The sequence below is a fragment of the Budorcas taxicolor genome, chromosome 25, assembly GCF_023091745.1.
Source record: "Budorcas taxicolor isolate Tak-1 chromosome 25, Takin1.1, whole genome shotgun sequence".
In the NCBI taxonomy this organism is placed as follows: domain Eukaryota; kingdom Metazoa; phylum Chordata; class Mammalia; order Artiodactyla; family Bovidae; genus Budorcas; species Budorcas taxicolor.
In genome coordinates, this window is record NC_068934.1 from 42248732 (window position 1) to 42375969 (window position 127238).

Here is a 127238-nt window from a genome sequence, read left to right on the forward strand (position 1 = left end):
AATACTGGAGTGGGTTGCCATGCCTTCCTCCAGGGGATCTTCCCGACCCAGGGATAGAACTCTCGAGTCCCTTTAGTTTCCTGCATTAGTAGGTAGATTCTTTACTGCTAGCATCACCTGGGAAGCCAGGTGGGTATTGGATAGGAGCTGATTCCAAATTTTTGGAAAACAACTTAAGTCCCCATTACTATGGTGATTCATACATCAGAAGCATGTGGTTAGAAGTCTGATGATAAATTACATATGGTTCATGAAGCTGGGAGGGTTTGTAGTTAGAGACAAGGGGAAAAAATAACTAAAGTAGGCTTAACTAGTAAAGGCAGGTTACAAGTAGAGGGTTTTCTAAGAAACTGTTCCCCTTTCTGCTACTCTGTAAGACATGTTCAAAGAGTTCTGTTAAGTGCCAGCTTCCATTAATCCTATGGAGCATGGTTTCACAATTTCTCCCTCTTCATTTTCTTTCTCTGTCTTGTTACCAACTGTATGTGTTTCTCTGCTTCCTGGTCACTTCTCTTATCCTATTTTTTTATTTTTGCCTTTAAAATTTCTTTTTTTAATAAGGAAAAGTATTTGTTTGTGCCTTACACAATTTTTGAAAGCCATTATTGCTATTTAATTTTTGTTATTTACTACAATACTGCGTGCAAAGTTAACAAAAGAAACGCTTACTGAATAAATGAATTTCAGGATGAATGAACTGATAGTAATTTCTTGAGAGCTCAAATTTCATTACAGTGACCCTTCTAGGTAGCCCCATAGGGGTTCAGTGCAAGTCACAAATATGCTTGATCTGCTGCAAAGTACATTCATTTTTAAGAATGTAATGCTTACATGAGGCAAAACTTGGAGGTTACTACCCAAAAACTAGCATATGCCAGCCTGCACTAAGGTAAATATCAGAAACTAACTGCTCAGTGTTAAATTAACCAAGGGTTCATATAGGTGCCTCAAAAGAAAAAAAAGTGTGAGGAGTATTTGAAACAATCATTTTTAGATGAATGAAATGACAGAAATCACAATCAGTACAAACTAATAACTAAACAATAGTGGAATCAGTTCAGTTCAGTCTCTCAGTCATGTCCGACTCTTTGCGACCCCATGGACTGCAGCACACCAGGCCTCCCTGTCCATCACCAACTCCCGGAGTTTACTCAAACTCATGTCCATTGAGGTTGGTGATGCCATCTAACCATCTCATCCTCTGTCGTCCCCTTCTCCTCCTGCCTTCAATCTTTCCTAGCATCAGGGTCTTTTCCAATGAGTCAGTTCTTTGTATCAGGTGACCAGAGTATTGGAGTTTCAGCTTCAGCATCAGTCCTTCCAATAAATACTCAGGACTGATTGGAAGGAATATTCATCGGAAGGAAGAAAAAGATATCTTTCATGAAACGAACAAATTCCTAGAAAGACAAAATTTACCAAAACTGACATGAAGAAGGAATAGAAAATCTAAATAAGATTATAAAGGTTAAAGATCTTGAATTAGTAATTTTAAAACTCAAGCTCAAGCTCATTTAGCTTCACTGGTGAACTCTACAAAACATTTCAAAGGAATTAACATGAATCCTTCACAAACTCTTTTAGAAAATAGATGAGAAATGAGCAATGGAAGGGGACTTCACCCTAACAAAGAGAATGTATACCTTTTCATTTTGTTGATTATTTCATTTGCTTTTTAGAAGTTTTCGAGCTTGATGTAGTCCCACTTTTCCATTTTTGGTCTTGTTGCCTGCGATGTTCATGCCAAATCCTAGAAATCATTGCCAACACTAATGTCAAAGAAAATTTTCCCTATCTTTTTCTTCTGAAGATTTTTAGAGTCCCAAGTCTGTGTTTAAGTCTTGCTTAAGATGGAGTATTATTTGTGCATAACAAAGAAGTAAATCCTGCCATTGGGACAACATGTATAAGCATATAGACATTATGATACCTGAAATAATCTGATTACTGAAGGACAAATACAGCATAATTCCACTTATACAAGGTTTTGAAGTAGTCAAATTCATAAAAGAAGAGAGTACAATGAAAGGTAGTTGTCAGGAGCTGAAGGGATAAGACAAGTTGAAAATTATTTTCCAATGAGTATAAAGTTTTTTATTCAAGATGAATAAGGCTATATGTAGTTAGTTATTGAGTTAGTTAGCAACATTGTATTGTGCATTTTATAATATGTTAAAGGGATGGATCTTATGTTCATTTAAAAAGATTACAAAAGAGCAGAAGGGAATTTCTGGAGTCAGTATATAGTTCCTTAGTGTAGTGATGGTATTGTAAGTGTATGCATATGTACAATCTCCACAAGATGTACAATTATGGAGAGTATCAACTATATCCCCTAGTAAAGAGCAAATATAAAGAACCTACAGAAATTTTTATCCTAAATGCTGAAAGACTGATTTCTTCACCATAAATTCAGGAAAAATATAATGATGTCAACTATCACCATGTATATGCAACAAAGTATTCAAAGTTTTAGTGAGGGTAACTAAGAGAAGGAAAATAAATAAAAGATATATATATATATATATATATAGGAAAATAAAAAATACAGCTGTCTTTATCTGTAGATGACATAAGTTTGTATGTAGAAATTCCCAAGGATCCACTAAATATCCATCAGAAATAACAAATGAGTTTACCAACTTTGCAGAATACTAAATAAATTGTAAAACTCAGTTGTATTTCTCTACACTAGCAATGTGTGTGCTGTGCTTAGTTGCTCAGTCGTGTCCAACTCTTTGTGACTCCATAGACTGTAGCCTGCCAGGCTCCTCTGTCCATGAGGATTCTCCAGGCAAGAATGCTGGAGTGGGTTGCCATGCCCTCCTCCAAGGGATCTTCCCCATCCAGGGATCAAACCCACGCCTCCCACATTGCAGACAGATTATTCACCATCTGAGCCACACTAGCAATAGACACTCCAAAAATAAATCTTATAAAAATCTATTTAAAAGAGGGTGGTAACGATAACCCTGTATTCGAGACAGCAAAAGAGACACAGATGTATAGAACAGTCTTTCGGACTCTGTGGGAGAGGGAGAGGGTGGGATGATTTGGGAGAATGGCATTGAAACATGTATAATATCATATGTGAAATGAATTGCCTGTCCAGGTTCGATGCATGAAACTGGATGCTTGGGGCTGGTGCACTGAGACGACCCAGAGGGATGGTACGGGGAGGGAGAAGGGAGGGGGGTTCAGGATGGGGAACACGTGTATACCTGTGGCAGATTCATGTTGATGTATGGCAAAACCAATACAATATTGTAAAGTAATTAACCTCCAATTAAAATAAATACATTTATATTAAAAAAAAGTATCACAGAGAATAAAATACACAGAAAAAATAGAGGAAGTCTGAAGATGGTACCACGAGGCGAGATTTTGGAGGTAAATGATTGTCCTCACCCTCCTGGAAATCCTGTCCTTTCTGAATGGATGGTATTATGCCACCTATTTCCTGCTAGAACTCTGTAGTGCTGTATAAAGATCTCCTGCTCCATACCCAACAGCCAATCTAGTACTGGATGTGATGATGCTCTTCCTGTGTCTTGGAACTGGAGAAATTTGACTACTTTTTGGTGCAAAGGGAAGTTTCTGCCAGTGGAAGATGCCACATGCTATTAATCTTGACCTTCCTGTCCACCATGGTGGCCTCCTATTACCTGCTGCTGCAGACCTCTGTGATCCGCCTGGAAGCCATCATGAACGGCATCCTGCTCTTCTTCTGTAGCTCAGAGCTGCTGCTTGAGGTGCTAACCCTGGCCACTTCTTCCAGTATGGAAAGGACGTAAAGTACAAAAATTTCAGTCAGCAGCCTTCACAGGCTAAGACCACACATACATCTGTTACTTCAGCCTCACCAGTAAGAAGAGGCAGACCATATTGGAAAAAGTTGCAGCTTTTCCTTGGCACAGACACCTGGGGAACAAATCCAGCATAAGGCCAGCATGGGCACCATCTTCTCAACCAGGACCATCAGCCCAGGAGACTCTTCTACACTCCAGAATAGGGAGGGGCAAGGCTATAGCCTTCCTGGCCCCTCTAGGAACCAATTCCCTTCTGACCTCAGGTTTTTCTCTTTGATTATAGTGGCCAGAGCATCTTGGGTGGGCCGTGCAGGCTCCCTGGGCTTCCAGCAGGACCTGAGCCACACGCTGCCCATGTGTGCTGTGCCCCACATGTCCTGCAGGAGCATAGGGTACCTCAGGAGGGTGTGCTTCCAAAGTGATACAAAAGCTGCTCATCCCATTTCTCAGACTGAGCTCCAGAACTTTTTAAGTGACTCATAGTGTTAGTTTTCTACTCTCATCATGAAACAAACATTGTTTTATAATATGTATTTCCTGTTAACAAATTAATAGGAGTGTAAGAATTGTCAACTATAAACCAAAAAAACAGTGTTCTGAGAAAATAAAGATCTCTAATATATAAATGGAAGGATAGCTCTAGAAGGCTTAGTGTTCCCAATCCTGAACCCCCCTCCCACCTCCCTCCCCATACGACCCGTGGTGGATTCATGTTGATGTATGGCAAAATCAATACAATATTGGAAAGTAATTAGCCTTTAATTGAAATAAATAAATTTAAATTAAAAAATAAAATAAAAAGAGTGTTGTCAATAAGACAATGCTTCTCAAGTTGATCTATAACTTCAACACAATTTCTATACAAATCTCAGCTGACTTTTTGGGGCAGAAATTGACTTTAATTGTCAATTCTATCATTGTCAATTTGTAATATCTTTGTTATTAATATTAATATGGATTCAAAGACACAGATTAGCCAAAACAATATTGGAAAAGAAAAACTTAGAGGACTTTCACTTTTCACTTTCAAAGATTATTGCAAAGCTATAGTACAGTGTGATTCAGGCATTAGAACAGAATTTGACATAAAGGAATAAAATTGAGAGAACAGAAATAAACCCTAAAGCTTCGGCCAACTGATTTTTAACGAAGGGGACCAGAAAAATCAGTGGGAGAATGGCAGTCTTCATAGATAATGCTTGGAGAAAAAGATATACATACACACAAAGTTTTAGGACCTCTATTGTATACCATGGGGCTTTCTGGGTGGCTCAAATGGTAAAGAATCTGCCTGCAGTGCAGGAGACTGGGATTCGATTCCTGGGTCAGGAAGATCTCCTGGAGAAGGGAATAGCTACCCACTCCAGTATTCTTGCCTGGAAAATCCCATGGACAGAGGAGCTTGGTGGGCTATAGTACATGGAGTCACAAAGAGTCAGACATGACCATAAACAAACAAGTTTCAAAATGAATCCTGGACTTGAATATAAGAACTAAAACTGTGAATTTTCAGAAGAAAATATAAGATAACATATTCATGGTTTTGGTTAGTCAATGGTTTCTTAAACATGGCATGAAAGTCCAAATGATAAAAGAGATCAGCATCAGCAAGATGGCAGAAGAGGATGTCCCAGCCTTCCTGTTCCATGGAAACACCAATTTAACAACTGCCCGTGGATGAAAGTTCCTTTTTGAGGCACCCGGAATCCAGGCAAGAGGTTTCATCAGCCTGGTGCAGCACAGAAATGAGAAAAGACTCATTTCAAAGGGTAAATAGAAAAGCTTCACTTTCTTCCTGTCATTCTGCTCTCAACAAAACACAAGCAGCGCTAAGGAAAATCCCTTTAGCCTAAAAGTTCTTTCATGGCAAAAAGAAAGAGAAAGCCTGTCTGTGGATTCTGACATCAGGCTCTGCCCGTGGACCTCACCAGGCAGCCCACCCAGGGTCCCCAACAACTGGCCTGTCCAGAGTTTCTGGCCAATGTGACTGGTGTAGACTTTCCCTGCCAAAGCCAGTCTGTAATGCCTGGAAGGGGTGACTGCTTCTTCAAAAATGCAAGGTTACAAGGATCATGAAGACTTGGAGAAATATGATACAACCAAAGAAACAAAATACAGCTGCAGGAACTGACCCTAAAGAAATGGATATCTATGAACTGCCTGACAAAGAATTCGAAATAATCGTTTCAGAGAAGTTCGGGTAGCTCTTTAAGTTGCAAAGAAATAATGCTAAGCAGCAACACAAAAACACAAGAAAGGACAAGTCTCACTGGTAAAGGTAAATGTAAAGACAAATAATAATATAACACTGAGGTGGTGGTATGTAAATTACCTTTTAGCCTCGTCATAAAAGTTAAACACAAAAGCATTAAAAATTCATGACCATAAATTTTTTTATAAATATAGAATAAGAAAATGTAAATTCTGACACCAATATCACATGCCCTGTGTGTTTGTGGCAAGTAAATTCATAGAGCTTTTGCATGCAATTGAAGTTAGTTGTTATCAGGTTAAAATAAACTGTCCAAACTAGAAAACGTTTTATGCAAGAATTATGGTAACAAGAAAGGAAAACCTGACAGTTGATACAAAAAGATAAAGAGGAAAGTATCAAAGTACATTACCACACAAGCAAAAAGACCTTTTCATTGATGTGCTACAGCTCACTTCATTGATTTGATCTCATTGAAAGCCTTCAACAGCATAAAGGGGCAAAACCAGAGTTCATATCCATGTTTGCTTAGTGGAGACAGACTGCACCTAGGCCATGTGAGAAATTTCTACTAGGCAAGACTGTTCTGAAAATTGGGGCCTTCTCAAAAGTCTTCCCAAGAAAGATGCCCCAGAAAGATGCTACCTTCATCCTAAAGACATTTTCTACTAAATCAGTGGAATCAGATCTGCCCCAACCTTCAGTGAGACAAGGAAATACAGGACATAGAAGAATTCTGTAGCATGAGATAAGCTTTATTTAATAATTATCAGGCTCCTGATGTACAAACAAGGAGTAAGTTATTCCAACTTAAACAGAAAACAGAATAAACTTCTGATGAACCCACTTTCTTCTTCAGGTACTGCCTTATTCTCTGATTTCTTTCACAGAAAAAAGTTCTTTCTCATTTTCTTCTCATCTATTTATATTTTTAACCATTCCTATAATACATTCAATTATTCAGTCTCAGGAGGACTTCCCTATAGCTCAGATGGAAAAGAATCTTCCTGCAATGCAGGAGATCTGGGTTCGATCCCTGGGTCAGGAAGTTCCCCTGGAGCAGGAAATGGCAACCCACTCCAGTATTCTTGCCTGGGAATCCCATGGACAGAAGAGCCTGGTGGGGTACAGTCCATGGGGTCCCAAAGAGCTGGACATGACTAAGCAACTAACACGCACACACAATGCATTCCATAGAGCAGTTCTCCTGGGTTCCCTTATCATACCACTCTCCCCCCAGTGCCCCTTATGAATAAAACCTCTTGCTTGGTCAGTTTGTGTGTCTCCTTAGACAATTCACTTCCAAGTGTTATATAAGAGCCTATTTTTGGGCCCTGGAAAAGGAGTTCCCCTTCCTACAACAAATGGTGACTCAGATGGGGACTCTTCTTTGCTGCAACTGACATCCTAACCACTTGGGATACTCAACAATGGGCTTGCCTGCTGATAGACCAGGCCCAGTGGACGCAACTGGAATCCTCTTGTCCTTGGTCTCCTTCTAATGCAGATGACTCCCCAGAGTGCCCCGATTGGGTAAGGAACAAGAGGCTTTATTGATCTTTCTCCCCTTCCTTCTCTCTTTCATGTTCTTAATCCTTCCTATCCTACCATTTTTTCTAGTGCCCCGGTCCTGGACCCAGAAGTCTGGTCAAAGGGCCTCAGCCTGAGATGAAGGTCAGAGCCTGATCACCTTCAGTTGGCAGAGAACTCAAATTCTGATTCTGTTCTGGTCTGGTCTGGCTTCTGGTTGAGCCAAGTTCCAGCCCTCCTTTCCCTGGAAGCCCAGTGTAAAGTCTCATAATGCCTGGGTGTCAGCAGGTGGCAGGAGACATCTGTAAGGCCACCCTTTTTGACTCCCTCCCCTGGAAGATCCCCTGAAGAAGGAAATGGAAACCATTCCAGTATTCTTGTCTGGAGAATTCCATGGACAGAGGAGCCTGGCATGCTACAGTCCACGGGTTTGCAAAGAGTAGGACACGACTGAGCTACTGTGCACACACACATACACATAATACGTTTGGCCCCACCAAATTTCTTAAAATCCTAATGTTTTCTGTATTTTCACATCCAAATATTTGTGTGTTCGTTGCTCAGTCATGTCTGATTCTTTTGTGACCCCGTGGACCGTAGCCCACAAGCTACTCTGTCCATGGGATTCTCCAGGCAAAAAAACTAGAGTGAGTTGCCATTCCCTTCTCCAGCATATCTTCCCAACCTAGGAATCAAGCCTGGGTCTCCCACCTTCCAGGCAGATTCTTTACTGTCTGAGCCACCTTCTTCAAGTGGCATTCAAAATCTGACTGCCCTTAATGACCTGCACTATTACTTACCAAGTCTAATTCACTCTCATTTCTCATCTGGACTATTCTCCCTTCTCCAATTCACACGGAGAAGGCAATGGCACCCCACTCCACTACTCTTGCCTGGAAAATCCATGGACGGAGGAGCCTGTAGGCTGCAGTCCATGGTGTTGCTAAGAGTCGGACACAACTGAGCGACTTCACTTTCAATTTTCTCTCTCATGCATTGGAGAAGGAAATGGCAGCCCACTCCAGTGTTCTTGCCTGGAGAATCCCAGGGACGGCAGAGCCTGGTGGGCTGCCATCTATGGGGTCACACAGAGTCGGACACGACTGAAGCGACTTAGCAGTAGCAGTAGCAATTCACACATAATTTTTCAGTGAAGTCTTTTAAATTCTTCATGTGCTGCCAGATCTCAGCTCAAATATCTCTTGTGGCTTCCATCTCATGCAGAATGAAATTCAACACTCTTACCTTCAATATTAGATCTAGCCTCCTCTGTCTCTTTACCTCTCTAACCTTATCTAACTTTTTATGGCCTTTTTGCAACCCCATGGCCTGCAGCATGTCAGGCTTCCCTGTCCTTCGCTATCTTCAAAGAAAAGTATATAAAACATGTGTGTGTGTGTATATATATATATATTTAAATTATTATTAAAAACAGCTTTTAACTACTATCAAAGTTACAAACTGCAACACAATAGTAACTAAGAAGACACATATTTGTCCCTCCAGAATAATATTTTATTAGAAACCACCCTCTAGATGTTTGTAGTAATTACTTTCATATACATCACTTTGTTATTGTTCATGGTTCCTTTATTAGATAAAATTCACACACGGTCACATATATGAATTCTAAGTTCAAAATTCAATGTATTTGATGAGATAGGGCATGCTCAGGACTGTATGGAGTAGACAAAAAATTCAGTGTATTTGGATAAATTCATATATCAGTATCAGCCACAATTCTATAAACAGGTAGATTAATTCCATCAGCCTAGAAAGACCTTTTGTGTTCATTTGTTAGTCAGAATTGTCCCCTAGACCTCATCTCTCCTCCACTATATATTTCAGTAGGTATTACTTTTGCTTACTCTAGAACATCACATAAATATAATTACAGACTTCTTTTTTTTTTTTTTGCATTTGGCTTTTGCTCAGTGTAGTGTATATGAAAGTCATGCCTGCTTTTCTTTGTATCACTACTGTATTCCTGTTTACTGCTAAGTAATGTTACATAGTACAGATGGGAAAATATTTGCAAACCATAGTGCAATGTGCTTCTGCATTATACATTAACCAGACCTCCAGAAAAGTGATAAAGCCTGTTTGATCATAAACATCAGTGTTATTTTTTCTTTTTCTTCCAATGTCAGCAACCCTTTAGAAGATTAACTTCTGTTTTCCTAATTCTATAAGGGATCACAGAGACCTGCTGCTCACTTCAAATGTGCAGATCTGAACTAGATACCTTTTGTGAACTTCATAAATGTCTGTATTATTTTCATGTATGATCCTTTGTCTCAAAAGTGTATAGGACTGTGCCTTTGACTTTTAACAAGTGAAACACTTCTCAGCTTTCTAAAGACTGTCTCCGAGATTATAATCCTCTATTTGGCTCAAATAAAATTCTTTATTTCTCCTTTGATTTGATGTTTAGTTGATAGCTATCATCAGGAAGACATGAGATAGTTAAGTGCTGGTGAGGATGTGGACAAGGGCGAACTTTTGTACACTATCAGTGGCAATGTAAATAAGTACAGTCACTATGGAAAACAGCAAGGAGTTTCCTCTGAAAATTAAAAATAGAATTGCCATACGATCCAGTAATCTTGCTCTTGGCATATATCCAAAGGAAATGAGAAAAGGAAATTAAAAAGATAACTGCACTCCCATGTTTATTGAAGCACTATTTACAATCTCTAGGATATGGAAACCATCTAAATGTCAACCACTTGGTGATGGATAACCATGTATATATACACACACACATGTCCGTTGCATATATCTAATATATATGATGAAATATTGTTTACCCACGAGGAAAGGGAATCGTGACAACATGGGTGGACCTTGAAAACACTGTGCTAAATGAGATGTCAGAGAATGACACATTCTGTGTATAACAGATGTCAGATCTAAACCCGTCAAATCCGTGGAAACAGAGTAGGATGGTAGTTATTGGGGCTGGAAGTTGGGGGAATTCATGAAAATTTTAATGGTATAAACTTACAATTAGTAGATAAATAAGTTCTGCAGGTGTAATGCACATTTAGTGATTTTCATAGTCCACAATTCGTGTTTGTGCTCATGCTCAGTGGTGTCCAACTCTTTGTGACCCCGTGGACTATAGCCTGCCAGGCTCCTCGGTACGTGGGATTTCCCAGGCAAGAGTACTGGAGTGGGTTGCTATTTCCTTCTCCAGGGGATCCTCCCAATCCAGGGATCAAATTACATCTCTTGGGTCTCCTGCATTGGCAGGTGGGTTCTTTACCACTGAGCCACCAGTCCATAATACTACATTATACATTTCAAACTTAGTAACAGCCTAGATCTTAATTGTTCTCACCACAGAAAGGAAATGATAATTTTGTGACATGAATAAAGTGTTAGCTAACACAATGTTGGTGATCATATTGTAATATACAATGTATCAAATTAACACATAGTATATCTTAATCTTATAAATTTTATTTGTCTATTATATCTCAATTGTGAACAAACAAATACAAAACCTGAGAACTATCTAGATGGCTTTCATCAGGTGATGGGTTAAACTAACATTTGTATCTACATTTCGTGTATTCAGCAGCAGAAAGAAATAAGCTATTGACAGCAACTTCAATGAATATCTGTATGATTTTGATTGGTATGAAAGCAAACTTCAAAATATTACACACAATATTATTATTTGGTTAAAATTACAATTTCCAGCTTCAAGAGATAATGTAAGAGATATGTCTTACATTAACATTGTGTATGTTTAAGATGTACAGCATAATAGTTAAATATATGTATGTATTGTGAAATAATTAATAAAATAACCCTAGTTACCACATACAACACCTCACATAGTTACAATTTTCTGTGATGAGAACTTTATATGTAAAGCACATATTCTTTATCCATCCATTGATAGACTGCTAGGCTGTTTCCATGTCTTGAGTATGGTAAAGTGAAAGTGAAGTCGCTCAGTCGTGTCCGACTCTTTGCGACCCATGGACTGTAACCTATCAGGCTCCTCTGTCCATGGGATTTTCCAGGCAATAGCACGGGAGTGGGTTGCCATTTCCTTCTCCAGCGGATCTTCCCTACCCAGGGATCGAACCCAGGTCTCCCTCATTGTAGACAGACGCTTTACCGTCTGAGCCACCAAATAGTGCTGTAATGTACATTGGAAATGAGATGCAGATATCTCTTTAAGACGGTGACTTCATTTCTTTCGATTTTGTATCCAGAAGTAGGAATGCTAGATGTTATGATAGTTATATTATTAGTATTTAGAGGACTTTCCATATTGTTTTCTATAGTGGTTGTTCCAGCTTACTTTGCCACCAGCAGTCTACATGGCTTTCGTTTTTGTCCTCATGCTTACCGGCACTCCTTATCGCTTATTCTTTAATGATTGTATGATCATTGTTTTAACAGATGTGAGGTAGTATCTCATTGTAGTTTGGTTCACTTTTCCCTGTTAATTAGTGATATTGAAATGCTTTCATTTATCTGTTTGCTTTTTGAATATCTCCCTTGGAGAAATGTCTATTCACGTGGTTTGTTTATATTGGTAGGATTTTTTTTTTTTGCTGTTAAATTATGTGTGTTTCTTAAGTATTTTGGATGTTAATTTCTTATCAGATGTGTAAATTGAAAATATTTTCTGTCATACCATAGTTTCTATTTAATTTATGGATCACTTCTTTAATGTGTAGTAGCTTTCTAATTTGATATAGTCCCACTTGTTTAGTTTTGCTTGTATAGCTTGTAGTCCAGTGTCATCAGTAAACTCACTGCCAAGACCAATGTCAAAATGCTTTCCTCCTATGTCTTCTAGGAGTTACACATTTTCAGGCTGTATGTTTAAGTTCTTAACCCATTTTGAGTATTATTTTTTATAAGTGCTATAACAGAGGGGTCCAGTTTCTTTCACGCATTACTATCTAGTTTTCCAGCACCATTTACTGAAGAGACTATGTTTTCTCCAAGAAGTATTCTCAGCTCCTTTGTCAAATATTGCTTGCATGCTAAGTTGCTTCAGTTGTGTCTGACTCTTTGCGACTCTACGGGCTATAGCCCACCAGGTTTCTCTGTCCATGGGATTCCCCAGGCAAGAGTAGTGGAATGGGTTGCCATGCCCTCCTCCAAGGGATCTTACTGACCCAGGGATCAAACCCTCATCTCTTACATCTCCTGCTTGCAATGCAGAGTTCAATCCCAGGGTTGGGAAGACCCCCTGGAGGAGGAAATGGCAACCCACTCCAGTATTCTTGCCTGGGGAATTCCATGGACAGAGCAGCCTGATTGGCTATAGTCCATGGGGTCACAAAGAGTCAGATATGACTCAGCATCTAACTCTTGTCAAATGTAAGTTGATTCTATATGTAAATAATTTATTTCTGGGCTTTATATTGTATTGCCAGGAATGTCACAGCCTGAGACGAGCTCCCCTGAGGAGATACATGGCCCACCTGGCACTGTGCCCTCATGGAGCATCTGGAAATGTGAGCAGCTTGGATCTGGGAAGTACACAAGGCATATGGCCCACCTGGATGTAAAAATAAATTATCATATAATAAAGCAAAATGAGAAAGAATATATACAGTCAAATCACTCTGCTGTATAATAGAAATTAACACAACATTGTAAATCAACTACACTTCAATAAATTTTTTAAAATCTACATTCTATCATGACAAAGCACAGTCTGCATACAGAAAAGAATCGGTTGAGTGTCCATCAGCCTCGTTGAATCCTGTCAGCTACCTGGCTCCAGGCAGCCTTTCAGTGACAGCTTTGTTTGCCACTAAAGAGGAATCAACAGGAGGCCAAGGAATTTATATTTCATTGTCTAAAAAGTGATCCATTGAAGACAAGTCACCAAGCAAGAGTTTGTCAACCTCGGGAAATGACATTTTTTAGTGCGGGGTGGGGGAGACAAAAATCATTGCTGGCTAAATTGACAGGCTTGCTTCTCTAAGGTGGGGACTCACATTTGAAAATCCAATCAATCCTGCCTTAAATAATAAAGAGATCCAAAAAAAGCAGAGAGAAAAAAATTTTTAATCTGATCATAATGTTATGGGAACTCTCTTTTAAGTTAAAGCCACTTTTCTGCTGCAGCTTTCAAAATTTTTTCTTTGTGTTTGACTTCTGACAATTTAATAATATGTGTCTCAGTGTAAATACCTTTCAGGTTTAATTTATTTGGGGTCTGGGTGCCATGAATCTGATGTTCATTTATTTTCCCATGCTTGGGAATGTTTTTAAAAATTTTTATTTTTACTTTATTTTACTTTACAATACTGTATTGGTTTTGCCATACATTGACATGAATCCACCACGGGTGTACATGAGTTCCCAAACATGAACCCCCCTCTCACCTCCCACCCCATATCATCTCTCTGGATCACCCCCGTGCACCAGCCCCAAGCATCCTGTATCCTGCATCAAACATAGACTGGCGATTCGTTTCTTACATGATAGTATACATGTTTCAATGCCATTCTCCCAAATCATCCCACCCACTCCCTCTCCCTCAGAGTCCAAAAGTCCGCTCTACACATCTGTGTCTCTTTTGCTGTCTCGCATACAGGGTCATCATTACCATCTTTCTAAATTCCATATATATGCCTTAGTATACTGTATTGGTGTTTTTCTTTAAGACATTTTTTTCTTGAAATTAATTTTCTGTCCCTTTCTCTTTCCCTTCTTGGATTTTCATAGCATGTATTTTTTTTTTGTGCTGTCCCATAAGTCCCACGGCTTCTCTTCACTCTTTTTCATTTTTGTTCTCTTTTTTTCTCCTCTGACAAGATAATTTCAAATGATCCATCTTCTGGTTCACTGATTTCTTCTGCAATGTTTGGTCTTATATATAAGTACTCTATTAAATTCTTTAGTTCAGTTGTATTCTTTTTTTAAATATAGATTTGTTTATTTTAATTGGAGGTTAATTACTTTACAATATTGTATTGGTTTTGCCATACATCAACATGAATCCACCACAGGTATACACGTGTTCCCCATCCTGAATCCCCCTCCCTCCTCCCTCCCTGTACCATCCCTCTGGGTTGTCCCAGTGCACCAGCCCCAAGCATCCAGTATCATGCATCGAACCTGGACTGGCGATTCATTTCTTTTAGGTCAGTTCCTGGAGCTTTAATTCCTTTGGTGGTTTAATGTCCGCTTGATTTTCTGTGACCCTTGGTTCCTTGTATTGGCATCTATGCTATGAGCAAACAGTCTCCTCTACTAGACTTTAAAGGTCTGCTTCATCAGGGAAGGTCACTGTACAACCTTCCTTGTTGTGTGGGGCTTCAGGCTATGTTCTACACTTGGGTGAGGTTTTTGGAAGAGAGATGAATAAGGCTGCAGACTATGTTCAGTGATCAGGCAGGGTCACAGGCTGGGTTGTGATATGAGGTGAGGCTGTTTTCTAGGCTTTGCAGCTAGGTAGTACCATAGTTGGGCTCTGAAGATGACTGTTCAAGGAGCTTGGTTATATGGGTTCAGAGATTATTCTTAAAAGTAGAGCAGAACTTCTGGCTTGACTTCCTGTCCACAGATGGGTACTGTGGCTGCCTGGGTTCTCTGGGCAGGGTTCCTGATTGGGTGGAAATGGAAGCTATACTCAGAAGTTAGGCAGACTTGTGAATTTGCTTCCCTGCTCAGGCAGGGCCATAAGCCAGCACCATGCCTAGCACGGCTTGTAGGCTGGAAATCCAAATAAGGTAGAATTTCCAACTGAGCTCTTTGGCTACCAGCTCAGTTCTGCCGATGAACAAAACCACTGGCTGGGCTCTCTACTTGGATTCCGTGGCAAGCAGAAATGCAGCCCACCAAAACTTGAGTGCTGGTTACTGTGAGCTCTGCCCACTTCTTCATCTCAATTTGATTCCCAGTGATTGAACCTGGGAATTCCCTTCGCGATTCCCACAAGGCCAGACCTGAGAGGGCCTCCTGGGAAGCCTGTCATAATTCTATGGCAGATGAATGTCCACTTGGATCATTTTTTTTCTTGCTGGAGAAACTGTAAGCTCAAAGGGGCCCTACTGGTGTGGTGCTGTGTTGGGCTGGGGGAGAAATAATGTGGTCAGAGTGTAGTCACTCCTCTTGGCCTTCTTAAGTGTTTTTCTCTATCTTTGTCTTTCAGAGATTGCTTCATCCTTGTCCTCAAGTTCTGGAATTTTCACAGTGATGACTTGTCTGAGGATAGTTGCTAGCTAATCTATAGAGAAGGACTCAGATAGGAATGACCTCCTAATGGCTTCACTTCCCCATATTTTTCTTTGTATATAACAAGATTTTAATGACAGATTTTTAAAGTGGAAAACAGAGTAGTAGTTGCCAAATATAGCAAAGGGAAAGACAGGACCAGGTGCAAGGTGAGTATATTTATATACTCAAGAGGGATACATACATATAAATGCAAGAGGCATATCAGTGGAGATAGATCTCTAGTATCTTGACTGTGGTGGTGGATGCACAAAGCCAAACAGGTGATACACTGCTGCTACTGCTGCTAAGTCACTTCAGTCGTGTCCAACTCTGTGCGACCCCATAGATGGCAGCCCACCAGGCTCCCCCGTCCCTGGGATTCTCCAGGCAAGAATGCTGGAGTGGGTTGCCATTTCCTTCTCCAATGCATGAAAGCAAAAGCTCAGTCATGTCTGACTCTTCGTGACCCCATTGACTGCAGCCAACCAGGCTCCTCCGTCCATGGGAGTTTCCAGGCAAGAGTACTGGAGTGGGTTGCCATATGGTACCAAGTACCTCCCCCCACACATACACAAATGTACAGGTAAAAATGACTGGGGAAGTCTGAATAAGGTTAGTGCATTGTATCAGTATCAATAAATTAGTACTAATATACTATACTTTTGAAAATATTTCTATTGGGGGAAAATGGGTACTGTGCAGACAATTTCGCATTACATTATTTCTTGCTGCTGTATGTGACTCTACATTTATCTCATTAAACATTTTAATAAAGTATATAAAGAATTGGTAAGTTATAGCTTGAGAAAGCTAAATATAAGAAACTTAGATGACTATATGAAAATGAGAAAATATATACTTGAAATCAAAGAGTATTACCAGAGATAACTAGGCCAGTTTCATAGTGATAAGAGGATTGGTTCATCAGTATTCTGAAGAATTGCACATAAATTATACTTAATACATTATGTAAAGTATTAGTTGCTCAGTTGTGTCCGACTCTGTGACCCCATGGACTGTATGTAGCCTGCCAGGTTCCTCCGTCCATAGCATTCTCCAGGCAAGAATATTGGAGTCGGTTGCCATTCCCTTCTCCAGGGGATCTTCCCAACCCAGGTATTGAACCAGGTCTCCTGGATTGCAAGCAGATTCTTTCTGTCTGAGCCATCAGGAAGTCCATATATTATGTAAACCAATAATATATTATGTAAACCAATAAGTAAATCCAAGAAAATAAATTCACATGAGTTTACCACTGCCTTTCCCCTGTACCTATATTTCAAGGAACTTAAAATTATTGTGAGTTTTTTTGTGTAATTTAAACTGGAGCATGATATCAGCTACTGAAAACTAGTAGGGCTGTGTTTTGTTAATTATTTTAATCAAATTCAGTATTAAACAAGAAAACATTTGTTTCCTATTCTATCCACAGAAAAATCATAAAGCAATTTACTTCAGTGTCTCTCGAACTCCATTTTCTAGAAATACCGAAGACTGTGTAGCAGGCTTATCTTAGATTATTTAGAGACCATGTTCATGTCAAAGTCCAATGCTGATTTTACATAACCACTGAGGACAAACACATTCAGAGAGTAAACCTTTAAACAGATTTCACTGTCAACAATCGAAAGTATTTTGGTAAATAATTATCTCTATAACTTTACTTTAAAAAAAGAACAGTATTATATCCTGATTACAAAAGGACTGGGAAAACTACTCTGTTGCAAGTAAGGTGACAAGACTCATTAATGAGAAACTGGTGCGAGGTCACATAGATAGTTTGAATTAATGTAAAGAAACTTTTTGTGCCTCTGAACTTGTCTCTGTAATATCACCTTTTCACAGTGCCCTTTGAGAACCTGCAGGATGAAATTGTTGGCCTGGGGAAATACCAGATCCTTCAGATGCTTTTAGGCTTGCCTTCTCTCATGATGATAGCGTGCCATATACTGCTGGAGAACTTCACTGCAGCTGTTCCAGGGCATCGCTGCTGGGTCCACATCCTCAATAATGACACTGTCTCTGATAATGATACTGGGACCCTCAGCCTTGATGTCCTCCTGAGAATTTCCATCCCCTTGGATTCTAACTTTAAGCCAGTGAAATGTCATCGCTTCCTCCACACACAGTGGCAGCTCCTTCACCTAAATGGGATCCTTCCCCACATGAGTGACGTGGACACAGAGCCCTGTGTATGGCTGGGTGTATGATCGCTGCTTGTTCTCCTCCACCATCATGACTGAGGTAAAGCCTCATTTACTATTGTGAGTACATGGTCTGGGTGTTTAGAATAACATAGCATAAATACTGTTCAAGTGCTTAGTATTAGTGTAACCACCTGTCTTTCATTCTTTCAGCAATAATGATTGCTTACCTTTTTAAAAGCCAAGCACTTAAAATTGAGGACAGTGAAATCAACAAACTGGATATGAATTCTAACATCACAAAGCTTTACATTTAGTGTAAAGACTGGTGATTAGACAAGTAATTACTTGTGAAAAATTATTCTTTCTCACTTGTTCTCAATCTAGTTGCAAATTGGAAATATTATTTCTAATTAGAACATACTTCAATACCCTGGTTTCTTGTCAGAGAAACAGACTGGAGTATATTTCACTCTAGATGTGAAATCTAGACTTCAATTTTTTTTTTAAACTCAATGTATATATGAAACAAATCGCCAGTCCAGGTTTGATGCATGATACTGGATGCTTGGGGCTGGTGCACTGAGACGACCCAGAGGGATGGTACGGGGAGGGAGGAGGGCAGGGGATTCAGGATGGGGAACACGTGTATACCTGTGGCAGATTCATGTTGATGTATGGCAAAACCAATACAATATTGTAAAGTAATTAACCTCCAATTAAAATAAATACATTTATATTAAAAAAAACTCAATGTTTCCAATGTGTGGCAAACATTGAGGACCGCTGGGGTATGCAGTGCTAAGTGAATATAAAGACTGATCCTGTTATAACCTAGAAGACTTGGTTGAGAAATTCTAGAAAAGCCATGCTTAAACTGAGACTTGAATGATATAGATGAATAAACATAGTAAAAACAAAACAAAACAGAATGTGTTCATGAAGGGCACACTGAAGGATTATGAGATGCTGTGAAGCTCCTTTGTGCTGGGTTTCTTCTCTTCCAGTGGGACTTTGAATGTGATCATCAGTCACAGAAATCAGTGGTTCAATCCCTAGTCATGGCTGGAATGGTGGGGGGGCCCTCATATGTGGCCATCTCTCAGACAGGTGAGTGTCTCCACATCACTGCTGCCCTTCCTCTGGGGTGAGTTGCCTTTTTCCAGGGAGCTATGGATGGAAATGCAGAATTTAACTCATTGTGATGAATGACATTTTGTTGCCACGGAGCTCTGTGTACTGGACACAGAAATATCATCTCCACAAGATCTGGGGGATATTCCAGAACAGTATTTAGAGGGTAAGTATCATAATACTTCATCCAGAAATATGAGGAAGAGTTATCTATGGGAACAGAAAGGAAGGTGCTTCAAGACAGGAGGTCCAGCTTCTTTAAAAACACAGATATAGAAAACAGCACTGCTGGCCTTTGCCATGATTTCTGTGTTAAGTGCCTACTAGACTCAATGAGCTAAATGCCTATGGGTTTCCACACTGGTCATCATGTCTTGGGTGCCCCACCATAACTGGTAGGCATTTCTATAAAACCTGGTGCATAGTGAGGTAATACTGGAATTGTAAAATAATTGTGGTTGTAACCTGGATGTTTATCTTGCTTTTAAAAGCCTTGTATTAAGTATTCTTGCAACCATATATTATCTTAGTATAAGGTAATTAATCTATAGACCTCAGGAGTCACAATTTGTTGTGTGAGAAGTTTGGGTTATCCTGTGCCAGCAGTGTCTATCCTGAAGTAAGAGACAGTGATGGCAGACAGACACTCAAGTCTTTCACAGGAGAAATGAGAGACTTAAAGTATCCCTTACCATCCATAAGCCTAATGTCATTTTATCTTTCACCTGAAAATTGTGAACTACGTATGTAATTTCCCAAATATAATTCACAAAAGAGTTGACCAATATTCTGACCAAAGCCTTTATGATAATTCACAATAAAGTGTTTTTTGATGCTACTGTGTGTGGAATTGTTCTCTTTAATACTTTTTTCACATACTTCATTGTTAGTGTATAGAAATGCAATTGATTTCTGTATGTTGATTTTGTATCCTGTAACTTTACTGAATTTGTGGACTAGTTCTAACAAATTTTTGGTTGAGTCTTTTGAATTTTCTGTGTATAGGATGACAGCATCTGCAAACAGAGAGAACTTACTTCTTCCTTTCCAACTTCTTTGGCTTTTTTCTTGCCTGCTTTCTCTGATTACAACTTACAGTATTATGTTAAATGTGACCTGTGTGAGTGGGCACCCTTGTTTTTTCCTAAGCCTAGAGGAAAATTTTTCAACCTGTCAGCACTGAGTATGATATTAGCTGAGGATTTGTCATATATGGCCTTTATTATGTTGAGGTACATTTCTTCTATACCCAATTAATTATTTTTATCACTAAAGGATGTTGGATTTTGTCTACATCTCTTGAGATGATCATGCTAATTTACCTTTCACTCCATTATGTGGTTTTTCACATTTATTAATTCACATATCTTGAGTAATCCTTACATCCTAGGGGTGAATTCCTCTTGATCATGTTTTATGATCCTTTTAGTGTGCTATTGTATTTGGTTTACTAATATTTTGTTGAGAATGTTTTGCATCTGTATTCAGCAGAGATGTTGGTCTGCAGTTTTCTTGGAGTGTCCTTATCTGACTCTGGAATCAGAAAAGTGGTGGATTTCTAAAATCAGTTTGACAGTGTTTCCTCCTCTTCAAATTTTTTGGGAGTGTTTGAGAAGAACTGGTTTAATTCATTTTTAAATGTTTGGTAGAATTCACTTGTGAAACCTCTTGTCCAGGTTTTGCATTGTTTTTCTTTCTTTCTTTCTTTGTGAGAAGGGGTGGTTTATATTACTGATTTAATCTCCTTAGTCATTATTGGTCTGTTCAGATTTTTCTATTTCTTTATGATTCGGTCTTGGTAGATTGTATGTGTCTAGGAACTTATTCATTTCTTATAGGTTAACCTTTTTTTATTAAAGGTTTCATTTTATTTTATTAAAGGTTTTATTTATTTTATTAAAACACAGAAATACTTGAGTAGTACCTTATAACCCTGTGTCTCCTCTTTCATTTTCAATTTTTTATTTGAGTCTTCTCTCTAACTTTCTTAATCTGGCTAAACATTGTTGAAAACAAAGTAATGAGGTCCACCAATATTATTGTATTGCTGTCTATTTCTCCTTTCACGTATGTTAGTATTTGCTTAATATACTGAGGTGCTCTGGTGTTAGGTGCATAATTATTTATTACTGATATATCATCTTGATAAATGGTTCCTTTATCATTATGTAATGCATCACTTCATGGGAAATAGATGGGGAAACAGTGGAAACAGTGTCAGACTTTATTTTGGGGAGCTCCAAAATCACTGCAGATGGTGACTGCAGCCATGAAATTAAAAGATGCTTACTCCTTGGAAGAAAAGTTATGACCAACCTAGATAGCATATTCAAAAGCAGAGACAGTACTTTGCCGACTAAGGTCCATCTAGTCAAGGCTATGGTTTTTCCAATGGTCATGTATGGATGTGAGAGCTGGACTGTGAAGAAAGCTGAGCACCGAAGAATTGATGCTTTTGAACTGTGGTGGTTGGAGAAGACTCTTGAGAGTCCCTTGGACTGCAAGGAGATCCAACTAGTCCATTCTAAAGGAGATCAGCCCTGGGATTTCTTTGGAATGAGTGATGCTAAAGCTGAAACTCCAATACTTTGGCCACCTCATGCAAAGAGTTGACTCATTGGCAAAGACTTTGATGCTGGGAGGGATTGGGGTCAGGAGGAGAAGGGGACGACAGAGGATGAGATGGCTGGATGGCATCACTGACTCGATGGACGTGAGTCTGAGTGAACTCTGGGAGGTGGTGATGGACAGGGAGGCCTGACGTGCTGCGATTCATGGGGTCGCAAAGAGTCAGACACGACTGAGAGACTGAACTGAACTGAACTGAATGCACCTTTTTGTGTCTTCTTACCATTTTTGGTTGGAGTCTATATTGTCTGATGTAAGTATCAGACAAAAAAATTCTCATTTAATTGTACTCTGCATAGAGTATCCTTTCCTGTCCCATCACTTTGAGCCTATGTATGTCTTTATTTATTTTTTTAAATATAAATTTATTTATTTTAATTGGAGGTTAATTACTTCACAATACTGAATTGGTTCTGCCATACATCAACATGAATCCGCCACAGGTATACACGTGTTCCCCATCCTGAACCCCCCTCCCCCCCCCCCCCATACCACCCTTCCGGGTCATCCCAGTGCACCAGCCCCAAGCATCCAGTATCATGCATCAAACCTGGACTGGTGATTCGTTTCATATACAATATTACACATGTTTCAATGCCATTCTCCCAAGTCATCCCACCTCTCCCTCTCCCACAGAGTCCAAAATACTGTTCTATACATCTGTGTCTCTTTTGCTGTCTCACATACAGGGTTATCGTTACCATCTTTCTAAATTCCATCTATATGCGTTAGTATGCTGTATTGGTGTTTTTCTTTCTGGCTTACTTCACTCTGTATAAATGGCTCCAGTTTCATCCACCTCATTAGAACTGATTCAAAGGTATTCTTAATGGCTGAGTAATACTCCATTGTGTCTATATACAACAGCTTTCTTATCCATTCATCTGCTGATGGACATCTAGGTTACTTCCATGTCCTGGCTATGATAAACAGTGCTGCAGTGAACATTGGGGTACATGTCTCTTTCAATTCTGGTTTCCTCAGTGTGTATGCCCACTAGTGGGATTGCTGGGTCATAAGGCAGTTCTATTTCCAGTTTTTTAAGGAATCTCCACACTGTTCTCCATAGTGGCTGTACTAGTTTGCATTCCCACCAACAGGGTAGGAGGGTTCCCTTTTTTCCACACCCTCTCCAGCATTTATTGCTTGTAGACATTTAAGTGAGAAAGAAAAACACCAATACAGTGTACTGTATTATATAACCACAATGAACAAGCAGAAAATGAAATTGAGCAAGTTATTACACTTACAATATCTTCTAAAAGAATAAACTACCTATCAATAAAATTAATCTAAGAGGTAAAACATTTGTATACTGTAAACTATAAAGCCTTGCTGAAAGAAATAGAAAAGCCATAAATAAATGGAAAGGAATCCTGTGTTAATGATATAGGAAGGCTTAATGTTGGCAACAAGTCAATCTACTTAATGCAATCAAGTTTCAATGAAATCCCTATCAAAATTCCAACATTGTTTTCTGTAGAAATGGAAAATAGAATGATATTCTGGTACTTGGTACAACATAAATAAACTATGAAAAAAATATGCTGAATGAAATAAACCAGGCACAGAAGGACAAAAGTATGCACCCACTTACAAAAGAATGATCTTTCTGACCTTTGGGGTTTTAAGCAGGAGGTGTTCAAAAATTTACCGCAGGGATAATTGGCTTGCGGCGGCCAAGTGTTCACAGTGACATTGCTTTTTGATCCTTCAATGTCAGCTCTTCCTATCATTGTGAAACAGAATTCACAAGAACTAGTTCAGTTCAGTTCAGTCGTTCAGTCGTGTCCGACTCTTTGCAACCCCATGAATCGCAGCACGCCAGGCCTCCCTGTCCATCACCAACTCCCGGAGTTCACTCAGACTCATGTCCATCGAGTCGGTGATGCCATCCAGCCATCTCATCCTCGGTCGTCCCCTTCTCCTCCTGCCCCCAATCCCTCCCAGCATAAGGGTCTTTTCCAATGAGTCAACTCTTTGCATGAGGTGGCCAAAGTACTGGAGATTCAGCTTTAGCATCAGTCCTTCCAATGAACACCCAGGACTGATTTCCTTTAGGACGGACTGGTTGGATCTCCTTGCAGTTCAAGGGACTCTCAAGAGTCTTCTCCAACACCACAGTTCAAAAGCATCAATTTTTCAGCACTCAGCTTTCTTCACAGTCCAACTCTCACATCCATACATGACTACTGGAAAAACCATAGCCTTGGTTAGATGAACCTTTGTCGGCAAAGTAATATCTCTGCTTTTTAACAAGAACTGGTTAAGACTAGGTAAATTAGTGGAGGCAGAAAGTAGATTTAAAGTATCAGAAGAATAAGGCGAACAAAGAGTTATAAAGTAATGATTGCAGAATATGAACTCTGTATCTAATTCTGTCAGTTTTATTTCATGTATTTCAAGCTTTTGTTGAATTCATATACATTTGACCTTTTCAGAATTATTATTTCTCTAAATGTATTTTGTTTTGAAATCTCTTTTATTTGATGATAATGTAAAGACACGAGGCATCTTATAATTACTATTTGAACTAAATTTTTTTTTACTGTCAATTTACTTTCAACCCACAATATTTTAAGTACTATTGTACTTAAAAATTAGGTCTTTTTTTAACCCTTTGATAATCTCCTTCATGTGATAGATGGTTTAGGTCATTAGCAATTTGTTTGATGTGATTATTGTTATGATTCGTTTCAGTCTATCACTTTAATTTTTTCTACATAATTTTCTTGATGATTATATTGTTGTTGCTGTTCAGTTGTTCAGTTCACGGGGTTGACTCTGCAGCCCCATGGACTGCAGCACACCAGGATTCCCTGTCCTTGACTACCTACCAGAGTTTGCTCAAACTCACGTCCATTGAGTCAGTGATGTCATCCAACCATCTCGTCCTCTGTTCCCTTCTCCTGCCTTCAATCTTGATGATAATAATGATTACTAAAATGATTATTTGGTGTTATTTTTGTTCCTATGTTTTTACATTTTCCAGTTTTTTTGGTGGACTATTTGAGTTTTTAAAGAATTCTATTTCAAATCTTGCAGAGGAATTCCAAATCCCAAAATTTGTACATTAGTTTCTATTACTGGGTGTATATATTAGCACATCCTATGTAGTCCAAGTCATATACACTAAATTCCTCTTTTCCTGATGCCCAAGGAAAAGCGAATTCCCTTTTCCTCATTTGTCTTTCACATTCTTTTCCCCTTGATTCACCATCTTACATTAATCTTTCCCCTGAAAAACTTATGTAATTTCTTCTGTTTGGCTTATGGAGCTCATATTGTTCTAGGAAAACATGTTGCTTGAGAACTGAAAATCCAGATTCAATTGAGTGACTTTACATAAAGCTTTAACAACTTTAATGCATTGTTTCATGATACTTTGCAGTGGTTCAGGACTTCCCTGGTGGCTCAGACAGTGAAGAATCTGTCTGCAATGCAGGAAACCTGGGTTCAATCCCTAGTCCAGGAGATCCTCTGGAGAAGGGAATGGCAACCCACTCCAGTATTCTTGCCTGGAGAATTCCATAGACAGAGGAGCCTAGTAGTCTATACAGTCCATGGGGTCGCAAAGAGTCAGACATGACTGAGCAATTCACATTTTTTTTTCAGCTGTAATTTAGAAACTCAAGTATATTTTAGCTCCATATGTTCTAGACATTCTAGAGACTCTCTACTTTGCTAGATACACATACTTGTAAAATGGATGTTTATGGTAATATTTAGTTCAGTTCAGTTCAGTTCAGTTCAGTCACTCAGTTGTGTCTGACTCTTTGCGACCCCATGAATTGCAGCACCCCAGGCTTCCCTGTCCATCACCAACTCCCGGAGTTCACTCAAACTCATGTCCATTGAGTCCGTGATGCCATCCAGCCATCTCATCCTCTGTTGTCCCCTTCTTCTCCTGACCCCAATCCCTCCCAGCATCAAAGTCTTTGCCAATGAGTCAACTCTTTGCATAAGGTGGCCAAAGTATTGAAGTTTCAGCTTTAGCATCAGTCCTTCCAAAGAAATCCCAGGGCTGATCTCCTTCAGAATGGCCTGGTTGGATCTCCTTGCAGTCCAAGGGACTCTCAAGAGTCTTCTCCAACCACCACAGTTCAAAAGCATCAATTCTTCAGCGCTCAGCCTTCTTCACAGTCCAACTCTCACATCCATACATGACTACTGGAAAAACCATAGCCTTGACTAGACGGACCTTAGTCGGCAAAGTAATGTCTCTGCTTTTGAATATGCTATCTAGGTTGGTCATAACTTTTCTTCCAAGGAGTAAGCATCTTTTAATTTCATGGCTGCAGTCACCATCTGCAGTGATTTTGGAGCTCCCCAAAATAAAGTCTGACACTGTTTCCACTGTTTCCCCATCTATTTCCCATGAAGTGATGGAACCAGATGCCATGATCTTCATTTTCTGAATGTTGAGCTTTAAGCCAACTTTTTCACTCTCCTCTTTCACTTTCATCAAGAGGCTTTTTAGTTCCTCTTCACTTTCTGCCATAAGGATGGTGTCATCTGCATATCTGAGGTTACTGATATTTCTCCTGGCAATCTTGATTCTGGCTTGTGTTTCTTCCAGTCCAGTGTTTCTCATGATGTACTATGCATATAAGTTAAATAAGCAGGGTGACAATGTACTGCCTTGACGTACTCCTTTTCCTATTTGAAACCAGTCTGTTGTTCCATGTCCAGTTCTAACTCTTGCTTCCTGACCTGCATACAGGTTTCTCAAGAGGCAGGTCAGGTGCTCTGGTATTCCCATCTCTTTCAGAATTTTCCACAGTTTATTGTGATCCACACAGTCAAAGGCTTTGGCATAGTCAAGAAAGCAGAAGTAGATGTTTTTCTGGAACTCTCTTGCTTTTTCCATGATCCAGCAGATGTTGGCAATTTGATCTCTGGTTCCTCTGCCTTTTCTAAAACCAGCTTGAATATCATGAAGTTCACGGTTCACGTATTGCTGAAGCCTGTCTTGGAGAATTTTGAGCATTACTTTACTAGCGTGTGAGATGAGTGCAATTGTGGGGTAGTTTTAGCATTCTTTGGCATTGCCTTTCTTTGGGATTGGAATGAAAACTGACCTATTCCAGTCCTGTGGCCACTGCTGAGTTTTCCACATTTGCTGGCATATTGAGTGCAGCCCTTTCACAGCATCATCTTTCAGGATTTGAAACAGCTCAAGGGAATTCCATCACCTCCACTAGCTTTGTTCATGGTGATGCTTTCTAAGGCCCACTTGACTTCACATTCCAGGATGTCTTGCTCTAGGTGAGTGATCACACCATCATGACTATCTGGGTCATGAAGATCTTTTTTGTACAGTTCTTCCATGTATTCTTGCCACCTCTTCTTAATATCTTCTGCTTCTGTTAGGTCCAGACCATTTCTGTCCTTTATCGAGCCCATCTTTGCATGAAGTGTTCCCTTGGTATCTCTAATTTTCTTAAAGAGATCTCTAGTCTTTCCCATTCTGTTGTTTTCCTCTATTTCTTTGCATTGATCGCGGAGGAAGGCTTTCTTATCTCTTCTTGCTATTCTTTGGAACTCTGCATTCAGATGCTTATACCTTTCCTTTTCTCCTTGGCTTTTCACCTCTCTTCTTTCCACAGCTATTTGTAAGGCCTCCCCAGACAGTCATTTTGCTTTTTTGCATTTCTTTTCCATGGGGATGTTCTGGACCCTGTCTCCTGTACAATGTCACGAACCTCATTCCATAGTTCATCAGGCACTCTATCTATCAGATCTAGACCCTTAAATCTATTTCTCACTTCCACTGTATAATCATAAGGGATTTGATTTAGGTCATACCTGAATGGTCTAGCGGTTTTCCCTACTTTCTTCAATTTGAGTCTGAATTTGGTAATAAGGAGTTCATGATCTGAGCCACAGTCAGCTCCCAGTCTTGTTTTTGTTGACTATATAGAGCTTCTCCATCTTTGGCTGCAAAAAATATAATCAGTCTGATTTCGGTGTTGACCATCTGGTGATGTCCATGTGTAGAGTCTTCTCTTGTGTTGTTGGAAGAGGGTGTTTGCTATGACCAGTGCATTTTCTTGTCAAAACCCTATTAGTCTTTGCCCTGCTTCATCCCGCATTCCAAGGCCAAATTTGCCTGTTACTCCAGGTGTTTCTTGACTTCCTACTTTTGCATTCCAGTCCCCTATAATGAAAAGGACATCTTTTTTGAGTGTTAGTTCTAAAAGGTCTTGTAGGTCTTCATAAAACCGTTCAACTTCAGCTTCTTCAGCATTACTGGTTGGGGCATAGACTTGGATAACTGTGACAGTGAATGGTTTGCCTTGGAGACGAACAGAGATCATTCTGTCATTTTTGAGATTGCATCCAAGTACTGCATTTCAGACTCTTTTGTTGACCATGATGGCTACTCCATTTCTTCTGAAGGATTCCTGCCCACAGTAGTAGATATAATGGTCATCTGAGTTAAATTCACCCATTCCAGTCCATTTTAGTTCTCTGATTCCTAGAATGTCGACGTGCACCCTTGCCATCTCTTGTTTAATTATTTCCAATTTGCCTTGATTCATGGACCTTACATTCCAGGTTGCTATGCAATATTGCTCTTTACAGCATTGGACCTTGCTTCTATCACCAGTCACATCCACAGCTGGATATTGTTTTTGCTTTGGCTCCATCCCTTCATTCTTTCTGGAGTTATTTCTCCACTGATCTCCAGTAGCATATTGGACACCTACTGACCTGGCAAGTTCCTCTTTCAGTATCCTATCATTTTGCCTTTTCATACTGTTCATGGGGTTCTCAAGGTAAGAATACTGAAGTGGTTTGCCATTCCCTTCTCCAGTGGACCACATTCTGTCAGACCTCTCCACCATGACCCGCCTGTCTTGGGTTGCCCCGCCTGTCTTGGGTTGCCCCGCAGGCATGGCTTGGTTTCATCGAGTTAGACAAGGCTGTGGTCCTAGTGTGATTAGATTGACTAGTTTTCTGTGAGTATGGTTTCAGTGTGTCTGCCCTCTGATGCCCTCTTGCAACACCTACCATCTTATTTGGGGTTTCTCTTACCTTGGGCTTGGGGCATCTCTTCACGGCTGCTCCAGCAAAGCACAGCCGCTGCTCCTTACCTTGGATGAGGGGTATCTCCTTACCGCTGCCCTTCCTGACCTTCAACGTGGGATAGCTCCTCTAGGCCCTCCTGTGCCCAAGCACCCACCGCTCCTCAGGTTGCTCCTCCCAGCCGCTGCCCCTGGCTTTGTGCACAGCGTGGCTCCTCCTGGCTGCCGTCCCTGGCCTCCAGAGTGGGGTGGCTCCTCAGGGCCACCGCCCCTGGACTCGTGCTCGAGGTGTCTCCTCCTGGCCGCCACTGACCTAGGACGCGGGATAGCTCTTCTCGGCCGCTGCCCCTGACCTTGGACTTGGGTAGGTCCTCTCGGCCGTTCCTGTGCTGTCGCAGCCTGGCACCATCGGCCACTGCCCCTGACCTCGGACGTGGGGTAACTCTTCGCAGCCGCCCGCGCTTCGTGCGCCGGGTCGCAGCCGCCCGCGCTTCGTGCGCCGGGTCGCAGCCGCCCGCGCTTCGTGCGCCGGGTCGCAGCCGCCCGCGCTTCGTGCGCCGGGTCGCAGCCGCCCGCGCTTCGTGCGCCGGGTCGCAGCCGCCCGCGCTTCGTGCGCCCGTCGCAGCCCCACCCCCGCTTAGATAATTTTAACATTTATTTGTAGTAAACTTCATCATTGCTCTTAAAATCAGTCTAGGGAGAATCAGATTTCATCAATCATAAAGAAATGACTATAGATGTAATACACTGAGAGGAGTTTGCTGCTGCTAAGTCACTTCAGTCATGTCTGACTCTGTGTGACCCCATAGACGGCAGCCCACCAGGCTCCCCCGTCCCTGGGATTCTCCAGGCAAGAACACTGGTGTGGGGTGCCATTTCCTTCTCCAATGCATGAAAGTGAAAAGTGAAAGGGAAGTCGCTCAGTCGTGTCCAACTCTTCGCGACCCCATGGACTGCAGCCTACCAGGCTCCTCCGTCCATGGGATTTGCCAGGCAAAAGTACTGGAGTGGGGTGTCGAGAGGAAAGCGCAATCCCTGCCAGACATAACCGTTATGTCATTCTAGTCTCAGGCCCACAAGGATCGTGGCATTGCTTTCTCCACCACATTGATGAGAAAACTGAGACTGATTTAAATAAGTGACTCATCTGTGTACTTAGCTACTAACAACAGGTTACTAAGAGCAGGTCATGGTTGGAGTACTTGCACATGTTGTTGGGCTTTAAGCTTACATAATTGGGGGGCTTTTTAAAAAAAGAATATTTTATAAATATATACTGTGAAGACAAATTTGATAGAACCTAAGACAAACTTTGGAAGGTAATTATGCATGCGGAAGACTCTCAAGCTTAAGCCTCATAAGCTTCTTGGAAAATCTGCTGATTAAGCACAGAGGAAATTTGACTCCCAAGTCTGTATGGGACTGCATGTGCTATACCTTTCAGGTGCAATGCCCACAATAGTCATTCTCCTATTTTCCTAGTATTTGTATAACAGAACATAATTTCTTTCCTAATCCAACAAGTGAAGTTCTAGATATAGATGACGAGCAAAAAGTATCTGTTGCTGATAATCAGGTGACAAATAAGCAAGGGAGAGCTGACTGCACTTGTGTGCCCTTCTTTCATCAGGTTGTTGGTTGAATCTGCTCAGTGGCTGATTGTCACAAATAAACCAGATGAGGGCTTAATGAAACTTAAGAAAGTTGCACACAGAAATGAAATGAAGAATGCTGAAGAAACCCTGAACATGAAGGTTAGCAGGAAAGGGAAAGTGGTTACTGGGTTGGAGGAAGAAATAAACTGACACCTGCATTCTCCTTATTGAGACAGACAAGCTGCTTTTCTAAAAAGGGCAGTTAGTTGAGAATGTAAGCTCAGTTCCCTTATCTTTCATGGCTATATCATGAAAAGAAGCTTTGAGCACTGTACAAGGACTTTGTGATTTAGCTCATTTTCTGATCTGAATCTACAGCCTATGTGCTCTCATGGATCCCTGCCCAGCTCTACGGCCTCATTTTCAAAATATCATTGCTTCTGTCTAATTTCCTGGGGTCTGCCTTAACTCCCTGCACCTTCTTCATATCACATTCACATTGGTGATTGCATGTGTAATATGCTTACGCTACAAAAAAAGGGAGCACATCTTTCTCGTCCTGTTGGGTACCTGTGCTTTTCACAATACCTGGCACTATGCTGACAAGTGATATGAGTTTGTGGTTATTGAAGGGTTTGAGAGTGACGATGCAAGAGGAGGTGGAGGCAGCACAGACTAAAACTACTGTTTTTGACTTGTTCTGCACACCTAACCTGTGTAAAAGAATGTGTCTTCTGCTCCTGAATGTGTCTTCAGATGGGCTGACAACATTTAAAGAGTGGGGACATGAAGCCATTTATGTCAAAGATTATAACGTTGTGAGAGAGGGGGGCGTATTTAAAGGTAAACTATGAGGAAAACACACCAAATAAGACTCACATGGAATTGATTATATGATGAACATTTAAGTTGTATCACGCTGTCAGTCTCTTCACCAGAGATGAATGTACTCCATCTGTAATCCATCACAGCACAGATTTTGGCACATCAGTTCAGTTCAGTTGCTCAGTTGTGTCCCGACTTTTTGCAACCCCATGGACTGTAGCACACCAGGCTTCCCTGTCAATCACCAAGCTCCTGGAGCTTGCTCAAAATCATGTCCATCGAGTTGATGATGCCATCCAACCATCTCATCCTCTATTGTCCCCTTCTCCTGCCTTCAATTTTTCCCAGCATCAGGGTCTTATCCAATGAGTCAGTTCTTCCCATTAGGTGACCAAAGTATTGGAGTTTCAGCTTCAGCATCAGTCCTTCCAATGAATATTCAGGACTGATTCCTTTTAGGACTGACTAGTTTGATCTCCTTGCAGTCCAAGGGACTCTCAAAAGTCTTCTCCAACACCACAGTTCAAAGCATCAATTCTTCAGCACTCAGCTTTCTTCATAGTTCAACTCACATCCATACATGACTCCTGGAAAAACCATAGCTTTGACTAGATGGATCTTTGTTGGCAAAGTGATATCTTTGCTTTTTAAATATTCTGTCTAGATTGGTCATAGATTTTCTTCCAGGGAGCAAGTGTCTTTTAACTTCATGGCTTCAATCACGATCTGTAGTGACTTTGGAGTCCCCCAAAATAAAGTCTCTCACTGTTTCTACTGTTTTCCTGTCTATTTGCCATGAAGTGATGGGACCGGATGCCATGATCTTAGTTTTTTGAATGTTGAGTTCTAAGCCAACTTTTTAACTCTCCTCTTTCATTTTCATCATGAGGCTCTTTAGTTCTTCACTTTCTGCCATAAGTGTGGTGTCATCTGCATATGTGAGTCATTGATATTTCCCCTGGCAAACTTGATTCCAGCTTGTGCTTCATCCAGCCCAGCATTTAGCATGAGGTACCTTGCATATAAATTAAATAAGCAGGGTGACAATATACAGCTTTGACGTACTCCTCTCCCGATTTGGAACCAGTCTGTTGTTCCATGTGCAGTTCTAACTGTTGTTTCCTGATCTGCGTACAGATTTCTCAGGAGGCAGGTCAAGTGGTCTGGTATTCCCATCTCTTTCAGAATTTTCCACAGTTTGTTGTGATCCACACAGTCAAAGGCTTTGGCATAGTCAATAAAGCAGAAATAGATGTTTTTCTGGAACTCTTGCTTGTTCGATAATCCAGAAGATGTTGGCAATTTGATCTCTGGTTCCTCTGCCTTTTCTAAATCCAGATTGAACATCTGGAAGTTCAGAGTTTATGTACTGTTGAAGCCTGGCTTGGAGAATTTTGAGCACTACTTTACTAGTGTGTGAGATGAGTGCAATCATGCAGTAGTTTGAGCATTCTTTGGCATTCATTGCCTTTCTTTGGGATTGGAATGAAAACTGACCTTTTCCACTATGGCCACTGCTGAGTTTTCCAAATTTGCTGCCATATTGAGTGCAGCACTTTCACAGCATCATCTTTTAGGATTTGAAATAGCTCAACTGGAATTCCCACCTCCACTAGCTTTCTTTGTAGTGATGCTTTCTAAGGCCCACTTGACTTCACATTGCAGAATGTCTGGCTCAAGGTGAGTGAGTGATCACATCATCGTGGATATCTGGGTCATGAAGATCTTTTTTGTATAGCTCTTTTCTGTATGATGTAGGTCATACCTGAATGGTCTAGTGGTTTTTCCTATTTTCTTCAATTTAAGTCTGAATTTGGCAATAAACAGTTCATGATCTGAGCCACAGTCAGCTCCCAGTCTTGCTTTTGCTGACTGTATAGAGCTTCTCCACCTTTGGCTGCAAAGAATATAATCAATCTGATTTCAATATTGACCAAAATAGGAGAAAACTTTGCAAACTGTAATATGAAGAGATCAAATTGTTGTTGTTTAGTTGCTAAATTGTGTCCAACTCTTTGTGACCCCATGGACTGCAGCACTCCAGGCTCTTCTGTCCTCCACTAACTCTTGGAGTTTGCTAAAATTCATGTCCATTGAGTCAGTGATGCTATCTAACCATCTCATCCTCTGTCATCCCCCTCTCCTTTTACCTTCAGTCTTTCCCAGAATTAGGGTCTTTTCCAATGAGTCGACTCTCCACATCATGTGGTCAAAGTATTGGCGCTTCAGCAATGGTCCTTCCAGTAAATATTCAGGGTTGATTTCCTTTAGAACTGTCTCATTTGATCTCCTTGAAGTCCAATGGACTCTCAAGAGTCTTCTCCAGCACCACAATTGAAAAGCATCAGTTTTTCAGTGTTCAGCTTCCTTTTATTCCAACTGTCACATCCGTATATCATCACTGGAAAAACCATAGCTTTGATCATAGAAACCTAATGTTGGCAAAATGATGTCTCTGCTTTTTAATATGCTGTATAGGTTTGTCATAGCTTTCCTTCCAGGGAGCAAACATCTTTTGATTTCACCATCTGCAGTAATTTTGGAGCCCAAGAAAAGAAAATCTGTCACTGCTTCCATTTTTCTCTTTCTACTTGCCATGAAGTGATGGGACCAGATGCCATAATCTTAGTTTTTTCATGTTGAGTTTCAAGCCAGCCTTTTCACTCTCCTCTTTACCCTCGTCAAGACTCTTTAGTTCCTCCTCACTTTCTGCCATTAGAATGGTATCATCTGCATATCAGGTTGTCAGTATTTCTTCAGGCAACCATGATTCCAGTTTGTGATTCATCCAGCACTGCAATTAGCATAATGTATTCTGCATATAAGTTAAATAAGCAAGGTGACTATATACAACCTTGTTGTACTCCTTTCCCAGTTTGGAACCAATCAATTTTTCCATGTCCAGTTCTAACTGTTGCTTCTTGACCTGTGTACAAGTTTCTTAAGAGACAGGTAAAGTGATCTGGTACTCTCATCTCTGTAAGAATTTTCCACAGTTTGTTGTGATCCCCACAGTCAAAGGCTTTAGCGTGATCAATGAAGGAGAGGTAGATGTTTTTCTGGAACTCCCTTGCTTCCTCCATAATCAACCAAATGTTGGCAATTGATTTCTGCCTCTTTGAGACCCAGGTGGTACATCTGTAAGTTCTTGGTTCATGTGCTGCTAAAGCCTAGCTTGAAGGATTTTTAACATAACCTCACTAGCATGTGAAATGAGCACAATTATGTGGCAGTTTGAACATTTTTGGTATTGTTTTTCATTGGGATTGGAATGAAAACTGACCTTTTCCAGTCCTTTGGCCACTGCTGTGTTTTCCAAATTTGCTGACATATTGAGTGCAGCACTTTAACAGCATCATCTTTTAGGATTTGAAATAGCTTTGCTGGAATTCTATCACCTCCACTAGCTTTGTTCATAGTGATGCCTCATAGGGCCAACTTGACCTCACACTCCAGAGTGTTTGGCTCTAGATAAGAGACCACACCATTGTGGTTATCTGGGTCATTAAGACCTTTTTTGTATGGTTCCTTTGTGTGTTCTTGCGATTTCTTCTTAATCTCTTCTGATTCTTTCAGGTCCTTATTGTTTCTGTCCTTTATAATGCCTATCCTTGCATGAAATGCTCCCTTGATATCTCCAGTTTTCTTAAAGAGATCTCCTCTATTTCTTTGCATTGTTTACTTAAGAAGTCTTTATCTCTCTTTGATATTCTCTGTAACTCTGCATTAAGTTTGGTATACCTTTCCTGTTCTTCCTTGCCTTTTACTTTTCTTTTCTCAGCTATTGTAATGCCTCCTAAGACAATCACTTTGTCTTCTTGCCTTTTTTTTCCCCTTTGGAATGGTTTTTATTCACTTCCTCCTGTACAATGTTATGAACTTCTGTTCATAGTTCTTCGGGCACTCTGTTTACCAGACCTAATCCATTGCACCTATTTGTTAGCTCCATTGCAAAATCATAAGAGATTTGATTCAGGTCATACCTGAAATGCCTATTGATTTTCCCTACTTTATTTGATTTAAGTCTGACTTTTGCGCAGTCAGTCCTAGGTTTTATTTTTGCTGACTTTATAGAGCTTCTCCATCTTCAGCTGCAAAGAACATAAACAATATGATTTTGTTATTGACCATCTGGTATGTCTCTGTGTAGACTCATATCTTGGGTTGTTGCAAAATGGTATTCAGTAGGACTAGCATGTTCCATTGACAAAACTCTATTAGCCTTTGCTCTGCTTCATTTTGTACTCCAAGGCCAAGTTCAGTTCAGTTCAGTTCAGTTGCTCAGTCGTGTCCAACTCTTTGCGACCCCATGAATAGTAGCACGCCAGGCCTCCCTGTCCATCACCAACTCCTGGAGTTCGCTCAGACTCGCGTCCATCGAGTCAGTGATATCATCCAGCCATCTCATCCTCGGTCGTCCCCTTCTCCTCCTGCCCCCAATCCCTCCCAGCCAAAAAGTCTTTTCCAATGAGTCAACTCTTTGCATGAGGTGGCCAAAGTACTGGAGTTTCAGCCTTAGCATCATTCCTTCCAAAGAAATCCCAGGGTTGATCTCCTTCAGAATGGCCTGGTTGGATCTACTTGCAGTCCAAGAGACTCTCAAGAGTCTTCTCCAACCACCACAGTTCAAAAGCATCAATTCTTCAGCGCTCAGCCTTCTTCACAGTCCAACTCTCACATCCATACATGACTACTGGAAAAACCATAGCCTTGACTAGACGGACCTTAGTCGGCAAAGTAATCTCTCTGCTTTTGAATATGCTATCTAGGTTGGTCATAACTTTTCTTTCCAAGGCCAAACTTGCCTGTTCCTGGTGTCTCTTTACTTCCTACTTTTGCATTCAAATCCCCAGTGATGAAAAGGACATCTTTTAGGTGTTAGCTCTAGAAGATGTTGTAGGTCTTCATAGAACCAGTCAACTTCAGCTTCTTTGGCATCAGAAGTTAAGGCATAGACTTGGATTAGTATAATGTTGAATGATTTTCCTTGGAAGTGAACCGAGATCATTCTATCATTTTTGAGATTGCACCAAAGTATGCTTTTCAGACTCTTGTTGACTCTGAAGGCTACTCCATTCCTTCTAAGGGATTCTTGCACACGGTAGTTGATATAATGGTTATCTGAATTAAATTCACCTATTCCCATCCATTTTAGTTCACTGATTACTAAGATGTCGATCTTCACTCTTGCCGTCTCCTGCTTGACCACATCCAATTTACCTTGATCTTTTGACCTAACATTCCAGGCTCCCATGCAATATTGTTCTTTTCAGCATCAGACTTTACTTTCACCACCAGACACATCAACACCTGAGTGTTGTTTCCACTTTGGCCCAGCTGCTTCATTCTTTCTGGAGCTATGAGTAATTCCCCTTTACTCACTCTTCACCGGTAGCATATTGGACACCTTCCAACCAGGGGGGCTCATCTTCTGGTGTCAAACTTTTTTGCCTTTTCATACTGTTCATGGTATTCTCGTGGCAAGAATACTGGAGTGGTTTGCTATTTCCTCTTCCAGAGGACCATATATTGTCAAAACTCTTCACTATGACCCATCCATCGTGGGTGGCCCTGCCTGGCATGGCTCATAGCTTCATTGGGTTATGTAAGTTCCTTCACCACAACAAGGCTGTGATCCATGAAGGGGGATGAGATCACGAGTATAAACAAATCAATATTTCTAAATGTAAAACTGTAACCAGCCTGCAGATCGAGATAAAAAGATCCTGTTTCCACAGGGGTTCCCCTCAAGTTACCCCATACAGCAACAACCACCACCACTGCCTGACTCTTTCCTCACTTCCTTCTCCTGTGCAAAATAAAAATTAATAACTATTGTGATCTCCTTCACTATAGTTGAGTATTTGTTGATCTTGACCATCCAGTAGTGTAAATTGATAAAGGGTTCTGTGACAGGCCCTCTCTCCTCATGCTTATTCATGAATATTCACCCATTCTATTGCCTGTAACAGTAAGTTGTTCTCTTTCCTAGTGCTTTAGTGTCCATTACATGAATACATTACAATTTTTTAATGTACTTCAATGTTAGTGGACTTTTTTATTTACCCTTGAACAGATTTATTTATTATTATTATTATTATTTTACTTTACAATATTGTATTGGTTTTGCCACACATTAACATGAATCCGCCATGGGTGTACACGTGTTCCCAATCCAGAACCCCCCTCCCTCATCCCCCCCACACACACCATCCTTCCGGGTCATCCCAGTGCACCAGCCCCAAGCATCCTTCACCCTGCATTGAACCTAGACTGGCGATTCGTTTCTTATATGATATTATACATGTTTCAATGCCATTCTCCCAAGTCATTTCACCCTCTCCCTCTCCCACAGAGTCCAAAAGACTGTTCTATACATCTGTGTCTCTTTTGCTGTCTCGCATAGAGGGTTATCATTACAATCTTTCTAAATTCCATATATATGTGTTAGTATACTGTATTGGTGTTTTTCTTTCTGGCTTACTTCACTCTGTATAATAGGCTCCAGTTTCATCCACCTCATTAGAACTGATTCAAATGTATTTTTTTTTAATGGCTGAGTAATTCTCCATTGTGTATATGTACCACTGCTTTCTTATCCATTCATCTGCTGATGGACATCTAGGTTGCTTCCATGTCCTGGCTATTATAAACAGTGCTGTGATGAACATTGGGGTACACGTGTCTCTTTCAATTCTGGTTTCCTTGGTGTGTATGCCCAGCAGCGGGATTGCTGGGTCATAAGGCAGTTCTATTTCCAGTTTTTTAAGGAATCTCCACACTCTTCTCCATAGTGGCTGTACTAGTTTGCATTCCCACCAACAGTGTAAGAGGGTTCCCTTTTTTCCACACCCTCTCCAGCATTTATTGCTTGTAGACTTTTGGATCACAGCCATTCTGACTGGTGTGAAATGGTACCTCATTGTGGTTTTGATTTGCATTTCTCTGATAATGAGTGATGTTGAGCATCTTTTCACGTGTTTGTTAGCCATCTGTATGTCTTCTTTGAAGAAATGTCTGTTTAGTTCTTTGGCCCATTTTTTGATTGGGTCGTTTATTTTCCTGGAATTGAGCTGCAGGAGTTGCTTGTATATTTTTGAGATTAGTTGTTTGTCAGTTGCTTCATTTGCTATTATTTTCTCCCATTCTGAAGGCTGTCTTTTCACCTTGCTTATAGTTTCCTTAAAACTCCTAGAAGACAACATAGGCAAAACATGCTCCAACATAAATCACAGCAGAATCTTCTGTGACCCACCTCCCAGAATACTGGAAATAAAAACAAAAATAAACAAATGGGACCTAATTAAAATTAAAAGCTTCTGTTGGTGGATTTTTGTTTCCAATTTGAAGTGTTAGCACTAGAGCTTCTGTAGAAAATCATGTACATTATCTCTTGGGATATAAGTACTTACTTTGAGATTGCGGAAACATTTTATATTTAATTCTGAATTTTTGAAGTGTTACTTAAAAAAAAAAAAAAAACCATACAGGACAATATAGAGCCAATACCAAGTTTAAAAAAATTAACTACAGTTTACCTCTTCCTAGGCATACCCTAGCAGAAAACTTCTGGATTTAACTGCATTGTGCTTTTTCAATCTTTTATCTACCCACTGGGCTATAGACATGGGTTTCTTAATCTAGACAATCAGCTTGAGATTTCCTTACTCTAGACAATAAGAATGGGGGAGGGGGGGAAAGGTAGAGATAATGGTCAAGAAAGGACTTACATTCTTGGGACTACTGTGATCTGTGGTGTTTCTTCTGTTGAAATGTCTAAGTCTAGCTCTCTCCGGGTGTAGCAGATCTTTAAAGTGGATTTCTTTCCCTTAGATCTTTCCTGGGTAAATTGTAGATCCCCAGTGGGAACTTTTGATTCCCTTTCATATCATACAGTTGATGCATGTTTGTTTGCCTGAATTCTTATAGTTCTCTTGGCCCTAAGAAATCAGACATGAACTTAAATTCCCTAAAATTGTGCTAGATACCAGACACTGTGCTCCCAGGTCAAGGGGACACAGTAGTATCTTTGCAGCTTCAACCACTAGTTGCGAAAAAGGAGATTGTTTATAGTACTGAGGTTGGTGAAGGAAAGGGAGGACTCAAAGCATATTGACAACTCTTAAGAAAGAAATCCTTCTCTAAGTTTTACCCTTCTATTTCCAACTTCTATACACCATCCAATAGGTGACTTGATCAAGTTATGCTTTTGTTTCACTGCCAACTCTATACTAAGTGACTCAGACAAAAGAATGACAGGAGTATCATTTTCACTATTGTCATATAATTACTTATGGTAGCTTTATAATTAAAATCTTAAAATGACATATTATACAGGCTGGGTCTTTATCCTTTAGGCTTGACCATTGACTGCCTGTGTCAATACAATCATAGACTGCAGCTCTAAAGCTGGGCTCTAAATCCTATGGTTTGTGTCTTTCCTCTTCTGTTCACTACAGATTAGGAAGCACAATACCTTCATTTGGCATCTTTATGAATCTACAGCTCTATGGGAGCAATATTTTCTTGTTCCAGGTTATCTTTGGAACTTCCACTGTCTCAGCCTGAAGCCTTGCATTTTTACCACTGAATCATATGGGCTGTTGACCAACCCAGATGCTGTTCATGTTCCTGGTGGGACTTACCATTTTGCCCAACACCTTTGTGGCCCCAACATTAAAGAAGACTGGACTTTGGGGAAAGAAAGTGTCTTTTTCTCATCCTTCAGAGGTTATATTGGTCACATTTATCTGAAGCCAGGAGTAAAGAGAGATCCCAATTAAAGGCTAAGTATTCCCACAAGCCAAACTGATGAGAAATTCTGCTAGTAAGTTGTTGAGGGTAGAGCCAAAGGTCAGTAAGGGGCAGCTGATACATATATTTATCTTCATCATATCCTAAAATATCTGTAAACTGGTACCATTTCATCCTCACACTTCCTCTAGGACAGTTGTTATTCACTTGCCTTTTGTCCATTCACACTGGTAATAACATAGAGAGGTGAGGCCTTCCAATTATACCCCAGTTTGAGGACACAGTAGGGTCACTCTCTCTCTTTGGACTCTTAATTACCAGCTTTGAGGACTGGTCTACTTCCCCATCTCTGATGTATCCACATGAGACTGTGGGGTTAAGTCACCATGACTAGAGCTAGTGCATACTATAGAGGTCTTCCAGGAAATGAAAGAAAGTCCCCCCTTTTCAAGGAATGAACCAGTGAATAGTAGGGATAGTATTTAAGCAGTTTAAAATCCTTGTCCATTCCCTGTTAGGTTACTTTGTACATTAATAGAATGATGACATGCAGTGATTACGAGAACCTTAGTGGGCACGCTGCTTCACCATCTCCCTATGAAGGAATGTGCTTCACACCATTAGAGATGGGTGTACTCTGTTCCTCATTAATGATGGAGGTTTATTCCCTTACCATTGAATTCTCTCCTATATTAGAAAGCTATAATTATATTAATTTTTATATAATATATATTTATATAATATAATCTATAATTTAATAATATATTGATATATTAATTTTATATTAATATTTTAATTAATTACTGTAAAACTTCGTCTGAAACATTTTCAGGGGGTTCCAAATTCTGACTTTTTTTCTCCGTATATAAGTTTCCATTCTTGCTTCCACGTGTGTAACATTCATGGAAATCTGGCTTCTCTTCAGCCTGTCCAATGACAGACCAGCCCTGTCCTTCTATTGCTCTCTGGTGCCCTACTCACCCATGGCAATGCTGTACCTGCACTAGGCTCACTGAGTCATTTAGGTTCACCTGGGACTTTCCTAACTTTATCAGTGAAAACCCCACATTGCTAAAACCTTCTAATTCCAAGGAAAACCAGGATGTCTGGTCACTTTAAATTCTGCACTGTAATTTTAAGTTTCTTAAGGTTGGAGCTGAGCCTGAGACTCAGTAATTGTCTGCATGACAGTCCTACCTTCTACAATAAGGATATTGCAAATAATGGCAACCCACTCCAGGATTCTTGCCTGGAGAATCCCTTGGATAGAGGAGCCTGGAGGGCTACAGTCCATAGGGTCACAAAGGGTTGGACAGGACTGAAGCAACTTAGCACTCACAAACAGACAGAATAAGTAAAAGCAAATTTCTGCCAGACTCACTTTTTCTTCTCCTTCTCTGGCACATATCCGATATGCAGAGAGATTTCCTGTGATTAATCCAGATTATCTTATGTACTTTTTACCATCTACATCAGTAATTCTACATTTCTCCATTTATCAATCACTCCATGATCCCTAGGGATCACCTGGTTCCCAGGTGGCACTAGTAGTAAAGAACCCACCTGCCAATGCAGGAGACATAAGAAATGCAAGTTCGACCTCTGGGTCAGGAAGATCCCCTAGAGGAGGGCGTAGCGAGAATTCTCTATTCTTGCCTAGAGAATCCCATGGACAAAGGAGCCTGGTGGGCTATGGTCCATAGGGTCCGCAAAGAATCAGGCATGACTTAAGTGACTTAGCACCCACCATGCTCCATGACACTGTACAATTTTCTACGTGCTTCAAACATACAAATAACATATAAGGTGTCTTTTGTCCTCATGGAATTTGGTGGATGCTGATTATTCAGCTCAGATTTCTTAATCTCCTTGGTCTTCCTGTTTCCAGAAATACAGACCCTGCATGTGACTTTGGCAAGTGTGGGAATCTGCTGTGTTGCTGCTTCCGCTGCCAGTCTTTCTGTCCACTTTGTTGAACTCATCCCCGCTCTGCTCAGGTATATGAGTTTGTGGGTGCTCTGCCAGTATACAAAGTAGGACTTTCCCAGCTAATTGCAGCTTATTGCAGGAATATACACAATAAGATCAGTTAACTGGAAAACAATCATTTGTAATGGTAATAGCAGCAATATACTAACAGCTATTTAACCAAAGTTTATTGAAAAAGCTGACTTGGTGCCTTGTACTGTGCTGAGCAGTACTTTAATGTGTTCTCTCATTAATTTTTTAAAGGCTATTTGTTAGAATAGGTGCACTGTGTAACTTTCTGTTTAAAATGATGACGGTGAGTCTTAGTATACTTTGACTGTGAGAAAGGCAGGTAGAAAATCATAGAGCAAAATCTCAAAAAACAAGTGTTTTCACCAAACCCATGTATTTAACAGTTGTGTTTTATTGTTTTCCATGGTTTAGTCACTAAGTCATGTCTAGTAGCATGCCAGGCTCCTCTGTCCATGGGACTCTCCAGGCAAGGAAACAGAAGTGGGTCTATTTCCTTTTCCAGGGGATCTTCCCAATTCAGGAATCAAACCCACATCTCCTGCACTGCATGCAGATTCTCTACTGCTGAGATGTCAGGGAAGTCCTCTGCCTTCCATAATCAAGTCAAAATAAAATATCACAAGTTTCATGTGCATATTATTACTGCATTATTACATGTTGTCGTTTATGCTTCAGGGCAAAAGCTGTGGGATTAGATATGATGATAACTTGGTTTGCGGCAACACTGGCTCCCCTCTAGATGACCCTAGTGGTGTATCTACTCAGTTTACCCTGGATCATCTAGGAACTGTGTCCCATCTTTTCTGGTCTTGTTCTTCTCCTACCTGAAACAAGAAATATGACTCTGTTTGACACAATCCAGGATATGGAAAATAAGCGAGTAAACCTTCTACCATCCCCTTGGAGGGACTGTGTGCTTTGAATCTTGTGGGTGAGAAAGGCAACACATTGAGTGGGTCCCTCAGATCGCTGGGGAGGCTGAGCCTTGCCTGGGATCCTCCCATCCCGGCCCATTACCTTCACGAGTGGCAAGGTCATTTATACCCACTGTGTGTTCCAGTCTAGACTGCAGAGATCCCCTCTACCCTGTTCTCATTGGTAGCTTTGGTACTGAAGTGACAACAATTAGCTCTATTGTAAGGGCAAATCCTACCTGCCCTCACGAGAGACACATATTCCTGATGGTATTTCATGATCCTCAGATCCATTAGAGCCTGGGATATAAATGGGAAAGAAATGAGATTTCTAGTGAAGGAATAATGTTAGGACACACAGAGTTAAAGTCTCTCTTTGAAAATATAATAAAGAGAAGGTAATGGCAACTCACTCCAGTACTCTTGCCTGGAAAATCCCATGGACGGAGGAGCCTGGCAGGCTACAGTCCATGGGGTCACAAGAGTCTGACACAACTTAGCGACTAAACCACCACCACCACCACCATAGACAGAAAGGGTGTTCATTATATTAAATGTCCCACTTGCATAAAATGATGCATACAAAAAGGCCAGGTAAAAAGTTCTCATCTATTTTGAAAGTGAAGTCTCTCAGTCGTGTCTGACTCTTTGCAACTGTGTGGACTGTAGCCCACCAGGCTCCTCCTCCATGGGATTCTCCAGGCAAGAATACTGGAGTGGGTTGCCATTTCCTTCTCCAGGAGATCTTCCCAACCCAGGGGTGGAACCCAGGTCTCCTGCATTGCAGGCAGATGCTTTAACATCTGAGCCACCAGGGAATCCATTCATCTATTTTGAATGGAGGTATAAAAAACAAAACTGTAAATGTAGAAAGCTCAAAACTTACTTTTATGTCTAATAAATTATGAATAGTACACAATGCATGTATTTTCAGATCTTTATGCCTGGATAGGAAAGATTCATGTGTCAGCTGAAACATCTCCTTTAAGTGCGTTCCCTGAGCACTCAATTTAAAACAGCCCAGCCAGTTATAACTCTCCATTTAGCATCTTAACTCATTATATCGACAGAACTTACCACTCTCTAAAATAAAGTATATTTTAAATTAGAAAAAAAAGGAAATATAATAAAGAAATCAATAATTCTTGTGTTTGCCTCTATAAGATTTGGCAACTTTGCTACCATAACTAATAGAAATATTGAGGGTAGGGAAAATAAGAAACCAGTAAAAGGTATTTTAAAATAATAAAAATGGTGTCTTAGTTTTCTAGTGCTTTCATAATAAATAAAGCTCCCCAACTGAGTGACTTTAACAACAGAAATGTATTTGTGTCATAGTTCTAGAGGCTCAAGCTGTTGGCAGGGCCATGCTTTCCTCTGTAGGCTCTAGGGAAGGGTCTGTTCCAGGTCTCTCCTGGGGAAGAAAACAACATAAGTTAGGAAAGCAGGGAACAATGAAAGTATGTAATAGGACTCTGTTCTTGTGGGGAAAAGAAATGTCTAGGTATTAGTCAAAATATTAACATTAGTATCTATGTGTATTACTACTGCCAAGAGCTTTCATGAAGTAAATTTTTCTGTTTCTAACTTTTTATGATGAATTTTTAGTTCAAAATTAATCTGTGTCTATGCTGTTTATAAGAGATCTTCTTCAGGTCTAGGGACATGTACAGACTGAAAATGAGGGGATGGGAAAGGTATTCCATGGAAATGGAAATAAAAAGAAAAGTGGAATACTAATACTTATATCAAACAAAATATACTTTATTTATTTTTATTTTTTAATTAATTTATTGTATTTTTAGTATAAATTTATTTATTTATTTATTTGCAATATTGTATTGGTTTTGCCATACATCGGGGAAAATGTGTACACCCATGGTGGATTCATGTTGCTATATGGCAAAATAGACTTTAAAATAAAAACTGTTACAGGAGATAAGGAAGGGATCAATCCAAGAAGAAGATATAACAATTAGTCACTCAGTCAACCTCATGGACTGTAGCCCACCAGGCTCCTCTCTCCATCGGATTCTCCAGGCAAGAATACTGGAAATGGTTGCCATTTCCTACTCCAGCGGATCTTCCCAACCCAGGGATTGAACCCATGTCTCTTGCATTGGCAGGTGGATTCTTTACAACTGAGCCTGGGAAGTCCCATACACCTAACATATGAGTGCCTCAATTTATAAGGCAAATGCCACTGTGATCAGAGAAGAAAAGGAAATAAAAGCAATCCAAATTGGAAAAGAAGAAGTAAAATGGTCACTGTTTGCATGATCACATGATACTATACATAGATACTATACATAGATCACATGATACTATACATAGAAAATACTAAATATGTTATCAGAAAACTACTAGAGCTCATCAATAAATTTAGTAAAGTTGCAGGATACAAAATTAGTACACAGAAATCTCTTGCATTCCTATACACTAACAATGAAAGATCAGAAAAATATTAAAGAAGCAATCTCATTTACTATCATATCAAAAAGAATGAAATACCTAGGAATAAACCTAACTAAGGAGGCAAAAGACCTGTACTCCAAAAACAGTAAGACACTGGTGAAAGAAATTGAAGATAACACAAACAGATGGAAAAACATACCATATTCCTGGGTTGGAAGAATCAGCATTGCCAAAATGACTATAATACCCAAGGCAATCTACAGATTCGATGCAATCTCTATCAAATTACCAATGGCATTTTTCACGGGAGTAGAAGAAAAAAAATTTAATGTGATAGAATCATAAAAGAGTCTGTATAGATAAAGAAATCCTGAGAAAGAAAAATGTAGCTGAAAGAATCAGGTTCCCTGACTTCAGACTGTATTACAGAGCTACGGTAATCAAAACAGTATGTGGTACTAGCATAAAAAAAGAAATATAGCTCAATGGCACAGGGTAGAAGGCCCAGAAATCAACCAATGCACCTATGGTCATCTAAGCTATGACAAAAGAGGGAAGATTAGGAAAGAATATACAATGGAGAAAAGACAGTCTCTTCAATAAGTGGTGCTTGGAACACTGTACAGCTACATGAAAAATAATGAAATTAGAACATTCTCTAATACCATACAGAAAAATAAATTCAAAATGAATTAAAGACCTAAATGTAAGATGGGATATTGTAAAATTCCTCTAGGAAAATACAGGCAGAAGACTCTGACATAAATCACAGCAATATTTTTTGGTTCCACCTACTAAAGCAATGAAAATAAAAGCAAACAAATGGGAACTAGTTAAACTCAAAAGCGTTTGCACGCAAAGGAAGCCATAAACAAAATCAAAAGACAGCCCACAGAATGGAAGAAAATATTTGCAAATGAAGCAACTGACAAGGAATTTACTTCCAACTATACAATACAGCTCATGAAGCTCAATTAAAAAAAAAAAAAAAACCACAAAGGAAACAATGAACAGAAGACCTAAACAGACATTTCTCCAATGAAGACATACAGATGGACTAACAGCTTGTGAAGATGCTAAACATCAGTAATTATCAGACAAATGCAAATCAGAACTTGCAATGAGGTATCACCTCGCTCTGGTCAAAATGGCCATCATCAAAATCAAATAACAATAAATGATGGAAGTACCTCTCTCTTACTCACCACAGTCTTACACTTGAAGACCTTATCTTACACACTGCCATATTTCTAGAACACAAAACATCCTCACAAATGTTATCTGAGTGAATCAATAAGCCTGTAACAAATAAAGTGGTAAACACACTAACCACTGGCTTATCCCTCTGTCCTCCATCATTACCTGTCCTGACCCCATTTCAAGTACTTTATTTTCAACAGGAATTCATGGTTTGATTTGACTTGAAGCAGAATAATATAATTTACCCAAAGAAAAATATTGTACCATATTTCACCTGCTATAAATTAACTCAGGACTATTCATTAACTTTTTAAATGAAATTCAATACTAAGCAAGCAAAACACCTACTTTCAGTAATTTTTACAGTAAAATAACATTTCACTTTCTAGTCTGGCAAATGACATGTTCTGAAACAGACTGCAAACCATGCAGCAGGTTTATTTTATTTTATTTACAGATGTGGCGCTCAAAGTCCAATGCCACTTTGGGGCACTGCTGACAAAAAGAATTTTCACAGAGTAGACCTTTAAACAGTTTTGTCAATTACTGGAAGCATCTCAGCAAAGTATTTCTCTGTGACTTTAAAGAAAACAGTTACCAACCTGATCCCGAAACAAGCTGGAGAACTGGCTTCCATGCCCTTGCTGTGGAGGTGACCCAGGACCCACTGAGCTAACATTGAGATCAGGATCAATACACACTTAGTGTGTGACATAGTGAAAGTTTTCCTCTCTTTGAACTCCTCTAAATAGTCATTTTGCTTCCACTTGGGGATCACTGCTCAGCCTCGATGGCCTTTCAGGACCTCCTGGATCAAGTTGGAGGCCTGGGGAGATTCCAGATCCTTCAGATGCTTTTCCTTTGTATCTCCAGCCTCATCACCTACCCTCATATTCTACTGGAGAACTTCACTGCAGCCGTCCCTGGTCATCACTGTTGGGTCCACATTCTCGACAATAACACTGACTCTGCTAATGACACTAGGACCCTCAGCCCTGATGCCCTCCTGAGAATCTCCATCCCACTGGACTCAAACCTGAGGCCAGAGAAGTGTCGTCGCTTCAGCCGCCCCCAGTGGCAGCTCCTTAACCTGAACAGGACCTTCCCCAACATAACTGACCTGGACACAGAGTCCTGTGTGGACGGCTGGGTGTATGACCAAAGCATCTTCACCTCCACTATTGTGACTAAGGTAAGAGGCCTCATTTACATCTTGTGAGGACATGGTCTAAGTCTTTAAGGGTAACTGAGTAACAAATAAGTTTCTAGCCTTTTTAGTCACTATTAGGTGCTCATTCTTCAATCTTTCAGCAAATATTAATTACTTCTTTATTGAATGCCAAACAACTATATATTTAATAAATTTAATGAACTCAGAAACAGATGTGACCTTGCTATTATATGGCTTTTATTGTTAGGAAGACCTAAGATTAAGAAAGTAATTTATGTGATGTGTTTAAAAGATCATTAATGTTCAGCCTTGCTTGTAAATTAGAAATATCAGAGATATTGATGGAAACCTCCAAGCACTGTATCCCAAAGCAGCCATAGAAGAAGATCTGTGATAAAATTCTAGCATCAGGAAACTTTTTAAGACCCTCAAATATTGCACACTATGGCCAAGATTGAGGACCACTTAATATGGAACAAAACAAGGCGTTGTTAAATCTAACAGGTTTAGAGAAGGCTTCCTAAAAGAAGTTATATTTAAGCTGAGACCTGAATAGTAAAAATCAGCTAATGTAAAAAAAGGAAGCTGGAGAGGGAAAAGGGAATAAAATAAACAACCATGCGAATTGTTTAAACTGCTTCAATCAGGTTTCTACTGAGAGGTTATAAATCATGGAGCTCTCCTTTGCTGCTTTCTTTCTCTTCCAGTGGGACCTGGTATGTGAATCTCAATCACTAAAATCAATGGCCAAATTCTTATTCATGGCTGGAATGCTGGTGGGAAGCATCGTATATGGCCATTTATCAGACAGGTGAGTGTCTCTGAATCACAGCTCTCTTTACTCAGGTATTTTCAAGAACTCATAAATATTCTTCCATTAAGAAATATTTATTGCAAATTACACTGTCCTGGGGCTCCCTTAGTCCCCAGGGATCTAAAAACACAAACAAATGGAGAATTACTGTCAGTGTGGTGAGTGCTATTTTATCAGCTGTGAGCGTTGTGTATGGGATACAGAAACAACATCTCCATCAGACATGGGAGCAGTTTTAGGATGAGGTTTGGAGCAGAGGTGCCACATCATAGCTTATAAAGATAAAAAAAGAGGTTCCTATGGGAACAGAGAGGAAGATGTTTCACGTCATGAGATTCAACCTGTGTTCACTCCCTCCTGACCTCTCTTATCTGAATGCTTGTGGATTTTTAGAGTATGGTTATCATGTCCTTATTTCTCAAATATGCTGTTAGACATTCCTATGAATCCTGTGTTATACATAGCATTGTATCTTGGTGGTGTATAAAAAAGTATTTCAGTGGCCTTGATTTTTATTTTTCTAAAACACTACAATAAACATAAAATTTTCAACCATTTAGGGGAATTAATCTAATGACAACTTCTGTCACAATTTGTGGTCTTAGAAATGGAAGTATCCTGTACCTGACAGTGTACTTCTGAATTAGACAATCCAGCCAATTCCACCAACCACCCAAGTCTGTCTTCTCTAAAGGGTATGGGGAATTAAGGTGCTCCTTACCATCTACTAGCATTATGTCATCTATTATCTCAGCTGAAAATCATGAATTCTGAGTGTATGATCTTATAAAAGGTAAGATTATTTAAAAAGGTACCATATAAAAGTGTTCAGAGTCACAGTGTTCATTTCTAACAGTTCTGTAATACATATGAAAGTGAAAGTGAAAGTCGCTCGGTCATGTCTGACTCTTTGCGACCCCATGGACTATATAATCCATGGAATTCTCCGGGCCAGAATACTGGAGTGGGTAGACTTTCCCTTCTCCAGGGGATCTTCCCAACCCAGGGATTGAACCCAGGTCTCCCACATTGCAGGTAGATTCATTACCAGCTGAGCCACAAGAGAAGTCAGGATATGAAGCATTATTCCATTGATCCATTCAGTAATGCAGAACTGTTAGATTATACATACTATATAAAAGTGTTCAGAGTCAGAGTGTTCATTTCTAACAGCTCAGTTACACAGAACTGTTTACCTTGCAGAAATAAAAATTAAACAATATATCTATGCTGACTGATTTTTGAAAAAGTTTCCAAGCCTGTTTAATGGATAAAATATGCCATTTAGCAAATGGAACAGTGCCAATTAGACATACACACCCAAAAGATGCAAGTAAACATAAAACCATAGCAAATATTAACACAAAATGGATTCGCAACTTTAATAAGAGACCTAAAACCATAAAACTCTTAGGAGAAAACAGGGGTAAATCTTCTTGACTTTGGGTTTGACAATGGATTCTTAGATATAACATCAAAAGTGTGAGTAATAAAAGGAGATATAAATAGGTGGGCCTTCATCAAAATTAAAAACTTCAGCACATCAAAGGGTATTATCCATAAAGTGAAAAGATAATGTGTTTAATGGGAGAAAATATTTGTAAATCATATATAGAGAATAAAGATAGGTGAATAGACCGATGGAATAAGGTTTAATATCCAGACTATATAAAAACTCTTACAGGATTCATGTTAATGTATGGCAAAACCAATACAGAATTGTAAAGTAAAATAAAGTAAAAATAAAAATAAAAAGACAAAGAACTCAATTTTTAAATGAGCAAAAGACTTGAATATACATTACCTTTATACAGTTATATATATGGAGCATAAGCATATAAAAAGATGCTCAACATGATGTCATTTTAAAAATGTAAGTCAAACCACAATAAAATGCCACTTCACACATACTAGGATTGCTATAATCCAAAAAAAAAAAAAAGGAAAATAACATGCTTTCACAAGGATGTAGTAAAACTGGAATCTTGTACATTGTTGATGGGGAGGTAAATTGGTACCACCACTATGACAAATACTTTTGGAGTCTTCAAAAAATTAAATTTAGAGAAACCATATGACCTAACAATTTCATTGCTCGGTATAAAATCAGATGAGTTGAAAACAGGGACTCAAACAAATAGCTTATAAAACAATGTCGTTGCAACATTATTTACAATAGCCGAAAGGTGAAAACTACACATATCCATCAACAGATAAATGGGTAAAATGTGATATGTACAGCCATAAAAAGAAATAAAGTTCTGTATATCATGCTAAAACTTGTAGGACCATGAAAACATGTAAAGTAAAATGACAGACAAAATATAACAAATATTTATGATCCCACTTACATAAAATATATAGACTAGGAAAATTAGTGAAGAAAAATGCAAATTAGAGATACCAGAAGCTGGGGAGAAAAAGGAATGAGGAGTTATTGCTTAATGGGTACAAAGTTTCTACAGAGGATTTTGAAAATTTTGGCAGTAGATGGTGATGATGGTTGCCTAACATCATGAATGTAATACCAGTGAGTGACCAATATAATCAAAAGTGGTTAAAATAGCCAATCATATTTTATGTATTATACTACAACTAAAAAGAAATATGAGGCTTCCCTAGTGGCTCAGATGGTAAAGAACCACCTGCAGTGTGGGAGACCTGAGTTCAGTCCCTGGATTGGGAAGATCCCCTAGAGAAGGGCATGGCAACCCACTCCAGTATTCTTGCCTAGAGAATCCCCATGGACAGAGGAACCTGGAGGGCTACAGTCCATGGGATTGCAAAGAGTCAGACACGACTGAGTGACTTAGCACACACAGCACAAAAAGAAATATAACCAAAAGAATGAGAAGACAAACCACAAACTGGGAAAATATACTTGCAAAAGATACTTGAAAAAGAATAATTAACCAAAATACACAAAGAACTCTTTTTGAAATTTATTTATCTATTTTTAATTGGAGGATAATTGCTTTACAACATTGTGTTGATTTCTGCCATATATCAACATGAATCAGCCATAGGCATATGCATACAAAGAACTCTTAAAGAAAAATGAACATTCTAATTAAAATATAGTCAGAAAATTTGAAAGACGTCTCCAAAGAAGTTGTACAGATGGCAAATAAACATATGAAAAGATGCTCCACAACATATATCTTTAGGGAAATACAAACTAAAACAATGATATACTACTACATACCTATTAGAATAACAAATATAGATAGATAGATAGATGATAGATAGATAGATAGATACACATCAAATGCAAAGGTGTAGAGCAGCAGGAACTCTCTCTTATTCATAGCTGATGGGAATGTAAAATGATATAGCCACTTTTGAAGACATATTAACAGTTTCTTACAAAATTGAGCACATTCTTGCCAAATAATCTAGGAATCAAACTCCTTGGGAATTACCAAGGAGCTGAAAAGTTATGTCCACACAAAGCCTACCCAGGGATGTTCATAGCAGCCTTATTCATATCTCCTAAGCTAAAACTTAGAAGATGAATGCATGAATAAATGCATTTATTTTAGCAAATGCATACATAAATAAATTGTGGTACATCAAGCCATAGGATCTTATTCAATGCTAAAAGGAAATGAACTATCAAGCCATGAAAAGATAAGGAAGAACTTTAGATATATACTGCAAAGTGAAAGAAGCTAATCGGGAAAGTGTACATACTGTATGAGTCCAACTACATTCTGGAAAAGATAAAACTATGGAAACAGTAAAATGATAAGGGATAGATAGGAGGAAAACAGGGCTTCCTTGGTGGCTCAAATGGTAGAATCCTCCTGCAATGTGGGAGACCTGAGTTCTATGCCTGCATTGGGAAGATCCACCTGAGGAAGGCATGGCAACCCACTCCAGTATTCTTGCCTGGAGAATCCCCATGAACAGAGGAGCCTGACAGGCTACAGTCCATGGCGTCGCAAAGAGTCAGACATGACTGAGCAACTAAGCACACAGCACACACAGGAGGAAAATAAAAGAATAGGCAGAATACAGAGGTATTTTAGGGCAGTGAAACTACTCTTTATGACACTGTAACAGTGGGCACATGTCATTACACATTTGTCAAAACCCATAGAATGTACAATAGCAAGAGTGTATCCTAATGTATTCCTAATGAACCTTGGAAAATAATGACATATCATTGTAGGTTCATTAGTTGCATCAAATGTGTCTATTGGTGCAAGAAGGTAGGGACACTGCATGAGTAGGGGCAGGGTATATTGAGAAATCTCTGTATCTTCCTTTCATTGTTGCAGTCAACCTAAAACTGCTCTAAAAAATAAGTTTTTTAAAAAACACCAAATTAGGAGCACCTAAATACGTAAAGCAAATATTAACAGACATAAAGGGAGAAACTGACATGACACAATAATAATAGGGGACTTCGGCACCTTGGTTATACCAATGGAGAGATCATCCAGACAGAAAATCAATAACGGCATTAAATGGCACATTAAACCAGATGGTCTTAATATATATATATGTATGTATATACATATACATATGTATATATAGATTAGCTCATCAAAAAACAGAATATACATTCTTTTCAAGTACATATGTAACATTCTCCAGGATAAGTCATATGAGAGGTCACAAAACCAGTCTTAGTAAACTTAAGAAAATTGAAATCCTATCAGGCATCTTTTTTGACCACAATACTATGAGAGTGGAAATCCACTACAAGAAAAGAACTGCCAAAAACACAAGGATATGGAGGTTAAACAAAGGCTGCTGCTGCTGCTGCTGCTAAGTCGTTTCAGTCGTGTCCAACTCTGTGCGACCCCATAGACGGCAGCCCACCAGGCTCTTCCGTCCCGGGGATTCTCACTGGAGTGGGTTGCCGTTTCCTTCTCCAATGCAGGAAAGTGAAAAGTGAAAGTGAAGTCGCTCAGTCGTTTCCGACTGTTCGCGACCCCATGGTCTGCAACCTACCAGGCTTCTCCGTCCATGGGATTCTCCAGGCAAGAGTACTGGAGTGGGGTGCCATTGCCTTCTCCGAAACAAAGGCTACTGAACAACTAATGGTTCACTGAGTATATCAAAGAAGGAAAAAAAAAAACACCTAGAAACAAGTAAAACTGAAAACACAGCAATCCAAAATCTATGGGAATCAGCAACAGTAGTACCAAGAGGAAATTTATACAAGTCTACTTCAGAAAACAAGAAAAATCTCAAATAATAACCAAACCTTACACCTCAAGGAACTAAAAAGAAGAACAAACAAAACCCCAAGTTAGCAGAAAGAAAAAAATAATATCAGAACAAAAAATCAATAATACATTAAAAGGATCATACACCATGATTAAGTGGAATTTATCCCAGGGTAGGGATGCAACAGTGGTTCAGTATCTGCAAATCAATCAATGTAATAAAACACATTAATAAACTGAAGAATAAAAATCATATGATCATCTTGATAGATGCAGAAAAACCTTGAAAAATTCAACATTTATTTATGATAAAAGGTCTCAACAAAGAAGTTACATATCTCAACACGATAAAGGTCATATGTGACAAGCCCACAGTGAACTAAAATCATACTCAATGGTGAAAAATTGATAGCATTTCCAGTAATATCAGGATCAAGACAAGGACACCTTCTCTCACCTCTTTTATTCACTTTTATTTACATAGTACCGGAAGTCCTAGCCACAACAATCAAATAAAGAAAGAAAGAAAAGGAATCCAAATTGTAAAGGAAGAAGTAAAATTGTCACTGTTTTTAAATAACATGACACCATACACAGAAGATCCTAAAGATGCTACCAAAAAGCTACTAGAACCCATCAATGAATTTGGCAAAGTTGCAGGATATAAGGAGAAGGCAACAGCAACCCACTCCAGTACTCTTGCCTGGAAAATCCCATGGACGGAGGAGCCTGGTAGGCTGCAGCCCATGGGGTCGCGAAGAGTCGGACACAACTGAGTGACTTCACTTTCACTTTTCCCTTTCATGCATTGGAGAAGGAAATGGCAACCCACTCCAGTGTTCTTGCTTGGAGAATCCCAGGGACGGCAGAGCCTGGTGCGCTACCATCTATGGGGTTGCACAAAGTCAGAGATGACTGAAGCAACTTAGCAGCAGCAGCAGCAGCAGGATATAAAATTAATTTACAGAAACCTGTTATATTTCTATATGCTAACAATGTATACACTAACAATCAGAAAGAAAAATTAAGAAAGCAATCCCATTTATAGTTGCATCAAAAAGAATAAAAATCCTAGGAATAAGCCCAAATGAAGGGGTACAATATCTGTACTTGGAAAACTATTAGCCATTGATGAAAGAAATGGAAGACAACAACAAAAGAGGAAAGATAAACTGTCCTCAAGGATTAGAGAATAAATATTGCTAAAATGAACATACTGCCCAAGGTGATGCCCAAAATCAATGCACTCCCTATCAAATTACCAAAGTTATTTCTTACAGAAATAGAATAAATAATTCTAAAACTTATATGGAAGCATGAAAGACCCCTCAATAGCCAAAGCAATCCTGAGAAAGAAGAGCAAAGCTAGAGTACCATGCTTTCTGGTTTCAAGCTACACTACAAAGATACAGTAATCAAGGTTTTATACGAGCTCAAAACCAGACACACAGATCAATGGAACCCAATAGAAAGCCCAGAAACAAACTCATCACATGTATATGGGCAATTAAAGAATATACAATAGAAAAAGATGGCCCTCCTCAGGAACCAGTATTGAGAAAACATGTCTGACTCTTTGCAAACCCATGGACTGTAGCTCTCCAGGCCTCTGTCCATGGAATTTTCCAGGTGATAATACTGAAATGGGTTACCATTTCCTGCTCCAGGAGATCTTCCCAACCCAGGGGTCAAACTCACATCTCTTGCAGCTCCTGCATTGGCAGGCAGGTTCTTTACCACTGTGCCACCTGGGAAGGCCTAAAATGGAATATTTCTCAGCCATGAAAAAGAATGATATCTTGCCATTTGTGACAACATGGATGCACCTAGTGGGTATTATGCTGAGTGATACAATTCAGACGGAGAAAGACAAATGCCAACTTCGCTAATATGTGCAATATAAAAAGAAAACGATGAACAAAACAGAAACAGTTACGGAAAAAGAGAAAAAACAGGTAGTTCTAGAGGGACAGGGATGTGGGGGAAAAGATAGATGAGGAGACTAAGAGGTTTAAACTTCCAGGTGTGCAATAAATGAGTCAAGGGTATGAAATGTACAGTGTGGGGAGTATAGTCATTAACTATGTAATATCTTTGTATGGTGACAAACTAGACTTACCATGGTGACCATTTTGATATGTATAGAAATACTGAATCACTATGTTGTGTAATAGGAACTAACCTAGTATTGTAGGTCAGTTAGACTCCAAAAGCAAACAAACTCACAGGAAGCTTTGTTACCAGAGGCAGACATGAGAAGAGGGGAAATTGGATGAAAGCAGTCAAAAGGTAGAAACTTTCAGTTATAACTACTAGGGATGCAATGTATAACATGATGAATATAATTAACATGGCTGCATTTTATATATGAAAGCTGTTAAGATAATAAATCTTGAGTTCTCGTCACACAGAAAAAAATTTCCCCTTCCTTTAAATTTGCATCTATATGGGATGATGAATGTTCACTGAATTTATTGTGATAATCATTTCATGACATAAGGCAAATCATTATCCTGTATACCTTAAACTTGTCCAGTGCTGTATTTCAATTATATCACAACAAAATTTCATTGCAGCACTGTTTACAAAGCTAGGACATGGAAGCAACCTAGATGTCCATCGGCAGATGAATGGATAAGGAAGTTGTGGTACATATACTCAGTGGAATATTACTCAGCTATAAAAAAGAACACATTTGAGTCAGTTCTATTGAGATGGATGAAACTGGAGCCTATTATACAGAGTGAAGTAAGCCAGAAAGAGAAACATCAATACAGTATATTAACACATATATACGGAATTTAGAAAGATGGTAATGACAACCCTTGTATACAAGATGCAAAAGAGACACAGATGTAAAGAGCAGACTTTTGGACTCTGTGGGAGAAGGCAAGGGTGGGATGATTTGAGAGAATAGCATTGAAACATGTACATTACCATTTGTAAAATAGATGACCAGTGCACGTTTGATGCATGAAGCAGGGCCCTCAAAGCTGGTGCTCTGGGACAACCCAGAGAGATGGGGTGGGGAGGGAGGGGGGAGGGGGGTTCAGGATGGTGAGACACATGTACATCCATGGCTGATTCATGTCAATGTATGGCAAAAACCATCACAATATTGTAAAGTAATTAGCCTCCAATTAAAATAAATAAATTTAATTTTTAAAAAAACAAGGTAGAGGGAAGAGAAACAGAAAATCGAGGAAACCAGAATTGAAAGAGACACATGTACCCCAATGTTCATCGCAGCACTGTTTATAATAGCCAGGACATGGAAACAACCTAGATGTCCATCAGCAGGTGAATGGATAAGAAAGCTGTGGTACATATACACAATGGAGTATTACTCAGCCACTAAAAAGAATACATTTGAATCAGTTTTAATGAGATGGATGAAACTCGAGCCGATTATACAGAGTGAAGTAAGCCAGAAAGAAAAACACCAATACAGTATACTGACACATATATACGGAATTTAGAAATAAGGTAATGATGACCCTGTATGCGAGACAGCAAAAGAGACACAGATGTATAGAACGGACTTTTGGACTCTGAGGGAGAGGGAGAGGGTGGGATGATTTTGGAGAATGGCATTGAAACATGTATACTATCATGTAAGAAGCGAAGTGCCAGTCTATGTTCGATACAGGATACAGGATGGTTGGGGCTGGTGCATGGGGATGATCCAGAGAAATGATATGGGGTGGGAGGTGGGAGGGGGATTCAGGATTGGGAGCTCGTATACACCCGTGGTGGATTCATGTCAATGTATGGCAAAACCAATACAGTATTGTAAAGTAAAATAAAGTAAAAATAAAATAAAAATAAGAAAATTAGAAAACATCCCCTAAATTTCAAAGTGTGTATTCTTTTTTTTTTTTTTTCTTTTCATTTCTACTATACTGTTGTTACTACTACTGTATCTAACCTGTTTCCATTTCTCAGGTTTGGGAGGAGGTTAATTTTCAGATGCTGTTTGCTCCAGCTTGCCATTGCTGACACCAGTGCAGCCTTTGCTCCCACCTACCTCATTTACTGCTCACTACGCTTCTTGGCTGGGTTTTCTACCATGAGCATCCTGACAAATTGTACTGTTCTTAGTAAGTCAAAACTTTGGGTCTCTGACATTTTCCAAGCCTTAAATTTTATTTTTTAAATTCTAACTTTGTCTGAAGTCAAGATCCTGTTTGTGTTTTCTTTCAGTTGTAGAATGGACAGTGCCCCGATTCCAAGTCATGGGAATGACCCTGTCCATCTGTGCTGCTTGCTTGGGCAAGATCATCCTGGGAGGACTCGCTTTTGCCATTAGAGACTGGCGCACCCTTCAGCTGGTGTTTTCTGTACCATTATTTGTCTTCTTTCTCTCCTCAAGGTATAAAATTTCTTTCTTTATCTGAGAAGATCCTAGATCCAAGGTACCAGGAGTTAGGATGCAAGAATTCTGATTGGTCTTAGTCAATATTTGAACACATGCTTAACTAATCTGTGCCCTGTGTACAATTAAAGAAGTAGAACAGTTAGTGTTACAAGATAATACCAAGGACGTTCAGGTAAATGTGAATTTTAGATAAAACATGAAATTTTTATATCATAACCCCAAATATTGAACGGAGCCTAGTTACACTAAAAATCACTCATTGTTTACATGAAATTTCTACTTACTTGAGAGTTCTGCATTTTTATTTGGGATTCCCTGGTGGCTCAGATGGTAAATAATCTGCCTGCAATGCAAGAGACCCGGGTTTGATCCCTAGAACAGGAATATCCCCTGTAGAAGGGAATGGCTACCCACTCCAGTATTTTTGCCTGGAGAATTTCATGGACAGAGGAGCCTGGAGGGCTACCGTCCAAAGGTCGCAAAGAGTTGGGCACGACTAAAATCTAACACTTTCACTACTTTTCTGTATTTTTATTTACTAACCTGATAAAAATATAGTGTCTCGTTAAAGTAAAATTTCAAATAAACAGCAAATACTTGTTAGTATATGTACAAAATACTGCATGGGATGCAGTGGTACTCAAGGTTTACTCATATTCACCATTAATCTAAATTCAAATTTAACTAAACACACTATTTTATTTGCTAAAACTGATACTATCCCTCTGAATAATAGAAAGGGAACACTATGACTCCAAGTCTATATTCTGGCAGTAAAGGTCTCTGAACGTAGAGGTCATCTTCACCGTTTCCTAATTATGGTGAAAGTGAAAGTCGCTCAGTCATGTCTGACTCTTTGCGACTCCATGGACTGTCCATGGAATTCTCCAAGCCAGGATACTGGAGTGGATAGCCTTTCCCTTCTCCAGGGAATCTTCCCAACCCAGGGATCGAACCCAGGTCTCCCGAATTGCAGGTGGATTCTTTACCAGCTGAACCTCAAGGGAAGCCCGAGAATACTGGAGTGGGTAGGCTATCCAGAGGATCTTCCCAACCCAGGAATCAAACCAGGCTGTCCTGCATTGCAGGTGGGTTCTTTATCGACTTAACTATCAGGAAAGCTCCTAGTTATGGTACGAGAGAATATGCATTATATTTTCTGGTGTAACAGAACAAGAGATAGGTATTAGATGGGAGGGAAGAGGTATTTCCAGAAAAAAAAGGTATGTGAAAAAATGAGGAAATGAGAGTTGGTTACAGCTCTGTTCTCTTCTTTGGTCAGGTGGCTGGCAGAGTCTGCTCGGTGGCTGATTATCACCAACAGACCTGAGGAGGGCTTAAAGGAGCTTAAAAAAGCTGCACACAGGAATGGAAGGAAGAATGCTGGAGACTCCCTAACCATGGAGGTGAACAGAAGAGGGGATTGGGATGACGTGACCTGACATACACTCTAGTTGGTGTCCAAGTGAATAAAGGGTGGGAACACAGGTGTGATTGGGGTCTACTTAGCTTATTGTCCTGGTCTTCAATAGCTGCCCACATTGTTTGAGTGACTATTAAGAGAGAGCATGATGATGCTGAAGGGACTGAATGCAGATATTTCACTCAACAAAGGCAGAAAGCACTTCATATGTATGATTGTAAAGACTGTGTATTCGCCGCCCTTTGTGTTATAGAAAGTAAAAACAAAACAAAACAAAACAAAACCGAATCCATTTCTTTCCAATTAACATTCCAATGGCTCTTTTGTCAAGATGGTAAGGCAAGAAGGGCAGCTTAGTGACCATGCAGAAAAGCGCATGTGAAAGTGAAAAGCAGTCGTGTCCGACTCTTTGAGACCCCATGGACTATACAGTCCCTGGAATTCTTTAGGCCAGAATTCTGGAGTGGATAGTCTTTCCTTTCTCCAGGGGATCTTCCCAACCCAGGGATTGAAGCCAGATCTTCCACACTGCAGGCGGATTCTTTACCAGCTGAGCCACCAGGGAAGCCCAAGAATACTGGAGTGGGTAGTCTATCCCTTTTCCAGTGGATCTTCCCAACCCAGGAATTGAACCAGGGCCTCCCGCATTGCAGGTCGATTCTTTACCAACTGAGCTATGAGGGAAGCCCATTATTAACTTTGTCTGCAATGATACGAGAATGGAAAGCATGCTAATAGAGACAAGGAGAAATCATCTGCCCTTGTTAATAGGAAAAAGAGAAGGTTAGGGGCTAGACAGTCAAACAAGAACAATAAAACATTTCTGCAAATTTACTCATTGGCACATCTGATCAATTTTTTGAAACCACTTTATTGAGGTTTTAACATACAAAGAGCTGTACCTATTTAATGTACAACTCGATGGATCTGCAAGTTAGTATACATCTGAACATCATCACCACAGTTTATACAATAAACATATCCATTACCTCTTAAAACTTTCTTCATCCTTCTTTATTTATTATTTTTTGTGATAACACAATATAAGACCTCCCATCACAGCAAATTTTGAGTGCACAGTACAGTATTATAACCCTAGACACAATGCTATAGAGTTCTTTAGGATTGATTTATCTTGCTCAACTTAAACTTTGTACTCTATGATAAATATTGCCCCATTTCTCACAACCCCCAACACCTGGCAAGCACTATTCAGAAACTCTCTGCTTCTTTGAGTTTAACTATTTTAGATTACTTGTATAAGTGATATCCTGTAGTATTTGTTTTTTTGCACATGGCTTATTTTTTGTAGCATAATATCCTCTAGGTTAATCACACTGTGACAAATGGCAAAATTTCTTTACTTTTATTGCTGAATAATATACCATTTTGCATATATATAGATGGCACTTTCCTTTTCTATTCATCCGTGGATGGACATTTGTTTCCATATCTTAGCTATTGGCAATAATGATCCAATGAATATATGAGGGCAGATATCTCTTCAAGATCCTGATTTCAATTCCTCTGAATGTATATCCAAAAGAAGGATTACAGGATAATATATTAGTTCTAATCTCAATTTTTTGAGGAACCTCCATACTATTTCCATAGTGGTCACAGCATTTCGCATTCCCAGCAACAGTGTACAAGGATACCCTGTTCTCCACATCTTCACCAATACTTAATACTTTTTTTATAATAGCCATTCTAACTGGTGTGCAGTGGTAACTCATAATTTTGATTTGCCTTCCCCTAACAATTAGTGATGTCAAGCATTTTTTTAGGTACCTGTTGGCCATTTGTATGTGGTCTTTGCAGAAATGTCTATTCAGTTTGTATGCCCATTTTTTGTTGCCACTCAGTTGCAAAGTCATGTCCAACTCTTTTCAAGCCCATTGACTGCAGCATACCAGGCTCCCCTGTCCTTCACTATCTCCTGGAGTTTGCTCAAACTTATGTCCATTGAGTTAGTGATGCCATCCAACCATCTCATCCTCTGCCATACCCTTGTCCTCCTGCCTTCAATCTTTTCCAGCATCAGGGTCTTTTCCAATGAGTCAGCTCTTCACATCAGGTGGCCAAAGTATTGGAGCTTCAGCATCAGTCCTTCCAATGAAAATTTAGGGTTGATTTCCTTTATTTTTATTTTTTTTAATTTTTATTTTTACTTTATTTTACTTTACAATACTGTATTGGTTTTGCCATACATTGACATGAATCTCCTTACTGTCCAAGGGACTCATCAAGAGTCATCTCCAGCATCTTCTGAAGCATCAGTTATTCATTGTTCAGCCTTCTTTATAATGCAACTCTCACATCCGTACATGACTACTGGAAAAACCATAGCTTTGACTAGACAGAACTTTAATTGAGTTATTTGGGTTTTTCACTACTGAGTTGTAGGAGTTTCCTATATATTCTGGATATTAACCCTCTATAAGACACATGGCTTGCAAATATTTGCTTCTAGTCTGCAGGTGTTTTTTCATTTTGTCGATTATTTCCTAACTTTTTAGAAGCTTTTCAGTTTGATATAGTACCATTTGTATATTTTTGCTTATTACCTGTTCTTTTGGTGTCAGAACCAAAAAATCATTGCCAAGACCAATATCAACAAGCTTCTCTCCTATATTTTCTTTAGCAATTTTACAGTTTAGGTTTTTAGTCTTTAATCTATTTAAGTTGATTTTTTATTTTTCTTAACTTACTTTATTTTAATTGGAGGATAATTTCTATACAATATTGTGGTGGTTTTTGCCATACATTGACATGAGTCACCCACAGGCGCATAGTGTAAGGTAAGTTTCCAATTTCACTTTTTGCATGTAGATATCCAATTTTAATAAACACCATTTATTAAAAACAATCTTGTCCCCATTGTGAATTCCTGGCACAATTGTCAGAAATCAATTGTCTGTATATGCATGAGTCTATTGCTGGGCTCTCTATTCTGTTCTATTGGTCTATATGTCTTTATGCCAGTATCATGCTCTTGGTTACTGTGGCTTTGTTATATATTTTGAAACAAGAATATGTGATGCTTCCAGCTTTGTTCCTGTTCAAAAATGCTTTGACTGTCAGGGGGTCTTCTGTATTTCCATGTGAATTTTAGGGTTTTTTTTTTTCTATTTCTGTAGAGAATGTCAATGGGATTTTGACAGGGATTTATTGAATCTGCATATTGCCTTTTGTTGTATGGACATCTTAACAATACTTGTTTGTTTAATCCATGAGCTTGGAGTCTTTTAAGTTTCTAGTATTTGCCTTAATTTCTTTCTTCAGTGTTTTCGATATGCAAGTCTTTCACCTCCTTGGTTAAATTTATCCCTAAATGCTTTATTGTTTTTGATGATATTGCAAATAAGACTGTCTTCTTAATGTTATTTTTAGATAGCTTGTGGCTGGTATATAGAAATACAGCTGATTTTATATGTTAATTTTTTATCTTGCAAATTAACTGAATTCACTTTTAACAACTTTTTGGATATGTGTTTAGGTTTTTCTACAAATAAGATCATGTTGTCAAAAAAAAGATCATTTTACTTCTTTCTTTCTGATTTGGATGCCTTATTTTTTTCTTACCTAATTGTTCTGGCCAGGACTTCCAATTCTATGTTGAACTGAAGTGCGATCCTTGTCTAGTTCCAGATCTTAGAGGAAAAATTTTCAGCTTTTCACCACAGAGTATGATGTTAGCTGTGGGCTTTTCATACATGGCCTTTAATGGAAGTTCCTTCAGTACTTAATTTGCTGAGAATTTTGCCATGGAAGTGTCTTGAATTTTGTCAAATGTGTTTTCAGCGTTTGTTGTGAGAATCATATGATCTTTAGCTTTCATTCTGCTACTTTGGTGTATCACATTTATTTGCTTGTACTGAACCATCCTTGCATCCCAGGAATAAAGCCCAGTGGGTAATGGTGTATGATCTTTTCAATATGCTGTTGAATTTGGTTTGCTAACATCTCGTTGCTTATTTTTTCAACCATACTCTTCAGGAATGTTGGCCTGTATATATTTTTTTCTTTTCTTTCCTAATGGCTTCTTTGTCTCACTTTGCTGTTAGGATCATCGTGGCCTGACAAAATTAATTTAGAAGAATTTCTATCTTCTATTTTTTGGAAGAGTTTGAGAAGATTCATATTAATTCTTTAAATGTTTGGTAGAACTCATCTGTAATGCTATATAATTTTAGGCTTTTATTTCTGGGATTTTTAATTACTGCCTCATGCTGTTTATTAGGTATTCATCTATTGAGGCTTTCTAGTTCTTCTCAATTCAGTCTTTGTAGGTTATATGTCATATACTTGTGTCAGATTGATCCTTTTGCCATTATAAATTACCTTCTTGGACTCTTGTGACAGTTTTCAATTAAAGTCTATTTTATCCATACAAGGTGACTATCCCTGCTCTGTTTTGGTTATCATTTTTATGGAATGTCTTTTTTCATCCATTCATTTAAAGTCTATTCTGTATACTTGTGGTGGATTCATGTTGATGTATGGCAAAACCAATACAATATTGTAAAGTAATTAACCTCCAATTAAAATAAATAAATTTAAAAATTTTTAAATTTAAATAAAGAAATGGAAAGAGCTTCTATATTCATTTTGTCAGGCCAATATGATTCTGACACCAAAATGAAACAAAGATACCATGAGAAAAGAAAAGAAAAAAAATAGGCCAACATTCCTGAAGAGTATAGTTGAAAAAACCATCAACAAGATGTTAGAAAACCAAATTCAACAATTAAAAAGATCATACACCATTACCCAGATGATGTTTTTGAACTGTGGTGTTGGAGAAGACTCTTGAGAGTCCCTTGGACAGCAAGGAGATCAAACCAGGCAACCCTAAAGAAAATCAATCCTGAATACTCATTGGAAGGACCGATGCTGAAGCTGAAACTCCACTATTTTGGCCATCTGATGCAAAGAGCTGACTCATCGGAAAAGACTCTGATGCTGGGCAAGATTGAAGGCAGGAGAAGGGGATGACAGAGGATGAAATGGTTGGCTGGCATCACTGACTCAATGGACATGAGTTTGAGCAGCTCTGGGAAATGGCGAAGGACAGGGAAACCTGGAGTGCTGCAGTCCGTGGAGTCACAGGGAGTACAACACAACTGAGTGACTGAACAACAGCAAACCTGAAGTGATTCTCTTACAGACAGCAGAGAACTTATAGCGGGGATCAAGCCAGGGTGTGCTGGGAAATGTTTAACACTTTAGTTACAGGAAGAAAAAAAGCCATAGGTGTCAGATTTGTGGTGCTGATCAATTGCTGTGATGTGAATATTACCACCATAGTCAGTTTCAAGCCACCAACAGGATGGTAACTGCTTAACAAACCATCTAAAAATTTGGCAAAGGGCTTTTATGAATTTTCACACTGATTCCAGGACACAACTGGGTAAGGGTTCAAACAGGGGCTGTTTCACGCATTTTAATCCAGGATAGTGTTATGAGTGGTATGAATATTTAGAAAAGGCCAGAGACTGAATTTCCAACATCTGCTGGATCATTGAAAAGCAAGAGAGTTCCAGAAAAACATCTACTTCTGCTTTATTGACTATGCCAAAGCCTTTGACTGTGTGGATCACAACAAACTGCAGAAAATTCTGAAAGAGATGGGAATACCAAACCACCTCACCTGCCTCCTGAGAAATCTGTAAAGTGTCGGACTTTATTTTGGGGGGCTCCAAAATCACTGCAAATGGTGACTGCAGCCATGAAATTAAAAGATGCTTACTCCTTGGAAGGAAAGTTATGACCAACCTAGATAGCATATTAAAAAGCAGAGACATCACTTTGCCAACAAAGGTCCATCTAGTCAAAGTTACAGTTTTTCCAGCAGTCATGTATGGATGTGAAATTTGGACTATAAAGGGAGCTGAGCACCAAAGAATTGGTGCTTCTGAACTGGGTGTTGGAGAAGACTCTTGCGAGTCCCTTGGACTGCAAGGAGATCCAACCAGTCCATCCTAAAGGAAATCAGTCCTGAATATTCATTGGAAGGACTGATGCTGAAACTGAGGCTCCAATATTTTGGCCATCTGATGCAAAGAACTGACCCATTGGAAAAGACCCTGGTCCTGGGAAAGATTAAAAGCAGGAGGAGAAAAGGATGACAGAGGATAAGATGGTTGGATGGCATCATCAGCTCAATGGACATGAGTTTGAGCAAGCTCCAGGAGTTGGTAATGGACAGGGAAGCCTAGCCTGCTGCAGTCCATGCAGTTGCAAAGAGTCAGACACGACTGAGTGACTGAACTGAACTAAACTTACATTATCATCCATGATGCAATCCTGCTCCTCTCTTCTAAAAACCTAAGTCCAATATTTTCGCTACTCAGGTTATAACTGAAAGGATGTTATTGCGTTTGTAGGTTCTCAGTTAAGGTGGCTTTTCACTTCCCTGAATTCCTCATGAAATTATTCCAATTGACTTTATGGTATTTTTTCCTTTGTAGAGATGGGATAAGAATTAAGACTGTATTGTTTGAATAACTGATAAATAGGTATCTGAGATAAATTGGATACAATTCCATATGCACATTTATAGCCTCATGTATGGCCCTGGAAATCCTTGTGAGAGAAATGCTATTATTTTTCTCCACCTCCTCTGCTCCTACTCTGATTCTCTACTCGTTCTTTTTGTTGTTGTTATTGCTGTTCGGTCACTAAGTCGTGTCCAAGTCTTTGTAACTCCATGGACTGTGGCACTCCAAGCTTCTCTGTCCTCCACCATCTCTTGGAGTTTCTCAAATTCATGTTCATTGAGCTGTTGATGTGAATTGAGTTTTATAAATATTTAATTACATTTCTCAAGGTATATACCTAGCATATTGCAAGACTATTAAGTAACTCCATATTATAACCAGTTCTGAATATAAATCATCCTACTCCAAGATCTCTCCTGATTTCATCCTCAGATTTAACTCTAGGCATCTCATTCATGGAGGCACAACATGCCAAGAATTCCCCAAAAAGTGACTGAACAAAGAACCAAAACAAAAAAACTCAGGAAATGTTCTTTCCCTGAGATAAACAGTTTTTCTGCAAGGGACAGCCAGCTAATAGCCAAGCTTAGTTTCCAGGTCTTTCATGCCCATCTGGCACAAATAGAGCTTTGGACAATTATCCAAGAAAGCCTGATATGATTCCCTTTCTTATCTGCATATCTGACATATAATCCCTTTCTAATGCCCTGCAGCCCTCTCAAATCCTGTGTTTAAGTATTTTTGTTGCTACATAATTTCCTTCAGTCCCTTTTAACTCAGCAATTCTCTATTCATATCACTTTTACACCCATCATTGCATTTTCAATGACTATATTTTCCAGTAGACAGAAAGGGAAGTTGTCTATCTTGTCCTCTGTTGGGGGCCTCACAATGCCTACCACTGTGTGACAACTGAACAGTTTGTTGTTGTTGAAGGTCCTGAGATCTGCCATGCAGGAGGAGCTGGAGGCAGCACAGATCAAGCCTTCTGTGTTTGACTTGTTCCGCACACCCAACCTGCGTAAAAGGATCTGTCTCCTGTCCTTTGTGAGGTGGGCTTCACACAGTGCATGAGAGATGTTAAAATAGTGGAGACATGAATCTACTCCTTATCAAAAGAGCAACATGGTGGGAACAGATCTGAGATAAAACAGAGAAAAAGCCATAATGATAACTGTCGTGTTGTATAGTCAAAGGGTTATGAAAAGACTGACCCAGAGCTAGGTATACAACATAGAGTTCTGTTTATCATATCACCCTACCAAGTTCATCACTGGAAACTGAGGCTAAGAACTTCCAATGTTCTCATGATACAGTGTTGGCTTTAACTCTCTTCACTTGTTTGTTTTCATTTTAATTAAGGTAAGATTACAAACCATAAAATGAAGAATACATAGCCTGATGAATATTTCCATATGTAAATATGCAACCATCACCCAGATAAAGATACAGAAAAACTCTAAATCCCTGGAAGGTTCCATCATGTGTCCTCCACAAAAATACTCCAAATCCTCCTCCAAAACTTAACAATAATTAGGAGCTCCAAATATATAACTATCTTATAATTTTAAAATCATCACTGTATGAGGAAATATTTCATAAAACCTATCATGTTTTTATACTTTAGAACCAACTACTGGCTGCTTGGTTAATAGTTATGATCATCATTTGTAAGACAAAGGCTCTAAACCTTATGGTAAATGTTGTTCATCTTTGTTCACCACAGATTTGCAAACTTCATGTCATTTTTTGGTCTGATTCTCCACCTCCAGTATATGGGAAACAATGTTTTCCTGTTTCAAGTTCTTTTTGGCGCAGTCAACCTCCCAGCCAATTATGTTGCTTTTTTGGCACTGAATCACCTGGGCCGTCAAGTAAGCCAGACACTCTTCCTGTTTCTTCTTGGAATCTCCATTCTGGCCATCACATTTGTGCCTCAAGGTGAGAAAAGAGCACAGGTTGAAATAAGAAAATGTCTTACCCCAGGTATTTGAAGACAGAATCTGAAGCCAGTAGGAAGTGAAGGCTAGGTTCTAAGGATTCTCCAAAACCAGTCTGAGGATTTAGGATAGATTCTGCCATTAAGTGGCTGCAAAATAGTTCAGACAGTTCAGACAACTAGTTGTCTTCATCATATCTGACATGTGTTTGGTAATTGGTACCTGGGACAGCAATTGATTACTTACCCTTTGGCCAATCACACTTGTAACTGTAAATGGTAATATTATGTCATATATCAAATTGTATCTCATGTGAGGACACAATACTGCCACTTTCTCTGTTTGGTCTCTTTCCTATTATGACAGTGTCAGTGACACTTTACTACCTGACTCTATGTATCCACTCATGTGTCCGGAATTAGGTCACCATAACTTCAACCTGGTTCTAGGTTGTCATCTTGACTCCAAGGTATTTTTAATCCCTTCCCTTCAAGCATAGTAGATGTGTAGAATAGGGGAAAATTCATTAAGCTGTTAAGAGCCTCTCTTAAAATCCATGTTACTAAGTTGAATGACCATATGCAATGAATAGGGGAAGCCAGATGGTCACCATGCTTCAGGTAACTTCCAGTGTACTGGTGTTTATACAGGATCCCATCTTGAATATCAGCATCAATGCAAATTTGCTGCCTTTCAACAGAGCCCACTCAAATGTTGTAACACTTTCATGATTTTTTTTTTAATGGGATAGAAAACTGACTGTCTGAAACATCTTTTCAGAGGTTTCCAAAGTCTATTTTCCCCCTAAAACAGGTCCTTATTCTTGAATCTTAAAATATTATTCTAGATCAAGATATTTTCCAGCTTATCTGTTAACATGAGCCCATTCTTTTATGATTCTCTACTGCATTACTAGCCCTATGGCAATATTGTGTAAACACATGAGTTTTAAAGGATATTGATGAGTCTTAACATCTGTCAATAATTGCTCATATGATAGTCCTATGTTATACATGAAAGACAGAGGAGACACTGGCCAGAATAAATGAAAGCAAACCCTTTCTGGGATTTTGTTCCCCCCTCTATCTTTAGGAAACTTCTAAAATCTCTGGTATGCAGATACAGTTGATTCAAATACTCAGGTTTTTAAATTCTCATTTAGGCTGTAATATACAGATAAGTCACATTCCTCAGCTATTAATCTCTGCACATTCTCCACTCCATGCATTTTCTCTACTATGTATTTTCCAGGCAAGAGTGCTGGAGTGGATTGCCATTTCCTACTCCAGGGGACCTTCCCAACCCAGGAATCGAACCCGGGTCTCCCGCTTTGCAGGCAGACGCTTTACCGTCTGAGCCACCAGGGAAGCCCACTGTGTGTTTAACACATGCAAATGTTTCCAACTATGTCTTTTTCACTTATAATTTGGGAGATGTTGATTTCTTCAGCTCAGATTTCCTGAGTCTCACTCATCTTCTCCTCCAGAAATGCAGACCCTGCGTATGGCTGTGTCAACTTTGGGAATAGCGGTTTCTTCTATGACGCTCATGTGTTCTTTTGTCCATGGAAATGAACTAATCCCCACCGTTCTCAGGTACACAAGCTCATGGAAGCTCTAGCAGAGTCAAAACAGACCTTTCCCAGCTAATTAAGACTTATAGAAGGAAGAAAACTAATCTGAATCATTATCAAAAGCATTGATTGTAGTAGTATTAATAATAAAAATTAGAGCCAAAATTTTAATCAAATTCTCAATTTTGTTAGGCATGTTAAGCCCTTTAATGTATCATCTCCCTTAATCTACTGAGCCATTAAGGTGCTGTGGGAAAGAGTATTTTTAAATAACAAAGACTTTTTAAAAAACACGTGCACTTGAAAAAATTTGTGGGCAAATAAGAGTATATTTTACATGTAAAAGTACATCATTAGTCTTCATGTATCTAAATACTGCTGTGATGTCTCCCATGCCTGTACGCATGCTAAGTTGCTTCAGTCATGCCTGACTCTTTGTGACCCTATGGACTGTAGTCCACCAGGCTGCTTTGTCCAAAGGATTCTCCAAGGAAGAATACTGATGGGTTGCCATGCCCTCCTCCAGGGGATCTTCCCAACTCAGGAATTGAACCTGAGTCCTTTACACCGGCAGGTTCTTTACCTCTAATTCCACCTAGGAACCCCATGTGGTCTCCCGTAATCAAAGCAAAATAATAAATCTCATATTACATGTATGGATTTATACCAGATTATCTTTGTATTGTTGTTTTCACTCCAAGGGTAACAGCTTCAGGACTCTTGGGAATTGCTTCTAATATTGGGGCAGCCCTGGCTCCCCTCTTGATGATCTTAACAGTGTATTCCTCCCACCTGCCTTGGATCATCTATGGAGTCTGCTGCATCCTTGGTGGCCTTGTTGTCCCACTTCTACCTGAAACCAAGAATAAGCCTCTACCTGACTCCATTCAGGATGTGGAAAAGGAGTGAGTAAACCCCTGGTTGTCCCTTAGAGTTGCTATGTGATACAGGTCTGTGCTAAGAAGGCCAAGGCATCATACAAGGTCATTGTCACCAGGGGAAGGCTTATATCTAGATGTCTCTAGGTGGTCAGTGCCTTCACTTTAGCTACAGCCTCATCCCTCCCCACAGTGACCTCAGACTCCCCCAAGACTCCCTGGATCACCCAGACTAGCACCAGTAGGCACCAGTAGGTTTAGTGATGAAGAAGTCAAAATTAGGTGCCCTACTGTAACATAAACAATCCCTGAAGGTGTTTTACAAACATGCACAGATTTAAACATCAGATTCTTGCCCCTCAGGCCCAGGCAGCCCTCAGCCCAGTGAGGGCAGTAAGCTCTCTGAGATTACTGGTGTCTGTAGCTCTGTGACCTGCCCTGATCACTAAAGCAGGTCCCTAAGGGAGACCAAGGAGAGGGCAGGAGCCCCTCCTCTATCTAAGATGACAATATATCTTAGGAGAAGGAGTCATGTTGTGCTGCCTGTGAGATTCAGACCATCTGATTTTCACTAGGAATGAAAGTGTTGAAAAAGAGATGAGAAGGATGGTAATTACTGGTATTTTTAAAAGATCAAGAATTTGAAAGGATTTTGAAACTTCTGTATACTTCCTTTGCCTCTTCCAAAGACCCAGTTAGCCATCACCTTGGTTTCCAATATCAAAGCTGCCTTCCCAGATCCTGTCCTGGGAGCATGGCTTTTTTCTTCACAAAACTTACTCAGATCCTCAGGACAGGTGTCAGTGTTTTGATCAATACTCACAGACCAACACAATCCATTTTCTCTAAAGAATTAAGGCATAGGTGCCTTTTCCATGTTTTTTAATCTTGTTCTTTTGTTGTTTTCATTGTATTTGCTCTAGGAGAAAAGACTCAAGAAAAGCAAAGCCGGACGGTACTTTCATGAAAGTGACACAATTTTAAGGAATTCCATTCCAAGCACTATCTGCTAATCAAAGAGCAAGATAAAAAAGAAAAATTGGGGTCATTCCCAAATATTGGTAAAATTTGGAAAACAAATAAATAAAAAGATGTAATAGGAAAATGGACCTCATTTACAATTGCAGTTCTAAATAACTACATACAAAATGCCTATGACTGATCATAATATGAAGTTTAAGGAAAGTCATGATGCTTTTAAAGGAATCATAATAAAACATGTATGTTTCTGGATAGAGAGACAAAACAGCATTAAAAACCATTGATTCTGTTCCAATTAATGGCACAGTCATTGATGGAATAATTATTAGGGGAACAACTTGAAAAATAGTTACAAATTTATCTACAGGTTTATAATAGGCAAGATTCAAAAAATGAAGTTAATGGAGGGAAGGTGGTGCAAGTATTTGAGGCAGTACATGCTGAAATGAAATGCAGATGCATTTATAACTCAAAAGACATCCAGAATAGGCTTGTGGCATGTAGAACACTTGAAATTTGGAAACTGGGACAGCATAAATCACTGATGGAAATAAATGATTATGTAATAAGTATCATTAACTTTGGAAATAAATGACTAATAATTTGAAAAAGTACTCCACATGTTTAAAATGATGAATGGAACAATTAAGTCACATTATTCAATAGAAAATGTGGGTACAAAATCTCAGGATTAAGAAAACTTTCTGATTAGTAAAAACAAATACCAGCAGTTTAAATATAGGTATATTTGACTAAATACTCATTTAAAACCTCTATTGGACAAAACTCTAAAAACTTATGGGATAAATCTAGAAAAATATTAATATTCACCAAAATGATAAAGTACCTTTATGATATTTTATTTTCTTTATCAGTTTCTATATTCTAAGTTTTAAAAGGATAATGCAATATTTTAAAATATTGTGCAGTCATCAAAAATAAACTGGAAAAAGACCAAATAATAATTTTCAAAATGATTACTTATTAATATGTGGGATACTAATAATCATTGAAAGAATATGTAATTCAATATTAGATGGTCAAAAGGCATATACTTTTCAAAAGAAAAAACCCTATGACTAATAAATTTATGAAAATGTACAAAACCACTGGAATTTAAAGACACACAAACTAAATAAAATACCAACTTTTATTTTCCAAAAGAATGTAAATGAAAATTTGTAAATTGATGGTTGAATTAGAAAATAACATATGCCATACAGTTGTGTAAAACAGAATTGTGTCATTATAAGTAGCTTTAAAAATATTTCATTGATTCAGCAATAATTTATTCGGCATGTAAGTCATTAAGCAGTGTGCTAGGAATCTTGGATACACAGACGAAATGAAAAAAAATTAGATATTAGCAGATATTAATCTACATGTGACAGATATTAGTCCATGTGTACTGGTGTGGCATCTTATTTTTATTTTATATGATCAAAAAAGATTTATTTTAAAGTCCTCATTCCCTCCAGGCTGGTGAAAATTGCAAATCAGTTACTTTGGGAAGTTATTTCCATAAGTCTTCCACACCAGGGCTATTTAGCTTCTAGGAGTATATTCAGTGGCAAGGTGATAAGGTGATTACAAGGAGGATTGCACTGGTTATCAGTCGTCTGTTCAAAGAGATTACCAGGTTACTACTGGCCCAAGGGACACTCGGGTGCAGCAACTTTACCATTCACACCATAATGAGATGTTGGAATCTGGGGCTTCTCATCTGACAGCTTAGCTTCTTATACAGATATAGACATAGGAGTCTTCTGTTTCCATGCAAAGAGTCGGGCACGATTGAGTGATGTTACTTCACTTCACTTCACCCCTTAATAGAGACCCTTCAACCATACCCTTCTAAGCCAGGAGGCTGTATATAATTTTTGACAATTTTTGTTTGTTTGTTTCATTTTGTTTTTTTGTATTTTTTTAATCTTTTTTTTTTAAATATAAATTTATTTATTTTAATTGGAGGCTATTTACTTTACAATATTGTATTGGTTTTGCATTTTATTTATTTTAATTGGCTATTTTTATATAAAACATGAGTCTATTAATTATTGAGAAATAGCATCATGAAGTCTAGTCAAAAGTTCTTAAACAGGCATGGTACATAAAGCCAGTGCAGATATAATAGGACAGCAGATGATTTATGTAAAGACATGGCAGGGAAATCTCTGCTGAAAGAGGTTTCCACCAGTATCCTTGCTAACAAGTTATTGACTCTTTATTTTCTCAAAGTTATTGAATGGAATATAGTCTTGTGATGGACCTAAGAAAAGGAAATATGTGAAAACTAGAGAGCTGGTCTGTGTCACCACTCATGCAGTTTAGTAAAGCTGGGGTTGGTTGGTTGGTTGGTTGATTTTTCACCATCCCATGGACACATAATCTTTCTTTCCAGAAGACTCAGAGACATTAGTTGAGCCTTGTTCCCTTTGTTCAGAGTCCATGAGCTGCTGTTGATCACATGACAGAGGTTAAGAGGCTAAGTCACCATTAGCCATTGTCTGCACAGCATGCTCTGTAGGAGCTAAAAACTCTTATATGAGGATATCTCAACTACAGAGCTGCCATTTGTCATCTGTCAATGTTTTACCTCCTAGATATAGTGTTTATTGTTTCACTTTAGATAACCTGTGGTAATAATAAAAAAAACATATCATCCCTCTGGGCAAGATAGATGGGCCACAACAAGAGTATGACTTAATGCATACATCTATTCTTTGGGTCCTTGGTTAAGGGGATGTACATCCTTCAGTGTTACACCTATTGACATCCTTTACAACAACCAGAGTACTACACATATGTAATACATCTAGTGTCACAACACATTCAGCAGTATCAATCACTACTACTTGATGGCCCAAAAGTTCCAACCCACAAAATTACATTAGCAACATCTTACCAAGATGGCAGAAAAAGAAGCCCTAGACCTTCCTTCCCCACAGATTTAACAACAAAATTACAAAATACTTCTCTGAGAAATCCAGAATCCAGTTAAAATATTCATGCACCCCAGATGAGCATGAAGCCAACATCATCAACCAGTAGGAAATTCCTAATACTATCCACCCTCTCTGATCAGAGCTCCTCTATACACCTCACACTGAGGGGCATTTGACTAGAAATCACCAAATTCTCTCTTCTTTCTAGAGAAGAAATTAAAATATTGTAAGTTCAACTGATTTACACCAGGTATCTGGAGAGATTATCATCTATATAAACAGGAACGGATGCCAGGTTGAAGAGGGTGTCTCTGAAAATGCAGACATAAACCTTGCACCAGGATATGCAATACCATAAACAGACACTAGAAGGAGACCCAGCACAGTGATTTACCACAGCACCTGCTAGCCTCAATACTACAATGGGGAGAAGTCCTGAGTAAAAATCAGCCAGCTTCTTCAAACTGGAAATTAGACACAGAAGTCAGAGAGGACATATATCTAGAAAAGGCTTGAGAGGTCTCCAGAATCTCTAGCCAGGCTTTGTTAAAGTCCTCCCTGTATGAGACCAGATTACAGAGTTTGAAAGAGCTAGCTGATTCTTCAGATGTTAAATGGCATTGAAACATGTATACTATCATGTAAGAAACGAATCACCAGTCTATGTACAATACAGGATACAGGATCCTTGGGGCTGGTGCACGGGGATGATTCAGAGAGGTGATATGGGGTGGCAGGTGGGAGGGAGGTTCAGGATTGGGAACTCGTGTACACCCGTGGCGGATTCATGTCAATGTATGGCAAAACCAATACAGTATTGTAAAGTAAAATAAAGTAAAAATAAAATTAAAAAAAATTTTTTAATCTCAATAAGAAAAATAACAAAATATTCAATGAAACAGGCAATCATGACACATTTAAATGAACCACTAAATCTCCAGAAACTGGACCTAAAAGAAATAGAAATACATGAATTGTCAAAAAATGTAAAATTACCATGATAAGAATGCTCAGTGACTTAAAGAGAGCACAGACAATGAAACAAAACTGGGGTTGGGGGAGAAATGTGTGAACAAAATGACACTATCAACAGAGGTGTAAACTGTGAATGAAAACCAGACAAATTCTGGAACTGAAAAATAGAAAAACTAAATTGAAAATTTTATGGGAAGGACTAAACACCAGACTTGACCAGGCAGAAGACAGAATCAACCAACTCGAAGACCGAACTTTTGAAATCACTAAAGCAGAGGATCAAACAGAAGAACAAATAAAGAAAAATGAAGAGAGCTGAAAGGACTTATGGAACACATTCAAGTGGAACAACATGAACATTATGGGAGTCACAAAATAGGAGAGAAAGGAGCAGAGAAGCAATCTGAAGAAATAATAGCCAAAAATTCCCAAGTCCAAGGAGACAAATAGAAAATCAAGTTGGGACTCCAATTGAGATAGGTCTAAAGAGACCTATCCTGAGGTACATTATAAACATATCATCAAAAGCCACAAGCAAAGAGAGAATCTTGAAAGCAACAAGAGAGAAACAACTTGTTATGCACAAGACAGTGCCTATTAGATTATCAGCAGGTTTTCAACCGAGATCTTGCAGTCTAGAAGGAAGTGGAATGATAAAAATCAATGAAAAATACACTGCGAATCAAGAATACTATATCCAGCAAAACTATCCTTTAAAAAAAAGAAGAAAGACTTTCCCAAACAAAAAATGAAGTTTATCATCACTGGATCAGGCCTATATGAAATGCTTAAAGAAGTCCTACAAGTTAAAGCAAAGGGACAATAAGCAGCAACAGAAAACCATGTAAAAGTCTAAAATCCCTGACAAAGTTAAATATAGAAACAAATATAGAATCCTGTGGCTTGTATTGTAGATGAGTGTCTTTTCATTTGTTTGTATCTTCCTCAATTTCTTTCATTAATGTCTTTATTGTTGTCTAGTTTTTCAGTCATGTCCAACTCTTTGCAAACCCATAGACTGGTCCACCAGGTTTCTCTATCCATGAGATTTCCCAGGCAAGAATACTGGAACGGGTTGCCATTTCTTTTTTCCAGGGGATCTTCCCAACCTAGGGATTGAACATATGTCTCCTGCTTGACAAGCAGATTCTTTACCACTGAGCCACCTGGTAAGCCAGAGATTAGCATGATGTGATGTCTTATGTTTTCCAAATACAACTCTTTCACCTAGCTAAATTTTCTTTTGATGCAATGTTTAAGGTGATGTTTTCTTAATTTTTCTTTCTAACAGATTTTTAATTTATAGAAATGCAACAGATTTCCATATATTAATTTTGCATCCTACAACTTTACAAAATTAGTTTATCAGTTGTTCAGTTTTATAAATCATCACTTCAGGATTTTATATATAGTTTTATGTCATCTGCAAGTAGTGACAGTTTTACTGTGGCCTTTTCAGTAAGGATCCTTTGAATTATTTTCTGTCTGTTTTCTATGGCCAGGACTTCCAATACTATGTTTAATAAAAGTGGCAAAAGTGAGTATCCTTTCTTGATCCCAGTCTTAAAATGTTTTCAATATTTCACTAAGTATGATGATGGCTGTATGTTTATCATATATAACCTTTACTTATGTTCCTTTTCTACCCACTTAGTCAACTGTCTTTATCATAAATGGATGTTGAATTTTGCCAAAAGATTTTTATGCATCTATGGACTTGATCATAAGATTTGATTTTTTTCTATTCTTCAATTTGTTAATGTTGCATATCACATGGATTCATTTGTGACTATTGAACCATCTTTGCATCCTTGAGCTAAATCTCACTTGACATGGTGTATATTTATTTTGAAGTCAACATGAATCTGCCACGGGTGCACATGTGTTCCCCATCCTGAACTCCCCTCCCACCTCCCTCCCCATCCCATCCCTCTGGGTCATCTCAGTGCACCAGCCCTGAGCACCCTGTATCATGCATCAAGGACTGATGCTAAAGCTCCAATACTTTGGCCACCTGATGTGATGAGCTGACTCATTGGAAAAGACTGTGATGCTGGGAAAGATTGAAGGCAAAAGAAGAGGACAACAGGATAAGATGGTTGGATAGCATCACCAACTCAATGGACATGAGTCTCAGAAAACTCTGGGAGATGGTGAAGGAAAGGGATGCCTGGTGTGCTGCAATCCGTGGGGTCTCAGTGTTGGACATGACTTAGCAACTGAACAACAACAATTTTCATTGTGTTGATTTTCATTGATCTGATTTGAACTGAAGCAGTTACTGGAAGAGAAGGATTTCATCATATTTCACTTGTTTTAATTTAACTCAGGATTATTTTCATTAACTCTTTTAATAAAGATTTAGTACTGAGCAAAAATCTGCTTTCACTTCTTTTCACACACAAAAAGTCATAAAGCACTTAACATTTGAGTCTCACATATTTTGAAAAGGACTGTGCATACAATACAGAAGGTTATTTTAGTTTATTTACTAGAGAATCTACAAGTCAAAGTTCAATGCTACTTTGGATCTTGCTGGAAGAATTTTTACAAAGTAAACATGTAACAGATGTGATCATCAACTGCTAGAGTTACTCAGCAAATTATTTATCTCTAATAAATCGCTAATTACTTACCTGACCTTAAAACAACACGGAGAAACAGTTTCCACTATCCTGATGGAAGAGCCAGTTGAGGAGAAAGTGTGGCCAGGATCAATACAAACTTAGTGTGACATTGCAGCTGGAAATATTTTTTCCCTTGAACTTTTCTAGATAGTCATTTTGCCTCCTTTTGAGGATCACCGGCTCATCCTTGATGGCCTTTCAGGACCTTCTGGATCAAGTTGGAGGCCTGGGGAGATTCCAGATCCTTCAGATGGTTTTCTTTTGTATCTCTAGCCTCATAGTGTACCCTCACATCCTACTGGAGAACTTCACTGCAGCCATCCCTGGTCATCGCTGCTGGGTCCACATCTTGGACAATGACACTGGCTCTGCTAATGACACTGGGACCCTCAGTCAAGATGCCCTCCTGAGAATCTCCATCCCACTGGACTCAAACCTAAGGCCAGAGAAGTGTCGTCGCTTCAGCCGCCCCCAGTGGCAGTTCCTTTACCTGAATGGGACCTTCCCCAACATGACTGACCTGGACACAGAGCCCTGTGTGGACGGCTGGATGTATGACCGAAGTTCCTTCTCCTCCACCATCGTAACTGAGGTAAGAGGCCCCATTTACCTCTTGTAAGTACATGATCTGGGTGTTTAGGGGTAACAGAATAATGAACATGCTTCTATCCTTTAGTCACTAGGTAGGTGTTCATTCTTCATCCTTTCAGGAAATATCAATTACCTCTCTATTAAAAGCCAGGCACCTACATATTTAATGAGTCTGCTGTTGCTGCTGCTGCTAAGTCGCTTCAGTCGTGTCTGACTCTGTGCGACCCCATAGACAGCAGCCCACTGTCTAACAAATTCCAAAATAGAAATGAACCCTTCTATTATAGTACTTTTATTCTTGGGATGACCAAAGTCTAAACCAGTAATTTGTGTAATGTGTTTAAAATATTATACCAGGTCAGTAATGTTCATCGTTTGATTGTATATTACAAATATTTACTAGACTGATGAAAAACTCCATTCCCAGACTATATTCTGGAGCAGTCATATTACATCTACTGTAAAGTTCTAATTAGTAAAATTTTGCATCTCCTCAAATGAGTTCACTCTGTGGCCAAGACTGAGAACTACTTAGTTTGATGTAAACTAGAGATTATTAAAACCAACAGATTTAGAGTACACTTCCCTAAGGAAGTTATGTTTAAATGAGACCTGAACTAATGCAGAAAAAAAGAAGCTGAAGAGAGTGATAAAGGCCCAAAATATTGAACTTTGCAAGTTATATTAAGAAGTTTTGACCAGATTTCCACTGAGAGATTGTTTATTTTTTATCAGAGGATAATTGCTTACAAAGTTGTGTTGGTTTCTGCCATACAACAATATGAATAAACCCTAAGTATGCATATTCCATTCCGTCTTGAATCTCCCTCCCACCTCCACATCCTACCCCTCTAGGTTGTCACAGAGCACTGGGTTGAGCTCCCCGCATTATATAGCTGTTTTCCACTAGCTATTTTACATATGGTAATGAGATTTTAAGCTGCTGTGAAGCTCTGCAGTGATGGTGTCCTTCTCTTTCAGTGGGACCTGGTATGTAAATCTCAGTCACTGATCTCAGTGGCTAAATTCCTAGTCATGAGTGGAATTCTGGTGGGAGGCATCATATATGGCTATTTATCAGACAGGTGAGTATCTCTCAATCATAGCTTTCTTTATTCTCAAGTACTTTCAGCTTATAAATTATACTTTCATTAAAGAAATATATATTTCAACTTAGTTTTCAGTTCAGTTCAGTTCAGTTCAGTCACTCAGTCATGTCCGTTCTTTGCGACCCCATGAATCACAGCACGCCAGGCCTCCCTGCCCATCACCACCTCCCGGAGTTCACTCAGACTCACGTCCATCGAGTCAGTGATGCCATCCAGCCATCTCATCCTCTGACCTTCTCCTCCTGCCCCCAATTCCTCCCACCATCAGAGTATTTTCCAATGAGTCAGCTCTTTGCATAAGGTGGCCAAAGTACTGGAGTTTCAGCTTTAGCATCAGGCCTTCCAAAGAAATCCCAGGGCTGATCTCCTTCAGAGTGGACTGGTTGGATCTCCTTGCAGTCCAAGGGACTCTCAAGAGTCTTCTCCAACACCACAGTTCAAAAGCATCAATTCTTCGGCGCTCAGCCTTCTTCACAGTCCAACTCTCACATCCATACAGGACCACAGGAAAAACCATAGCCTTGACTAGATGGACCTTAGTCGGCAAAGTAATGTCTATGCTTTTGAATAAGCTATCTAGGTTGGTCATAACTTTTCTTCCAAGGAGTAAGCATCTTTTAATTTCATGGCTGCAGTTTTATGAAGCATCAATCATAACAATTGAGAAGTCTTTTATTTAACTTTGTTTTTTTTTATTGTCTTTTTTTTTTTTTTTTACTTTATTTTGCTTTACAATACTGTATGGTTTAGCCATACATTGACAAAATCTGCCACAGGTGTACATAAGTTCCCAATCTTGAACCCCCCTCCCACCTCCCACCCCATATCATCTCTCTGGATCATCTGCATGCACCAGCCCCAAGCATCCTGTATCCTGTATCGAAAGTAGACTGGCGATTTGTTTTTTACCATAGTATATATGTTTCAATGCCATTCTCCCAAATCATCCCACCCTCTCCCTCTCCCACAGAGTCTAAAAGTCCGTTCTATACATGTGTGTCTCTTTTGCTGTCTCGCGTAGAGGGTTATCATTACCATCTTTCTAAATTCCATATATATGTGTTAGTACACTGTATTGGTGTTTTTCTTTCTGGCTTACTTCACTGTGTATAATAGGCTCCAGTTTCATCCACCTCATTAGAACTGACTCAATTGTATTCTTTTTAATGGCTGGGTAATACTCCATTGTGTATATGTACCACAGCTTTCTTATCCATTCATCTGCTGATGGACATCTAGGTTGTTTCCATGTCCTGGCTATTATAAACAGTGCTGCGATGAACACTGGGGTACATGTGTCTCTTTCAATTCTGGTTTCCTCGGTGTGTATGCCAAGCAGTGGGATTGCTGGGTCATAAGGCAGTTCTATTTGCAATTTTTTAACGAATCTCCACACTGTTCTCCATAGTGGCTATACTAGTTTGCATTCCCACCAACAGGGTAAGAGGGTTTCCTTTTCTCCACACCCTCTCCAGCATTTATTGCTTGTAGAATTTTGGGTCACTGCCATTCTGACAGGCGTGAAATGGTACTTCATTGTGGTTTTGATTTGCATTTCTCTGATAATGAGTGATGTTGAGCATCTTTTCATGTGTTTGTTCCCATCCATATATTTTCTTTGGAGAAATGTCTATTTAGTTCTTTGGCCCATTTTTTGATAGGGTCATTTATTTTTCTGGACTTGATCTGCAGGAGTTGCTTGTATATTTTTGAGATTAGTTGTCAGTTGCTTCATTTGCTATTATTTTCTCCCATTCAGAAGGCTGTCTTTTCACCTTGCTTATGGTTTCCTTTGTTTTGCAGAAGCTTTTAATTTTAATTAGATCCCATTTGTTTATTTTTGCTTTTATTTCCAGAATTCTGGGAGGTGGATCATAGAGGATCCTGCTGTGACTTATGTCAGAGAGTGTTTTGCCTATGTTCTCCTCTAGGAGTTTTATAGTTTCTGGTCTTACATTTAGATCTTTAATCCATTTTGAGTTTATTTTTGTGTATGGTGTTAGAAAGTGTTCTAGTTTCATTCTTTTACAAGTGGTTGACCAGTTTTCCCAGCACCACTTGTTAAAGAGATTGTCTTTAATCCATTGCATATTCTTGCCTCCTTTGTCTATGATAAGGTGTCCATAGGTGTGTGGATTTATCTCTGGGCTTTCTATTTTGTTCCATTGATCTATATGTCTGTCTTTGTGCCAGTACCATACTGTTTTGATGACTGTGGCTTTGTAGTAGAGCCTGAAGTCAGGTAGGTTGATTCCTCCAGTTCCATTCTTCTTTCTCAAGATTGCTTTGGCTCTTCGAGGTTTTTTGTATTTCCATACAAATTGTGAAATTATTCTAGCTCTGTGAAAAATACCGTTGGTAGCTTGATAGGGATTGCATTGAATCTGTAGATTGCTTTGGGTAGTATGCTCATTTTCACTATATTGATTCTTCCAATCCATGAACATGGTATATTTCTCCATCTATTAGTGTCCTCTTTGATTTCTTTCATCAGTGTTTTAAAATTTTCTGTATATAGGTCTTTAGTTTCTTTATGTAGGTATATTCTTAAGTATTTTATTCTTTTCGTTGCAATGGTGAATGAAATTGTTTCCTTAATTTCTCTTTCTATTTTCTCATTACTAGTGTATAGGAATGCAAGGGATTTCTGTGTGTTGATTTTATATCCTGCAACTTTACTATATTCATTGATTAGCTCTAGTAATTTTCTGGTGGAGTCTTTAGGGTTTTCTATGTAGAGGATCATGTCATCTGCAAACAGTGAGAGTTTTGCTTCTGCTTTTCCAATTTGGATTCCTTTTATTTCTTTTTCTACTCTGATTGCTGTGGCCAAAACTTCCAGAACTATGTTGAATAGTAGCAGTGAAAGTGGGCACCCTTGTCTTGTTCCTGACGTTAGGGGAAATGCTTTCAATTTTTCACCATTGAGGATAATGTTTGCTGTGGGTTTGTCATATATAGCTTTTATTATGTTGAGGTATGTTCCTTCTATTCCTGCTCTCTGGAAAGTTTTTATCATAAATGAATGCTGAATTTTGTCAAAGGCCTTCTCTGCATCTATTGAGACAATCATATGGCTTTTATTTTTCAATTTGTTAATATGGTGTATTACACTGATTGATTTGTGGATATTGAAGAATCCTTGCATCCCTTGGATAAAGGCCACTTGGTCATGGTGTATGATCTTTTTAATGTGTTGTTGGATTCTGATTGCTAGAATTTTGTTAAGGATTTTTGCATCTATGTTCATCAGTAATATTGGCCTGTAGTTTTCTTTTTTGGTGGCATCTTTGTCAGGTTTTGGTATTGGGGTGATGGTGTTCTCATAGAATGAGTTTGGAAGTTTACCTTCCTTTGCAATTTTCTGGAAGAGTTTGAGTAGGATAGGTGTTCGCTCTTCTCTAAATTTTTAGTAGAATTCAGCTGTGAAGCCGTCTGGACCTGGGCTTTTTTTTTGCTGGAAGATTTCTGATTACAGTTTCCATTTCCGTGCTTGTGATGTTTCTGTTAAGATTGTCTATTTCTTCCTGGTTCAGTTTTGGAAAGTTGTACTTTTCTAAGAATTTGTCCATTTCTTCCACGTTGTCCATTTTATTGGCATATAATTGCTGATAGTAGTCTCTTATGATCCTTTGTATTTCTGTGTTGTCTGTTGTGATCACTCCATTTTCATTTCTAATTTTATTGATTTGATTTTTCTCCCTTTGTTTCTTGATGAGTCTGGCTAACAGTTTGTCAATTTTATTTATCCTGTCAAAGAACCAGCTTTTGGCTTTGTTGATTTTTGCTATGGTCTCTTTTGTTTCTTTTGCATTTATTTCTGCCCTAATTTTTAAGATTTCTTTCCTTCTGCTAACTCTAGGGTTCTCCATTTCTTCCTTTTCTAGTTGCTTTAGGTGTAGAGTTAGGTTTTTTTTTTTTTTTTTTCTTGTTTCTTGAGGTATGCCTCTATTGCTATGAACTTTCCTCTTAGCACTGCTTTTATAGTGTCCCACAGGTTTTGGGTTGTTGTGTTTTCATTTTCATTCATTTCTATGCATAATTTGATTTCTTTTTTGATTTCTTCTGTGATATGTTGGTTATTCAGAAGCATGTTGTTCAGCCTCCATATGTTGGAATTTTTAATAGTTTTTCTCCTGTAATTGAGATCTAATCTTAATGCATTATGGTCAGATAAGATGCTTGGAATGATTTCAATTTTTTTGAATTTATCAAGGTTAGATTTATGGCCCAGGATGTTATCTATCCTGGAGAAGGTTCCGTGAGCACTTGAAAAAAAGGTGAAATTCATTGTTTTGGGGTGAAATGTCCTATAGATATCAATTAGGTCTAACTGGTCTATTGTATCATTTAAAGTTTGCATTTCTTTGTTTATTTTCTGTTTAGTTGGTCTGTCCATAGATATGAGTGGGGTATTAAAGTCTCCCACTATTATTGTGTTATTGTTAATTTCCCCTTTCATACTTGTTTTGTCTTAGATATTGCGGTGCTCCTATGTTGGGTGCACATATATTTATAATTGTTATATCTTCTTCTTGGATTGATCCATTAATCATTATGTAGTGGCCTTCTTTGTTTCTTTTCACAGCCTTTGTTTTAAAGTCTATTTTATCGGATATGAGTATTGCTATTCCTGCTTTCTTTTGGTCTCTATTTGCATGGAATATCTTTTTCCAGCCCTTCACTTTCAGTCTGTATGTGTCCCTTGTTTTGAGGTGGGTCTCTTGTAGGCAGCATATATAGGGGTCTTGTTTTTGTATCCATTCGGCCAGTCTTTGCCCTTTGGTTGGGGTTTCAATCCATTTAGGTTTAAGGTAATTATTGATGAGTATGATCCCGTTGCCATTTACTTTATTGTTTTGGGTTCAGGTTTATATGCCCTTTTTGTGTTTCCTGTCTAGAGAACATCCTTTAGCATTTGTTGGAGAGCTGGTTTGGTGGTGCTGAATTCTCTCAGCTTTTGCTTGTCTGGAATGCGTTTGATTTCTCCTTCATATTTGAATGAGATCCTTGCTGGGTACAGTAATCTGGGCTGTAGGTTATTTTCTTTCATCACTTTAAGTATGTCTTGCCATTCCCTCCTGGCCTGAAGCGTTTCTATTGAAAGATTTGCAGTTATCCTTATGGGAATCCCCTTGTGCATTATTTGTTGTTTTTCCCTTGCTGCTTTTAATATTTGTTCTTTGTGTTTGATCTTTGTTAATTTGATTAATATATGTCTTGGGGTGTTTTGCCTTGAGTTTATCCTGTTTGAAACTCTCTGAGTTTCTTGGACTAGGGTGATTATTTCTTTCCCCATTTTAGGGAAGTTTTCAACTATTCTCTCCTCAAGTATTTTCTCATGGTCTTTCTTTTGGTCTTCTTCTTCTGGGACTCCTATAATTCGAATGTTGGAGCGTTTCATATTGTCCTGGAGGTCTCTGAGATTGTCCTCGTTTCTTTTAATTCGTTTTTCTTGTTTCCTCTCTGATTCATTTATTGCTACCATTCTATCTTCTATTTCACTAATCCTATCTTCTGCCTCTGATATTCTACTATTTGTTGCCTCCAGAGTGTTTCTGATCTCATTTATTGCATTATTCATTATATATTGACTCTTTTTTATTTCTTCTAGGTCCTTGTTAAACCTTTCTTGCATCTTCTCAATCCTTGTCTCTAGGCTATTTTTCTGTGATTCCATTTTGATTTCAAGATTTTGGATCATTTTCACTATCATTATTCGGAATTCTTTCTCAGGTAGATTCCCTATCTCTTCCTCTTTTGTTTGGTTTGGTGGGCATTTCTCCTGTTCCTTTACCTGCTGGGTATTCCTCTGTCTCTTCATCTCGGTTATATTGCTGCATTTGGGGTGGCCGTTCTGTATTCTGGGAATTTGTGGAGTTCTCTTTATTATGGAGTTTCCTCCCTGTGGATGGGGTTGTATCAGTGGCTCGTCAAGGTTTCTTGGTTAGGGAAGCTTGTGTCGGAGTTCTGGTGGGTAGAGCTGGATTTCTTCTCTCTGGAGTGCAATGAAGTGTCCAGTAATGAGTTATGAGACGTCTATGGTTTGGGAGTAACTTGAGCTGCCTGTATATTGAAGCTCAGGGGTGTGTTCCTGTGTTGCTGGAGAATTTGTGTGGTATGTCTTGCTCTGGAACTTGCTGGCCCTTGGGTGGTGCTTGGTTTCAGTGTAGGTATGGAGGCATTTGATGAGCTCCTGTCGATTAATGTTCCCTGGATTCAGGAGTTCTCTGATGTTCTCAGGATTTGGACTTAAGCCTCCTGCTTCTGGTTTTCAGTTTTATTTTTACAGTAGCCTCAAGACTTTTCCATCTATATAGCACCGATGATAGAACATCTAGGTTAAAGATGAAAAGTTTCTCCACATTGAGGGACACCCAGAGAGGTTCACTGAGTTACATGGAGAAGAGAAGAGGGAGGGGTAGTTAGAGGTGACTGGAATTAGATGAGGTGGGATCAAAAGAGGAGAGAGCAAGCTAGTCAGTAATCACTTCCTTATGTGCGCTCCTCAGTCTGGACCGCTCAGAGATGTTCACAGACTTATACAGAGAAGAGGAGAGGGAGGAAGGAGACAGAGGTGGCCAGGAGGATAAAAGAGGGAAATGAAAAGGAGAGAGACAGATCCAGCCAGTAACCAGTTTCCTAAGTGTTCTCCATTGTCTGGAACACACAGAGATTTACAGAGTTGGGTAGAGAAGAGAAGGGGGAGGGAGGAGACAGAGACAACCTGGTGGAGAAAAAGGAGAGTCCAAAGGAGGAGTGGTCAAGCCAGTAATCTCGCTCTCAGGTAAAATTGGGTACTGAAGATTGGGTTTTTAAATGTACAAAATTGACAACAAATACCAAAAAGCAAAGATTAAAAATCTAGAGTAGAGGTTGGATTTTCAAAAATACAATATTAAAGAAAAGAAGAACAAGAAGAAAGGAAAAAAAGTCACCAGAATTATTAAAAAAAACAACAACAACCACAAAAAATACATATATACGGCATTTGCTTTAAAAATAGGGTCTTTTTTTTGAAAAGTGATAGTAGGTTATAAAAATTAAAATTAAAGGAGAAATAGAGGACTTAAAAATTTTTTAAAGTTTAAAAAAAAGGAGAAGAAAAAGAAAAGAAGAAACAAACAACAACAACAACAAAAGAGAGAATGGTCATAAAAATAATAAAGATATTTTTGGGACTTTCTCTGGTGTTGCGGGCAGTGTGGGGTCACTTCCAAGGCGGTTCCCTCTGTTTAGCTTCTTCTGTTTGCTGGTCTCTTCAGTGTCTGATTTCCGCCCTGACACATGGGGGCAGTGGTGGACACTATTTTTCTTTTAGGCTCAACTTGTTCAGTCGCGCTGTGGGGAGGGAGGGATGCTGCAAACAAATAACACTGGCGTGTGTTTGCAGTGTCTCAGCCCCGCTGGGCCTGCCCCTGCACATGGCACACACCGCTCAGGCTCTACGTTGCTCTGCCGGGAACCGTCTGAGGCCGGCCCTAGGCTGCATGCACCTTGCTGGTCTAAGCCACTCAGGCTCGGCTCTCAGGTAGCCCTCAGAGGCGCAGATTCGGTTGGGCCTGTGTTTTGCGCCCTTCCCAGGACCGAGTAGCTCAGGTGTTTAGCGAGCGCGGTCGCTGCGACTTATCACCTTTCCCTGCTGCTCAGTTTTCTGGGTGTACCGCTGGCGCCGCTTGTCAGGCAGATGATGACTGTCCAGAACCCCAAGAAGTCTTAGTTAGCAAAGAAGCCAGCTTGCAGTTTGGTAAGTAAAGTCTCTCCGGGGCTGCAATTGCCCCCTTCCTGCCCTTACAGCTCTGGCTGCCTGTCACTGGCGGGGGATGGTCTGCAGCTGGCTATTTCTGTTCCATCCTTTGTTGTGTGTGTGGTCCTGGTGGTGTCTTATGTTAGAGCTTTTCGTATGGTAGCTATCCCACAGTCTGGTATGCTAGCCCAAGTTAGTTCGCTCTGGTTACATTCTGGGCATTCCAGCCCAATTCTTAAAAAGCACTGCCGCCTGTGCCTTCCTGCCCAGCCCCCACTTGCTAGTGGCGGATGCAGGCATCTGTGCTGCTTCTCCACTGGGGGAGTTACCATTGGGCTCATAATCTGTTGATTTTAATTATTCATTTATTTTTCTTCCCTGTTATATTGCCCTCTGTGTTTCCAAGGCTCACCACAGACTCAGCAGTGAGAGTGTTTCCTGGTGTTTGGAAACTTCTCTCTTTTTAAGACTCCCTTCCTGGGAAGGAGCTCCCTCTCTACCTCCTTTGTCTCTTTTATCATCTTTTATATTTTTCCTACCTGTTTTTGAAGATAATGATCTGCTTTTCTGGGTGCCTGATGTCCTCTGCCAGCATTCAGAAGTTGTTTTGTAGAGTTTACTCAGCGTTGAAATGTTCTTTTGATGGATTTGTGGGGGAGAAAGTGGTCTCCCCGTCCTATTCCTCTGCCATCTTAGGACAGCCCCCTTTTATTTAACTTTGAATAATCATTGTGTCCATATAGTTAAATATTCAGAAAATTACAACAAAAAAAGAATACTTATTACAATTACTTCAGTATTACAAATACTTCAGTATTCTTGCCTTGAGAACCCCATGAATAGTATGAAAAGGCAAAAATGTAGGACACTGAAAGATGAATTCCCCAGGTCAGTAGGTGCCCAATATGCTACTGGAGATCAGTGGAGAACTAACTCGAGAAAGAATGAAGAGATGGGGCCAAAGCAAAAACAACACCCAGTTGTGGATGTGACTGATAATAGAAGCAAGGTCCAATGCTGTAAACAGCAATATTGCATAGGAACCTGGAATGTTAGGTCCATGAATCAAGGCACATTGGAAGTGGTTAAACAGGAGATGGCAAGAGTGAACATTGACATTTTAGGAATCAGCGAACTAAAATGGAATGGAATGGGTAAATTTAACTCACATGACCATTATATCTGCTACGGTGGGCAGGAATTCCTTGGAAGAAATGGAGTAGCCATCATAGTCAACAAAAGAGTCTAAAATGCAGTACTTGAATGTAGTCTCAAAAACAACAGAATGATCTCTGTTTTTTTCCAAGGCAAACCATTCAATATCACAGTAATCTAAGTCTATGCCCTGGCCAGTAATGCTGAAGATGCTGAAGTTGAACGGTTCTATGAGAACCTACAAGACCTTTTAGAACTAACACCCCCAAAAGATGTCCTTTTCATTACAGGGGATGGGAATGCAAAAGTAGGAAGTCAAGAAACACCTGGAGTAACAGGCAAATTTGGCCTTCGAGTACAGAATGAAGCAGGGCAAAGGCTAATAGAGTTCTGCCAAGAGAATGCACTAGTCATAGCAAAAACCCTCTTCCAACAACACAAGAGAAGACTCTACACATGACATCACCAGATGGCTAACACCAAAATCAGATTGATTATATTCTTTGCAGCCAAAGATAGAGAAGCTCTATACAGTCAGCAAGAACAAGACTGGGAGCTGACTGTGGCTCAGATCATGAACTACTTACTGCCAAATTGAAGAAAGCAGAGAAAACCGCTAGACATTTAGCTGTGACCTAAGTCAAATCTCTTATGATTATACAGTGGAAGTGAGAAATAGATTTAAGGGACTAGATCTAATGGACAGAGTGCCTGATGAACAATGGATGGAGGTTTGTGACCTTCTACAGGAGACAGGGATCAAGACCATCCCCAAGAAAAAGAAAAGCAAAAAGTGAAATGGCTGTCTGAGAAGGCCTTACAGATAGCTGTGAAAAGAAGAGAAGTGAAAAGCAAAGAAGAAAAGGAAAGATATACCCATTTGAATGCAGAGTTCCAAAAAATAGCAAGGAGAGATAAGAAAGCCTCAGTGATCAATGCAAAGAAATAGAGGAAAACAACAGAATAGGAAAGATTAGAGATCTCTTCAAGAAAATTAGAGATACCAAGGGAATATTTCATGCAAAGATAGGCTCAATAAAGAACAGAAATGGTATGGACCTAACAGAAGCAGAAGATATTAAGAAGTGGCAAAAATACACAGAAGAACTATACAAAAAAGATCTTCATGACCCAGATAGTCACGATGGTGTGATCACTCACCTAGAACAAGACATCCTGGAATGTGAAGTCAAGTGGGCCTTAGGAAGTATCACTATGAACAAAACTAGTGGAGGTGATGGCATTCCAGTTGAGCTATTTCAAATCCTGAAAGATGATGCTGTGAAAGTGCTGCACTCAATATGGCAGCAAATTTGGAAAACTCAGCAGTGGCCACAGGACTGGAAAAGGTCAGTTTTCATTCCAATCCCAAAGAAAGGCAATGCCAAAGAATGTTCAAACTACCGCACAATTGCACTCATCTCACACGCTAGCAAAATAATGCTCAAAATCCTCCTGCTGAAGCCAGACTTCAGCAATATGTGAAATGTGAACTTCCAGATGTTCAAGCTGGATTTAGAAGAGGCAGAGAAACCAGAGACCAAATTGCCAACATCTGCTGGATCATCAAAAAAGCAAGAGAGTTCCAGAAAAACATCTATTTCTGCTTTCTTGACTATGCCAAAGCCTTTGACTGTGTGGATCACAATAACCTGTGGAAAATTCTGAAAGAGATGGGAATACCAGAGCACCTGACCTGCCTCTTGAGAAACCTGTATGCAGGTCAGGAAGCAACAGTTAAAACTCGACATGGGCCAACAGACTGATTCCAAATAGGAAAACGAGTATGTCAAGCTGTATATTGTCACCCTGCTTATTTAACTTATATGCAGAGTACATCATGAGAAATGCTGGGCTGGAAGAAGCACAAGCTGGAATCAAGATTGCTGGGAGAAATATCAGTCACCTCAGATATGCAGATGACACCACCCTAATGGCAGAAAGTGAAGAAGAACTAAAGGGCCTCTTGATGAAAGTGAAAGAGGAAAGTGGAAAAGTGGGCTTAAAGCTCAACATTCAGAAAACGAAGATCATGGCATCCAGTCCCATCACTTCATGGGAAATAGATGGGGAAACAGTGGCTGCCTTTATTTTGTTGGGCTGCAAAATCACTGCAGATGGTGATTGCAGCCATGAAATTAAAAGACGCTTATTCCTTGGAAGGGAAGTTATGATCAACCTAGATAACATATTCAAAAGCAGAGACATTACTTTGCCAGCAAAGGTCCTTCTAGTCAAGGCTATGGTTTTTCCAGTGGTCATGTACGGATGTAAGAGTTAGACTGTGAAGAAAGCTGAGCGCCAAAGAATTGATGCTTTTGAACTGTGGTGTTGGAGAAGATCTTGAGAGTCCCTTGGACTGCAAGGAGATCCAACCAGTCCATCCTAAAGGAGATCAGTCCTGGGTGTTCATTGGAAGGACTGATGCTGAAGCTGAGACTGGAATACTTTGGCCACCTGATGTGAAGAGCTGACTCATTTGAAAAGACCCTGATGCTGGGAAAGATTGAAGGCGGGAGAAGAAGGGGATGACAGAGGATGAGATGGTTGGATGGCATCACTGAGTCAATGGACATGAGTTTGGGTAATCTCTGGGAGTTGGTGATGTACAGGGAGGCCTGGCGTGCTGTGGTCCATAGGGTTGCAAAGAGTCGGACACAACAGAGCAACTGAACTGAATTGAACGGTATTACAATTACAATATTGTAGGACTTACGTAATTGCCCCAGGGATATAGATACACAAATGGAGAATTAACCAGTGTGATAAATGCCATTTTGTCAACACTAAGTTCTGCATACAAGATACAGAAGCAACATCTCCATCAGACCTGGAAGCGTTTCTGGACAGAATTTAGAGAGGGAATGCCATAACATGTAATTTGAAAATTAACAGCTATCTATGGGAACAAAAAGATGTTCCATGACATGGGATTCCACTTCTTTGCAGACATCATATGGCTAAAAGTGTTTTTATCCTTGGCCATGAGTATTGTATTGATTTGTTCCTAAGCTCTGTTAGCTGAATGGTTATGGATGCTCAGAGAATGGTCATCACATCATAGTTGCCCATGTGTGATGGGTATATATCCTATTAAACTAAACATATGGGTACACAGCAATGTGTCATTAGTGGTCTATTGAAAAAGTATGCCATAATTTTGATTTTTGCAAAAACAGTTCTCTAAAGATAACTTTGACAACCATACAATTAATCCAATAACTGCTGTTTCAGTATCTTTAAGTCCTGTGACAGTACTTCTTCTGAAATAGACAATCATTGCCACCACTGAAGTATGTCTCCCACAGACACATTGGAGAACTGAGGAGAGTCTTATCACCCATCTGCATAATGGTAACTGTTGCTCAGCTAAAAACTATGAAACTGGAATTAGTGAAGCTCAGTCGTGTCCGACTCTTGCAACCCCATGGACTATACAGTCCATGGAACTCTCCAGGCCAGAATACTGGAGTGGGTAGCCTTTCCCTTCTCCAGAGGACCTTCCCAACCCAGGGGTCAAACCCAGGTCTCCCACATTGCAGGCAGATTCTTTACCAGCTGAGCCACAAAGGGAGCCCAAGAATACTGGAGTGGGTAGCCTATCCCTTCTCCAGCGGATCTTCCCGACCCAGGAATCAAACTGGGGTCTCCTGCATTGCAGGCGAATTCTTTAACAACTGAGCTATGAGGGAAGCCCCTATGAAATTGGAATATATCATAATAAATGTAAATTTGATAACAGTTCAGAATCAGAGTACTCACTTTCAACAAACCTGTAACCCAGGCATCTGTGAAAATGTCATGAGAAAATGCAGAGATCAATATTCTTATTGAGTTATAATTGACAGATACAACGATATATATTTATAGTGTACAACATGATGTTTTGACATATGAATACAATATGAGCTACATTACCTGTATGTATTGAATTGGTCATACTATTTTTATCCTTCTTTATGTTAATGTGATGTATCACATTAATGATTGTGTATGTTGAACTATTCTTGCATCCCAGGGATAAATCCCACTTCCCACTTTATCAGTTCAGTTCAGTTCAGTCACTCAGTTGTGTCCAACTATTTGTGACCCCATGGACTGCAGCACACCAGGCTTACCTGTCCATCACCAACTCCCAGAGATTACCCAAACTCATGTCCATAGAGTCAGTGATGGCATCCAACCATCTCATCTTCTGCATCCCCTTCTCCTCCTGCCTTCAATCTTTCCCAGCACCAGGGTCTTTTCCAATGAGTCAGTTCTTCACATCAGGTGGCCAAAGCATTGGAGCTTCAGCTTCAGCATCAGTCCTTCCAATGAATATTCAGGACTGATTTCCTTTAAGATTGACAGGTTTGATCTCACTGTCCAAGGGATTCTCAAGATCTTCTCCAACACCACAGTTCAAAAGCATCGATTCTTAGGCGCTCAGCTTTCTTTATGGTCCAACTCTCACATCCATACATGACTACTGGCAAAACTGTAGCTTTGACTAGATGGACATTTTCAGCAAAGTAATGTTTCTGCTTTTTAATATGCTAAGTTTGTTGTAGCTTTTCTTCCAAGGAGCTAGCACCTTTTAATTTCATGGCTATAATCACCATATGCAGTGATTTCGGAGCTCAAGAAAATAAAGTCTGCCACTGTTTCCATTGTTTCCCAATCTATTTGTCATGAAATTATGGGACTGGATGCATGATCTTAGTTTTTTGAATGTTCCATTTTAAGCCAGTTTTTTCACTCTCCTCTTTCACTTTCATCAAGAGGCTCTTTGGTTCCTCCCACTTTATCAGGGTGTATGATTCTTTAAGTGTACCATTAAATTAAGCTTGCTAATATTTTGTTGCTTCATGATTGGTTCTTAGTAGGTTGTATGTTTCTGAAATTTATCCATTCCTTAAAGGCCATCCAGTTTGTTAGCATATAATTATTTGTAGTACATGCTTATGATCCTTTGTATTTCTGTGGTATCAGTTTTAATGTTTCCTCTCATTTCTGATTTTATTCATTTGAGTTTTCTCAATGAAGAAGTCTAGTTTTTGGTCAGTCTAGCTAATAGTTTGTCAATTTTGTTGATTTAAAAAAAACCCTCTGCTTCATTGATATTTTATATTTTCTAATCTCTATTTTATTTATCTCTGCTCTGATCTTTGTTACTTCCTTCCTCTGCTAGCTTTAAGTTTAGTTTCCTGGTTCCTTGAGGTGTAAAGTTGGGGTGCTAATTTGAGTTCTCTCTTTTTTAACATAGGAATTTATTGTTATAAACTGTGTTAAAAATTGTTTTAAAATGCTTTTGCTGCATTCCATGGCTTTTTTTATGTTGTACTTGCATTTTCCTTGGTATCATATTTTTGTTTCTCTTTTGATTTCTTCTTTGATCCATTGATTGTCCTGGAGAGTGCTGTTTAATTTCATCATGCTTGTGAATTTTCAGTTTCCTTTTGTTATTAATTTCGAATTTTATAATAAATAACTTCCAATTTCCAAAGAGGTTGGAAAAGATACTCGATATAATTTTGTTGTTGTTTAGTTGCTAAGTCATGTCCGACTCTGAGACCCCATAGACTGTAGCACACCAGGCTTCCCTGTCCTTCACCCTTTCAGATATGACTGCAATCTTCTTAAATTTGTTAAAGCTTATTTCACGACCTAACTTATGATCTATCTTTTATGTGCACTTGAGAAGTATGTATATTCTGCGGTTGTTACATAGGATGTTCTATATATTCTATTAAGTTCCTTTAATCTAAAGTGTACTTCATATTTTCTATTTCTTCCTGATTTATTTTTAGGAGACTACTCCTGTCTAAGAATTTATCCATTTCTTCCAGGTTGTCCATTTTATTGGCATGTAGTTGCTTGTAGTGGTCTTTTACAATCTTTTGTATTTTTGTGGTGTCCACTGTAACTTCTTTTTCATTTCTAATTTTATTGATTTGAGTCCTCTCTCTTTTTTTTCTGATGAGTTCAGTGAAAGGCTTATCAATTTTGCTTATCTTTTTGAACCAACTCTTAGTTTTATCTTTGCTATTGTTTTCTTCAATTCTATTTTATTTACTTCTTCTCTAATCTTTATGATTCTTTCTTTTTACTATCTTTGGATTTTTTGTTGTTGTTGTTGTTCTTCTTTCTCTAGTGGCTTTAGGTGTAAGGTTATGTGGTTAATTTGTGATTTTTCTTGCGTGCTTAAGCAAGATAGCATTGCTATAAACTTCCCTCCTATAATTGCTTTTTCCACAACCCATAGGTTTTGGATGGTGATGTTTGTTTGCAGATGACATGATTTCTATACATAGAAAATTTTAAAGGTGCTAGAGTTGAACTATGAAGAAGGCTGAGCACCGAAGAATTGTTGCTTTTGAACTGTGGTGTTGGAGAAGACTCTTGAGAGTCCCTTGGACTGCAAGAGATCCAACCAGTCCATTCTGAAGATCAACCCTGGGATTTCTTTGGAAGGAATGATGCTAAAGCTGAAACTCCAGTACTTTGGCCACCTCATGCAAAGAGTTGACTCACTAGAAAAGACTCTGATGCTGGGAGGGATTGGGGGCAGGAGGAGAAGGGGACGACAGAGGATGAGATGGCTGGATGGCATCGCTGACTCGATGGACTTGAGTCTGGGTGAACTCCGGGAGATGGTGATGAACAGGGAGGCCTGGCGTGCTGCGATTCATGGGGTCGCAAAGAGTCAGACACGACTGAGCGACTGAACTGAACTGAACTAGAAAACTACTAGAGCTCATCAACGAATTCAGTAAAGTTGTAGGATACAAAATTCATACACAGAAATTTGTTGCACTTCTATATGCTAACAACAAAAGAACAGAAAAAGAAATTAAAGAAACAATCCTACCTAAGGAGAGAAAAGTGGCAAGAATACACAGAAGAACTGTACAAAAAAGATCTTCACCACCCAGATAATCATAAAGGTGTGATCGCTCACACTCACCTAGAGCCAGACATCCTGGAATATGAAGTCAGGTGGGCCTTAGGAAGCATCATTATGAACAAAGTTAGTGGAGGTGATGGAATTCCAGTTGAGCTATTTCAAATCCTGAAAGATGATGCTGTGAAAGTGCTGCACTCAATATGGCAGCAAATTTGGAAAACTCAGCAGTGGCACAGGACTGGAAAAGATCAGTTTTCATTCCAATCCCAAAGAAAGGCAATGCCAAAGAATGCTCAAACTACTGCACAATTGCACTCATCTCACATGCTAGCAAAGTAATGCTCAAAATTCTCCAAGCCAGGCTTCAGCAATACATGATCCGTAAACTTCCAGATGTTCTAGTTGGATTTAGAAAAGGCAGAGGAACCAGAGACCAAATTGCCAACATCTGCTGGATCAACAAAAAAGCAAGAGAGTTCCAGAAAAATATCTATTTCTGCTTTGTTGACTATGCCAAAGCCTTTGACTCTGTGGATCACAATAACCTGTGGAAAATTCTGAAAGAGATGGGAATACCAGAGCACCTGACCTGCCTCTTGAGAAACCTGTATGCAGGTCAGGAAGCAACAGTTAGAACTGGACATAGGAAAAGGAGTACGTCAAGGCTGTATATTGTCACCCTGCTTATTTAACTTATGTGCAGAGTACATCATGAGAAACGATGGGTTGGAAGAAGCACAAGCTGGAATCAAGATTGCTGGGAGAAATATCAGTCACCTCAGATATGCAGATGACACCACCCTAATGGCAGAAAGTGAAGAAGAACTAAAGGGCCTCTTGATGAAAGTGAAAGAGGAGAGTGGAAAAGTGGGCTTAAAGCTCAACATTCAGGAAACGAAGATCATGGCATCCAGTCCCATCACTTCATGGGAAACAGATGGGGAAACAGTGGCTGCGTTTATTTTGTTGGGCTGCAAAATCACTGCAGACGGTGATTGCAGCCGTGAAATTAAAAGACGCTTACTCCTTGGAAGGGAAGTTATGACCAACCTAAACAGCATATTCAAAAGCAGAGACATTACTTTGCCAACAAAGGTCCTTCTAGTCAAGGCTATGGTTTTCCCAGTGGTCATGTATAGATGTGAGAGTTGGACCTGAATAATTGATGCTTTTGAACTGTGATGTTGGAGAAGATCTTGAGAGTCCCTTGGACTGCAAGGAGATCGAACCAGTCCATCCTAAAGGAGATCAGTCCTGGGTGTTCATTGGAAGGACTGATGTTGAAGCTGAAACTCCAATACTTTGGCCTCCTTATGCGAAGAGCTGACTCATTTGAAAAGACTGATGCTGGGAAAGATTGAAGGCAGGAGAAGAACAGGACAACAAAGGATGAAATGGTTGGATGACATCACTGACACAATGGACATGGGTTAGGGTGGACTTCAGGAATTGGTGATGGACAGGGAGGCCTGGCGTGCTGTGTTTCATGGGTTCACAGAGAGTCAGACACGAATGAGTGACTTAACTGAAGGAGACAAAGACCTACACTCTGAAAACTATAAGACCTTTATGAAAGAAATTGAAGACAATACAAAGAGATGAAAATATATACTATGTTCTGGGATTGGAAGAATCAATATTGTCAAAATGATTATACTAGCTAAGGCAATCTACAGACTCAATGCAACCCCTATCAAATTACCAATGGCATTTTTCACAGAACCAGAACAAAAAAAAATCTTAAAATGAGTATGGACACACAGAAGACTCCAAACAACCAAAGTAATCTTGAGAAAGAAAAATGGAGCTGGAGGAATCAGCTGTGGTCATCAAAACAGTATGGTACTGGTACCACTAGATAGATAAATCAATCAATATGGAGCAGGATAGAAAGCCCAGAAATAAACCCACACACTTATGGTCAATTAATCTACAACAAAGGAGGCAAGACTATACAATAGAGGAAAGACATAAGTGGTGCTTGAAAAACTGCAAAGCTCCATGTTTTAAAAAGATGACATTAGAACATTTTTTAACACCATACACAAAATGTAAAATCAAAATGGATTAAAGACCTAAATGTAAGACTGAATACTATAAAACTCTTAGAGGAAAACATACGCAGAACACTCTTTGACATAAATCACAGCAATATCTTTTTTGAGCCATATCCTAGAGTAATGGAAATAAAAGCAAAAATAAACAAATGAGACCTAGTCAAACTTAAAAGCTCTTGCACGGCAAAGGAAACCATAGACAACATAAAAAGGCAGCCTTTGCGATGGGAGAAAATATTTGCAATAGATGCAACCGACAAGAGATTAGTCTCCAAAATTTACAAACAGCTCATGTGTCTCAATATAATAAGAAATTTAGAAAGATGGTAATGATAACCCTGTATGCGAGACAGCAAAAGAGACACAGATGTACAGAACAGACTTTTTGACTCTGTGGGAGAGGGAGAGGGTGGGATGATTTGGAAGAATGGCATTGAAACATGTATAATATCATATAAGAAACAAATCCCCAGTCTAGGTTTGATGCAGGATACAGGATGCTTGGGGCTGGTGCACTGGGATAACCCAGAGGGATGGTATGGGGAGGGAGGTGGGAGGGGGTTCAGGAGTGGGAACTTATGTACACCCGTGGTGGATTCATGTTGATGTATGGGAAAACCAATACAGTATTGTAAAGTAAAAAAAAAAATTTTTTTTTAATTAAAAAAAAAAAATCAAAAGAGCAAACAACCAAACAATGGGCAGAAGACCTAAATAGGCATTTTTCCAAAAAGACATATAGAGAGTCAGGAGGCACATGAAAAGATACTCAACATCACTAATTATTAGAGAAATGCAAGTCAAAACTACAATAAGATATTGCCTCACACTGGTCAGAATGTGTAGTCTTAGTCAATCAGTCGTGTCTGACTCTTTGCTACCCCACGGATTGTAACCTGCCAGGCTCCTCAGTCCGTAGGATTCTCCAGGCAAGCATACTGGAGTGGGTTGCCATTCCCTTCTCCAGAGGCCCTTCCCAACCCAGGTCTCCTACATTGCAGGTAGATTGTAGTCAAAACGGCCATCAACAAAAAAATCTACAGACAATAAATGCTGGAGAAGTTGCAGAGAAAAGAAAACCCTCCTATACTGTTGGTGGGAATGTAAACTGGTATAGCCTCTATGGAGAATAGTGAGGAGGTTTCTTTAAAAACTAAAAATATAGCTATTATAGGATCTAACAATCTCACTCCTGGGCATACATCAGGAGAAAAACACTGTTCAAAAGGATACATGCTCCCCTGTGTTCATAGAGCACTATTTACAATAGCCAAGACATGGAAACTATTTAAATATCCATCAACTGTTGAATGGATAAAGATGTGGTTCATATATACAAAGGAATACTACTCAGCAACTAAAAAGAATGATAATACCATTTGTAGCAATGTTGATGGACCTGGAGATTATCATATTAAGTGAAGTTAGTCATACAGAGAAAGACAAATATATGATATTGCTAATATGCAGATGGTGATTGCTGCCATGAAATTAAAAGACGCTTACTCCTTGGAAGGAAAGTTATGACCAACCTAGATAGCATATTCAAAAACAGAGATATTACTTTGCCAACAAAGGTCCGTCTAGTCAAGGCTATGATTTTTCCAGTGGTCATGTATGGGTGTGAGAGTTGGACTGTGAAGAAAGCTGAGCACCGAAGAATTGATGCTTTTGAACTGTGATGTTGGAGAAGACTCTTGAGAGTCCCTTGGACTGCAAGGAGATCCAACCAGTCCATCCTAAAGAAGATCAGTCCTGGGTGTTCACTGGAAGGACTGATGCTGAGGGTGAACCTCCAATACTTTGGCCACCTCATGCGAAGAGTTGACTCATTGGAAAAGACCCTGATGCTGGGAGGGGTTGGGGACAGGAGGAGAGGGGATGACAGAGGATGAGATGGCTGGATGGCATCACCAATTCGATGCACAAGAGTTTGGGTGATCTCTGGGAGTTGGTGATGGACAGGGAGGCCTGGCGTGCTGCAATTCATGGGGTTGCAAAGAGTCAGACACGACTGAGCTGAGTGAACTGAATTGAACTGAACTGAACTGAATATGCAGAATCTTAAAAAAAAATGATACAAATGAAGTTATTCACAAAACACTGACTTACAGAATGAACTTATGGTTTCCAGTGGGGAAGGGTGGGAGGGAGGGATAGACTGGGAGAAAAAATATATATAGTTCATTATTTTCTATTGATTTTCCATTTCCATTTTCCACTGTTGAAAGTGGTATTGAAGTCCCCTGCACTGCTGTCTATTTCAGCCTTCAGATTGTTAATATTTGCTCAGTATTTTATTTTGCCCTTCTCTTAATTTGTCTTTCTCTTTCTCTTCTTCTTTTGGGACATCCATAATGAGAACAGCATTTTATTTGTTGGTGTTCATAATCCAACAGGCATTCTGTACTCTAATATTTTTTCTTTGTTCTTCTCTGATTGGAAAATTTCAAATGACTTGTCCTTGAGTTCATAGATATTTCTTCCAATTTATACATCTTTTGTTGGTGCTCTGTATATTGTTTCACTTACTGTATTCTTCAGCTTTAGAATTTGGTTCATATTTATCATTTCTAGCTCTCTGTTCAACTTCTCATTTTGTTCATGTATTATTTTCTTAATGTCATTGAATTGCCAACCTGCATTCTCTTGTAGCTCATTGAGTTTCCTTAAGACAGTTTCCTTGAATTCTTCATGAAGCAGTTCAAAGACATCCACTTATTAGAGGTCAGCTGCTGTCAAACTATTCTGTTTCTTTGCTGGTGTCCTGTTTCCTTGATCTTTTATGTTTCTTATAGTGTTGCATTGATGTATGCACATTTCACAGAACAATTACCTCTTCCAAACTTTATAGACTAGATTTGTTGGAGAAAGACCTTCACTTGTGGGGAAATGAGCAGGTACCAGCTGGGTGGGATGTGCCAATTCCAGCTGTGAGGAAGGTCCAGTAGTGTAGTCTCCATGCAGCTCCGCCAAGTGAGCGCTGCATTGGGAGCAGCCCTCTAATATTATTGGTGCAAGGGCTGTTATGTGTATGGATGCCTACCACATCTTTCCTCAGAGTGTGCTGGTCATTTTGCCCTTGATAGGAGGTGTAATTGTTGTTGCAAGGTTCACAGCCTGCACTGAATGTTGGGTAGATCCTCCTCTTTGCTCCGTGACAGTCATAGCCCTGTCAAGGGTGGGATCTGATCCCCAGTTGTTGGCATAGAAGCCCTAAGGGTCAGATTCCATAACGCTCCATTGCCCTTAAGTGCAAGCTTTGTGCCAAAGGAAGTGAGTCCTATAGCAAGTGGGGCCCATGTGATCACAGTGAACTTATGTACCTCCCATGCAAGCATTCACAGTTCTGCCCAGTAGCAGCCCAAATTTTCATCCCTGCTCTGTTGTGTTCATCCTGACATAGTACTATAGTGGCTCTGGGAGCTGGCATGCTGAAGCTGCAGGGATCAAGGTGGCTGTCCTTCTGCCTGGGACTTGGGGGCCTGCCTCTTTAAATCCCTCTTTTAAAATATTTGCTTCTGTGTTTCTTTCTTCTCCATCTTATCAAATTCCTCTCAAAATTTTCCTCTCTGCTTCTGTCATGACTGTCTTCTATATTGTTTTAGAAGGAAACCTGTTGCCCAAAGCCAACAAACCCAAAGTCAGCAAGGAGGGTCTCATATGCAACCCATCAGCCACTGTGATGGATTTATTCCACAGACATTGTTTTCAAATAAGTTCTGTTGTAAACTGTGTGAGCCTAAATTAGCAAGTACAACTTTAGATTCCCTGAGTGTAGGTTTTATACAGAATCCCTATGCTAAAAGCATGTGTTAGTAGAAGGGACAGTTATGATATTTTAAAATTCCAAAATATTGCAACCTGCCTATATGATTTGAAATGGTGTCGACCCAATACTAGTAACAGAATAGAGAAGAGGCTTTGATACATTCAGTTTCTGTTTACACACAGGAAGTTTTCTTCTCAGATCTGCCATTTATTATTGATTCTTTAAGGATTCAAAGTGCTTTCTTTTTGCTAGTTTTTACAAGAGGTTGTTATTGTTCCTGTTTGGGAGGAAGTTTATAATCAGGTTGTGTTTCCTCCAGCTTGCCATTGTTGATACCTTTACAGTCATTGCCCCCAATTTCATCATTTACTGCTCACTACGTTTCTTGGCTGGAATGTCTGCTACATGTCTCCTGACAATTAATGTTTTGCTCAGTAAGTCGATGCTTTGTATCTTCAGTGTTTTCCGAGTCTTAACTCTGACCTTGAAATTCCATGTTTACTTGAATTAAAATTTCCACTTGTGTTTTCTTTCAGCACTGGAATGGACAGAGCCCCGATTCCAAGCCATGGCAACAACACTGTTGATGGCTGCCAGTAGTCTGGGACAGACAATCTTTGGAGGCCTGGCTTTTGCCATTCGAGACTGGCACACTCTCCAGCTAGTGATGTCTGCACCACTCTTTGTTTTGTTTCTGGCCTCAAGGTATAAGCCTTCTTTCCTCCTTTGTCTTGTGAGAGTCTGGGGTGAGAATGTACATGGAATCAGATACAAGAATTCTGTTTGGTCCTGGTCTATCCCTGAGTATTGAAGAAGGAAATGGCAACCCATTCCAGTATTCTTGCCTGGAAAATTCCATGGACAAGAGCCTAGTAGGCTACAGTCCATGGGATTGGAAAGAGTTGGACATGACTGGGTGACTTTCATTTCACTTCATACCTGAGTATGTACTCTCCTTATATGTGCCCTATGTACAATTCAAGAAGCAAAATTGGTAGAGTTGCCAGATAAAATTAAGGACACTCAACGAAATTTGAATTTAAGATAACCAGCTAATATTTTTGTGAAATTATATCCCAAATATTGTAAGATACATAATTATACTGAAAATTGTTCATGATTTATATGAAATTTCTAACTGGGTTCTGTATTTTTGTTTGCTACTGAATAAAACACAAGAAATCCCATTATATCCAAATTTCAAACAAGCAACAAATAATTTTTTATCTAAAATATTGCCAGGATTGAAAGAGACACGTGTATCCCAATGTTCATCTCAGCACTGTTTATAATAGCCAAGACATGGAAACAACCTAGATGTCCATCAGCAGATGAATAGATAAGAAAGCTGTGGTACATATACACAATGGAGTATTACTCGGCCATTAAAAAGAATACATTTGAATCAGTTTTAATGAGGTGGATGAAACTAGAGCCGATTATACAGAGTGAAGTAAGCCAAAAAGAAAAACACCAATACAGTATACTAATGCATATATATGGAATTTAGAAAGACGGTAACGATAACCCTGTATGCAAGACAGCAAAAGAGACACAGATATATAGAACAGTCTTTTGGACTCTGTAGGAGAGGGAGAGGGTGCGATGATTTGGGAGTGACATTGAAACATGTATAATATCATATAAGAAACAAATCACCAGTCTAGGTTTGATGCAGGATATGGGATGCTTGGGGCTGGTGCACTGGGATGACCCAGAGGGATGGTATGGGGAGGGAGGTGGGAGGGGGGTTCAGGATTGGGAACACATGTACACCCGTGATGGATTCATGTTGATGTATGGCAAAACCAATACAATACTGTAAAGTAAAAAATAAATAAATAAATAATTTTTTAAAAAGAAAAGCGAAAATAAAATAAAATAAAATATTTCATGGGGCATAGTTCTAATTAAAAATTTACCTTTTTAACTTGAAGTTCAAATTTAATTAGGCACACTATTTTTACATGCTAAAACCAGCAATCCTAAAGACAGAGGACAGCAAAGAATCTTCTTCTGGGAATTCTGTCTTTTGAGGTCTTTCCATCCTTACTAATAAGACTTAACAAATATGATGCAAACAGAATTGATACAAAAACATTATCCCTACAGAGAAAACATCTGAAAGTGAGCTAGCCTCCATTACAATCTGTGATTATAGGTATGACTTTGCAAGAAAATTATGTGATACAGAAGATATGGACATTTTTCATTTTTTTAACTGATATTGGAGAGGAATGGGAAGCAAATTCACCTCCACAACTTCGTAAAGAAAAAGCAGCATGGTTACTCTAGTTTAAATTAAGTCAGATTGGATCCGTTCAGTTCAGTTCAGTCACTCAATCGTGTCCGACTTTTCATGACCCCAAGGACCACAGCACACCAGGCCTCCGTGTCCATCATCAACTCCTGGAGTCTGCTCAAACTCATGTCCATTGAGTTGGTGATGCCATCCAACCATCTCATCCTCTGTTGTCCCTTTCTCAAACCGCCCTCAATCTTTCCCAGCACCAGGGTCTTTTCAAATGAGTCAGCTCTTCGCATCAGGTGGCCAAAGTATTGAAATTTCAGCTTCAACATCAGTCCTTCCATTGAACACCCAGGACTGACCTCCTTTAGGATGGACTGGTTGGATCTCCTTGCAGTCCAAGGGACTCTCCAGAGTCTTCTCCAACACCACAGTTCAAAAGCATCAATTCTTTGGCGCTCAGCTTTCTTCACAGCCCAACTCTCACATCCATACATGACCACTGGAAAAACCATAGTCTTGACTAGACAGACCTTTGTTGGCAAAGTAATGTCTCTGGTTTTGAATATGCTATCTAGGTTGGTCATAACTTTCCTTCCAAGGAGTAAGCATCTTTTAATTTCATGGCTGCAATCACCATCTACAGTGATTTTGGAGCTCCCAAAGATAAAGTCAGCCACTGTTTCCACTGTTTCCCCATCTATTTCCTATGAAATGATGGGACCGGATGCCATGATCTTCGTTTTCTGAATGTCGAGCTTTAAGCCAACTTTTTCACTCTTCTCTTTCACTTTCATCAAGAGGTTCTTTAGTTCTTCTTCATTTTCTGCCAGACGCATGGTGTCATCTGCATATCTGAGGTTATTGATATTTCTCCCGGCAATCTTGATTCCAGCTTGTGCTTCCTCCAGCCCAGCGTTTCTCATGATGTACTCTGCATAAAAGTTAAATAAGCAGGGTGACAATATACAGCCTTGACGTACTCCTTTTCCTATTTGGAATCAGTCTGTTGGCCCATGTCGAGTTTTAACTGTTGCTTCCTGACCTGCATACAGGTTTCTCAAGAGGCAGGTCAGGTGCTCTGGTATTCCCATCTCTTTCAGAATTTTCCACAGGTTATTGTGATCCACACAGTCAAAGGCTTTGGCATAGTCAATAAAGCAGAAATAGATGTTTTTCTGGAACTCTCTTGTTTTTTCAGTGATCCAGCAGATGTTGGCAATTTAATCTCTGGTTCCTCTGCCTTTTCTAAATCCAGCTTGAACATCTGGAAGTTCACGGTTCACGTATTGCTGAAGCCTGGCTTGGAGAATTTTGAGCATTGCTTTATTAGCGTGTGAGATGAGTGCAATTGTGTGGTAGTTTGAGCATTCTTTGGCATTGCCTTTCTTTGGGATTGGAATGAAAACCGACCTTTTCCAGTCCTGTAGCTACTGCTGAGTTTTCCAAATTTGCTGCCATATTGAGTGCAGCACTTTCACAGCATCATCTTTTGAGATTTGAAATAGCTCAGATTGGATGGTTTTTATCATTTGTTCTATGCACACTCTGAGAGTCCCTTGGACTGCAAGGAGATCAAACAAATCAATCTTAAAGGGAATCAACCCTGAATACTCATTGGAAGGTCTGATGCTGAAGCTGAAGCTCGAATACTCTGGCCACCTGATACAAACAGCTGACTCACTGGAAAAGCCCCTGATGCTGGGAAAGATTGAAGACAGAAGGAGAAGAGGATTACAGAGGATGAGATGGTTGGATGGAATCACCAATGCAATGAACATGAACTTGGGCAAAGTTCAGGAGATGGAAGGGGACAGGGAGGCCTGGTGTGCTGCAGTCCATGGGGTCGCAGAGGCAAACACAACTTGGCAACTGAACAGCATGCACAACTTTGCCCTTCTCTTTAAAAAGACTTAGAGTTATCATTACCATCTTACTAAATTCCATATATATGAATGGCAATTACACCCCTCTCCCTAAGAAGGCTGTTCAGAAGATTATTGTCTGAAAATGACTCTCCCTCAGAGAAATGATTACAGATATATTAATAATATAGTGAGGTGAGTTCATTTAGACTGGAGGATGTAGTCTCTCTCAGGCTCATCCATTATGTCACTACATCCTCATGACAATTCTACAGAGTATGTGGGGACTGCTTCCTTGTTACACAGATGATAAAATCAAGGCAGCTATAAGTAACTCTCTTCTGTAGCCAGATTCCATCATAACTGGTAGGAGCAGGAGTGATTCCCATCTGTGTGAGACTTTGGCATACATAAAACACTTAAGGGCCCTTATTTTAGAAAAATGACACATTATGAGGAGACATTTCTTATGCCCTTAAGAGAATCTTGGCAAAGGCCTGCACAAGTAAGGATCCCTCATGTTTCAGCTTCATGAGCTCCCTGGTAAATTTGCCTCTGGTTGAGAAGGGAGTCAATATGACTCCAGCCTGCAATCTCAATAGTGAAGGTAAACGCCACAGAGAGGTCATCTCATTTTTCCCTAGTTATGGCACAAGAGAATGTAAATTTATAAATTTTGGTATAATCCAACAAGCAGTAGGCATCAGACTGGAGGGGAAAGTCATCTCTGGACAAAGGCTATGTGCAAAAAGGACAAGTGAAAGTTGACTACACTTTTGTCCTACTCTTCTTTTTTAGGTGGCTGATAGAATCTGCTCGGTGGTTGATTACCATAGACAAACCCAAAAAGGGCTTAAAGGAACTTCAAAAAGCAGCCCACAGAAACGGAAGGAAGAATACTGGAGATACCCTAACCATGGAGGTGAGGAGGCTGGGAGTTGGTTACAGAATGCAAGAAAAACATATATGTTATTCTTTAAATTATTTATATGTCATATATATCATTCATATCCATAACAGGAAGGGAAAGCAAGATCACAGTGGTGGTTATGAGGCTTCTTACCTCACTGTCCTATTTCTCAACGAGTATCAATGTCGTTTGTGTTGGCATTGGCTGAGAACACGTTGCTGCTAAAAGTAGACACAGATGTTTTACTTAACAGAGGAAAAGATCACTAATTATTAACAAGTGGAAAGACTGAGCATCGGCCACACATTAACTTGGTAAGAGAAAGTAACCAAAACTAATTTATTCTTTCCAGTTCAATGTTTTGATAGCCTTTTTTCAGGGCAACAAGACCAGAAAGAAGGTTCCACGACTGTGCAAAATAGAGCATATGGAACTTCATATTTCTGTTCATTCACTCACAAACACTTTGATCCATGAAATCTACTGAGTGCTTACCTATGGCAAGTTTGGTTCTATCCCTGGAAATATGACAGTGAACACAACAATACAAATCTCTGTTTTGTGAAATTGACAGTCAACTTACCACAAGTCTCAAGGGTAAAACTGAATAGGTATGCCTCAAAGAAGTGATTTTCTTTTTTATTTTCCTTCCTAGGTAAGTAAAACATTGTAGACCATTAAGTGATTCATTCATCATATCATGCACATACATAAAATACTTATCAAAAGATTACAGTGTGTGAGACACGTTACTTGGTCATGAATAACAGAATAAGCCAGGATTCCAGCCTTCCAGAATCTTTCATATAGATATGAGGGGGAAAATAACAGATATTTTTAAGTCTAAATATTGCAATGACAGGGGACAGAAAGATTTCTATTGAAGACCCTGAAAAAAGAGTCTACCTTCATTTTCTGGGAAAAAATAATAATTAGCTGGTTCAGGAAGAGAAATGCAACATTTTTGGAAGCATATTCAATGACATATCTAATGAAAATTTTTATACTCCCCAAAGAATGCAGAGGCTCTTTTTAAAAGAGATTTGAATAAGGAGAAACAAAATGCTTCTGAGAGTTAAGATTCGACTGAAGATGGGGGAAAGTAATCAAAGGATGCTCAGTTGTGTCTGACTCTTTGCAATTCCATGGACTGTAGCCTGTCAGGTTCCTCTGTCCACGAGCTATTCCTGGCAAGAATACCAGAGTGGGTTGCCATTTCCTTCTCCAGGGGATCTTCCTGACCCAGGGATTGAAGCTGTGTCTCTTACATCTCCTGCTTTAGCAGGTGGGTTCTTTACCACTGAGCCACCTGGAAAGAAATCAAAATTTCTCCCATAATGAAGTCATTACACAGGGATAATACCCCTGAGGGTCCTTGATATGTTGGAGAATGTTGGTACACACTTCTGAAATAAAAAGAAAACCTCTAAATTGGTATTGACCTATGATTCTTTTAAAACTGCATTGATATAACCCTCATACAAAATTAAATTGTACTAACTTACTTCTGAGGAACTATCTTTATAGTCAAGCCCAAATCTAACATTTTGCCTACCAGTTTGGCCCAGTACAGAGAATGAAAGATTTGATCTTACAAGGGCCAGGTACATAACAAAAATAAGTGATACAAGCAGGAAGTAAGACAAGAATAAAGCATTATCAAAGTGAAAGGCAGCTGACAATCACCTCAGTGCCAGGGGAAGAAAGGGAGATTTGCACAAGAGAAACAACTGAAACTTGGTTTACAAAATGGATTCACTGCATGAATGACTAGTCAATATTGTTTAATTTTATTTTTTTTATTTTGTAAAAATAATTTAGAAATTTGTTGTCTTAATCTTGTTTTAACTTCATCTGATGAATTGCCTGACACACAAACTTCAATCATTACTTAAATTTGTTCCACTTATATCCACTCAAATGTCATTTTATCTTTTAACAAGAGTATAATTGTTTTACAATATTGTGTTAGTTTCTGCTGTACAATGAAGTGAACCAGCTATATGTATACATATATACCCTCCATCTTGGACCTCCCTCCCACCTTCCATCCTTCCCACTCATCTAGATTATCACAGGCACCCTGTGCTATGCAGCTATCTATTTTATACATGGTAGTGTATATATCTCAATCCTAATCTCCCAATTCATCCACCCTCCCCTTCCTCTACTGTGTACATATGTCTGTCTTCTACATCTGCATCTGTATTCCTGCACTGTGAATAAATTTATCTGTACCATTTTTCTATATTTCACATATATGCATTATTGATTACTCCAGTCTTGAATGTCTGACAGCCCAGTATATAACACATCTCCTTTCCCCAAAACACATACAACTTAGGTACAATTTTAAGATCACAGAAAGATAGAAAGCAAAATCTTTGTTTTTCACTCCAGTGAAAATTGAAATAATAGATGTGACTTTAAATATCTAGCAGCAGAGTGTCATCAGCAAGATGAAGGGCTAGGAGAGGCCAACACTTGTCTTCCCCTTAAAAACAATAAATAAACAGCTTGTTGTTGCTGTTTAGCCACTAAGTTGTGTATAACTCTTTTGCAACCCCATGGACTATAGCCCACCAGGCCCCTCTGTCTGTCTGTAGGTTTCCCAGGAAACAATGCTGGATTGGATTGCCATTTCCTTCTCCAGGGGATCTTCCTGACCCACATTCCCTGCATTGACGGGCAGATTCTTTACACTGAGCCACCAGGGAAGCCCAAAATAAACAATTACCAACTGAAAAAAACAGCTCTGGAAAAGGCTGGAAAACAAAGATGGTGTGATCACTCACCTAGAGCAAGACATCCTGGAATGTGAAGTCAAGTGGGCCTTAGAAAGAATCACTATGAACAAAGCTAGTGGAGGTGATGGAATTCCAGTTGAGCTGTTTCAAATCCTAGAAGATGATGCTGTGAAAGTGCTACACTCAATATGCCAGCAAATTTGGAAAACTCAGCAGTGGCCACAGGACTGGAAAAGGTCAGTTTTCACTCCAATGCCAAAGAAAGGCAATGACAAAGAATGCTCAAACTACCGCACAATTGCACTCATCTCACATGCTAATAAAGCAATGCTCAAAATTCTCCAAGCCAGGCTTCAGCAATACGTGAACCATGAACTTCCAGATGTTCAAGCTGGTTTTAGAAAAGGCAGAGGAACCAGAGGTCAAATTGCCAACATCTGCTGGATCACTGAAAAAACAAGAGAGTTCCAGAAAAACATCTATTTCTCTTTTATTGACTGTACCAAAGCCTTTGACTGTGTGGATCACAACAACCTGTGGAAAATTCTGAAAGAGATGGGAATACCAGAGCACCTGACCTGCCTCTTGAGAAACCTATATGCAGGTCAGGAAGCAACAGTTAGAACTGGACATGGGCCAACAGACTGGTTCCAAATAGGAAAAGAAGTATGTCAAGGCTGTATATTGTCACCCTGCTTATTTAACTTTTATGCAGAGTACATCATGAGAAATGCTGGGCTGGAAGAAGCACAAGCTGGAATCAAGATTGCCGGGAGAAATATCAATAACCTCAGATATGCAGATGACACCACCCTTATGGCAGAAAGTGAAGAGGAACTAAAAAGCCTCTTGATGAAAGTGAAAGAAGAGAGTGAAAAAGTTGGCTTAAAGCTCAACATTCAGAAAACGAAGATCATGGCATCCAGTCCCATCACTTCATGGGAAATAGATGGGGAAACAGTGGAAATAGTGGCTGCCTTTATTTTGGTTGGGGGGGGGGGGCTCCAAAATCACTGTAGATGGTGATGGCAGCCATGAAATTAAAAGATGCTTACTCCTTGGAAGGAAAGTTATGACCAACCTAGATAGCATATTCAAAAGCAGAGACATTACTTTGCCAACAAAGGTCCATCTAGTCAAGGCTATGGGTTTTCCTGTGGTCATGTATGGATGTGAAAGGAGTCGGACTGTGAAGAAAGCTGAGCGCCAAAGAATTGAAGCTTTTGAATTGTGGTGTTGGAGAAGACTCTGGAGAGTCCCTTGGACTGCAAGGAGATCCAACCAGTCCATCCTAAAGGAGATCAGCCCTGGGTGTTCTTTGGATGGAATGATGCTAAAGCTGAAACTCCAATACTTTGGCCACCTCATGTGAAGAGTTGATTCATTGGAAAAGACTCTGATGCTGAGAGGGACTGGGGGCAGGAGGAAAAGGGGATAACAGAGGATGAGATGGTTGAATGGCATCACCGACTCAATGGACATGAGTTTAAGTGATCTCCGGGAGTTGGTGATGGACAGGGAGGCCTGGCATGTTGCAATTCGTGAGGTCGAAAATAGTCGGACATGACTGAGCAACTGAACTGTTTGACTGGTAAGGACAAAACAGCAGAAACGCAAAAGTCAAAAGGATATCTGCATAGAAGAAGTGCAGGAAACATTTTAGCTGCATCACCCCGTGCTCCAATCCAGAGTAGCTTGGTGACAGGAGGAGTCCCCGTGCAGGGATCTTACCCTATGAGGAAATGGAGAGCAAGATACTTCTGCAAGCCTCAACCCTCATGGACTTTTACAGACTTTGCTTCTGAGGACTCACATAGGCTTCACCTATGCTGATCAGACGTCAGAGATACCTGGAGTCCTAGATACTGCATTTCTTCTCCAAGGCTGGCACTGTCACTGTGGTGAGACCTTTCCCCAGGAACCCCAGTCACTGCTTTGTCCAGCTCTCTGTGATCAAGATTCCACAGAATTAAATATCCTTTCATGACATAAATTCTCAAAAAATCAGGTATAGAGGCAATGTACCTAAATATGATAAAGGCCATATAGGACAAACCCATAGCTAACATCTACTCAATGGTGAAAAGTTAAAAGCCTTTCTTTAAGACCAAGAACAAGACAAAGATGCCCACACTCATCATTTCTATTCAACATAGTTTGAAATCCTCACCATAATAATTAGGCAAAAAATAAATAAATAAAGCCATCCAGGTCAGAAAGGAATAAATAAAATCAATTCTGCTTGCAAATGATATGATCTTATGTACAGTGTTGACATGAAACAGACTGCTTGATATTTCTCCAGTAAAAATGGGTTTATTCAGGATCAATAGAGAATTGCATTTCAGGTGAGCAACCATGGTGAGCCATATGCAAGCTGTGCATAGCAAGGGAAAGAAAACACCTTTATAGGTAGGAAAAAGCAGTTAGGAAATCTTTTATAGTTAACAGAGAGTCCATAGCTTCATTGGTTTGTCCTTGCCAGGAAAGAAAAGGAGTCTTTCTTCTTCCTGTTGGGCTCTACTACTATCACAAGACATAGAAGCTCCCCCTTCTAATCTCTTGATTCTATTTAATTGAAGTTTCTGTTTATTAAGTTTATACAATAGAAAATCCTAACAATTCCATATAAAAAGCCTGTTAGAACTGATAAGCAAATTCAGTAAAGTTGAAGGATAAAAAATCAATATTAAAAATTAATTATATTTCTATACACTAACAACCAACTATATGAAAGAGAAATTAGGAAAGCAAACCCATTTACAATAGTAAAAAAACAATAAAATACTTAGGAATAATTTAAGCAAGGAGGTGAATATTTTCTGTATACCGAAAACTATAAAATACTAATGAAAGAAACTGAAGACAAAAATAAATGGAAAGATATTCCATTATTGGATTGGAGTAATTAATATTATGAAAGATTCATACTATCCCAAGTAATATACAATCTCTCCCCAAGCAATCTCTATCAAAATTCAAATGCATTTCTCTTTGAAGTAGAAAAAACTATCCTAAAACTTGTGCGGTACCACAAAAGACCCTGAATAGCCAAAGCAATCCTGAAAAAGAAGAACAAAGCTGGAGGTGTCATACATCCTGATTTCAAACTATATCACAAAATTGTAATAATCAAAATAGTATGGTGCTGGCATAAAAACAGGCACAAAGGATGGTGGATCAGATAGAGAGCCCAGATACAAACCCATACATAAATGTTCAACAAGATTTTAATAAGGGAACACACAATGAGGAAAGAATAATATCTCCAATAAATAGTATTGGGGAAATTGGATATTCATATGCAAAAGAATGAAACTGAGTCCCAGTCTTACACAACTCAAAAAAATTAACTTCAAATAAATTAAAGATTTAAAGGTAAATCCTAAAAGCATAAATTAGAGATACCAAGGGAACATTTCATGCAAAGATGGGCTCAATAAAGGACAGAAGTGGTGGGGACCTAACAGAAGAAGAAGATATTAAGAAGAGGTGGCAAGAATACACAGGAGAACTACATAAAAGATCATCATGACCCATATAACCACGATGGTGTGATAACTCACCTAGAGCCAGACATCCTGGAATGTGAAATCAAGCGGGCTTTAGGAAGTATCACTACAAACAAAGCTAGTGAAGGTGATGAAATTCCAGTTGAGCTATTTCAAATCCTGAAAGATGACGCTGTGAAAGTGCTGCACTCAATATGGCAGCAAATTTGGATAACTCAGCAGTGGCCACAGGAATGGAAAAGGTCAGTTTTCATTTAAGTCCAAAGAAAGGCAATGCCAAAGAATGCTCAGACTACCACACAATTTCACTCATCTCACAGGCTAATAAAGCAATGCTCAAAATTCTCCAAGCCAGGCTTCAGCAATATGTGAACCATGAACTTCCAGATGTTCAAGCTGGTTTTAGAAAAGGCAGAGGAACCAGAGATCAAATTGCCAACATCTGCTGGATCATGGAAAAAGCAAGAGAGTTCCAGAAAAACATCTATTTCTGCTTTATTGACTATGCCAAAGCCTTTGACTGTGTGGATCATAATAAACTGTGGAAAATTCTGAAAGAGATGGGAATACCAGACCACCTAACCTGCCTCTTGAGAAACCTATATGCAGGTCAGGAAGCAACAGTTAGAACCGGACATGGAATAACAGACTGGTTCCAAATAGGAAAAGGAGTACATCAGGGCTGTATACTGTCACCCTGCTTATTTAACTAATGTGCAGAGTACATCATGAGAAACACTGGGCTGGAGGAAGCACAAGCTGGAATCAAGATTGCCGGGAGAAATATCAATAACCTCAGATATGCAGATGACATCACCCTTATGGTGGAAAGTGAAGAAGAACTAAAGGGCCTCTTGATGAAAGTGAAAGAGGAGAGTGAAAATGTTAAAGCTCAACATTCAGGAAACTAAAATCATGGCATCTGGTCCAATCACTTCAAGGCAAACAAATGGGGAAACAGTGGAAACAGTGTCAGACTATTTTTTTGGGCTCCAAAATCAGTACAGATGGTGACAGCAGCCATGAAAGTAAAAGACACTTACTGCTTGGAAGGAACGTTATGACGAACCTAGACAGTGTATTTAAAAGGAGAGACATCACTGTGTCAACAAAGGGCCGTCTCGTCAAGGCTATGGTTTTTCCAATAATTATGTATGGATGTGAGAGTTGGACTATAAAGAAAGCTGAGTGCTGAAGAATTGATGCCTTTGAACTGTGGTGTTGGAGAAGACTCTTGAGAGTCCCATGGACTGCAAGGAGATACAACCAGTCCATCCTAAAGGAGATCAGTCCTGGATGTTCAATGGAAGGACTGATGTTGAAGCTGAAACTCCAGTACTTTGGCCACCTGATGCAAAGAGCTGACTCATTTGAAAAGACCCTGATGCTGGGAAAGATTGAGGGCAGGAGGAGAAGGGGACAACAGAGGATGAGATGGTTGGATGGCATCACCGGCTCAATGGACATGGGTTTGGGTGGACTCCAGGAGTTGGTGATGGACAGGGAGGCCTGGTGTGTTGCGGTTCATGGGGTCGTGAAGAGTCGGACACAACTGAATGACTGTACTGAACTGAACTGAAAAGCATAAAACTCCTAGCAGGGAGAGGTGGTGGAAACAGGAAAAGAGCTTCTTGACATGAGTCTTGGCAATGTTTCTTGAATAAGACATCAAAAGCATAAGCAACAAAAGCAAAAATGAAAAGGTAGGACTGCATCAAACTAAAGAGCCTCTGCACAGCTGAGAAAACAATGAATTGAAAAGGCAGTTTACAACTTGGGAGAAATTAATGTATGGCAAAACCACTACAATATTGTAATTAGCCTCCAGTTGAAATAAATTTATATTTTAAAAAATAATTTTCCAACCATATATCTGATTAAGGGTTAATATTAAAAATATATAAAGAAAATGTTAATTTTCTCAAAAGTGAAAATAATTCAATTTTAAATGAGCAAACGATCTGAATAGACATTTTTCTAAAGAAGAAACAAATGGCCAATAGGTATGTGAAAAGGTGCTCAGCATAATTTAGGGACATGCAAACTAAAACCCAATGAAGTATTATCTTACACCTATTGTCAAAAAGATAAAAGATAACAAATGTTCACAAGGATGTTGAAAAAGGAAAACCTTACACACATTGTTGATGGGAATGTAAATTGGTACAGCCATTGTGGCAAATGCTATGGTAGTTTCTCAAAAAATTAAAAACTGAACTACCATATGACCCAGCAATTCTACTTCTGGGTGCATATCCAAAGGAAATGAAATCAGTATCTTGAAGGGAAATCTGCACATCCATATTAATTTAGAAATTTTCAGAATAGACAAAATTTAGAAATAGTCTAGACATCCTTCAAAAGTTAAATGAGTAAAGAAAGTGTGAGAGACACAGACATATGCAATGGAATATTATTCTGACTTTTAAAAATATAAGGAGATCTTCCCATTTGCAGCAATATGGATTCACCTGGAGGGCATTATGCTAAGGGAAATAAGCAAGGGAAATATTTTATGATATTATTTACATGTGCAATCTTGAAAAAAGAACTGTTTCTTGGAAACACAGAACAGAATAGTGGTTGCAAAGGGCTAGAGAAAAGGAGAAATGGGGAGACATAGGTCAAAATGTAAAAACCTTCAGATATAAGTCTGGGAAACTAATGTACAGCATGGTGACTATAGTTAATGATAATGGTATCCAATGAATGCTTCGCTGGTAGCTCAGATGGTAAATAATCTACCTGCAATGCAAGAGACCTGGGTTTGATCCCTGGGGTGGGAAGATCCCCAGGAGAGGGGAATGGCTACCCACTCCAGTATTCTTGCCTGGAGAATGCCATAGATGAGCCTGGTGGGCTACAGCCCATGGGATTGCAAACAGTCAGACACAACTAGTGACTAATACACTTACATCCTATGAATGAATAAAGATGTGGTATATACGCAATGGAATATTGGCCATAAGAAATGAAATATTGTCATTTGTAGCAACATGTATGGACCCTGAAAATAGCATACTAAATGAAGTAACTCAGAGAAAGACAAATTACTTATCACTTATACACAAATTCTTAAAAATATATATATGATACAAATGAATCTATTTACAAAACAGATTCACAGACATAGAAAACAAACTTATGGTTACCAAAGGGGAAAGGTGAGGTGGGGGGTGTAAATTATGAGCATAGAATTAATAAATACACACTATTATATATGGGCTCCCCTGATGACGCAGGCAGTAAAAAATCTGCCTGCAATGCAGGAGACCCGGGTTAGATCTCTGGATCGGGAAGATCTCCTGGAGAAGGGAGTGACAACCCACTCTAGTATTCTTGCCTAGAGAATCGCATGAGCAGAGGAGCCTGGTAGACTACAGTCCATGGGGTTTCAAAGAGTCAGACACAAACTGAGCAACTAACACTAACACTAATATATATGAAATAGGTAATCAGCAAGGGTTTACTGTATACTTTATAACACAGGGAATAATATTAAGTGTTTTATAATAACCCATAATAAAAAGCAAAACCCATATAAAAACCTGAAAATTTTTATACATATGATTATATGCATAATATATGTATAGATCACTTTGCTGTAAGTCCAAAACTAACACGATATTATAAATCAATTGTATTTCAATTAAAATTAATAAATAAAAAATTTTACTTAATAAGTTAATAAGGATCTCAGCCGTACTAAATGTAAACTGATAGGCACATTTGTGACTACAAATCTCTGTGAGAAAGGCATTATTTTTTATTCTCCTAATATCCTAATCCTGATTCTCTGATTTATTTATCTGCTTATTCTTCTTTTGAATGACAAGGACACTGAGGCTAAAAGATATTCAATTCACCTCTCAAGGTACATACCTGGAAAATGGCAGAGCCATTGTGTAACACCAGGTAATAAAGTGTGGGCATAAAATATACTACTGCAAGATCTCCTCTGATTTTGTCCTTAGATTTAATGCCAGGCATTTCATTCATGAAGGCACAACATGCTAGGATTTCCCTTAAAGAGGCTGACTCGTAGACCAAAGTTAAGGCTGTCACAAGAATTAGTCTCCTTCCTGAAAAAAACGTTTTTTCTACCAAGAGCAGCCAACTGAGAACCAAGCTCAGTTTCCAGACTTTCAGGCCCCTCTCATAAAAATGAAGCTTTGGACCTAAATTTAAGTAACTCTTCCTTTAATGCCTTCCTGACCTAAATCTATAATCTTGACACCCCTTTTTATTCCCAAAAGGCAAATTGAGTCTCATGTCAAAATGCCATTGCCACTGTAAAGTTTCCCTTTAACTCCATGATTCTCCATTCATAACGCTGTACACCTGTCATTACATATTCAGTGTCTATATTTTCCAGTAGGGACAAAGGGAAGTCATCTACCTGGTCCTCTGTTGGGAACCTCACAAAGCCTACAATTGTGCGACCACTGAACAGTTTGTTTTGTTGAAGGTCCTGAGATCTGCCATGCAGGAGGAGCTGCAGGCAGCACAGACCAAACCTTCTGTGTTTGACTTGTTCCGCACACCCAACCTGCGTAAAAGGATCTGCCTCCTGTCCTTTGTGAGGTGGGCTTCACACAGTACATGAGGGATGTTAAAATAGTGGAGATGTGATTGTATTTGTTATTTCAACATCTACAACATGCCAGAGGGACAGATTTGAAACAAAGTATGAGGAAGTTAAGAATATGGTTGCTATGTTCGGTAAAAGTGAAAAGGTTATGAAAAGGTAAGCAAAGAAGTAATTATACAATGATAAGTTCTGTTTGTCATACACCCTACCAGGCTCATCACTACAGATGCTGAGAATGTCAATCATGGCACATGATTGGCTATAAGTTTCTTGGCTATAAGTTTCTTCACTTGTTCTAATTTTAATTAAAGTAAACCTACAAATAGTAAAATGAACAAATAGATGCTATTCAATAAATAATTCCATATATAGATAGCCGTCACCCAGATCAAGGTATAGAAAAAAAGCTAAAATTCTAGAAGGCTCCATCATATCTCCTCTACAGCAAAACTCTCTCCCCGAAAGTGTAATAATATTTATGACCTCCATCATCATACAATCATTTTATGATAATTTTAAAGTGATAGTCTTGCAAGGAAATATTTCACAAAATAGACCATTCCTTAAGAGTTTATCGCCAACCACTGCCTGTCTGGGCCAATATTATTGCAATTGGTAGGGCCTATAGTCTAAACTTACGTGTCTTTCACCTTTGTTCACCACAGATTTGCAAACGTGCTGACCCATTTTGGCCTGACTCTCCACCTCCAGCACTTGGGGAGCAATATTTTCTTGTTCCAGATTCTCCTTGGCATAGTCACCATCCCAGCCAATTACACCGCTCTTTCGGCACTGAATCACCTGGGCCGTCGAATAACCCAGATGCTTTTCATATATCTGCTGGCAGTCTCCACTCTAACCATCACTTGTGTGTCTGAAGGTAAGAAAAGGCCAAATATTCAAGCAAGAAAATGTCTTCCCCGCCCTCATTTCTCATGAATTATACTGGTCACACCTATTTCAAGCAAGAAGAAGATGGAGATTGGGTTCTAACAATTCCCCAAAACCAATCTGGAGTTTTAGTACACGTCCATGCTAAGTCACTTCAATCTTGTCTGACTCTTCGTGACCCTATGGACTGGGGCCCACCAGGATCCTCTGTCCATGGGATTCTCTAGGCAAGAATACTGGAGTGGGTTGCAGTGCCCTCCTCTAGGGGATCTTCCTGATTCATGGTTTGAACCTGCGTTTCCTGCCTCTCCCACATTGACAGGCAGGTTCTTTACCACTGGTGCCACCTAGGAAGCCACAGGTGTTTTAGTACATATTCTGCTATTAAGTTGCTGGGGAAAGAGCCAAAGATCCGTCAAGGTTGGCTCTGATATAACGTCCAAGAAGTATCTGGAAACTGGTACCATGTATTACTGGCAGTTTCTCTAAGATAGCATTTGATCACTTGGCTTTGCTTAGTCACGCTTCCTTTGGGTGTTTGCTTGCTTGCTTGATTTTGGCCATGCGGTGCAGCAAGCAGGAATCTTCGCTCCCTGACCAGGGAACAAACCCAGGCCCTCTGCAATGGAAGTGCAGAGTCTTAACTCCTGGATGGCCAGGGAAGTCCTGCCTTTTTATAGTAAGTATGAAGGGTCTAGGAGCTTTGCTGGTGCCTCAGCAGTAAAGAATCTCCTCGCAATGCAGGAGACGCGGGTTCAGTCCCTAGGTTGGGAAGATCTCCAGGAGAAGGAAACAGCAACCTACTCCAGTATTCTTGCCTGGAGACCCCCATGGGCCTGGCAAGCTACTGTCCATGAGATCTCAAAGAGTTGGACACGACTTAGCGACTAAACAACAACAACCTGGAGGGTCTAGACCTTGTAACCGCATGTCACGCAAGGACACAATACTCTCAGTTCCTCCCTTCAGGCTCTCTCTCTCTCTCTTTTTTTTTTTAAATTAACTTATTTATCTTAATTGGAGGATAATTACTTTACAATTTTGTGATGGTTTTTTGCCATACATCGATATGAATCAGCCTCAGGTATACATGTATCCCCATTTCTGAACCCCCCCCCCCACTTCCATCTCCCTCTCTACCCCATCCCTCTGGGTTGTCCCAGAGCACCAGCTTTGAGTGCCCTGATTCATGCAGTGAACCATGACATTTTATTCCGTGATTCTGTCTCCAACTCTGGTTCAGGGGTGTGGTCTTGACCTCAAGAAAACAAGAATTTCGTATCTTCAGGCAGAGAAGAAATATCCATTAGGAACAAGTCATTGTAGCTAAGGGCCCCTCTTAGAATCAATTTCACTGAATTAAGCAATCATGTGTAATAAATAGGGGAACCCAGATGATCACCATGCTTCACCTGACTCCCAGTGTGCAGTTATATATTTTACATGATACTTGATAAGCAAGTTCCTCTCATCTTTTTTTTATTATTATTATTATTATTATTGGAACATAATTGTTTTATATTGTGTTAGTTTCTGCTGTACAAAAAAAGTGAATCAGCTATATGTATACAGAGATCTCCTCCCTTTTGTAGCTCCCTCCTACAGACCCCCACCCCACCCATCTACCTCATCACAGAGCACTGAGCTGAGTCTCCCGTGCTATACAGCAACTTCTTAGTAGCTAGCTATTTTACACCTGGTAGTATATGTATGTACTATAATATAATGTATTAATATAATATATGTATTAATCCTAGATTCCACACATATGCATTAATATACAGTACTTGTTTTTCTCTTTCTGACTAACTTCACTCTGTATGACAGACTCTAGGATCAGCTATATCACTACAAACGGTCCAACTTCATTCGTTTTTATGGCTGAATAATATTCCCTTGTATATATGTACCACCTCTTCTTTATCCATTCATTTGTCTGCTGATGTACATTTAGGTTGCTTTTATGTTCTAGCTCTTGTAAACAGTGCTGCAACCAAATTGGAGTAGATGTCCTTTTAGAATTATGGTTTTCTCAGGATATATGCCCAGTAGTGGGATTACTGGGTCATATGGTAGCTCTGATTTTAGCCTTGCTTCTCTCTTCATCTTGAACAGCATCAGCAGAGCAAGTTTGCTGCCTTACAATCAACGTCGCTCCAGTGTTGCAATATTCTTGTGAGATTTTCTGTAACTGGGTGGAAACTGACTGAACCTTGCCTTCAGTGTTTCCTGAAGGCTAGCATTCTTTCCCTTGTGAAGGTCCTTACTCCTGACTTTCTAACATTATTCTAAATCTAGTTGCTCTTCAAATTGTTCATTAACATAGCAGCCCTGCCCTTTTATTATATTCTTCTGCAATATAAGTCCCTTGTAAATATTGCATATGCACCAATGTTTCAGACCCATGAGGATTTAAGTGATGATCATACCCCTCAGAAACTGCCAACAAGAGTTCTGCATTCTACCTCAAGGGTAGAGGAGACACAGAACAGAATTAGTGCCAGAGAACATCTGCTGGTCTCACCTTCTTTTTCCTCTTCTGCAAATCTCAGACATTCAAGGAGAATTGATGAAATAACCCAGACCATTTTATTCATCATGAGTCGTAAAAAGTAGATAAGTCACATTTCTCAGTCTATTAGACACCGCACATTTTCAACCCCTGTGCAGCTTCTCTACAATGTATACTTGCAAACACCTCCATTCAGATCTTCTTTACTTATAATTACAGGAATGCAATTGCTTCAGCTCATATTTCATGTCTCACTGGTCTTTCTCTCTCCAGAAATGCAGGCCTTGTGTATGGCATTGGCAGCTTTAGCAATAGGAGTTTCTTTCGCCACATTTGCCAGTAACTTTTGCCATGGAAGTGAGCTAATTCCTACTGTGCTCAGGTATACTGAAATCTCATGGATACTCTTTCAGGATCAAAACAGACCTTTCTCAGTTAACTGACATTTATTGAAGGAAGAAGAGAAGATTGGTTAGTTATCAAAGCAATCAACTATAATTATAAAACACCAGCAATTTATAAGCAAATTTAATTAAAGCAGACTTTGTTAGGCACTGGGTGATGCCCTTAAATGCATCATCTTATATAGTCTTCTGAACTACACAGAGGATAGATGGCATGAGTAATGGTATATTTTAACGATCAAACTGTGTTTTAATGCACTTAATGTACTTGAATTTGAAAAAATCACTTATGACTAACAGAAAATTTCAAAAGCAAGCATATGTCATCAGCCTTCTCTACTGCTATGCTATCTCCCATAATCAAAGCAAAATAATAAATCACAAATTATATTGTAGATTTGTACTTGACTTTCTTGTATTATTGTTTATACCCCAAGGGTAACATCTGTGGGAATCATGGGAATTGCTTCTAATACTGGGGCAGCCCTGGCTCCCCTGTTGATGATCCTAACGGTGTATTCCCCTCACCTGCCCTGGATCATCTATGGAGTCTTACCCATCCTCGCTGGTCTTGTTGTCCCACTCCTTCCTGAAACCAGGAATAAGCCTCTGCCTGATTCCATCCAGGATGTGGAAAATGAGTGAGTAAACCCTCTACATGTCCCTTGGGGGAGCTGTGCACTCAAGGTTTGTGATGAAGAGGGCAAAACGTGAACTGAGACACTGTCCCCCAAACAAGCTAAGATCTAAGCTATTTCCAGGTGATCCGCACCTTTGGTTTAGCTATAGTCTCATCCCTCCCCACAGTGACCTCAGACTCCCCCAGGCTTCCCTGGATCACCCAGACCAACATCAGTGTGCACCAGTAGGTTTAGTGGTGAAGAAACCAAAATCAGATGCCCTGGTGTGACATACGCACCTCTGAAGGTGTTTCACAAACAGGCACTCATTCAAACACCAGATTCTCATCCCTCAGACCCTGGCAGACCTCAGCCCAGTGAGGGCAGTAAGCTCTCTGAGACTGTTGGTGTCTGGAGGTCTGTGACCTGCCCAGGTCACTGAAGACCTGAGGGAGACCAAGAAGAAGACAAGAGCCCCTCCCCTCCCACAGACGGCAATGTATCTCGGGGGAAAGAGTCCTATTGTGTTGCCTGTGAGATTCGGACCATCTGACTTTCCCTGGAAATGAAATGTTACAAAAAGAGAGAAGAAGCGTAGTAAATATTCGGATTTTAAAGTGATGACTGGGAAAGGATTCTATGACTTTCTGTGTTCCATTTGCCTTTTCCAAAAACTTTTGACCAATGCAATGGTTTCCAAAAGTAAAAGTAGAAACTATCGAAGCTGCCTTCCCAAGGTTTGCTCTGGGAGTTTGGTCCTTTTCTTCACAAGATTCATTCCAACTCTCAGGGCTGAGGTCACAGTTTTCACCCAAGCTGGTGAACAAAAGATTAGCTTATTCTAAAAAAATAAACATGTAGGGCATATAGGCTTCTTCCATGTCTTTTTATTGTTTGTGTTTGATTACTGGTTTATTTGTATTTGTCCTAGGGAAAAAAGCTCAAGAAAAACAAAGCAGGAAGATACTTTCATGAAAGTGACACAGTGTTAAGGGATTCCAGGAATGAACTGTTAACCAAAGGGGAAGAAAAAATTGGTGTCTTTCCTAAATATTAACAAAATTTGAAGAATAAATAAAACAAACAATATGATAAAAACATTGATATATGGCAAAACCAATATAATATTGTAAAGTAATTAACCTCCAATTAAAATAAATAAATTCATATTTGAAAAAAATAGATCCCATTTACTATTGTTGTATTAATTGCTAAATATTCAATACCTACAACCAATCATTGTAAGAGGTATAAAAGAAAATACAATTATAAAAAAATATTTATATTAGAATGTTTATGTAATGGTAGAAACCTAGTATGCTTCTAGATAGTAAAATTATTAGTCTTAAAAGCACTAATGTTTTTTGCAGTTAGTTGGTAGAATAACTGGTAGAGGAATTACAATTTTAAAAAACCTATATATTTTGAGATATTAAATCTTGTTTCAAATACATTTAGAAATTAATAGTAGACAAGATGATTCAGAAAAAGATGATTGCAGAGTGGATTGAGCTGCTTGTTAAGTAGAGAAGCATGTGCAAGTCTTTAATATTGTAAGCTATAATAGTAAAAAAAAAAAAATAGTGATAGCGGATGCATTTTCAAATAAAAAGAAATCCAAAAACAGACCATAGTATTTAAACATTTAAAATATCATAATTTGGGTATAAGTCAATAGAGGAAATAGAGTACTGTGCAAAAAAATAGCATTAACCATGTTGTTGCTGCTGCTGCTGCTGCTAAGTCACTTCAGTTGTGTCTGATTCTGTGCGACCCCATAGACGGCAGCCCACCAGGCTCCTCCATCCCTGGGATTCTCCAGGCAAGAACACTGGGGTAGGTTGCCATTTCCTTCTCCAATGCATGAAAGTAAAAGGTAAAAGTGAAGTCGCTCAGTCCTGTCCAACTCTTAGCAACCCCATAGACTGCAGCCTACCAGGTTCCTCTGCCCATGGGATTTTCCAGGCAAGAGTACTGGAGTGGGGTGCCATTGCCTTCTCCAAACCATGTGGTTAGAAGTTGCTAATAATTTGATCACATAGTAAACCAGAAAAATCTACCTGAATAAAGTTAAATGGAACAAATAAACAAGAGAGATGATCATACTGCTTTCTTTCTGTTTTGAATGACTTTTATCTCATTTTCTTACCTAATTGCTCCAGCTGGGACTTCCAGTACTATGTTGAATAGAAGTGTCAAGAGTGGACATTCTTGACCTGTTCCTCGTATTAAAGGAAACACTTTCAGTTTCCCCTGTTAAGTACAATGTTAGCTGTGGGCTTCTCATAGATAGCCTTTAGTATGTTCAGGCAATTTCCTGCTAGTCCTGTTTATTAGTGTTTTTATCACAAAAGGGTGTTATTTTTGTGAAATTCTTTTTTGCATTCATTGAGACGATCATTTGATTTTTATCCCTCATTCTCTTAATGTAGCATGTCACATTATTGACCTGATGTGTTGAACCATCCTTACATAACAGGGTTAAATCCCATGTCGTCATGATGTATAACCCTTTTAACAAGCTGTCAAATTATTTTCTAACATTTTGTTGGGAATCTTTGTGTCCACATGCATCAGGAATACTGGCCTATAACATTCTTTTCTTGTATTAATAGTATTTTAGCTTTGGTATCAGGATAATGCTAACCTCAAAATAATAATTTGGAAGTGTTCCCTCTTCTTCAGTTTCTGATAGAGTTTTGGGAACTTGTGTTAATTCTTTAAATGTCTGCTAGAATGCATCTGTGAAGCCATCTGGTCCCGAGCTTTTCTTTGTTATAACAAAGTGCGTATGTGCTCAGTCATGTCCGACTCTTTGCAACCCTTTGGCCTCTAGCCCTCCAGGCTCCTCTATCCATGGGATTTTTCAGGCAAGAATACTGGAGCGGGAACTCCTCCAAGGGATCTTCCTAACCCAGGGATCTGACCCATGTCTCCTGAGTCTTCTATGTTGACAGGTGGATTCTTTACCAGGGAGCCATCTGAGAAGTCTGGCACCGAGGCTTGGGTGGTTCAGCTGGTAAGGAACTTGCCTGTCAATACAGGAGATGCTGAAGGAAATCAGTCCTGAATATTCATTGGGACTGATGCTTAAGCTGAAGCTTCAATACTTTGGCCACCTGATGTGAAGAACAGACTCATTGGAAAAGACCTTGACACTGGGAAAGATTGAAGGCAGGAGAAGGGAATGACAGAGGATGAGATGGTTGGATGGGATCACTAATTCAATGGACATGAGTTTCAGCAAACTCTGAGAGACGGTGAAGGGCAGGGAAGCCTGGTGTGTTGCAGTCCATGAGGTCACAAAGAGTAGGACAAGACTGAGCAACTGAACAACAACAACCCCATCCTGAAGCTATGCTATAGCCCAGCAAGAGCAGCCTCATCAGAACAAAAGGAGGTCCATCACCTTCTTTTTACAAGGGACTTATGAGTTACGTTTCAGGAACAGATCAAACATTAGAATAAAAAATACTCCCAGTGCCTTAATCTCTCAGGAAATTAGAAAGCTTTGGGGCCAGGAGCCAGGTACAAAGACCAAAATATATACTTCTTACCGTATCACAATGTCATATTAAATCACAAAGAAAAATCAGTAATTTCTATGATGGAATATGATGACATATTCCAATCTACAACCTCTAACCATCTAAAGAAAATCAAAAATTCATGCAATTTTAAAAAATTAAAAGACTTTCCCTTCTGAAACTCGCAAAGCTACCTCTGAAGTATCTCTTTGTTGAAAGAGGAATAAATCAACTGAAATTTCAGACTACTCAAAAATAAAAATAATTAAAAGACTAAAGACAGGAGATACAGGGTTTTTAAAAAATAGTAATCAAACACAAATTATAGCACTAAATATTTCTCTCACAAATAATAAAAGAATGAAAATAATGAATGAATTTCCAGCCAAGAAACTACAAAAAGTAAAACAAAACAAAACAAATCACAATAATAGACCAAAGACAAAAAGGATTCAAGTACAGTACAGAATAAAGAACGCACAATTAATACATATTGTATATCTGAAAATATTTATCAAATACAAAAGTGCTAGCTAAAGTAATCAAGGAAAAGGGAGAAAGTGCAAATGTAGGAAACATAACATGAAATGAGTAACAGAGCAAATTGGGAAAAATCACCAGCTAGACGCAGAGCTTCTGCTGGTGGTGGCCAGGCAGAGTCCCTGCAGGTGCCAGCGGTGCACCACCCTCTCTCCACCTGGTGAGAGGTGTACGCAGTGGACAGCAGCCCACACCAGCCAGTGACAGAGGCGTCTCCCTGCAACACCCACACTCCAAGGACTGGAGCTTCACCTTGCACTGTGTCCCAATGGCCACAGGCTCCAGAACTGACCTGGCCACTGCCTCTCCCATGCTCTCCAAGCCGGCTGAACCTGACAACTGCTGCACCCCCAGCTTACCCTCACCACCACCACCACCTGTAGTCACTACAGTGACCAGAGCAAGCAGGAGGGTGAGGCGCAGTTAGTGAGTGGTCCTTGGCATCCAGACTACTGGATTGTCCAACTGGAGGACAGAGCCAGAGGAATTGGCCAATGGTGCTGCCATGATGGCTATTTGGAAAGAGGCTGGAGTGCAGGAAAAAGTTAGTACCTAGGGAATATTGGAGAACCAAGACAGAAAGGCCAGAACACAAGTGTATGTTCTGTTCTGACAGTCACTGAACTATGAGGAGATTGGAAATGTTCTACAACTCAGGGGTCCCCAACCTCTGGGATCTAAGGACTGATGATCTGAGGTGGAGCTAATGTAATAATAACAGAAATAGAGTACACAATAAATGTAATATGCTTGAATTATCCCCAAAATCATCTCCCCCCCATCCATGGAAAAATTGTCTTCCACAAAACCAGTTCCTGGTGCCACAAATGTTGAGAACTGCTGCTGTAACTGTAGGATAGAGAATGGTTCAAGGGAGTGGATGCAGTCAAAGTTCTGGAATGTCACAAACCTGCACTTGCGGTGTATATGCAAAGCAAAAGCTTGGTTGTTGCCAGCCAGTGGAAATTCTAAGCCCTGGTCCCACATGACCCACCTTCAAGATAACAAAAATATGTCTACAGCTGCAGAACATTCCTCTGAATAGTGTAAGATAAAGTCAGTGAAGAGGCTGTCTACCAAAGGTACAAAGGAGAGGGAGTGGGGAGGTGCAGGTGGGTATGGAGGTGTTGGGGGGATGCATTTTTTTCAGTTGACACTTCATAAGGTAACAATTTTATTTTACAAATTCCAGTTGGTGATTATTTCTCAATTATCCAATACTATTTCGACAAATTAGAGAGGCCTCTGCTAGTACCAAGGCTCTGATTCCTCATAGAGTTCAGGTGAAGAAGAGAAGTCTGCCCTGGATCCCTTCATGGTCACCAAAACTGTTGATTGAAATATCATATGGTATAATATGAGAGTTGTGAGTTAAAGTTTTATTTGGGACAAAATGAGGGCTATAACCTGGGAGACAGCATCTTAGGTAGCTCTGGGGGAAGGTCAATATTATATATGGTTTTAATAAAGGGCAGTAAATGCAGTCAAGCACACATTTTGGCAGAGGCTTGTTGCTAGTCACAAGGAACAGGTTTCAACATTAATAATTTTAGTGCTTTTCTAGACGTGAGGAGATGCAAGATTTTGAGCTCATAAAATCTTCTGAAAATATCTAACTATCTAAAGGTGTAATTAGATATTTGCCAGTTTTTCCCTTGAACAGTGTTGATCTCGACTCCAGAATACTTTCAGGGTGTGCTGGAGATCAGCAATTGCAGTGGCTAATAAGTTAATTCTTACAGAAGCAGATGGCAAGTGCCAAT

At 39.3% G+C, this 127238-nt stretch overlaps 2 protein-coding genes and 1 pseudogene across 2 annotated transcripts; all 3 read left to right on the forward strand.

Annotated features, from left to right (window-relative positions):
• The first annotated feature begins 3647 nt into the window (after window positions 1-3647).
• LOC128068577 (solute carrier family 22 member 10-like) lies at window positions 3648-42793 on the forward strand (annotated as a pseudogene).
• Window positions 42794-47190: 4397 nt separating this feature from the next.
• On the forward strand, window positions 47191-71244 carry LOC128068853 (organic anion transporter 7). Its single transcript, XM_052662091.1, has 10 exons — window positions 47191-47592; window positions 48279-48382; window positions 57511-57665; window positions 57769-57937; window positions 59226-59349; window positions 66806-66921; window positions 67596-67810; window positions 69296-69404; window positions 70084-70287; window positions 71184-71244. The coding sequence occupies exons 1-10, from the start codon at window positions 47191-47193 to the stop codon at window positions 71242-71244; spliced, it is 1659 nt and encodes a 552-aa protein (XP_052518051.1).
• Window positions 71245-77978: 6734 nt separating this feature from the next.
• Window positions 77979-122400, forward strand: LOC128068846 (organic anion transporter 7-like). Its single transcript, XM_052662079.1, has 10 exons — window positions 77979-78380; window positions 79361-79464; window positions 101373-101542; window positions 101645-101813; window positions 106020-106143; window positions 116859-116974; window positions 117647-117861; window positions 120658-120766; window positions 121226-121429; window positions 122340-122400. Exons 1-10 carry the CDS (start codon window positions 77979-77981, stop codon window positions 122398-122400), a joined length of 1674 nt encoding a protein of 557 aa, XP_052518039.1.
• Window positions 122401-127238: the final 4838 nt, after the last annotated feature.

Excerpts from the sequence above, each read along its gene's own strand:
- LOC128068846 (XM_052662079.1), top strand. The coding sequence starts at position 77,979 with ATGGCCTTTCAGGACCTTCTGGATCAAGTTGGAGGCCTGGGGAGATTC. Across the intron at positions 78,381-79,360 it reads CCTCCACCATCGTAACTGAG|TGGGACCTGGTATGTAAATC; the intron begins GTAAGAGGCCCC and ends CTTCTCTTTCAG. Across the intron at positions 101,543-101,644 it reads GACAATTAATGTTTTGCTCA|CACTGGAATGGACAGAGCCC; the intron begins GTAAGTCGATGC and ends GTTTTCTTTCAG.
- LOC128068853 (XM_052662091.1), top strand. The coding sequence starts at position 47,191 with ATGGCCTTTCAGGACCTCCTGGATCAAGTTGGAGGCCTGGGGAGATTC. Across the intron at positions 66,922-67,595 it reads TGTCTCCTGTCCTTTGTGAG|ATTTGCAAACTTCATGTCAT; the intron begins GTGGGCTTCACA and ends TGTTCACCACAG. Across the intron at positions 70,288-71,183 it reads ATTCAGGATGTGGAAAAGGA|GAGAAAAGACTCAAGAAAAG; the intron begins GTGAGTAAACCC and ends TATTTGCTCTAG.